This window comes from Brachycentrus maculatus, unplaced genomic scaffold, assembly GCF_059751285.1.
Source record: "Brachycentrus maculatus isolate JH-2025_06_01 unplaced genomic scaffold, ASM5975128v1 h1tg000202l, whole genome shotgun sequence".
Lineage (NCBI taxonomy): Eukaryota > Metazoa > Arthropoda > Insecta > Trichoptera > Brachycentridae > Brachycentrus > Brachycentrus maculatus.
The window spans coordinates 2,498,540-2,625,000 of record NW_028280953.1 but is presented as its reverse complement, the minus strand read 5'-3'; the positions used below and the strand labels follow the sequence as shown (position 1 = coordinate 2,625,000).

The 126,461-nt window shown below is 35.2% G+C and overlaps 5 protein-coding genes across 10 annotated transcripts in view; 1 reads left to right on the top strand and 4 right to left on the bottom strand.

The window, feature by feature from the left end:
* Window positions 1–32,428, top strand: part of LOC148307305 (uncharacterized) — a 254,937-nt gene extending 222,509 nt beyond the window's left edge. For 2 of the 3 annotated variants that reach the window (XM_088263694.1, XM_088263695.1), the window contains 9 exons: window positions 13,187–16,406; window positions 17,632–17,891; window positions 19,165–19,241; window positions 23,628–23,788; window positions 25,616–25,833; window positions 26,514–26,644; window positions 27,026–27,172; window positions 28,148–28,305; window positions 28,675–30,267. In XM_088263694.1, coding sequence (XP_088119820.1) covers window positions 13,187–16,406; window positions 17,632–17,891; window positions 19,165–19,241; window positions 23,628–23,788; window positions 25,616–25,833; window positions 26,514–26,644; window positions 27,026–27,172; window positions 28,148–28,305; window positions 28,675–28,792 — 4,490 coding nt within the window. In that variant the 3' untranslated portion in view covers window positions 28,793–30,267. Of the gene's footprint in view, window positions 1–13,186; window positions 16,407–17,631; window positions 17,892–19,164; window positions 19,242–23,627; window positions 23,789–25,615; window positions 25,834–26,513; window positions 26,645–27,025; window positions 27,173–28,147; window positions 28,306–28,674; window positions 30,268–32,327 lie in introns of those variants that run through there. The other variant, XR_015837874.1, reaches the window with a different exon arrangement.
* Window positions 32,429–40,733: 8,305 nt separating this feature from the next.
* LOC148307304 (E3 ubiquitin-protein ligase LRSAM1-like) lies at window positions 40,734–43,284 on the bottom strand. Its single transcript, XM_088263699.1, has one exon. The coding sequence runs from the start codon at window positions 43,023–43,025 to the stop codon at window positions 40,875–40,877; it is 2,151 nt and encodes a 716-aa protein (XP_088119825.1). The 5' UTR covers window positions 43,026–43,284; the 3' UTR covers window positions 40,734–40,874.
* A 4,426-nt stretch (window positions 43,285–47,710) lies between these two features.
* LOC148307303 (rab GTPase-activating protein 1-like) lies at window positions 47,711–91,681 on the bottom strand. Of its 3 annotated transcripts, XM_088263698.1 has the most exons (25): window positions 91,246–91,548; window positions 83,062–83,229; window positions 76,211–76,322; window positions 74,462–74,648; window positions 73,261–73,425; window positions 72,768–72,802; window positions 72,184–72,344; window positions 70,091–70,213; window positions 67,999–68,124; window positions 66,923–67,195; window positions 64,711–64,870; window positions 62,579–62,669; window positions 61,756–61,900; window positions 61,254–61,442; window positions 59,537–59,662; window positions 58,694–58,804; window positions 57,658–57,788; window positions 57,293–57,414; window positions 56,426–56,529; window positions 55,438–55,560; window positions 54,556–54,616; window positions 54,030–54,139; window positions 53,298–53,394; window positions 52,204–52,265; window positions 50,310–50,444 (listed from the first exon to the last, which is right to left on the bottom strand). In XM_088263698.1, the coding sequence occupies exons 1-24, from the start codon at window positions 91,402–91,404 to the stop codon at window positions 52,249–52,251; spliced, it is 3,096 nt and encodes a 1,031-aa protein (XP_088119824.1). In that variant the 5' UTR covers window positions 91,405–91,548; the 3' UTR covers window positions 50,310–50,444; window positions 52,204–52,248. The 3 variants fall into 3 exon arrangements, with proteins under 3 accessions (XP_088119822.1, XP_088119823.1, XP_088119824.1); XM_088263696.1 differs by lacking the exon at window positions 52,204–52,265 and having other exon boundaries at window positions 47,711–50,444; window positions 91,246–91,681; XM_088263697.1 differs by lacking the exons at window positions 52,204–52,265; window positions 91,246–91,548 and adding an exon at window positions 87,714–87,817 and having other exon boundaries at window positions 47,711–50,444.
* Window positions 91,682–93,761: 2,080 nt separating this feature from the next.
* On the bottom strand, window positions 93,762–104,582 carry LOC148307302 (cytoplasmic 60S subunit biogenesis factor ZNF622). 2 transcript variants are annotated; one of them, XR_015837875.1, is made up of 7 exons: window positions 103,987–104,582; window positions 101,141–101,344; window positions 100,577–100,731; window positions 99,790–99,939; window positions 98,753–98,884; window positions 97,621–97,817; window positions 97,559–97,575 (listed from the first exon to the last, which is right to left on the bottom strand). XR_015837875.1 is itself a non-coding variant. In XM_088263701.1 (6 exons), the coding sequence occupies exons 1-6, from the start codon at window positions 104,410–104,412 to the stop codon at window positions 97,706–97,708; spliced, it is 1,179 nt and encodes a 392-aa protein (XP_088119827.1). In that variant the 5' UTR covers window positions 104,413–104,582; the 3' UTR covers window positions 93,762–97,705. The 2 variants fall into 2 exon arrangements, 1 of the variants encoding a protein (XP_088119827.1); XM_088263701.1 differs by having other exon boundaries at window positions 93,762–97,817.
* Window positions 104,583–117,290: 12,708 nt separating this feature from the next.
* Window positions 117,291–125,346, bottom strand: LOC148307301 (arginase, hepatic-like). The gene is made up of 6 exons (XM_088263702.1): window positions 125,066–125,346; window positions 123,455–123,652; window positions 121,504–121,690; window positions 119,825–119,935; window positions 119,285–119,412; window positions 117,291–117,775 (listed from the first exon to the last, which is right to left on the bottom strand). Exons 1-6 carry the CDS (start codon window positions 125,244–125,246, stop codon window positions 117,519–117,521), a joined length of 1,062 nt encoding a protein of 353 aa, XP_088119828.1. The 5' UTR covers window positions 125,247–125,346; the 3' UTR covers window positions 117,291–117,518.
* Between the last annotated feature and the right edge of the window lie 1,115 nt (window positions 125,347–126,461).

The following is a 126,461-nucleotide window of genomic DNA, read 5'->3' as shown; positions in this document are numbered from 1 at the left end:
TATATATATATATATATATATATATATATATATATATATATATTATATATATATATATATATAAATATATATTCATATATATATATATATATATATATATATATATATATATATATATATATATATATATAAATTTTCGAATTGAACTAAACTCCTAAAACGCTAACCACTTAACTTCGTCAAAGCATAACGTTTTAAAACGATTAAAAGTATTATTTCATTGTGTTTTTGAATGTATAATACTACATAGTTTAGAATTTCAGATAAAACCGTTAAATTATAATTTAAAAAATCTTCTAAGCTCTCTCCTGCAAAGTAACAGATTTGCAGATAGAGTACTTTACGTAGGGGACGTCGATGTTATCGTTGTTCTCAAATCATGTTTGTAACTTTTTGTTTTTATTATTATTCCATACCCTTATCATACAAACGTCATGTGTGAATACCATCCCCGAACTTAGTTATTTCCGAGATGTATTTCTAGTCATAAATTCGGTTCTCCCTTCTGTGGTAGCGAGAGATGGATTAAAGTTAGCAACGAAAGCTCACGAATCCGAAATAACGCGTAGATTGAAAGTTTACTGTGCCAGTCGCAACAGCTGCCATCGCGAATAAAGCACATATGAACTTACCCCCGAGTTTAACTTTGGACTAATCTACCCCTTATGAGCTTTTTTGACAAAATTCAGGTTGTTTTATTGTTTAATTAGTTTATATGAGCGCTTATGATTACTAGTATTGGATGTGCAATAGACACGAAAATGTAAATTCTTACATTTTTGACATTTTTGACATTTTTGACATTTTTGACATACAACATAGATGGAGAAAAGTCTGGGTATTTACATGGCTTGTGACCTATAATACACTGGTCAAGTGATCACTTTACATAGTGTAATATTCATCATTTTACCCATAATTGTCAACCACACTACTCAAATTTTTCGAACTTATATATATCATTAATATCATCATGACATGTGAGAGACACTGGAGCCATCTATGAATGGATTGGGAATGCTTTTATTTAGCAGAAACCCTTTTATTTGGATGTATGCAACATCCAAACCGTTTTTTTTACGTAATGTGAAATACCTGAAAATATAGTTTTAAATTTTTAAAGTAAATAAAAATGTAAGTAAATAATTCTGTCTATAATGCAATAGTTAAGAGTATACGTATCGCTCACTCCTTTCAAGAATGTCATAAATCAAAAAACTTGATTTTTCAGGAGAACGTTTTTAAAGTTTGAAAATATAATACAATGTATTAAAAACAAATATCAAGCCACTTATTGAACTTTTTACTGTGCAACAGATTTTTTTAGGTAAAAACTGAAGGTTTTTTCTCCATTTGAAAAATATTTAGTATATTTAAAAAAATACTTAAACCATACCTTTTCTTCAAAATGTAAAAATAATACTTTTTGCCATGTAGCGGGTAAATATTAAGTTAAAAATATGCCTTTTTTGCTGGGATATAGTATATTTTCTGGGCATTTCGAAAACATGCACAACTGAAAATTGACGATTTTTAATTTATGACGTTCTTGAAAGAAGTGAGCGATATGTAAAATAATCCAGTAAGGATATTTGTATATAATAAAAGATATTGATCTTTTAATTTATGACGTTCTTGAAAGAAGTGAGCGATATGTAAAATAATCCAGTAAGGATATTTGTATATAATAAAAGATATTGATCTCCGCTAAAAAAATATGTTTCAAACCAATGATAAATGGCTTCATTGTACTCACACATAAAGCGTCATGAGGTTTTTGATATTTGTAGGAGTACCAAAAATTTGAGTAGTGTGGTTATCAATCATGTCTACGTCCTACATTCTACAATAGTGAATGTTACACGTGTGTAAAGTGATCACTTAACCAGCCTATGTCAGGTCAACGAACCGTAAATTCTCCAGAATTCCATAAGAAGAATATTCTTCTTCGTCTATGTTGAGATGTCGAAATGTTTCATATCAAGTTTAGGTACCTATAATATTGACATCTCATCCGTAGGGTGAACAATCCAGTGTCTGATACAATAAATAATAAATATTTATAATAAAATCATAAGGTATCACAAATCGCTCACTCCTTTCAACAACGTCATATAACAAAAATCAATTTTCAGTTGTGCGTGTCCAGAAAATGGACATATTATTAACTTAATATTTATACGCTACAGGGTAAATATGAGGGTTAATAATACGCAAAAGTAAAAGCGGCATATTATTAACTTAATTTTTACCCGCTACAGGGCAGAAAGTGTTGTTTTTGCATTTTGAAGAAAAGGTATTGTTTAATTATTTTTTAAAATAACTAAATATTTTTTAAATGGAGAAAAAACCGTAAGGTTTTACCTAAAAAGATCTGTTGCACAGTAAAAAGTTCAACAAGTGGTTTGATATTTATTTTTGATACATTGTATTGTATTTTAAAACTTTAAAAACGTTCTCCTGAAAAATCAAGTTTTTTATTTATGACGTTCTTGAAAGGAGTGAGCGTAATGTACAATACTCACTGTCAATTGTAGGCCCGTCAGTCACGAATGGCAGACAAGATAGTCGGAAATAGTTCGTTGAATGAATAATGGTTTGTGTGTAGAAACGCGACAATGATCCGTAAGTGTGGAATTAGCGAGAGAAGTCCCCGGGATTGGGAGATCAGAAGTTCGGAGAAGGAGGCGGGGTTAAATAATTTAATTAGACAGGAGACGCTGTAACGGAGGAGACAGTTGGATCAACTGTTCCCAACCTGTGGTACCCAAGTGGATAGTTAGTCTTCTAACCATTATCCGCACTCAATGGTGTATGGGGCACTGCATCGTATAGAAACAGTGTTATCTTGATCACTATTTTTAAAAACCCTTATTCGCACCCCAATGGTGCATAGGGCACTATTATATAAACGCAGTGTTATCTCGATTGTTTTTACTCATGAAGGAAAGGTGATCAGCCCTCCGCTTCAGGTACCAGTCCAGGGTAATATTGAATAAATATTATAGTGAAAAATCACTTATATTTATTTGACCCCCCCTGGGAATCGAACCCGGGACCTCCAGAACGGTAGCCGAGCGTGCTGACCATTACACTACGGAGGTGGAAAAAAATATTATATTAATAAAAATATTATATATTTAAAAAAAATGTGCGAACAAAAGGTGATCAATCTTCCGCTTCAGGTACCAGTCCAGGGTCATATTAAATAAATATAAGGCTGAAAAATAACTTATATTTATTTTGACCCTCTTGGGAATTGAACTCGGGACCTCCGGCATGGTAGCCTAACGCGCTGGAGGTCCCGAGTTCGATTCCCAAGTGGGTAATGACATTATGGAGGAGGACAGTAAGTGGTACGCGAAAAATACTCAGTAATAGCGGACAAAAAATGTTTTCAATAAATCATAATTAAAAATATTTTTATTCAATTCGCAATTTAGTTTTTAAAAAATTGCATTGCAAGAGAAAATCTGTCAGGAAGCCTAGTTACTACTGTATCAGATCTGGGAATGTGGAAGGACAGCTTTCAAAAGACTTAAAAATATTATTTAAAGCTTAAAATAATACATGTATTTTCAATCGAAAATTAATATTGGTGATTTTTGGAAAAAAAATTCCTACCGCGCTTTTCATTTTTTATACAAATAATTTAATTAATGTTTTTTTTATTGAAATAAGTTGTAAAAAAATACTTCCTTAAATGTCCTGGTTTTGAATTTCGACAAGAATCGAGCTTCGGCACCTTTTATTTAAAAAAAAAACTTGTGATATGTTTTGTCACATTCAAATGTCACATTTTTATCAGAAAAAAAACCTTCCTTTTTTTTTAACTGAAGTAAATTGAGTTTTGGGAAATATACTTACCCTATAAAATGTATAATGCAAATAAAGGAAGAAATTTCTCGAAATACAATCATTTTTACTAAGTGGTACAACTAAGAGCGCTTGTGCACTACACGGAATTTTACTGTCTGGCAGTCCGGTTAGCATGAAAAAACGGATTATTGGCGTTTGTTAGTCTTTGGGGATGTGGTAACGAGGAAGAAGACGTTCGTGTTGAATAGATATTTATTTATCAATAAATGCTACACGAAACGGTACGGCGTAGCGGTGGCGTAGCGAGGCGTGACGGGGTCGAATTGATGTAGTTGTAGCGTTGCCGTAGATGGACTGTCGGGCTGGCCGGAGTATCTTCTTGATGCTGGCGAGGGTGCTGGACTGGAGATCGTAGCGAGGTCTTGATGCGGCGGTCTCGTGACGGCGTCGGTGTTACTTGGCGGATTCCCGGCGGAGGAGTGAGTGGTGGAACTTCGTAGTCGCGCTCCCGGTAGAGAAATGAGATGGTACTCGACGAGCTCCCGGTGGAGGAGTGAGATGGTACTCGACGAGCTCCCGGTGGAGGAGTGAGATATGGAGTCCGAGGCTGTTCCTCTTTTATATCGTTTGGGAACCCTTTGTTCTTTTGTCTTGAAGTGCTAGTCACAATAAAATGCAATGGGACGTGTGCACTTTATTGTTCCCGGTCAGTGCCTCCTTTGTCTTGCAAGTTGCAGTGATTGCATTCTGAGAATTCGCTTTTATTATCAGTAGGGGTTACTGGCTTGCTGACCACTACAAGTCTTTCTCCGGATCGGTGCGCTCGAACGGTGCGTGATCACGGTGCGCGTGAACTCGATCACGCTAAACTGTCGTAGTCGCTTTATTTGAAAAAACGTCCTGTAAAATTCCGTGTAGTGCACAATCGCCCTAAGCGTGATGTATTACCAAATGGTACGCGAGCCAAAAAAGATTAGGAAACGCTGAGTCTGACAACTACTTTAGACAAAGGCAATCTGTTTGTGCGAACGTTGATATACGCAGACGTATGGAATATACGATTACAATTATCGCTCACATGTCGCGCTTATAATATTATTCGAGTCATTACCGCTAAATGTCGGGGGATTGTATTATATCATAGTTTAATCGGCAATATAGTCAAAAAGCTAATGTCACGATCTTGGTTTTGTGGATGGTAATCGCAGAAGCGAAATAATGTAACAATTCACATGATTCAATTCAACAATTCACAGTCCGCCTCCGTAGTGTAATGGTCAACGCGCTCGGCTACCGTTCTTGAGGTCCCGGGTTCGATTCCCAGGGGGGGTCAAATAAATATAAGTGATTTTTTCACTGTAATATTTATTCAATATTACCCTGGACTGGTACCTGAAGTGGCGGGCTGATCACCTTTCCTTCATGTGTAAACGATCAAAATAACACTGCGTTTATATGAAGCAGTGCCCTATGCACCATTGGGGTGCGGATAAGGGTTTTTTATTATTATTATTATTTATTTATTAAAAATTGTATATCACTTAAACCAGCCTATTATAGGTCCGGTCCTAAGTCTTGAATATTCTTTTTCATCTATGTTGAGTTATAAATATAAAAATATAATAAAAATTACGCGAGTCGGTTGGTAGTTCATAATTAGCAATGTCGGCAGCTTTGTGAAGCAATTCCTGAAAGTAGCGTGCTAACTAGCAGTTCCAGCATTCGGGCTATAGCCATGAATAATTTTATTCCAGAATGGGAAACTTTATCCCAGGTCTGCGCCTGAAGGTTGTATTACTGTATTACTATATTACTGAAATTCTGGCGAAAAACAGTTTCACTAAACTCACTAGCGTACCTACTGCATAAAGAAATGTACATACCATCGTATTCTAGCTATGCAAACGGGCTGTTTCTCAAAGGAAATATTTGGTAAAATAACCTTTTATATGTTACTACCTACCTTTTATTCGCTACTTCTACGAGTACCTAACTAACTACCTACCTTTTATACAATACTACTTATTTTACTACTACCTCTCTTTTATACGCTAGTACGAGTAGGTACCCATCTTACTTCTACCTACCTTTTATACACTACTACCTACCTTACTACTGCCTACCTTTTATACACTACTGCCTATCTTACTACTGCCTACCTTTTATACACTACTTACCTATATTACTACTACCTACCTTTTAAACACTACAACCTATTTTACTTCTACCTCTCTTTTATACGCTACTACGAGTACCTATCTTATTACGACCTAACTTTTATACACTACTACAAATCTTACTACTGCCTACCTTTTATACACTACTACCTACCTTTTATACGCTACTACGAGTACCTATCTTATTACTACCTACCTTTTATACACTACTACCTACCTCACTACTGCCTACCTTTTATACACTACTACTTATTTTACTGCTATCTATCTTTTATACGCTACTACGAATACCTACCTATCTTATTACTACCTACCTTTTATACAGTCTTACTACTACCTACCTTTTCACCCATTCAGGAGTAGGCAGAGAGGATGGAACGCCACACTCGTCTGCCCTGACTAGAGGGTTTTTTTACCATTTAATTAACATCTTAACATAGATGAAGAACAATTTGGAAGTCTGGGTATTAAAAGGGCTCATGATCTCTCATTGGCTGGTCAAGTGATCACTTTACACACGTGAAACATTCACCATTCTACCCATGATTGACAACCACACTACAAAAATTTTGGAACTCATAGATATATCATTAATCTCATGACATAGTACGTATGAGTTCATAACAACCATCTATGTTGGATTAAGAAAGGATTGAGATTAGATGTTGGATATTGAAGGATGAAGAGGGGGTAGGAGCTGTTTCTTATTTTTACTATTTTTTGATGATGCGTTAAATGGTAAAATTACTAAATAGTAAAATTTTAATTCAAAATGCATAGATATTACCACAAAGTAACTCCTAAATCATTAAATGAAATAAAATATATCTCTTCTTCTTCCTCAAACCCTTATCCGCACCCAATGGTGCATAGGGCACTGCATCGTATAGAAGCAGTGTTATCTTGATCGTCAAATACACGAAGGAAAGGTGATCAGCCAAACGTACCAGTCCAGGGTCATATTAAATAAATATTAGACTGAAAAATCACTAATATTTATTTTCACCCTCTTGGGAATCAAACCCGGGACCTCCAGCATGGTAGCCTAGCGCTCTAATCACTACACTATGGAGGCGGACAAAAATTGTTTATTTATTTGATATAAAATTGAAGTTTTATTTTTCACGACGTTTTTATATTGTTTGACAAGCGATTTTAAAGCACCTTTTATAAAAATTCGGCAGGAACTTTTTGCAAAACTTAAGAGGGGAGTTCTCGCAAAGATTAAATACTTAGCTCTCCGAGTTTTGTATTCCGGCCTTAAACTTTAAAGTTTCCACTTGTTTCAATGCTTTTTTTCACAAGAATACAAAACTTGTGTAAGAACTTTGTAACAGAAATATTTTTTGTACGTATTTTATTTTTCCTGCTTACGATTTTATGTTCAAAAGAAGCTTTATTAAATGCAAATTTGAGTGATGTTAGCATCACCCCGTTCCACTGCAGGGGTAGTCAAAGAGGATCGAATGCCGCATCCCTCTATTATTGCAAACATTTTTCGCCTTCTCCACATTCAAGAATCTCCTCGTAATTATTCTCCTCATAAATATAACCTAAAATTACTCTGACTCCTGACCTGTTCACTTTTAAGTATTTGACTTTTGTTCACTTTTATGAATTTGATCATATCAGATTTTCCTCGGTCTTCTTCTGCTTCTACTTACAACTAAAGTCTCTTTTCTTTACGACAACCATATTTAACAACCTTTCTTACTGGTTTCTTAGTATTATTTTTTGACATCTCATCAAATATGAAGAAGAATATGGAAGTCTGGGCATTTACGGAGCTGACGACCGTCATAGGCTGGTTTAAGTGATCACTTTACACACGTGTCACATTCACCAATTCTACCCATTATTAACAACCACACTACTCAAATTCTTGGAATTTCTATATATATGAACCAATTTTGAAACATTATTCTTAGAATCACTAGAACTTCACTAGAGACATCTATTGGTGAGATGAAAAGAAGCTTTTTATTGAGCAGAAAGTCTTTTATTAGTATGTGAGGTCCGAATCCTGGATTATAATCACACACATGAGAAACGCCAGAAAATATCATATATACCTGATGGTTTCTTAGTAACTTATGTTATCCATAATGCTTGTCTCAGGTTTTCATTATTTTCTAATTTTAACATTCGATCATACATTATTTTGGCGCATATTTGTCTGAGTGATCGCATTTCTGCTGCATTCAGTCTATATTCATATTTTACCAACTCCATACTTCACTTTTATACATTATACCATTGGTAACAGGACAAATATTTTACAGAATTAATATTACAAATATATAGAGAGATTAAGAGATTTAGAAAGATGGTTTGAACAACGAATGAATAATTAGTTTCTATATTAAATGACTTTATGGAAGATTACCCTGCATGATACTTTTTACTTTTTCATCTTTTTTATATTTTTAATTTTATTTTAAAAAATATTTTATTTTATTTTATTTTTGTTTTCTGATAGTCGAGTATTTTGTATTTTTGTATTTTACATTAACACTATTATTCTAGTTCTACATATAATACCTATTGTATTCTTGCCAGTGTCTTTAACTATGACCTAAATTATATTGTATACCCACACACAGGCCATGCCTTTGTGGGATCTTTTTTTGTATTTATATTGTTAACTTTATATTTTGAATTTATGTTTGTATAATGCAAAAAAAAATTAAAATTAAGAAAAAAAATGGTACCTGAAGCGCAGTGCTGATCACATCTCCTTCATGTGTTTACTTAACAATCAATAAAAATTAAAAAGAATTTCACCGAAAATTTATAATTGGGTCGATTTGGTACCAGGAGAACATGAGTGTAATGAGATCGTTATATAAACCATAGCTGTACCCGCCCTAATACGCGTTACATCGAGTTATCCCAAAGGGAGGACTTGAAAAATTAGTCGCTATTAGCCAGAGCATCCTAACCCAGGTTAGAAAGAAAGGATATATTGTTATGTCTTCTCTAATAATTTCTGCAAGGAATAATTGATATACAAGATTTGTGGAGGTCTTCGCCAAAACGTTATCTTTCCATTATAAATTATTTTAAGGTATTCTAGCTTGTAAAATTGTTACGTTTTTGATTTTTTATATTTTATTATTGACATAAATTGTATTTAAATCACAATTTTTAACATATTTAAAAAATACATATTTTGCAGAGACCCACCTTGATTGTCTTGTCGGTGGAGTTCTTTTTTTAATACATTTTTTTTATGGTTTTTAACCATTTTAACCTAATATACACACAGAAAAAGATAGAATATTAAGACCACCATTTGAACATATCGCTCACTCCTTTCAAGAACGTCATAAGTCAAAATTCGTAAATTTTCAGTTGTGCATGTTTTCGGAATGCCCAGAAACTGTTCTATATCCCAGCAAAAGAGGCATATTTTTAACTCAATATTAACCCGCTACAGGGCAGAAAGTATTGTTTTTGCATTTTGAAGAAAAGTTATTGTGTAATTATTTTTTTCAATATACTAGATATTTTTCAAACGGAGAAAAAACCTTCAGGTTTTACCTAAAAAGATCTTTAGCAAAGTAAAAAGTTTTATAAGTGGCTTGATATTTATTTTGAATACATTGTATTATATTTTTAAACTTTAAAAACGTTTTCCTGAAAAATCAAGTTTTTTTATTTATGACGTTCTTGAAAGGAGTGAGCGACATGTTCTTATCAACAGGTAAAAACCAAAATTCTCACATTTTTCTGCTTTCATATTTTATTGATTTGGCAGTAACCATAAAAAGTTATTTAAATATAAAAAGAAACTAAGGGATTAGTGATTTTTGATAAAATTCAATTTTTCCTCAGTGTAAGTGAAATATAGTACATATATGAAAAGATGAATTGAATATATCTAAATTTAAACATCTGACGCAGACCCGGCTCTAGTAAACCAATTACGCGCTCTTCGGATGACATATAATGTGTTGTAATCCCTGTTCCCAGTCTCGTTCAGGCAGGCTACTAACACTTCCAGACCTAATCCAGAGCAACATTACGAAACAAAGTAATGGGAGCTGACTGCAGTCTGTGCAATATTTAATGAAGGAATTCGCACCGTTTAGTAATAATTAAGAGCGTACATGTAGAACGCTTAAGTAATATGAATAATTTAAGTAAAGAACACAGCATATAGAACTCTTATACTTAAGTGCTACATACTATATTACTATATGAAATTAATATCAAAACAAAAGAGTAAGGTAATTCAAAATATGTGAAATATTGGTGTCTTTAAATGATATATCCAGGACTTTTTCCCATGTAAGGCAGCTTGTGCACTACACGGAATTTTACCGTCCGGCAGTCAGTTTTTTGAAAAATAAAAGCGACTACGACAGTTTAGCGTGATGGAATTTACGCGCACCGTGATCGAGCTCTGATCGAGCACACCGATCCGAAGAAAAAAAGCACAATCCAATCATCCGTTTTATATGCTAACTGAAATGCCGGACGGTAAAATTCTGTGTAGTGCACAAAGCCCTAAGGGCGTTTGTCCACTACACGAAATCACACGGAATTTACCGTCCGGCACGTCAGTTATCGTTTTAAAACGATGATTGGCTTGGATTGGCTTGTGATTTTGTCCATCTTTCTTCTCTTGATCGGTGCATTAACACGTTGTGCGTAAATTCGAGTACGCTAAACTGTCGTAGTCGCTTTCATTTTTCAAAACCGGACGGTGAAATCCCGTGTAATGGACAAACGCCCTAACGCGGTGGAACAGCGTTAAAAATAACGGCGTTCGTAATATACATTTCACTAACGAAATTTTTGGAAGATTTTTTTCATTAATATCTCAATATAAGCCCTGTAAATGCCCAGATTTTCACATTCTTCTTAATCAATGCTGAGATGCCAAATAAAAAACATAATATCAGCTTCTTACCGAATTTCTCGAAAATATTTCGTGTACTTTGAAAGGATTTACATTTGAAATTAATGCAAGTGTCTGAATATCTCGAATAAATGTCCTAATTCAGCTCTGACGAGATTCGCGCGAAGTCCTATTAGATTAGGAATTACTGCACAGCTCCCGGAAAACCGGCGTGTCTGGAATGGTAGCGGTGAAGGGAACGGCGTCCCGAATGACATGCAAATGGGAATAATATCCAATATTGCAGGCGGAGTCTGGCTCCGGCGAAATAGTTGTCACCGTCAATGCTTCATTACACGACCCGCGCCTGAACACACAATACACCAACTAATCACTCCGCTTTAAACGCGATCTTTGATACCTTAATCTGTTTGAAATTAACGGCAACGTATTATTTATGGATTCAGCACTAAATATTGTTGAATAACATAATGATTTTAATATAAAAATAAAACATTAGTATAACGTACATATTCGTCCGCCTCCGTAGTGTAATGGTTAGCACGCTTGGCTACCGTTCTGGAGGTCCCGGGTTCGATTCTCAAGGGGGGTAAAATAAATATTAGTGATTTTTTCACTGTAATATTTATTCAAAATTACCATGGACTGGTACCTCGGCTGTCCAAATTTAAAACACTACATTTTTGGACTAAGTAGAGTTTACTTAGTCCATAAATGCAAAAAAAAACCTACTACAAAAAAAATGTCCCTTACTGTGTTTTAATGCTCTGGATAAGTTCCATTTGAAAATTAATGCCGCCAAAACAAAATCAATGATAGTTGAAAAAGAGCAATCTGACCTCCATCCAACAATACTTCTCGGAAATAGAGTAATTCAACAGTTGGATCAATTCTGTTATCTGGGTAGCACGCTAACATATAACAATAAATGTACCCTAGACATAAAAAAGAGGATAACGCTAGCCAAGCAAACTTTTATGAAAAAGTACAGCCTCCTATCAAACAAACATTTAAAAATTGAAGTAAGAAAAGGATTCATAAAGGCTTTTGTTTGGAGTGTTTTGTTGTATGGGTGTGAAACCTGGACCATCCAAAAGTACGAAAAAGACCGGCTTGAAGCATTTGAGATGTGGGTTTGGAGGAAGATGACCAAGACATCATGGGTTGTAAGGAAGTCCAACGAAAAGGTGTTGCAGGACGTAAAAGAAAAAAGAGAGCTTTTAAATCATATTTTGAAGAGGAAGGCCAAGCTAATAGGGCACTCAATTAGAAATAGCACCTTTCTTAGCAACATCTTCGAAGGAAGAATCTTGGGAAAACGAACAAGAGGCCGCCCAAGAACTTCATACTTCCAGGATTTGAAGCGGCTCATGGACGTCTCCTCCTATTCGCAGCTCAAGAGGATGGCGACTGACAGAGACAAGTGGCTGACACTACAAGGCGCTGCCTTTAGAAGATGATGATGACTGTGTTTTAAATTTGGACAGCCGACCTGAAGCGGAGGGCTGATCACGTTTCCTTCATGTATAAACGATTAATATAACTGCGTTCATATGACACAGTGCCCTATGCACCATTGGGGTGCGGATAAGGGTTTTAAAATAACATACATTGTACGATTCGCAGGAGGGGGGTGAAAATAAATATACATATTTTATTAGTAAAAAGAGAAATATTTAGGTTTTTATTATTTACACAAATATTGCAATTTGATACTATTTCTTTGAGCATAAGCGGCTCATTATTAGAAATATGTAGGTATCAAATTATGGTAGAGTGGGTTCGAACCGAGAAACTCTGACTTTAGAGTCCGCGACACTAACCACGGGACCACAACCCGACACATTAGTGATTTTACACTATTTAATATGTATTTAATATTACCTTTAACTGGTACCTGAAGCGCAGGAGTGATCACCGTGCATTCACGTGAATAACGATCAAAATAAGACTGCGTCAATACGATTCAGTTCCCTATGCACCATTGGGTGGGGATAAGAGTTAGCAGAAGAAGAAGATAAGATTCTTTTTTTTTTAAAAGCCTGATACATGAGAAATTGAAGAAAAAAAACACGCACACAAAACAAACAAAAAAGACCCAAAGAAAAAATTGCTGTATAAAGTCCTTAATTAAGTAGAATCAATAAACATTAGGTGTAAGTCCCTCTCCAAGCACAAGAGCTTAGTCTCTTGTATATGGTATATATATAAGATATGTTATATGTAAAAATGTCTGGTAAATGAATAAAACTCTAAATAGGTTTTTGGGTAACGCGTTTCAAATAAGATTTGTCCTAATGTCTCTCTTTTTCTTTTGTTGCAGGCCAATCGGGTTTCTACTTCGGCCAGCCAGACAACAGATTCGTGCCAAGCTTCCAAGCTCAATCTGGAGGTCCATACTTTGGCCAGAGCAACTTCGGAAACCAGTTCAGGCCCTCGGACTTCTCCCAGCAGCAAGTCTTCAACACGCAGGGAAACCAGGGCTACCAAAACCCTGGATTCGAAGCGAGCAGACCCCTGTCTCAGTACCAAACATCTGGAAGGCAGAGGCAAAACGGACAGTATTATCTGCAGTCGGAGTTTGCTCCACTGCAGCAAAGTGAGCCAAGCGGTTTCCCGACCAGAGTGCAAGCTCCTACGAGCTATCAAGTCAACCATCCTGCGTCGACCAACAGGCCAGAGTTCTCTCCCTTCTCTCAAACCTCACACAACCACGATCCATCAAAACCTGAAATGTTTCTGGGTCAAATCACGATAAACAACCCTGATCCGTTCCCTGATAATCCTGGAGACGCTCACAACTTCAACGGTCCAAGAATAAGGCAGCCGGGACAAGGGACTTATAACACCAACATCCTCCGATCACCTCCACTGGACTTCGACTCCGACTTTCCCAGCGCTGCCGAACCAGTCAACCAAGACATCTACGAATACACAGACAAGCCAAAAATTTCAACATACAATCCTAACAAGTCAGAGTTTTCGAGAAATAAACCCCAAAACCGAATTGTAAACAACAGGCCAAGCTACTTCAATTCGCCGAAAGATGATGATTTCGAACCATCTAGAAAAGCACAAGCTTCTAATGAAAACTACTTCAGCAGCAATGAAAACAGTTTCTCAAATACCAGAAACAGATTCAAACCAAAAGGTACGACTACTATTAGACCGAGCCCGCAAACCGCCAGGCAAAATAGATTCTCCCCGTCTACTAAGTCACCGGGAAAGGGTCTGGCTTTCAACCTGAGGTCTAATAAACCGTCGTTTAGTCCTAATAAACCCCATTACAGTTCGACAACCGAACATAAACCTTTATTCGATCTCGAGCCCTTATTAGAAGACGAAATACCCGACGAAAATTTTGGAGATAGTTCTCGACGACCTACTAATGGATCCGAAGATGTTGAAGTCATCAAGTCACAAGACGTCACAACTCAAAATCCTACAACTGAGAATATCGAAGTTACAACAGTAATTGAAGATAATCCTAAAGATGACAACACAACGCAAAACCCAACGATACTCGATAGCGAACACAGTGCAAATGTTCAAAACGAAACGATTACGGAATATTCTACAGAATCTTACGTTTACGAAGATCAAACGGAAAGCGACGACGAAAATAGCCCAGAACACATTGTCGAAACCAATAAAAATGTCCAGACCTCCGAAGTGCCCGAGTATTATGACGATGAAGTAGAATACATCGACGATGAAACGGAAAACCCCAATAGCAAACCATCCGTCTCCGACTCATCTACTCACGATCATTCAGAGAACGAGAATGCAGAGAGCGAAGATTACGAAGAAGAAGAAGAAGAAGAGCATAGAAAAGATCCCCAAGAAGATAAATCAACCGTCAAAAGTGAAACATTTGAAATTCTTACAATGAAACCGAAACAAGCGATGGTCAAAGATGATAACTTCAAAGAATTCGTCGATAGCGCCCTCATAGACAACACTGAGCCTCCTACGTACGTCACAGAAGAATATGCAGAACCTGAAATTACTACAGAACTTCCAGAAGAAATAACTACTGATCCACCATCAATTCTAATCGGACAAGAAGTTGTTTCAGTCGTCACCACCAAGAGTGTTGTTAACGGAACATTCTCCGTACCAGAATATACGCAAACTTCACCTAAAAGCACTTCGCAAATGAAAGAATCCTCAAACAAATCCGTCGAAGAAAACAAAGATGTGACTACTGTATCTCCGAATTCCACAGAGAGCTGGGTGGTTGTTGCTTCAGTTCAAACCAGCCGGAGCGTATCTGGAGCGAGGTTTTTACCATTCCCCGGAGTCGCTCAAGATGAAAAGAAGCAAGTCCTTTCCGAATTGGAAGAAGAAAAAGAAGAAAGAGAAGATTCGGATCCTACGAAAAATCCTGAAGACACTACCGCAGAAAGTGTCACCACGACTGAACACACCACAGACACCAACACAAAATCAACAGAGAGTATCATAGATAAATTAGATCGAGTTCAATCAGAGCTGTCAAGCGGATTTTTATCAGGTTTCAAAGGTGATGCACAAGATTTTGCAGTTCTTACTGAAATGCCTCACGACAAACCCATCAAGGAAGAGCCGGCCACTCCTGCCCCTCCTTTGCAGATATTCACAGTAAAGAGTACTTCAACTACCACTTCGACCGAAAGAGCTACCCCTGAACCGCCACCAGTTACAATCAAGAAGTTCTCACCTTATTCACGTCCAGCTACCACCACTGCCAAACCAAAATCCAAGATTCCACCATTGGAAGCGATCAAATTGGATGACTTGACTGGGCTTTTACCAGCAGGGTTCAAAGTTCGACAAAGCTTCAAAGATAGAAAGATAACGACAACAACCGAGAAGCCTGACGATAAAAAAGAGGAAATCCCACCAGGATTGAAGAATAAATTAATAATTCAAAGTGATATTTCGTCACTTTTGCCCAAAGGATATAAACCGCCAAAGGAAGAAGCACCGCCCTCAATAGAAGACCTCTTCAAAAACGTCAAAACGGATTCTGTAGTACACCTGTTACCTCCAGGCTACAAGCTAACACCAGAGCCAAGCTCTACAACAGCAAAGCCTAAGAAGGTCGATCTCTTGGCCCAAGCCATACCGGTAGATGTTTCATCACTGTTACCCAAAGGCTATAAGCATTTGACGACAACAACTGCGAAGCCAACAACAATCAACAAGCTTCTAGAAATTGCTAAACCTGTCGATATATCTGCCTTCCTACCGCCAGGATTCAAGCCAGACTCGAAAACAGAATCCAATGGTACTGCTCCGATAAAAATAGCAGATATCTCATCCCTTCTCCCGCCAGGATTCAAGCTCAACGGGGATGCCAAGTCAGAAGTGAGCACAGAATCTAGTACTACTGCTCAGGGGCCCGCGAAGCCAGCAGTCAAGGACTTCAAAATAGTGTTCCCATCAAGGCCCGGCGCAGGGAAACCGGGCAAACGATTGACCACTCCGAAACCATCGAACGAGGGAGGCATGTCCGGTGGAGGTTCCACGCCATCGGCACTCAAGAAATGGCCGACCAGGTACAGTAAAATTATTAATACTTCTTCTTCGTCTTATTGCTGAGGGTTGTGACCCTTGCAGAAGCAATGTCTCTTCTCCAGTTATCCCTTGACTGTGCTGCACGTAGCGCTCCAACCACCGAGGTGCCTGCTGCTGCCTTAATTTGATCGGTTCATCGTGTGGGGAATCTACCTCTCCCTCTCTTTCCCTCCAGGCTACCGATCGCAACTAGTCGTTCCAGGCTATCCTCGTTGCCACGCGCAACGTGTCAAAATAACTGGAGAATCCGTCGGGTACAGACATTGACCAGAGTCAAGCCATCCAAGCCATCCATTCTGGCGAATGGACTCGTTGGTGCGTTTAGCTGTCCATGGAATTCGGAGCATGCGCCTCCAACACCACATTTCGAAGGCATCAATTTTTCTCCTTTCTGTTGCTTTTATGGTCCACGTTTCAGCGGCATGGAGAAAAATGGAGTGGACCAAGCTCCTGACAAGCTTCATCTTGGTGTTGTTACTCACACCCTGGTCTTTCCAGATTTTGTCTAGCTTAGACATGGCACTTTCAATTTCACTTAATACTTATCTCCACAATATTTTGAGTTTGTCTAAATGTACATTCACAAATCTCGGTTAGTCCACTCAGGAATTGGATAAAGAAGAATGATGAATCTCAGATCAGTTTGATCAGTGAGGTGTTTCATAATACACACATAATAAATAACCAATTAAATTTAAATTCAAGTCTGCTTTTAAAAATATTCCCATTGTGATTCGTTTATCTTCCTTCTCACTCTCTTTCAAAGGATAGTAATATAATAATAATTTTAGTTTTATATAAACAGGAGACCATAACGATTTCACTTTAGTCTACATTTGACCTGATGATGAGAATGATTATTCCGAAACCAGTTGTCTGAAGTTGCGTTTTTAAGTAGTATTACAGAAAGTGAATGATGAATGATAAGGAGAGTGTTATATTACCATACCACAATGTGAACAAAGCTTTTTTTAAGAGAAATATTTGTGTTTTTATTATTTACATAAACATTTTTATTTCATACTATTGTATATCTGTGAACCTTAACAGCTTATTATTAAAAATAGGCATCAAATTATGGTAGAACCTACAAACCTAGAAACTCTGAATCAAGAGTATGCGATACTAAACACGGGAACACAACCCGACACATTTAATATTCAAAATAACATAACCTAACCTAACCAATTGAATTCGTTATTTAAGAGCTACGACCGAATTCACTGGCTGGCCAACACCTTCAACAACGCCCTTCTCCATCGAGAAGCTTCTGGAAGCCCAGAGGGCCGCCACGGCTAAGGGAGCTGAAGGGAGCGAAGATGGCTCTGGCAGCTCCGAGGGTCCGGAGAAGAGCACCACAACCACTTCCACCACGCCGAGCACCACCACCACAACTGTTGAACCCACCACACCGGGGATTTGCACTGGAGAATGTGATCTTGCAGCCACTATCAAGATTGTTGGAGGTATGCAACATTCATACACACTCATACATATCATAGTCATACAGGAGAAAGTGACCAAGTGCATTGTTTTACAAAAACGTGATCATTGACTATTTGATATCTTACTAGCTTAATATTGCCCTGAAAAAATCCCAAAGGATTTTAAACTTGGAAGTATAACATATTGACTTGGTAAAAATGACTAACTGCATTGATGTTTATTTTCTTGCCAAGCAAAAGTGACTTAAATGGCCCTCCTGAACACTTTACGTTTTGGTAGTTGGTCACTTTCTTCTGTACGACTACGATATACATGTATACTCAGGATGTGTATAACACTCACTCGTTTCAACAACGTCATATGATTTTTCATGAGATTGTTTTTAAACTTTAAAAATATAATGAAATGTATTAAAAATAAATAGCCAATTATTGAACTTTTTACTGTGCAACAGATCTTTTTAGGTAAAACCTGTATTTTTTTTCTCCATTTGAGAAATATTTAGTAAATTTAAAAAAAATAATTGAACAATACCTTTTCTTAAAAATGCAAAAACAACACTCTCTGCCCTGTAGCGGGTAAATATTAAGTTAAAAATATGCCACTTTTGCTGGGATATAGTACATTTTCTGGGCATTCCGAAAACATGCACAACTGAAAAATGATGATTTTTGATATATGACGTTGTTAAAAGGAGTGAGCGATATGTCAATGCAGGCGCCGTGGCATAGTTGGGTGTAATTTGGCGTAGCTCGACTGCGAATCTGGCATCGCGTGTTCCATTGCGGTGGCCATTCCCGCCAATTGCAAAATAAATTCAAGAAAGATTTATTTTCAATTGGTCTGGGTGTTTGTAATGTATTTTTCACATTTACCTTCTTTATCCTTACTCTCCTACCTGCACACAAGACTCTAATACAGGCTTTGTGGGTTATTCCTTTAAAAAGAATGCACAACTTATCCTTACACAATCAAATTTACCAATACAGTAAAACCTCAATATAATGGACAATTTAACAAACTTCAGATTTAATGGACAACAAAATCCAGTTTTTGTCAGATAAAGTTCAACTATTTTATACACATTTTATTAATTTTAGAAAGTTGATTTTAAAAAAAAGCAGCAAATTTCAAAAGTGCAAATACAACTTGATTCCGTTTTATAAGCAGGATAACCGAAAGCAAACGCGTCAATATCAAACAACAACGTCAATTTTCAACTTTTGCTAGATATTTATCATGAGTAACCAAACAAAACTAAAGCGAATTTGACATGTTAAAAATATGTTTTAGGTGTCAATTGGGTTCCCGAACTTCTGGATCATAATACGAAGGAGTGGCAGCAACTCGCTCAGGATGTCTCCAATGAGGTAAACTATTTTTATATATGTCTGTTCAAATTCTACGGAAAAATTATATTAAACAGATCAAAGATCTGCAGGTTTTTACTTTAAATTGGAAGTTTTACACAAACCAAACTAGACTCCTTAAGATGGAGACTGATTGGAGCATTTTGACTCGCGGCGAGCATCAGCGAGCATCCGAAACTTTGGATGGAGCGCTCGACTCGGTGTACTGGCTGCCTGAATGCTCGCATCCTAATGTGTTACGTTACGACCAAATGTGGAGATCAGTGTCCACCTTAACAAATCAAATTTGATGTTAAATACGTTGACTGCCATGATAATTTTCAGAATTCCGTTCTAAAAAGTCATTTAATCATTCATTTAATGATATAATGTTATTAAAAACTCGAATAAAGTAAATAATTATGTATTCTGTTCATTTATTAATAAATTTTGTGTTCATGTAAGCCAGCATTGATTTTTCGTTCTCTTCCCATGCGCCATCTATCCATATTAGCACTGATATACGAGGAATTTGATCGTAACTGCAGGAATATGGCAAGTAAACACAGTACAAGATAACTCCTAGTCAGTGTCCTAGCAAAGAACGCAGTCTACGAGTTATCTCGTAGTTGGCAGTCAACGTGTTAACAAATCAAATAGGATGTTTTACAAAGCAAATTGGACGCTAAATGTTACCTCCACTCCTATGGCTCTCTTTGCCTCACGTTACATAAGTAAATTCTAAGAAACCATTCATCATCTCGGGATATTGTATTTGAAACATTCCACAAAGTAGGAAGACACTCATGCAAAGTGTTAAGTGAGACATCATATGTGAATATTTATGTCTTAATAATCATGTCCTACACAATGTTACGTTCCAAGTTTCTTGTAGCTTATGGAACTTTCCAGACTTTTTCAGTCTATTTATGAACGTACTGTAACTACACACACTTAACAAAGGCTTTGTCATGTTTTCACCGGGCGTCCAACAATAATAATAAAACTCAAAAGATAATAATAAAGTAATGGGAGATAATCCAGATTTTGTGAACAAGTATTTGGACACACTCAAAATGTTATCTGGTCAAATTATAAGCTGAATAATAAAAATGAAAATGGTATTTTCTGGCGTTTCTCATGTGTGTAATTATAATCCAGGATTCGGACCTCAGATACTAATATAAGAGTTTCTGCTTGATAAAATGCTTCTTTACATCTCACCAATAGATTTCTCTAGTGAAGTTCTAGTGATTCAAGAACAAGGTTTCTAAATTGGTTCATATATATACATAGAACTTCCAAGAATTTGAGCAGTGTGGCTGTCAATAATGGGTAGAATTGGTGAATGTTACACGTGTGTAAAGTGATCACTTAAACCAGCCTATGACGGTCGTCAGCCCCGTAAATGCCCAGACTTCCATATTCTTCTTCATCTTTGATGAGATGTTAAAAAATTATATAATAAAACTCTTTCATTAATTGATTTGGCAGTCACTTTGTGGTAAAATTTATCCATTTTAAATTTAAGTTTTACTTAGTAAATACCACTATTTCTTAAAATCTATGTGACACGTGTTTTGATGAATTCCGCATCATTTTTAAACACTGAATAAAGTGTTTAAAAATAATGCGGAATACATCGAAACACGTGTCACAATAGATTTAAATAAATAGTGGTATTTGCTAAGTAAAACATAAATTAAAAATGGATAAAAAAATATTCCGGCTTTACTAATCAATGGTTACAATACCTAACTAACTAACTAACTATCACGCCGCTTCCCCGCAGGGGTAGGCAGAGAGAATCGAACGCCACACCACTCTGTCTTTGCAAACATTCTTTGCCTCTTCTACATTCATGCATCTCCTCATACATACCCGACGATTATTACGACTCCTGACCCGGCCGCTTTCAAGTATTTGACATACCTGATTGTGCCAAGTTTTCCTCGGTCATCCTCTGCTTCTTTTTCCAACTACAATACTTTATAACCCTCATGACCTTTATAACTCATGAAGCTTTCAGCTTCACTGGAAAGCTGGACTGTGAACTAAGCTACCTCTTGGTAGTATCTTCTTAGATTATTAAATCTTAATTTATGAGAACAAAATCATTAAATGTGATATAGAAAAAGCTCCTAAATATATTTTGGTAATAGGGAGGTCAAAACAACAATATTTTAAAACGTATCTAAGCTGAGAAATCTAAAATACACTTGTTATTCTATGAGGGGAGAAAAATGAGAAGTAATTTCGCTCACTCCTTTCAAGAACTTCATAAATCAATAAACTTGATTTTTCAGGAGAATGTTTTTAAAGTTTAAAAAAATAATACAATGTTTGAAAAATAAATATCAAGCCACTTAATGAACTTTTTACGTGCAACAGATCTTTTAAAGTAAAACCTGAAGGTTTTTTCACCATTTAAAAAATATTTAGTATATTTAAAAAAATAATTAAACAATACCTTTTCTTCAAAATGCAAAAACAACACTTTCTGCCCTGTAGCAGGTAAATATTAAGTTAAAAATATGTTTTTTTTGCTGGGATATAGTACATTTTCTGGGCATTCCATAAACATGTACAATTGAAAATTGTCAATTTTTGATTTATGACGTTCTTGAAAGGAGTGAGTGATTTGTTACAAGGCCGCATGGAAGGTAAATGCAGCAAAGGAAGAAGACTTATATCTTGTTTATTTTTTTTATTTATTTATTGATTTGGCATTTAATTTGCAGAACTTCATTTTAATTTATGTATTAATTTTAAATCAAACACAATTTTTTTTAGTCTACTAAGTTGTACTTGATTAACAAAGACACATAAAAAATTTATATTGTGACAATTGTTTCGCCTAGTTATGGCATTATCAAACAAATGTGAAGATCAAACGGACTGACGCATTCGTTTGAAAATGCTATAACTAAGCGAAACAACTGTCACAATATTATTTTTATTTTTTTTTTAATAAAATACAACTTAGTAGATTCAAAAAATCTGTTTTTGATTTAAAATTAATACACTACTTATAACTTGGCTTGACAACTTGAGAGAGTGGTTCCACTGCAGCACTTTATTACTTCCAAGTCGTTATTAACAGCGACTGCAGACAGACTTAAAATTGTCTCAATGATTGCCAACTTTCAGCACGATAAGTGAAAGAAGAGCTAGAAGAATAAAATAACAAATACATATAATGCAGGCATTCAACAACTTATGAAAGTTATTTTTTAAATGCTACAGATGTTTCTGAATCACACTGTATTTGGAAACATTTATAATTCATGTACTTTTAATAAGTCCAAAGTTTGAACAGAACTTACATTCCCCCAACTTGAGTGTTATTATCATATGCTGGAAAGTTGCTTCTGGAATTGTTGAAGTTTCTACAACTTTTCACAACAACTTGCTTACAACATATGAAAGCTTCAAGTTATAAAGTATTACTTAAATATATATATATATATATATATATATATATATATATATATATATATATATATATATATATATATATATATATATATATATATATATATATATATATATATATATATATATATATATATATATATATATATATATATATATATATATATATATATATATATATATATATATATATATATATTTATTAAATAATCAATTGAAAATGGAAGAATCTTACATATCGCTCACTCCTTTCAACAACGTTAAATATTAAAAAACTTGAATTTTCAGGAGATTGTTATTGAAGTTTAATAATAAAATCAAACATATTGAAAATAAATATCAAGCCACTTATTGAACTTTTTACTGTGCAACACATCTTTGTAGGTAAAACCCGAATGCTTTTTCTCCATTTGAAAAATATTTAATACATTTATAAAAATTATTAAACAATACCTTTTCTTCAAAATTCAAAAACAACACTCTCTGCCCTGTAGCGGGTAAGTTAAAAATATGCCGCTTTTGCTGGGAAAAACACGCACAACTGAAAATTGATTTTTGATAAATGATGTTATTGAAAGGAGTGAGCGATTTGTTTCATAAAAGTCCCTGCTGAAATAAAATAAAAAATTGTCAAAATAAAAAATTGATAAAAATGTCATAAAAAAAACTTGCAACATTTTGAGCTAAACATGTGAAAAAAGGTGTCAATCAAAGGATAAATACAACTTCCGAAATTTGAGTAGTCTGGATGTCAATCATGGGTAAAATAGTGAATGTTACACTTGTATAAAATTATCGTAAGCCCTGTATCTACAGGGTTGGGTATCTACCCATACATCCATATTCTTCTTCATATAGATATTAATATAAAGAATTAAAAATTGGCCCAAATTGATAATATTTTATTTTCGGTGATTATAATATGCAAAATCTAAATTGAGTATTAATAAACTGTTTTTTCTTGGTTTACAGCTAAACTCGGTGTATTCCAGTTCCGTTTCTCTGAAAAAGTGGTACAAGGGAATCAGAATTGATGGATTCAGCAAGGGATCAGTTTTGGTGGACTATTTTGTGGAACTGAACGACGTCGGAGAGAAAGTGGACACTGCGGAACTCAAGAAAATGTTCCACAAGTAAGTACTTTCAATGATATTCCAGAGGTCCTCATGGTCTGAGGACTGTGGTACTCTATTTGCACATTTGGCTTCTATCCATCTTGCGCCACAAAGTCCTGCAGCATTCTTGGTGACACTGCTCTATCACCAGGGCTTGGAATAAATAGCTTGAGCACATACTGTACTTGCATCCCACCTCAAAAAAAATTAACATACCAACTTGTTCATTATGCGCGTGTGGAGAGGAGGATGAGACTGCTGATCACATATTATTTAACTGCCCCTTACTCCCTAACCTTGAGTTCATTCAGGACATTCGCTCGGAGGGTTTGTCCTTCCCGCTGAATGTCCAACACCTCTTATCAATGAACTCCCAAAATGTCAATAAAACATTAAAAAAAGTATGGCAAAAACATTTAAGTAACCTCAAGTAAAATCATATTATTTTTAAATTCGGCATTAACTTTGTGGAATGACAATGCAATGTGAGGGATGATTCTATCCTCCTCACATGCGCAAACCATTGTCTTCTTCGTTGCCTTCCCCAGCTAGCCATCTCTGTGATCATCATCTGTTTGACCCTTTCAATGTTCAATGACATATTCTTCTTAATCTTCTTTGTGTAAGCCTTGCGGGCCGTTTTTAAGAGAGATTAGCCTCCAGTCAATTAATCTCTGTGGTGCTCTGCCCGGGAGTCTACTCTACTTTGGATTTTTTTTACAACCAAAATTCTATTCTTTATTGTTTCTGTAAGTGTTTAACCTGCACCTTTATTGTTTCTGTAAGCTTGTTGTGTTCCCATGTAATTGATGAAAAACATCAAAACTATTTGTATTTCACTGTATTTCGTTTATTGTAATATGTTTTTCATTGTTTGTGAACTGTAAATAAATAAAATAAAATAAAATAAATTAGCCTTGCAGTCCAATATGGGGAAGTCTGGATGGTTCAGTTCTCTTCACATGCACATACCATTACCTTGTCTTCCCCACCTAACGCCATCTTCGATCTTGCATATTTCTCAGATCCTGGTGTTCCTTATTCTATCTCGTAGACTCTTGACAGATATGCTCCTTAGAGTTTTTATTTCTGACAATCTTAGCGCGTTTTTTGTTACTGTGGTGTCTGCCCTGCGTTCGATCCCATATCGCTCACTCCTTTCAAGAACGTCATAAATCAAAAATCGTCAATTTTCAGTTGTGCATGTTTTCGGAATGCTCAGAAAATGTACTATATCCCAGCAATAGAGGCATATTTTTAACTTAACATTTACCGGCTACAGGGCAGAAAATGTTGTTATTGCATTTTGAAGAAAATGTATTGTTTAATAATTTTTTTAAATATACTAAATATTTTTCAAATGGAGAAATAAACCTTCAAGTTTTACCTAAAAAGATCTGTTGCGCAGTAAAAAGTTCAATAAGTGGCTTGATATTTATTTTTAATACATTGTATTATGTTTTAAAACTTTAAAAGCGTTCTCCTGAAAAATCAAGTTTTTTGATTTATGACGTTCTTGAAAGGAGTGAGCGATATGTCATAATAGGTCGCCCACAGGTTTTATATATTTTAATTTTGCTGTCAATCTTTATGTCAGGGTTTTTCCATATAGAATTTTTCAGTCATCATGAGATGACTGCAGCCTTGTTTACTTGCCCCATCACTTATTATCGTAAATCCAATTGACCACACAAGTCCACACCCAGATATTTGAACCTAAACACATCTTAGTATTAGATATTTTAAATGAAAAAAACAACCCCTTTTTCCAATTGAAATTCTTCATTCAGACTGATGAGTCAAAAGGTTTAATGAATTCATAATTTAGATAATTAATATTTATAGGTCTCTAAATGACGCTCGTCCAGGCAGCGTGGTGGAAGAAGTCCCTGTTGAGCCGGACCGCTTGACAGGCAGGAAGATTGACGCCTTCGACCCGGACATGATGGTCGGAGACCAGCCCCCGGAAGAGAGGAACAACTCCTTTAAGAAGGTGGACAAGTCCAAGGGCAAGTTGGAGATCGGGAGATTCGTCATGGACCCAGTGTTTACTGAATTCATCGGTAATATATCAAAATAATAATATTATCTAAAATGTAGTGGTTCGATTTAGGGCTTCGAAATACCTGTAAATGCATGGTGACACAATGGATAGTCATTTTTTAATTACTCATCTTCTAAGTGACTCTGAAATATAGCTATGGCTTATGAAACACTGCTTATGCTTATGTCCCTAACTTCAAATTTATAAGTTATAAAACCTTTTCTCACTTGTTAATAGGTATGTTTAAAGTCACTATAATTTCAAGCAATGAAGTTACTTGGGTTTATAATTCTAGTAATTCCATTAATTGTTTCGGCAGTCACTTTGTCGTAATGTCTATCCATTTTTAATTTAAACAATTTTAGCTTGTGAGTTTACATAGGATATGAGTTTATTTATCTCCTAGGTATAAACTATATAACCTAATACTTAAATCTAGGATAAACAGTGTTGCATAAACCATAGCTAGATTTAAAGCCATTATGCGTTAGGTTATTTTGCTAAACTCTACACTTAGTTCTTATAACAGAGTGTTATTATGTTTATTACATATGTAACGCAGTTTAACAACGCAAATCTATTTTTGAAAGTATTAACTTATGGTCCTAGCCAGATGGAGCAACAAGCCATAATGTTCATAATGTATATGTACTCGTGGTGGTATCTTGCAGTTGTTTTGACCACAATGTTATTTTTCAGTATTACCGAAGAGGCTGGACCCGACAGTTGGATTTGCCGAAGACAACATGCTGCTTCCTCAATGGGGAATAGCTGTGATTGTCATTGCCCTCGCTTCTCTGCTCTTTGTCGTCATATTCGGTGTCACTGTGGTAAGGAAACACACCTTCATTGTACATTCCCTCATTAGGATGTCTGTAAATAATAAGATCCATTTGTCAAAGATGCATCCCTTCATTCCCTGATCTATAACAAGGTGGAACATTGTCAAACTGAGAGAACTATTGGTTGGGAAGCATGAAGAGAAAAGTTCAGGATGATAGCCCCTCACAATGACTTGATATTCTAAAAAAAATAGCCCCCATAAACCTGGCCAGCCCCAGACAATATATGCATAAACAATCTAAGATTCACCACCTTTAAGTCTTATTCAGTTCTATATAAATAATGCGTTGAGATGCAAAAGTACATGAGTGTAGTTTCATCCTTTAGTTTCCATGGTAAAAAGATAATGTTTTGTATGTCTCATTTAGTTGGTGAATCGTCAGAAGAACTCCAAGGCGAAGCAGCCCATTCCGCTGAGCGAGGACATGCTGAGAGAACTGGACAAGTCCCACATGGGAGGAGACTTGTACCTGCAGGAGCACGAACCTCCCTACAACAAAGTCCGCAGTAATAAGGTGAGGGCCAAAAAGATATTTTCCTTTCTATTAAAATCTTCTTCTTCTTTATGAGTCAAGTCGGGTACCTCCTAGTCGACTATCACTTTAGATTAACTGTCCTTGTCTTGGGCAGCTCTAAACAGCACCTCAATAGTCCTGATCCCCATCCAATCTCGTATATTCTAAAGCCAGGGGATTTGCTTCTGCTCACACTTCGTCGACCCTCTATTAGGTGCAATAGCTGGTACTTCTCTCCTTTAAACACATGCCCCAGGTAGGACACTTTCCGGACTTTGGTACCAGTCAACAACTGTTTTCCTACTCTTGCTCTTTGGAATACATTCACATTGCTGACCAGATCGGTCCATGGAATGAGCATTCTACGATGTAGACACATTTCGAATGCTTGTAATTGGTTCTTAGTGCTGATTTTAAGGGTCCACGATTAAACTCCGTATCGAAGTACTGACCAAACATAACACCTGACCTGCATGTACGGGGCAGAAACTTGGACCCTGAGAACTGCCGAAGAAGATGTTGGCAATTCCATGGATAACAAAGAAAACTAACGCATCTTGCAGCAGATAAGGATCACGGATCGTCTTTCGACTCTTTGCCGAAGACGAGTTCTCCAGTTCTTCGGCCACATTGCTTGTAGACCATAAGACAACCTGGAGAGGCTTGTCATAACCGGAGGCCTAGAAGGTCGGAGAGCTAGAGGTAGATCTCCAGCCCGATGCACCGACCAGGTGAAAGAGATCACAGGCCTCTCCGTTGCGGGAGCTCTAAAGACTGCACAATGTATGGACCAATGGTGGAGTGTTGTACGAGGTTCCAGTGAATGCCAGCAGGGGAGTCACGATCCTCAGCAGTGAGGGAAATGACCATAGAATATCTTGCCAACCAAAAAATACTACTAATAACAGCTTTGTAACTTATGCAGCTCATTTGAAATTAAATTGATATTTAATATGTAATGTTGAATGTCTCCAGCGAGGTTCGGCGGCCATGTTGGATCCGCTGGCGTATCCTGGTAACCCGGGAGACTCGTGGCGCTCTGAGTGGGGCCCGTACTACAGCCAGTACAGCACCTCCCTGCAGCAGCACTACGCCCCCGACTCGGGACGGGGCTCTGCCAACGGGAACGGCGGGTAAGACTCCTTCTCTTTTTAATCTCTCCACAAAAAACAACTTCCCACATATGAATGTGGAAGAGGCGAAAAATTTTTGCAAAGATAGATTGGTGTAGCATTCTCTATTCTCTTCGTTTACCCCTGCGGAAAGGGGCGTGATGGTTAGTTAGTTAGTTAACAATATAAAATGTATGCATAAGAATATGTATGAACATCTTCTCACACATACACGACTCCTGACCTGACCACGCCTTTGTAAGTATTTGAAATACTTGGTCATGCCAAGTTTTCTCGATCTTCCAACCGCATCAACCATTAGCCACAAATTCATAAATTTGTCTAACTATCCTTTCTTTATTAATTTTCATTTTGTATAATTTCTTCCAGATATGGTTCCCAAATATACGGCTACGGTGGAGGGGGCTCGCAGAACTACGGCTACACCGGAGAGGGCGTCCGGACTCTGTACCCGAGAAGAAGATCCGACTTCGACAGCACCTTCTGAACGCTCAGTCAACACAACCTACCATAAGTCTACATCCCATGTTGAATAAAGTACGTCATATCCATTTGTATATCCGATTCATGTAATCATCTGTGACTTGACATTTAAACTCGACAATTAATAAAAAATAATAACATTAATACCCTCTCTCTTAGCGTGGGTAATTAGCAAAATGCTCAACTAAACGAATCAGCGCTAAACGGGGTCTTATTTTCATACATACAAATGACAATGGTACATTTTTGTATGCAGTATTCAATGTTCAATTATCCCAATTTTATAAACAAAAAGTGATGTGTTTTAAACAAATAACAGTATTGTAGTACATTCATAAACTGATTGAGAGTCTGGTATAAATATTAGGAAATCTCCGAGTAAAAGATTGCATTTTTTCCTTCGTCGGTGAATCACTGAACTATGCTATAAAAACAGCATTAGAGTGGAACAGCGTAAATAAGGGTGGCGTTAAGCGGGGTATTACTGTACATATATGCTCCCTCAGTTTAATCAGCTGCCCTGATGTGGATATTTGACAAATTAAACTTTTTTTTAACCTTCCTAATACACTGAGAGTATTTCAAATTTTATTTTACAAACATAATTAGTTATGTTATATACCTTTACCATAAATAAGTATTAAACCTATACCATATCTGCTATTCAACACCTGTCAAATTTATTTATTATAAAAATAGGACTTTTAGTGACATCTGTGGACTTTCTTGCAAAGTTTCTTGAATACATTTTCAAAATATGTTAGCATAAAACATATTGAAGATTGAATGTTTTCACGAATGCATACGTGGTAAAATCCATTGCCTATCTTTTGGATTTTTTCCCATCAACCATGCATTTTGCAGCGATCCGTTTATTGACAGTTTTTGATACTACTTCAAGTGATCAAATCAGTTTGCCTCTGTTATGTCATGCTGTCATGTGACAGCATGACATATATACATGTGTTTTCGTTTTTTAAAATTCACTTTTGTTTAAAAAATTTTTTCATTTTTGTTTAAAATTCACCATGGAGGCTCAAGGTGAATCAACCTTTCTGTAATGCCATGTTATCAGGTTAGTAATTCTCAGTATATCTATGGCAGCCAGGTTGCAATTCTGAAAATATCGGTATGTCAGTCATATGTTTTTATGAAGTCGTTGTGTGTTTGTACCAGCCATCATACCATGTTTCAGTGTCAAGTCTTGGATATTATCGGAGAAGACAAATTGATATGATTTAGGTGTTAATGTTATAAACTTTCAGTGTTAACCGTAGTTTGTAAGGTGTTTCCCAATATCCCCTATTAGTACAGATCCTATGTATTGAAATAATGGAGAAAACTTATTATTTATCCTCTACTTTGGATACATAGTAAATTCTCACTGAATTAACAAAACATCTTCCATTAAGATTTATTAGACAGTAGTGATTGGTTGTCTTTACAATCGGAAGAAAAATGAAATGAAATATAAAACAATAAAAATCCTTTTGCTAAGAGTATAACAATATATCAATCTCTAAACTTACCATTTTAATACATAGGATTTGGAATTTCGTAGTGGTACAGTCATTCTTACAAAGTACATAACTAAGAAATAATTTCAATTTGATCAGAGCTAGCTTCGATATTCTCCGTCTTTATCTCTGTTAAATATTCCCCTTTTCCAACCTCCCATTGGTACCGTGCTTTTGAAATCTGGATACTTATGAATTAAAGGCGTAATCAAAGAATATCTGAGCCATCAATCCATCTCTTTGGTGATCTGCCCGGGAGTTGTCTACCTTGGGGTTGAGGTCTGGGTGGCTCATTCTCCTCACATGCCCATACCATTATCTCCTTCGTTCCCTTCCCCACCTCACGACATCTTGGATCTCACATATTTCTCTTATTCTTATCTATTCTTATCTTATTCTTATCCTAGTATTCCTCATTTTATCTTGTACTCTTGCCACATATGCTCCTTAGAGTCCTCATTTCTGAATAAATATGTGGTTTGTTAAATACGTCATAAAAATTTGAGACATTAATGATGTTCCAGAGAGTTCCAAGTAAATTGTAATAGAACTCTTTCCTGCTGACATCTGACATTCCTTTTAACATTTTTTTAAAAGCAATAACCCGCAAAGCCTCTCTATTAGAGAAGCCTCTGCAGACAAGCGTCTGCAGGTAGGATAGGGAAGGTAAATGTGAAAAATACATCACAAATACCCAGACCAATTGAAAATAAATCTTTCTTGAATATATTTTGCACTTGGCGGGAATCGAACCCACGACGCCAGTTTCGCAGTCGAGTGTAGACGCTCCGATAGACCCAACTACGCCACAGCGTCTGTTGCAAATAGACTGGTAATGACTAATATTAATAGTCCCTAATAGGTCCCTTCTTGTCCGCCTCCGTAGTCAGCACGCTTGGCTACCCTTCTGGAGGTCCCGGGTTCGATTCCCAAGGGGGGTACAATAATTATATAAGTGATTTTTTCACTGTAATATTTATTTAATATTACCCTGGACTGGTACCTGAAGCTGAAGGCTGATCACCTTTCCTTCATGTGTAAACGATCAAGATAACACTGCGTTTATATGACGCAGTGCCCTATGCACCATTGGGTGCGGATAAGGGTTTTGTTTAATAGGTACACTTCGGTGTGTTCAGACAGGTATTGATTTTTTGAGAAAAATGTTTAAACGACTCATTAATTATGATATTATTTATTCCACACAATTTAAATCTACTTTGTAAATTGATTGCTCCACTACTAACTTGTGTATCCTGCCATTGACATTAATTAAAAATAATTTCTCCCATAAAATGGGTACTAACATAGGTGTATTTTTGTAACATAATATTATCATTACTCAATACTCATCACCGTGAGATTTTGTTATTTATAAAACCTCTAGTTTGTAAAATCTTTTTTTACTTACAATTTTTAGTATAAGCTTAATATGTATTCTTCGATATTCTTGTCTCAAATTTGCAGTATTAACGTAACTATGGATTATTCTGTGTTCAGATTTATAAATATATATAATAATGTATTTAAAATAGTGTTTTTAGAGAACAATTATACATGTGCTTATGATAATAGATTTTTATTACAAAAATTACATAGTTAATTGGCATTAAAACTATCTCTATTTACTAATGTCAATGAATTATCCATGTGTCAAAAGAAATTAGAATTAATCTCTTAATTAAATTTATCTTAAAGATATTTTCCAGAAAATAAAAAGATTGATATATATATATTTATTCCATAGTAAATCTTTTTGCCAAATTTTCATGTAGTATTTTCCAGAAAATAAAAAGATCGATATATGTTTCTTCCATAGTAAATAAATAGGACATCTCTCTGCCAAATTTTCATGTAGTATCTATCGCTCAAAAAGGCTCAATATTTTTTTTATAGTTTTATTTTTTATATTCGTATAAAATTAAATTATTGAAGGCCTACAGGAGGCCTAAAGCTTTGTAAATAATATTTGTACGGTATTGTTGAATGTATGTACTAATTTTATAACACGGATTCTTTCAGATATTTAAAAAAGTTTGTGCGTTTTGGTCGAGTTTTCCACGTAGGATTGAAGCGCTACAAAGGTATGCTACAATCGTAGTGTTCGTACAATGTGCAATTGTATTGTACATTGTAGGAATATATTAGATTATGATGTGGACAAGTATACTGTTCAGGTACTGTATCTATTTTCTTCATTATGAAAGATGGAATCGACAATTTAGGGTTTCACCCAGTTTATTGTAATAATTACGCGTAAAGCATTATAAAATGAAATAAAGAGGATTTATGGCAGCCAAGATCTTTATAATATATAATAAATAACAACATGAAGTCAGTCACAGTTATACTGCAAAAAGGGTTGCCAGTGACAAAGACAAATAGTGCTTAATCAGTCATGATTAGGTACTTAGGGAACATAAAAATTAACAATCACATAATTTCATTTAAAAACATGGCTATACATTGTGTGGACTTATCATTTCTTTCATTCAGTAATTTTCTTAGCCTCATCCGCACATAACGGTGCATAGTGCACTGCATCAAATCGATATAATGTCAACTTTATCGTAAATCTTATGAAGGCAAGGTGATCAGTCCCGCACTGTAGTCTAAAGTTATATTAAAAATATATATTTAGAGTAAAAAGTCTCTGATATTTATTTTTGCCTCCTGACAATTGAACCCAGGACCTCATGCGTGGTAGTCTAAAGTGCTAACCATTACACTATAGAGGTGGACATTCATATGAAGCTGCATCATTGAAAATAAAAAACGAATGGAAAAAACGCTCAAACTTTTTTATTTACCAAATATTAATTTATCTTCTATTTTAAATAATAAGAATGGTGTCTTTCTGCAATGATATTGCTTTTTTTATTTATGAAAACATTTTTTTTAAAATTAATTTTGTATATACGTATGTTTACTAACAATACAATATAATCCCTTGTTTCCATAATGCAGTGGTTAGCGTGTTAACTTCCGTATTTTTTTCAACATTTTTAATATGCTGTACTCGTCCATTTTAATCTCTCAATAGTGCATATGGCACTACATCAAATAATGCAGGTGCTATCTTGATTGCAATGTACATGAGTGCAAGGTTACACTTAAAGTACCGATCACTGTAACACATATAACATGCCTCCATTATTTATATTCATTAATTAAATGGAATAAATTTATAGTTTATCTTTATAATTTTTAGTCTATCATATTTTATAATTAAGAATTCAATTAACTTGACATTGGCAAATGCATTGTATTACATGTGCAACGCCATTCCATATTAAAAAAAATAATAAGGATAGAAGAGCTATCAATAAATAGATTGCTTATTTCGACCACGTCATCCATGATTGCATGACACTTGACTATTTAACAGATATAGAATTAAAAATTATTTATTGAAAATATTATAAAATGCCTTCAGCGGCGGAACTACCAATGAAAATATTAATTTTTAAAAAATGTGTTAACTGTATATGTATGAAATAAATAAATATGTATGAAATAAATATATGGTATAGTTTAAAAAAACATTTAAAAAATAGAAATTGAACCCAAGACCTCATGTGTGTCTGTCAAAGATGCTAACCACTACTCTATAAATGGTTACAAGGGATATTACTGTAACGGACAGTCCAATTATATTTTTGCAATAGTAAAAACTTACATATTCCTTTCCCATTTTAATTTATATTAAAAATATAGCTCAATACCTATAATATAAGCCCGTAGACTATAAATGAAGATAGACGATATTATCTTGAAAGAGAACCATAGAAGTCTGATGAAGATTTTACTATTATTAATAATGATAATTTTGTCTATGGTTTTAAGATGTTTAATTGCATAAGGATGGTTAAGCACTTAAAAATGTCAATAAACTAAAGTCAACTAAGAACATAATATATAAGATGAATGTATGTATATGAAAATGTTATCAAATTTAATTGATAATAAAGATGATTACACACAAGCCTTTATTTTACTTTGTCTACGCCGCTTTCCGCAGGGGTAGGCCTCACCCTCTGGTGGCTGGAGGTGTTTGAGATGTGGTGCTGCAGGCGCAAGTCGGGGATTCATAGGTCAGAACATGGAAGGAACAACGAGGTATCAACTGCTTGAAGCCCTGCGGCTTACTGAATAAAGTACCATAACAGGGAGCCAAATGGATGGGCCATAATATAAGACACCCAGGCCTGCTTCTTACGATTACGGAAGGCATGTGCGAAGGCATAAACTACAGAGGACAATCCCGCTTGACCTACATGAATACATGAGTACGCCGAGTTGAAGAGACGGGTGGAGACTGACCATGAAAGAAGCAAACCAAGCACCACAAAGATTGTAAAAAGAAGACAAAAGTAATATTTGTACAAAATCGTTGAAAATAAAATAAGTCGATAAATATTATAATAATGTTTATTTCCAAACAATTTAAATAGAGGTAAAAAATTGCAGAATATTTAAACATCTTTTATAATCAACAGAATTTCTTAAAAATCTACATGTTTTTTGGTAATAATTCAGTCGGCTGACATACATTTTTTTTTTATTATTAAAAGGAAAAGGTCAAATGTAAATATTGAGTAGACTAGTGTCGAAAAACTAGATATACTATGATAACTCCGAAAGCAAGAACGCAATAAAGTATTTGCCGGGTGTTGTTATTTTATATTTTTACTCTGTGTGAAGAAAGGCTTTTGTTAATTTAATCCGTACTATTGAATAAACAAAGTCACTAAAATAGTTTATATTAAAACTACCAACTAATAACAATGTTATATCAACACTGGAAAATGAAGAAAATAACGTAGAATATAATTTTCACAATGTTTTACAAGTTTTAGTAAGAATAATTGTTAAAATCAAACACTGATTTTTAGAGTATACAAAATTGTATTTTATTATTTAAAATACATTTTAAAAAATTGTGACAATTCGCTCACTCCTTTCAAACGTCTTATATCAAAAATCGTCAATTTTCAGTTGTGCATGTTTTCGGAATGCCCAGAAAATGTACTATATCCCAGTAAAAGCGGCATATTTTTAACTTAATATTTACTCTACAGGGCAGAAAGTATTGTTTTTGCATTTTGAAGAAAAGGTATTGTTTAATTATTTTTTTAAATATATTTAATATTTTTCAAATGGATTTTACCTTAAAAGATCTGTTGCACAGAAAAAAGTTCAATTAGTGGCTTGATATTTATTTTTAATACATTTTATTATATTTTTAAACTTTAAAAACGATCTCCTGAAAAATCAAGTTTTTTTATATATCGCTCACTCCTTTCAAGAACGTCATAAATCAAAATTCGACAATTTTCAGTTGTGCATGTTTTCGGAATGCCCAGAAAATGTACTATATCCCAGCAAAAGAGGCATATTTTAAACTAAATATTTACCCGCTACAGGGCAAAAAGTGTTGTTTTTGCATTTTGAAGAAAAGGTACTGTTTAATTATTTTTTTTAAATATACTAAATATTTTTCAAATGGAGAAAACACCTTCAGGTTTTACTTAAAAAGATCTATTGTAAAGTCAAAAGTTCAATAAGTGGCTTAGTATGTATTTTTAATACTTTGTATTATATTTTTAAACTTTTAAAACGTTCTCCTGAAAAATCAAGTTTTTTGATTTATGACGTTCTTGAAAGGAGTGAGCGATATGTATGACGTTGTTGAAAGGAGTGAGCGAATTGTTTCTCCTTGTTATGGCATTTTCAAACTAATGTCAATAATAAAATACAATTTAGTATACTAAGATCGATGTTTGATTTAAACATTTAATATATAGGTTAAAATGGAGTTATAGTAATTTGTAGAAATTAAACGCCAAATCCATAAAAAACAATTGTATAGGTGTCACAACTGTTATGAAGCATCTGTCATTTTTATACAAAACGAAACTAGAACCTACAAAAATAGTATGAAATTAAAATATTATGTATGTATGTATGTAAAACAGAAAATTTATCTTTAAAAAAAATACAGATAACAATAAATTTTCTGAAGAAAATTATCACATTTTATTTCAAATAATAATAATAATAAAACCCTTATCCGCACCCCAATGGTGCATAGGGCACTGCATTATATAAACACAGTGTTATTTTGATCGTTAACACACGAAGGAAAGGTGATCAGCCCTCCGCTTCAGGTACAGTCCAGTCAGTCCAGGGTAATATTGAATAAATATTAGAGTGAAAAAATCACTTATATTTATTTGACCCCCCCTGGGAATCGAACCCGGGACCTCCAGAACGGTAGCCGAGCGTGCTGACCATTACACTACGGAGGCGGACAATGTTTTATTTCAAAACATCATGCAAATCTGTCATCTGAGCAAAAATAAAATAAAAAATATGTTTATTTAAAAAGTTCACTGCACTTGCTTCTAAGCAAGGTCACTGATATGATAAAGGAAATATATCAAACTCATAATATTTAAATTAAAATAACAATAAGCGTTGGACGCAGAAAAAAACTGATAAAAATGTGCAAATAACTTATGTTATACCAAAAGGCGTTGTTCATTTTCCAGCGTTGATATCTATATTAGAAGACACCACAAGGTTTAAATATTTATTTTGAAATATCAAAGGTTTTATGTATATATATTGTTAAATGACAATTAAATATTTAAAGTTGTTAATTAAACAAAAACAACAAACACACATTGAGCAGCAAAAAAGTGCATACAAAATTCAATTTCTTTGCACTTTCATCAAAACAGTACGGAATCCGTTCTAGAGTTCTAAATACAAGCTAAGAGCTACCAAACTAGCTAGCTAACTAGGAGAGGATATAATGCCACACATTCACACTGCCACAGGACATAAATACAAATATATTCTTGTCAAAAACACATCAATAATCTCAGTGAACAATTTTTTTTTTATACAAAAACAGTAAAACCTCGATATAACGGACCTTTTTATAGTGAGTTATATTTTTGATTTGAACTGAAATACTAATTTTGTGTTTGTACATTTGAATTTAATGAAGTTTATACAACTTTATTCACCTTGCAACAGAACTGTTGAGGCGCTGTTTAAAACTGCCTTAAACAAGGGCAATTACTCTCAAGTGATAGTGGACGTCAGGGGGACCTGACATGACACGCTCAGACATCACTTTTTTCAAAATACATTTACAAACGAACTTAAATTACAGACTTTTGGTTTCAAAATACATTTGACGCTTTGTATTCATCCATTTTTTATTTGCGGACATGTTTTTCAAATACATCGGCCTCCATAGTGATAGGATAGAGCATTTGGTTATCACGCTGGAGGCCGTGGTTTGATTCCCAAGAAATTCGAAAATAATATAAATGATTTTCCACTGTAATATTTATTTGATATCACTCTGCACTGGTACCTGAAGGATAGACTGATCACCTCATCTTGATCAATAAAGACAGGCACCGTGGCGTAATTGGGTAGACTGCAAAACTGACGTCGCGGGCTCAATTCCCATAATAAAATGTTTAGTTAACTATTTATTTTCAATTAATCAGGGTGTGATGATTTCACAATTACCTTCCCTATCATTGCTACCCTTCCTGCAGACGAGCCTCTGAAAATAGAGGCTTTAAATTAATCCCTTTTTTTTTAATTGGATCAATCTGATGCAGTGCCCTATGTACCATTAGGTGCGAATAAGGGTACAAAGAAGAATGACATTTCTAGAAAAAAATATACTGAATAACTATGACAGTGAAAAATCTCTTACATTTATTTTAACCCTCTGGGTATCAAACCCAGGACCTTCAGTTAGGTCGCCAAATGCGCTAACCACTACACTAGGTAGGCAGACTTTACCCGAGGAAGAACATTATCTCCGCAAAAACCAAGAGCATAATATAAATCCAAAAAGACGTGAAAACATTTGAAACCCTTTCACTGTCACATATGTTTTATTATAAATACAAAAAAAAATAGTTTTTAAATAAAATAAAATAAATAATTTTGATTTTAGCTGATTTCCTCGATACTATATATAATATGTTTCAGTGGCGTTTCAATTGTGACAAAGCACTAATTAAATATCAAACACACACACACAAATATTAATATAATTAATACATAGTTACAAAAGAATTTCAGTTATCTAAAACTCGAGTTAGCACCAATCAATCTCAACGAGACATAAATATATTCAATTCAATAGTCATTATCTTTCACAACAACAATTTGAACATTTTCATTTAAAAATGCAAAAAATACAAACACAATTCATATAATTCACTGCAAATAGCAAATTTCTTAAAATAGAACATGACGAATTTGTATTTTCACATGAAAATAATATTTTTATTGCTATCCCAACAGATGAAGAAGTTATTTGAGATGTTTTATTATATTCATGATTATTATATTTACGATTTTAGATGACTTGCTATTTTATATGAAGCTGGTTCACTTAAACAGTGGAACCTCTCACAAAGCATATAATTCGCAGAGTGATTTGCATAACAAGCAAAAAAAATGAAAAAGTTGCTTCCTTAATGTGAGACATTTCGCAAAATGAGTTACAAAGGACAAGTCCCTTTTTCACGACACTCGCTTGTAAGCCAGAACGTCCGCGGCTTGGGAAGGAGTTACCAAGAGGACCTTCACTTCTGCTTGCAAAAAAATTTGGCCAGAGATTAATTATTAATCACAAATTCATATTTTTATTTATTAATTTTTTTTCATCTACATTTTATTCCAAGTTGTCACACTCCTTACAAATTCATAAGTAATTTTATTTGAATAAACATTGATAAATAAAAAATATTCATTATCATATTTTATATTGATTTCTATGGGAAAAAAATGTTTCAATTAACGAATAAGATACTGGAACGAATTATGCTCATTATAAGAGGTTCTACTGTATTTGAAATCTGTTCTGACAGTCACACATCCCGGGACAATATCTATAAGGCGGAAAAGATAATAAGTATGAAAGAAATTATAGTCAGAGAAGTCTCTCATCTTTACCAACAATATAACAGATAACCGACAGACTACACCTTGTTTCCCAACAACATACAGTGTTGCCGTATATCTGTTGAAAATCCTGTAAATTCCCAGACTTCTGACATCTCAGAAACTTATTTGTCTCTGTTTGGATTTTAATAAAAATGTTGATAACAACCCCTCTGTGTATAGATGTTTGAACACGCTCAGATTATTGCTTATTTTTTAAATATTTTAACTTTTCAATGTTCAATATTATTAATTAAATGTGAAAAGAATGCTGAATATATAGAATAGCATATGTAACAAACAGTTATAGTTGAAATTTGTGGAACAATGGCTGACAGCTGTTAGTAAATTGACACACTATGGACGGGAAAGGTATTTCTACCCGTTCGGTCAATTGATGCTTAAGGACGGGAAGGGTATTTTTACCTTCTGCACCGGCCTCATTTCAAAGGCAAAAAAGAAGGAATTATCCAATGTTGTTATATGAATATTATATACCAAAATCATTGTTAAGGTCTTAACTATATGTACATAATTATCAAATCCCGTCGCCAGTGGTCTGCAGGCGTAAAAACCACCCGTCCGAAATGTATTAAGAGTTAAAGATATGAAAGAGAGACAATTTAAAAAGAGATTAGTTTTGAAATACCAGCATTGAGCATATAAATATTTAGGGCAGTGCGGAATTTGTAGATAAAATATTATTGTATAGAATAATTTAGAAAACATGGCACATTATCGATAGAAATAAATTAGGTTTAACTATGTGATAGTTCATAAGGCTCAAACATTGTAAAATTACATATTATTTACATTTTATTAAAAACGAAAAAAGCGGTACAACTTTCTCCTATTTCAAAATTTGTTTTAAAGCATAAACATCCCAATTCATTTTTAAATGAAGTGGCAGAAATGGCTATTTTTTATATTAAAAAATATGGCACGTAAAATTAAAAATAAAAAGCAAACCCATACTCTTTATTATATTATTATTAACAATAATAATTCTGGATAAATTGTACAGTTGCATTTTCGTAAAATACTTTCTCAATGGCACTTTACTGTGATTCAATTGGGGAAAAAGAGATTGTTGAAATGATTTGACAAACAGATGCCTTTTTTGTTTTTTGTTTTCTAAAGATCATCTCTCTCAACGTTTACAACTACTACTGATGTGAGAGCATTTAATCAACTCAACAATTCAACAAACTAAAGTGAGAAAAATACTTGAAATATTTTTTTTATATGTTGTTTTATAAGTCTTCTTCTTCTTCTTTTTTTTTAAAGTGTAAAAATTAAAAACCATAAATCCAAATGATTGAATGCCTGCAGTATCACTAAATACAAACAATATTTTATCATTGCAAGTTGTGACCCTTAAACTAGTAGTTGAAACTTCACGAGAAGTGTTAGTGTATAAGATTCAATAAAAAAACAACATACAAATTGTGTTTTACTTGTTGCAAGGGTAGATACATTGTTTTTTTTTCTTCGATTTACAAACAAAGTCAGTATTTGCATTGTGCGGCAGTAATTATAAGGCAATTTGTAATAGCTTAAATTGAGAATGGAATCTGTTCGCTAAGCTTGTATCACTCTTATCCTGCGTTCGATCTCTCCGCGACACATCGGGCACAGCAGTTCGATGGTATCGGAGCATTTGACGCAGCAGCAAAGATGGCCGCAAGGAATGAAGACTACGGCGGGAGGGTTCTCCATACATACGACGCACTCGGAGACATTCACCTCCGATTCATCTTTAGCTTTAGATTCTACGATTTCAAAATCGCTATCTGCGGACGAGTCGCGTTCTAGAGGAGCTGACGGGAGGTGTTGCGGAGGCACCTGAGGACCTAGTTTCGAATGTTCGGCATCCATGTCTTCTAGATAGAATTTGATCGCCTTTAAAATGCTATTTCGATCAGACCCGAAGCGTATCCCTTGACCTTGCAATAGAGCGTCGGTCACCGAAGCCAATTCTTCTTTGGAAGAAACAAATTTGACTAGGAAAGGCAGACAATGGATAACTCCCTCTTGCAGTAAATAGTTTGCGAACGCCGGATCTAATTGTTGTTGCGAAGACACTATAACTTCCGGAACCGATTCCAAGAGCTGCTGGTAGCGAATGAGCCAGAAGTGAGTGGAAGTTTTCTTCTCCAATTCCATCGCTCGAAGAGTGTCCATCAACTGGCTTCTCCTGAGCTCCTGCTGGTCCAGCAGATCCAGCAGAAGAACGGATAGCTTGATTCTCTGATCGGCCAGGGTGTCCATGTTATCGACCAGCTGCAGTTTTCTGCGTCCCATCTCGATGGAGGAGAGTTTCGCGAGATGCGACTCGACGAGGGTGATTTCCTGGACCAGCCCCCAGGTTCTGGCGTCGCATTTCTCCAGCAGCGCTCCGACCGCCGCTTTCTGAACGGTCTCGTCTTCCAAGAGTCGGGCGATGAGGCCGCTTTGCAACTCGTCGCGAGTTCTCAGAATGCCTCCGAGCTGTTCGTTGCTAGTCAACTCCGCCATCAAGAAGGATTGTTTAACTTCGCTCTGGGATTCTCCGTACAGCTTGAGAGACTTCTCATACTGGCATTCTTCTTGCAGTAAACTTTGCATGGCGTTCAACGTGTCGACGGTTTTCAAGTTTGTGTAATTGGTTCGACACATTTCTAAGAGGCGGTCGTATTCTTTTTGATCGTGTTCCAAGAACTGTTGAATTCGTTGCGGATTGGCGGCGTTCATTTCGAGTAACTGCAAAACGACGTGTTCCACCGATAGCTCTTCTTCTCTTATTTGCCGAACGAGTTTGGCTCGTTCGCGATCTCTTTCTAACTGTATTTTACTCAAATCGGAATCCATTTTCTGTTGATCCCGAGTGTAATTAAAAAGAAACTTTTCTTTTTGCTTTCTCGCAGTTTCGTGCATTTCGTTTTCGAGTCTCTGGAGATCTCGGTCTTCCTGTTCCCAGTTGGAGAACTGGCCCCGGAGGCCGCGGTCGATTCCTAGCGGACTGAGCAGCGGCGGGCTGTTGTCGGTGACCGAATCCCCGTCCGTCGGGTTGGGAGGAATGTAACGAATGCCGCAAGCGTCGCAGAGGTACTTCATGATCTCCTCCGTGCCCCGGGTGGCCACTTCGCTCGGGGGGAAGGTCAGGTTGGACGCGTCGACTTCTATGAGCCGTAGCTCCGTAGCGTTGCACATCTCGGTGCAGAGCGCCCTGAGGTCCTTGTTTCCGCATAATAGTAGTTTCCGAAGGCGCTTGAGTTTCCCGAGGGAAGGCGGGAGGTCGGTGAGGCAGTTGCCGGACACGTCGAGAAGCCTCAGCGCCGCCAGATCACCGACGCAATCCGGCAAGTGCTTCAACTGATTCTCGCGCAAATGGAGCTCCCTGAGATTGACTAAGAAACGAATATCGATACTTAACTTATGAAACCTATTTCCGCTAATATTGAGCACTTTAAGAAGATAAAGGTCACTTAGATTTCCGCCTTCCTCTAAACTGTGTAAGAAATTGTCCTCCAGACTCAGAGTTTCCTTGCGAAATACTTTGCAGAGGGAGAATATGCCCGAAGGAACCGCTTTCAGGTGACAATCCGCGAGGTCGAAGGTGGAATCGGGACTCTCTCTCGCCAAGTACAACTTCCTTTCCAACTTTATCTTGTAGTCTTCGGCGGTTCCGCCGCTTCTCCGCCCCAGACTGGACATAATGGAATGAAATCCGGTCGTAATGGAGCAACCCATCTATGGAACCCGGTGTGCTAAATTGATAAATTGGTCACGAGATAACGAAAAACAACAATTTTAATCCGCACATTCCTTATCAAGAAAACACGAAAACGCGCATTTAAAACGTTGAAATTACATATATAAATAATAAATAAAAATATTATTAACCGATCACATTTTTCTTGAAGAGTAAATTAACGATTAATTACTCAAATAAAAATTACATCGCTATAACAAAAACATTTCACATTACAGAGTACTGTCAAAATACATATTCCATAGATTACACAATACCATTCAATGGAATGTGTCAAACGCTCAATGTTTACATCTCTTCATACATCAAAAATTATTTTATTACCCGGTAACATAAACGGGGTTAGTTGTTTATTTTATTTTTTGTCAAGGACATAAAGTACACCTTTTCTAAAAATTAATATATCCATCCCACAATTAACGAAAGCTGATCTCGACACAAATGCAAATATTTATAATTTTTAGACATAAAAAGTTCAGTTTCAATTTTAACACGAACACTGCAATTTAAACTTCACATAATAGTCAGCGTAGAGGAACGCCTGATGTTATTAAATTCTTTGGGCCGTCAATTTGTGTATGTACTTTTAAGGGAGGCAAGTACATGATATATTTTAAAAGTTAAAGCAGAAAAAACAACTTAGGAATGAAGGTAAAACAAATATATCTTTTTTCTACAAGAATAAAACATTTTTTGTCTATTTAAAGTGTTTTATTATAATCAAACCAATGGATGATGTAAAATGAGTACAAAATAATCACAATTCAGTAATAAATACAAATAAATAAAATAGTAACAATAAACAAAATACAATTCCAACAAATTGTACAATAAAATATGGCAGATATACTTGCAGTACCTATTATAAGGTTTTTTATACATCAATTCAGATAATTACCTTAAAACAATTTATGACAGATATATATTAAATCTGGGACGTTTTTAATGGTACATACTTGGCATTACTAATGAAAATGCAAAAAGTGTTATACTGCTACACAATTCACACACTTTTATGGCAGGATTTTAAATGGGTGAAAGAAAAAAAAATACACTGCAAATTAGGACCTTAATTATGACAATAACCATAGAAAATATCAATTGTCCCAACAAAGGAACAAATAGAACAATTACAATATATGAAATATGTTTATTTATAAGTTTAATATTCTAATGAAAAAAAAATTATAATAATATCGCCAGAACAAAAAATAAATGCAAAACTAAAATAAATAAATAAAAATTACATCATGGCAAACATAAAAAAAAACATCTCTTCCTTTAAAAATAGCAATCATTTAGATTTTTCCAACTTATGGCATTTATATTATGTAAAACAAACGAAAAAAAACATAATTTTCGTAAAATAATACAACACTTTTATCTATAAACGGTTTTCAGTTATGTTAGAAATATCAAATAACTAAATATACATTTTTAACTGTAAAAATATTAGACCTAAATTCTTATATTGGAAAATATAACACATTGGGTTTTTTTTCTTAATACTTCTACACATTTTAAAGAAAATGTTGGACATTTTTATGTTGGTGTGAAAAAATATCACACTTTAAACTATCTTTATTTATTTTGCTACTGGATGAAAAAATTAACAAAAGCGTGTTAATTAAATATTTTAAGGTTTTTTTTTAATGTACAAAAATATTTAATGGCAAATGGTTTTCAGATAACTTTTTTGCTATTGCTATTTCTTTAAAGAAATCAACAAAAAACTTATCTTCCTAATCAGCAACTGGCAAAAAATATTATTTATTCTCTACACGCTGTAGTACAATTTGAATCACATCAAAACAATTTTTCTAGATTTTTTTCTAATCACAGATATTTCCGCATTCCAATACCATTTCTTTTAATGATCTACTAGAAGCTACATATATGGTGAGGCATCAATATTGCTACAGTAAAGTCTGTGAATTCAGGCAGTACTTATTTGACAAAATAAAATATATTTTTATGTGAGTACTTTTTAAAAAAAACTTTTATTTCGTTAAGTAAGTACTCTCACTCAACAAAATAAATGCCAATGCGCAGTACAAATCCTTGGTACCACCATCATACGTTTTTGGTTTCCATTATTTAATAACATCGAAGCGCCTTTGAGGTAGTATTTTACAAAAATGGCGCTATGTAAATTATCAAAAGACAAATCTCCTGGCTCCGGAATATACGAGATTGGACCATCGAGGCGCTGTTTGGAGCTGCCTAAGACAAGGACAATTACTCTCAAGTGATAGTCAACGTCATGGGGACCTGACGACCTGACACGACACAAAAAAGAAGAAGAAATAATAAAAAAATATTATTAGTATCATTAAAAATTATAGCAACATTGTAACCCCACCATTTAAATATATATGTATGTATTAATTTAAAATAGCGCTCTAATAAAGTTATATGTTTTTTTACAGCTAACAATACAAAAATTTGACAATGGCAAAATTTTAATAATATAAAATAATATAATATTTACACACACTTTATCTTAAAGTAATAGTTGTAATATCAAAGATGGCGTTTTTGGCAGTTATCCAATTTTCGAGTGAAGATTTTAATACAAAAAAATTCTTAGTGGTACTGCATTTTATATAACGAAACAACAACTACATATATAGTTTTAACCACTATTATTTTATTTGACCAGTAACCGGGTTTTGTTGTTTCTGACATCACCAGTCAATGATGACAAAACCCAGTCACTACTCAAATAAAAGAAAAGTGGTAAAAAGTGTTTGTTTTACTACGTACATAATAATTATAAAGTGGAACCTCTCATAACGAGTATAATTCGATCCAGAATCTTACTCATTAAGTGATTTTTTTTGTTTTAACTAGCGTGGAAGTCCCGGTTCACAAGTGAATATTGTGAAAAGGGACTTGACTTTTCTCTGTTACTCGTTGCGTGAAATGTCACTCTTTAAGAGAGCAACCTTTTCACATATTTTTGCCTGTTATACGAAGTACTCTATGAGAGGTTCCACTATGTATATATAAAACCATGACTTGACCTTGGTTGTAAAATTGGATACCCAAAATGTTGACAGTAAAAATAGTGAAAGGTTCAATGACCATGAACTAAAGTTAAAATTCAGGATTTTCTTAAATAATACTAAACAATGGAACTGAATGGAGTCTTACTTCACTCCGCTATAGGCATGAATCGGGATAGAGAAGGACGAGGAGACCTCCGAAACATAGGTTTGTCCGGAGGCCACGATCCGACCAAGAAGAAGAAGAAGAAGAAAAAGAATACAATAGTCCCACATTTTCAGGGTTTACATTCTGAAAAAAGACTGCAAATATTGAAACTTCTCTGAATAACTCTGGCAATGAAAAATGTCATTAATTGATTCGGCAGTCACTTTGTCGAAATATCTATCCATTTTTAAAGTTTTACTTGGTAATTATCACCATTTTTTAACCGCCCTACACATACTTTTTTGTTTTTCTTCACCATTCCGCGCTAACCCGTAAGACCTACGAGAAAAGTTATCTGTTCCAAAAGTATTTTAATGCGTACCGGATACGGTAAGGCGGCATATATGACTAGATCTATGGATGTAAAAGAAGCTAGAAGTGTGTATCGGGACAGACGAGTGTGGCATTCCGTCCTCTCTGCCTACCCCTGCAGCGAAACAATGTGATGGTAGCAGCAGTAGTAGTAGCAAAACTCAAAAGCCTATATTATATAGCTATCATTCATGAAGCAAGTTTGATTGAGGCTCAACATCCAATCACCAATTTTACAATAAAATTGAAATTCATCATGTTCTTCTTCTTCTTCTTCCCTTATCTGCACCCAATGGTGCAAAGGACACTGCATCTTATCAATAACATTTCTTCTTGATCTGCCTCCTTATCATAGTGATCAGCTAGTATTCTGCTAAATGGTGGTTAAAATAAATACGAGTGATTTTTCACCCTAATATTTTAATTTGTTATCACCCGGGCCTTTTTTTATAATTAAAGATACGGATGACACCGATTCTGAATTTAAGATATAGAGAGTAAAATATGACTATGTATGTACATATAGTTTGTATACATGTAAATCTTATCAAGTGCACAACACGGGCCAATATCTCAGTATGTGTGTGTGTAAACTAAAAGTTATTCATTTATTGTAACTGCAGACAGTTGGTAGAATTCCATTTTGAATTGTTGGGTAATATATCCAAAACTAAACACGGTTATTGGATTGAATTCTACTTTTATTTCCATGTTTATATATGATAATATATGACGCGTTTCGTCTTATTAAGACATTGTCAAACACTGACTAAAAATATTTACAAAATGTCCTTATATACCAACAATAATTACTATTATTAGATCTAGGGGTAGATATAATGGTGACCCTGACCCCTGACCCCTCCTCTCTTTCTTAAACTTGCTACCTGATTCTACCTATTTATCATTAGAATCCTAGAATACTTTTTTGTCTAATTGTTAATAATTGTTTTTTAGTTTTTTGATAAAATCTATTATACATCAGACAATAATATGTATTAACTTTTAAAAACGTCTGAGACATTACTATCTGTCATTAGAATCCTAACTGTCGATCAAACCTCCTCCCTCTACCTCCTTCCCTAAACTCCCTTCTTCCTTTGCCCTCCTTATTATCGTCTTTTGTTAATTTATGTTTCTTTTTAAATGTCAATTTGTAATTTATGTTTTTTTAAATGTTCAAGTACTATCTGCCCACTGATTGCAAACGGCTATATATGGTATCAAACGTTTTGATCAATATCACTAGTCCGTCTTTGGTCGGTTGGAAGATATTGCTTTTTAGCAATAAGCCCGCCAATGTACTTTTTATTTTCTGTACATGAAGTTTAAATAAATAAATAAATAAAATAATGGTGGGTATTTCAGTACAGAAATCCACATAACCCACTGAAATACCCACCATTATATGTACCCCTAGACCTTATACATAATAACAAATATTGTTAATATATACACTCATAGTACCCAGAGTGTTTGATAATGTCTTATTTAGACGAAACGTGTCACATATAATCATATATGTATATGTAAATAAAAATAGAATTCAATACAATAACCGTGTTTAAATTTGGATATATTACCCAACAATTTACAAGTTATTATTTTTTTAAATGTTCTGCATATGACAAGTTTTACATATTCCAACCAAGCGTATTTATTTTACAACTAATGGTACAAAATACACCCTATAGTATTATTAAGAATACACATACACATTAATATAAGTCTAAATTTTCCCACACGCTAACGAACGAGTTTTTAAAAATAATTATCATTATTGATTTTATTTACTGGATGTGCTTAAATTATTTTGTGATATCATACATGGCTGTAGAGAAATGTGGATCTGTTTTGCCGACTTGAACACGTTTGACCCCCGTAGTGTAATGATCAAGACATAAAGAGAGAAAAAATCTTTAAATTAGAGGTGAACCCCGGCCGACTGATAAGCCGCTTTGCCCAAAGTTCAAAGAGGTTAACTTTTCTGATTGAAGATGATTTTTTCTCTATGAATATTCGCCACTTCTAAGAAGAAACTATTTTTAAAAAGTCGGCTAGTAAAAATGACAAAGCAGTAGCGATGCATCTCTTTTAAAATGAAACTTGAACGCAGGATGTAATTAACAGTAATAATAAAGTAACCTTTAATCGATTTAGCAGTCACATTGTGGTAAAATCTATCCATTTTAAATTTAAGTTTTAGTTAGAAAATACCACTATTTCTTAAAATCTACTGTGACACATGTTTCGATGCATTCCGCATAATTTTCAGTTTGGAAATGGATACGAAGTTTGAAAATGATGCGGAATGCATCGAACCACGTGTCGCAGTAGATTTAAAGAAATAGTGGTATTTACTAAGTAAACTTAAATTAAAAATAAACTAACCAGTTATATGATAGTAAAACCAACAAAGAAAATTGGTTATGTGCTATGTTTGGTCAGTGCTTTTATACAAAGTGGTCGAGAAGCACTGCTCTATATCCGGTTTCGAAGCAAACAGCTTCTTCCTGAAAACTCTTTAAAAAAATACTTTTAAAAAATTCTAATATTTGACGGTTAGTTTGGATTGGAATCTTGAGTGGCTATACACATATACACTAAACTAGCTATTCACATAATTTTGGAGTAACACAAAGAGAGAAAAAAAAACACCCAGTGATGAGATAAAGGAGGTTCCAACACCAGTTGTCATAATAAACACACATTGAGTCATGGTGCCTTGTAGCCACTAAAGCGCAGTAATAGCGTGTATATAATATGCGCCCCGTTCTACTGCGCTCCAGTGACTGAATAGTGCAACGATAATCTATACAGATAATTTTATTTTGGTTTCTTATGAAAACACCATTAACCTTTCCGGGAGCATGGATGTAAATTAATGTCGCTGCGATTTTTCCTCAAAGGAGTATCACCTTTAATGAATGTTGACGTCCGTCTGCCAATTGGTATGATGTATAGCAATGACATCTGCGGATATTTGGACGTAATTTTTTCATAAAATAAAACCTAGGGATAGTAAGTTTTATTTTTTTAACCACTCAACAGTCAAATTTTGGCGAGAAAATTCATCGGTGCAGGAAATCATCACCAAACAACTGGAAACAGGACTACCCGAACACTGCTCGGATTAGTCAATAAAAACTAATACATAAATAGATTTGGCTCGGGCAAATCAATACCACCAAGTTGGAATACGATTTGCCCTCGGACTCATCAATGCAACACAAACTCTTTGCCCGAGTCACGCTCCCGATAAACTGCCAACTGGTTAAATCATTTTTGCATAATTTATTTCTAAAATTGTTTTGAGAACACTTGTTTTTTACTCAAGTAGTAAAAAACGAGTATTCTCATTTACAATTTAATAATATCTTACCGCCAAGTCAATGCAGAAACAACAAATAAAATATCTATCTTTATAAAGCACAGATTTTGTGGAAAAAAAATTCATGTAAAAGAGCCCACTCCCCAGAGAAAATCGGACATCAATTATCATACTCCAGAAAAGATTAAAGGTTTCCCCGCAGTGCATGGTACAGCGCCACACTGGCAATAAATACAAATTAAAGTGCGAATGCTCTATCACCCTATGGAAGGGTTGTCGGAGCTGCTGATGTCCTGACTCCGCCTCTTGACCGTCTCGCGGTAGGCCTTGTCCGGGTGCGTGTAGTCGGCCAGCATGGAGTGGCGCTTGGTTAGTAGCGGCGGCGGCGCGGGGGCGTCGTCCCTCCCGCCCAGGGTCTGGCTGCGCGCCAGCGGGAAGTCCGGACGGCGGAGAGGCTGCCCCGGCTCGGAGGCGAACCCGGAGGACAGGTAGGTCTGGAAGCTGGGACGAGTGTTCTGGGCGACTTCTTTTATCGAACCTGAAAGAGTATGGACATGACGATAAGACAACCTTCTATTAACACTCTCCTTATTCATTCAATCCTTTATCGTTCACATTGTGTAATACTACTTGAAAAAACACTGCTTCATGACCACCCGGTTTGAGAATAACCATTCCATCCAAATGTAGACTGTCTACATTTGTGGTTGTATAAAAGGGAACGATGAATGATAATGAGAGTGTTATATTATCATACCACAAAGTTAATAATGCTTTTCATATACAAAATATATCCATCTATCTTTCTCTCTCCTCAGATGCCCGTTGCACTCCTCAGGAGAAGCCGGACTATTGACTATCATCAACAGACTTTCCGTTCCACTAGAAGAGGGTTCGGCATTTTGTGTCCTCTAATTGAAAATAAGTGAGATTCATTTTGAATTGGTTCACATATATTTGAAAGAAAGAGAGCCTGAAATAATATTTAAAAAATTTCATAAGCAAAGCATAAATTTGGTGTGTTTTGGGAATATTTTTTGTATCAGGTCTGGAATGCTACAACCATAAATTCTTAGAACATGACACTGGAATAGGACAATAATCATATTTCCTTAGAACCAGAATGGCAGACAGTAACACCCAACATCTGGACATGATGGACAAAACAGAAATAAAAAAGACAAAAACCCAACAAGAAAAAAATTTATTTTATCAATAAATAAGGTTAGTAAATAATAATAAAAAATGTTCATAAAAATGTGTGAAATGAATAAATAAAAAAATGTATGATTTTGTTATGATATGATTTGTTGGAACACCATGTATGTATATACCAGTGCCTTCTATATAAAACGCTCAGTTATGTAACTCTATGTCAGTAATGTGCAACCAACAGTTACACAAAGTGTATCCTCCCTTTCCCCACCACCTTTTCCTTCTCCATTTCCATTCCCACATGGCTGTAACAGTCTTCACCACAAACCCTTTCACTTTTGTCATCTGTATCCCATCAAACAAATTCCATTCCTAAATTCAAGAATCTGGAGGCAGACTGGTCACCGTGATCAATGATCAAGTTAACACCGCATTGATCCAATGTAGATTTCTATGCACCAGGTCTAAAACAGAAGACAGACCGTTGACTGTCATCAGCAGGCCTTCCGTTCCACTAGAAGAGGGTTCGGCATTTTGTGTCCTAGCTCGGTTTATGGTACAAATGTCCTTCGCTATTTTTATCATGTCACTCCATACTCACTCCTTTCAAGAACGTCATAAATCAAAAATTGACAATTTTCAGCTGTGCATGTTTTCGGAATGCCCAGAAAATGTACTATATTCCAGCAAAAGAGGCATATTTTTAACTTAATATTTACCCGCTACAGGGCAGAAAGTGTTGTTTTTGCATTTTGAAGAAAAGGTATTGTTTAATTATTTTTTTAAATCCACTAAATATTTTTCAAATGGAGAAAAAACCTTCAGGTTTTACCTAAAACGATCTGTTTGACAGTAAAAAGTTCAATAAGTGGCTTGATATTTATTTTTAATACATTGTATTATATTTTTAAAGTTTAAAACGTTCTCCAGAAAAATCAAGTTTTTTGATTTATGACGTTCTTGAAAGGAGTGAGCGATGTATGATACCACCTCAAATGACAGTTCCTTATGAACAAAGGTTTGACTGTGTATATAATATAGAAGGCACTGTAACATACATATTTTAGTGATGGTTTGTGTGCTCTTCGCCCCCTTGTGCGATGATAGAAGCAGAATACACCAGTAACCCGGAGGAAACTTACAAATGATGGTTATTAGTTCTTCTTCTCCATGGAATGTTAATATTTTTATGGGAGATCTCGACCTAAGATATGTAAAATACAGCTTGTTTAAATGATGACATTTTTTTAATCACAAATTTGACACTTAACACATTTCGGACAGGTGTTTATTACGCCTGCGGACCGCTGGCGACGGGATTTGATAATTATATACATATGGTTAAGACCTTAACAAAGAGATTGGTATTAACTAGATTATCCCAACACAGATTGAAATAAAAACATATTTAATTAGCTAGAAGAAACAAAAATCCACTAAATGATCTATAAACCTTGTACATGATAAGCAAGGTAAATAATAAATGCAATACCCATTTTTTAAAAAAAAGGAGTTTGGTACACAATATTCATATTAAAACATCAAATACGTAATTCCTTCTTTTTTGACATTGAAATGAGGCCGGCGCAGAAGATAAAAGTACCCTTCCCGTCCTTAAGCATCAATCGACCTGTTAGGTTGTGGTCTTGTGGTTATTACCGCGGACTCTTGAGTCAGAGTTTCAGCGTTCGAACCCTCTCTACCACAATTTGATACTTATTTTTAATAATGAGCTGCTTAGGCTCACAGAAATGGTATGAAATTGGAAATAATACATATTATTAAAATTGTAAATAAAGTATTTTTATATATAATAAAAACAAAAATGTTTATCTTTTTTGTATTTCTTTTTTTTATTAAAAATAATATTCATATTATTTTTTGACATCTCATCAAAGATGAAGAAGAATATGGAAGTCTGGGCATTTACAGGGCTGACAACCGTCATAGGCTGGTTTAAGTAATCACTTTACACATGTGTAACATTCACAAACTCTACCCATTATTGACAACCACACTATTCAAATTCTTGGAAGTTCTATATATGTATTTGAACCAATTTTGAAACATTATTCTTGAATCACTGGAACTTCACTAGAGACATCCTTTTATTGATGAGATGTCAAAAAATAATATGAAAATAACTCCTGTAATTGGAGATAATCCAGATTTTGTGAACCAGTATTTGGACACACTCAAAATGTTGTAAAAATAATATTAACTAGACAATGCTTACCGAGTGTTCTAGATAGCCAGGGAGGCCAGGACTGCTTTTGGTTGGCCATAGCTGACTGATATTCCGCCACGGCTGTGTTTCGCTGATGCAGCAACTCCTATTCAAGATGTACATCAACATTAGAACAAGAAATAACACACATCCCATTTCAATCTTCCATTAACACTTTGTTTCCATAAAATGCTTAAAAGCGTGTTTTCATATTACGCGCTTAAAGGTGGAGACTGACCGGAGCATTTCGTCGTAACATCGCTCGCGGCGAGCATCACCGAGCATCCGAAACTATGGATGGAGCGCTCGGCTCGGTGTACTGACTGCCTGAATGCTCGCATCGTAACGTGTTACGTTACGACGCAATGCTCCGGTCAGTCTCCACCTTAAGAGTGTCAGAAATGAAGACTCTCCTGAGCACATCTGGTAAAAGTCTACGAGAATAAGGAACACCAGGATATGATAAATATGCGAGACGGCAGATGTCGTTAGGTGGGGAAGGCAGTGAAGGAGACAATGGTATGCGCATGTGAGGAGAATGGAACCATCCAGACTCCCACAATGCACTGCGCGGCCAACTCCCGGGCAGACCACCAAAGAGATGGATTGGGAAGCTGGGAATCGACATCGCTGGAGGGTAATTTCTCTTAAAAATAGGCCACAAGGCCTACTACACCAAGCAGAAGAAGAAGATAGAATTTTTTTATGAATGCATTAAATCTGATAGTTAAATGAGTGAACCTGATTAGTGCACTGGGCTTCCACGTGGGCTAGCTTCACTTGCGCCAACTCCAGCTCCAATTCTCGCACTCGCTGCTGCGGTCCTATGTCCACTTCTGATATTGACTCAACTACAAATAAATATAAAAATACATTTTTGAAAACTTTAACACAGATAAAAAAGAATATGGAAGCCTGGGTATTTACAGAACTATCATCTAATGAAGGCTGGTTAGGCGATCACTTTACACAAGTGTAACATTCTCCATTCTACCCACGATTGGACAACCACACTAATCTAATTTTCGGAACTCCTACATATATCATAAATCTCATGACTCTTCATGGGTGAGATCACTGGAGCCACCTATAGTTGATTTAAAAAGCTTTTACTTAGCAGAGATTCTTTTATTTAGACGTATGCAAGATCCTCACCAGATTATTTTACCCAGGTCTGCGTCCTGAAGTTCAGACGAGAACAGCTGACGAATTGTCAGTTCTCAATTTCAGTATAAAATATTATTTAAATGCATATATATTTACAAACCTTTTTTATTGTCGGTTGAGTTCAATTTAGCGTTACACGTTATGCATCCTCGAATCGCTTCCTGAAAATATGAAATATTGTTATTTTAAATGAAAAAAAATTGAGTTTATTTTATGACAATTAATTTCAGAAGCTATGCTTCCATTTTTAGGTCTAAATGTAAGCTGAAAATGGAAGCATAGCTTCTGAAACTAGTTGTCATAAAATAAACTCAAGTGGTTAAAAAAACAAGTGTTTTTCATTTAAAATTTCATGTCTTACCACAAAGTGAATGCCGAAACAATAAATAAAATATTGTTATCATTATAAACAAACAATGTATGAAATTGAATTGAACATTTCCGTACCAACTCCCAAATTTGAGGTTTTTTTATCCAATACCTACATTTATTTATAAAAATATGTCTTCATTGAGTTTTCCTGAGCTGAGGGAACATTTTACAATACTTATTTATAAAACGGATAAAACTTTTTATAAAAAGAGCAATGGAGAGAAGGATGCTAAACATATCCATTAGGGAGCGAAAAACCAATGTTTAGATAAGACCGAGAAGGGAAAAGACCAAAGTAACAGATGTGGTTCAAAGAATCGCGAAACAAAAATGGGCAAGTCATTGCCACGCGCAACATGTCCAAAGAACTGGAGAATCTGTCGTATACAAACATTGGCCAGTTCTATGTACGTTTCCATAAAGTGTGCTGATTGTGCTTTGCTTGGATTTGCTTGGATTATACAGACATTGGCCAGTTCCATTGGACAGTTCTATATACGTTTCCATAAAGTGTGTTGATTGTGCTTTGCTTGGATTTTTTAGCTTGATACATAGTTATAAGAAGACAAGGCAATGAGTGTAATCAAGTGCAGTGTAAATAAAAGTAAACCTTTGTGGTGTTGAGCTGTTGGTCAAGTCGGCTGCAGATGTCCTTGTATTCCTGCAGGATGGCCGCGCTCCGGGTCACCTCTCCCAGGGATCTCTCCGTCTCCTTTCTGAGGGTCTCTCTCAACTGAAAGAAAGGAATATTAAAAAAAACTAGCCGGCACGTTGCAACTCTAAAAAAAAATTGTTAAGTAAGAGTACTTAACCATTACATACTGTTGGTAGAGAGCGGGAGATGCTTGAAAGCGTTCTATTTGCTTACTTTTGGTAAAGCGCAAGAGACGCCTGCAAACATTGTACAGATGGGAATTGGGTGTTGCGGTTACTTGTGATTAGAACTCTGAGGGTCGGGCGGCAGACTGCCAGAGTATAACTAGGGTCGGGGTTGATGAAAAAAACCGTCTGACAACAATGTGTTAATTTGATGGCTAATGCTCATCTCAGCCCTGCATTCTTTCATTATTTCACCATTTGAACCTATCGCTCACTCCTCTCAAGAACATCATAAATAAAAAATCAACAATTTTCAGTTGTGCATGTTTTCGGAATGCCTAGAAAATGTACTATATCCAAGCAAAAGCGGCATATTTTTAACTTAATATTTACTCGCTACAGGGCAGAAAGTGTTGTTTTTGCATTTTGAAGAAAAGGTATGGTTTAATTATTTTTTTAAATAAACTCAATATTTTTCAAGTGGAGAAAACAACCTTCAGGTTTTACCTAAAAAGATCTGTTGCACAGTAAAAAGTTCAATAAGTGGCTTGATATTTATTTTTAATATAATATATTGTATTTTAAAACTTTAAAAACATTCTACTCAAAAATTTAGTTTTTTTATTTATGACGTTCTTGAAAGGAGTGAGCGATGTATCATACACCGTTTTCCAGCACATTCGTGTTTGGTGCGTGATGGGGGTGACCCAGGGAAGACTTGTGATGGCCATATGCTCCGCCTGGGGATTGAACATGAGAAAAGAAGAAGCAATGCGTACCTCGATGATCTGCGTTCCCATGACCGCCTTGTCTTGTACCAGCTGCTCGTTTTGTATGCGAAGTCGTTCCAGTTCGTTGTTTAGCTGCTCACTCTCGGTTACTTCTGTTAACAATAATTACAACTCTAACTTTAACCTCAAATCCTTGTAAACATTTGATACATCCTTCAAAGTTAGTAGACGTTCACACTTTGATCGGTGACAACTGCTATGGGCAAAGTTATCTTATCTTTTTTTTAGAAGAATATAGAAGAATTTCCATAATACGAGTGGCATGAGAAGAAGTAGTTGTAAGATGTACACAGTTTATATTATTATATTTTATTCATCAATTATATTGAGAAAGGAAGAACTATTCATATGGAATACTATAAGGTATTATTGGTGTATTTGATGGACGAGTTTGCTAAAGAAATGAACCCAAATGAAGAAGTATTATCAGTGATACCGTCCTACAAACCTATTGAGCAACGCACATTTCAATTTATTCAGTAAAAATAAACATATACATTGCAAACTAAAATTCAAAGCATATATAATTAACACACAAATTATAGAATAAGTAAAAAATGTAAAAATTCAATTTAAAACATTAACCTCATATAAAGTTCCTTCGATAACGCGGTACCTATCACAACGTTGTAGGGGGTTTACTACACATTGAAAACATGAATTAAAAAGTAAGCAAAAAGACTTTTGTTAAAGATGTAGAAGAATCCCGCTTTGGAATACCCCCTCAGACACATGGAACATATGAATGTCCGGCTTGATATTGTTCAGCATATCTTCCTACAGGCATAACCATCGGCAGGTTGGTCCTGTATATGGGAATGTGAAACAATCTATAGTGTTTTGCATGTAACGCACCTTTGGTGAGATTCTCAAACTCCTGTTGGTATTTGGCGAGCCGTTTCACCTTGAAGGAGCAAGCCTGCTTCAGGACTTGCCGGGACGCTTCCTCTGCGCGGCATTTTTTGGGCAACGTCACTCTGGAATAACAAACATATTTTATATTATTTTGAGAAATAAGAAGACTGTTTTTTGATCCACTCACATTTTTAATAACAACCAATTAGTTTCAGCAACAACCTGTTGCCTTCTTCAGGGTTTATTGTAATTAAAAATGGATAGATTTTACCATAAATGGACTGCCGAATCAATTTATGAAATTTGTATTTAATGCTATGATTCACTTCTCATTCTACAGTCCTTTTTGGTTCCATTTGGCTCACCTGAAGTACTTGAGGATCCCTTCAAAGTCAAGCTTCATGAGATCTTTCTTGGATCTGGCCAACAGAGCGAGGGCCACCTGGAACAGGGTGTCCATGCCTTGCAACAGGAACACATCTACAATGTGGAACACCTGAGGACAAAACATAATCACTGTCAGCAACGTCATCTTGTATATTCATAAAAGTAGTCCCGAATTGAAATGTGATTTGGGAAGGTATGCTGCCCCTTCAATGAAGAAATAGTTAACGTTTTGATTGCGCACAAATACTTCTCCAATTATTTGTATACATTTATTTAAATCACATTTTTTAAATATTTAGATTTTTTTTGTGAGTCCCACCAAGCCACCTTGTGTGTGTTGTCGGTGGAGTTCTTTTTTAATACATTTTTCATTATTTTTAATTTATTTTGCCTTTGTTCCATATTTATTTTGACCTCTAACATCCGTCGGCAACAAATTAAAAATGTTCGGAACAATAAACGATTAGGAAAAAAAAACTCCTAATTGGAAATAATCCACATTTGTGAACAAATATTTGGACACATTCAAAATGTTGAAAATAAATTAACTGGTCAAATTATAAGCCAAAAAATAAACAATGAAAAGGATATTTTCTAGCGTCTCATGTACATATGTAAATATAAACTTGGATTCGGACCTCACATACAAATGAAAGAGTTTCTGCTCAGTAAAAAAGCTTCTTTCATCTCACCATAGATGTCTCTAGTGAAATTCTAGTGAGTTCAACCAATATGTTTCGAAATTGAACAATATATATTCTTTTTTCAATAGCAAAAAAAATGTAATAATATACAAAAACTAAATTATCATGAGGTTGTCAATCATGGGCACAATTGATGAATTTTGCACGTGTGTAAATTGCTCACTTAACCAGCCCATGACAGGTCATAAGCTTCCATATTTTTCATCTATGTTGAGATATTAAAAATGTGACAATAACTCTATATGGTGGAGATAATGCAAACACGTATTTGGACACACAAAAAATGTTGTAAAAAATAGTGTATACTCACTAGTGGAAGGGGGAACCGGGCGGTGAAGAGAGTGAGGAACCACTGAGAGGCGAACATGTGCGGCTCTACCCCCATAGCTGCAAAATGATCCCTGAGATCTGCCATTTGTTCCTTAAATTATACATTCAACTATTATATAAATTTTAAATTTAATTCAATCCAATTTATTTTATAGATTTTTCCAATTTATTTATAGATTTTTTCTCTTAGGTCACATGTCGGATGTTGTTCCACATTTTTTTCACATAAATTGAAATGTAAGCAAGAAGAGCTTCGGAATACCCCCGCAGACATATGGAACAGATTAATATCCGTTATGATATTGTTCAACATAGCGGTAGCTCTTGCTACAGGCATAACCATCGGCAGGTTGGTCCTGTATATAGGAATGTGAAACAATCTATGCCGAAGCTGTCTTAGTTAACATGTTGACTGCCACGGAAATTTTCCAAAGAGTTCCAGTCTAAGAAGCCAACCTAAAAAATATTATTTTACTACTTGATTTTGAATAATTTTTTTATAATTATATTTTCTGTTCATGTAAGCCAGCATTGATGATTTGTTCTCTTCCTATGCGCCATCTATCCATATTAGCACTGATATACTAGGAATTTTATCGTAGCTGCAGGAATATGGTAAGTAACCACAGTAAGAGATGACTCCTAGTCGGCATCCTAGCAAAGAACGCAATCTACGAGTTATTTCATAGTTGGCAGTTACCGTGTTAACTATCGGGAACATACAGACCAATGCTCCGGACAATTTACTGCGGGAAATTCGAATTTGTATACCTGTAAAAAAACACCCTATAGTTGGTTAAGTTAGATTATTAGTCCAACCTACCTCCATCAGCCTGTGGAGTTGGTACAGCCGCAGCGTGAGCACCTCGAACCCGTCCTTGTAGAGCTCTCGCAGACCGTACCCGTACATGAGTCTCACCAGTACGCAGAAGGCTTGCTCCTCGGGCATCTGGAATACACGTTTAAAGCTTTAGTCAAGTGGTGATGGTGGTCGTGCCAACTCTTTCTTGGCCATCCTCGTTCTGTTCTCCCGTTCCATTTTCCTCAGTCGTTCTCCCATCAAAGATCCTTTCTTAATATATAAAGCTAACCAAAAAAATACATAGTTTACTATAACTGGAAACACATTGCGAGACCGAGTAAGGAATACCGACATCCAGAGCATGTGTAAGACGGGGGATATCGTGGGGTGGGGGCAACAACGAGGGCGATACTGGAATGATCATGTAAACACAATGTCAGATGACAGACTTCCACGTATCGCTCTTCAAGGAATCCCTGAAGGACGCAGACCCCCAAAACGGTGGAAAGACAGCTGGGTATCAACATCCCAAGAGCTACAAGCGGAGGCACTAACAGATCCTTAGGATCTAGAAAAAGAAGAAGAAGAACACTATATTAACATACACTTTTCTTTCACTATCACAATTTTCCTTCTTCTTCGTGTGCCTTGGTAGGTCCCCCCAACGTTGGCGATCATTATGGTCTCTCATCCCGGTCCAGTCACGAATGTTGCAAAGCCACAATGTTTGCTTTCTGCCAGCTCCTCGGCATCATTATTTTTTCCCTATTTTTAATTTAATTTTTAATTTAGATTTTACTCGGTAAATACCAATATTTCTTAAGATCCATTTTCGAAGCATTCCGCATCATTTTCAAACACCTTATGTGAAGCTAAATCTTAATTTTAGAGTTGTTTATCTCCTTGGTTAATCCTTGGGACATTGGAGGATGAAACTGTTCTTTATTTTTTGTCAGTGGGAACATGGACAATAGGGTGGAGGACTTTATTCATTGTCATATTGGTGATTAACAATATGACAATGACTAAAGCCTCCCCCTTATAGACCATATTCCCTCAAGTAAAAAATTGTATTTCTGTGTGGAACTTGTATTGTGATTCAATTCAATTCAATTCAATTTATTTATTTCAATTAATATATACATTACAAACTATAAAAATTTTAAATTGTATACATTAAAATAAAATAGCATAAAATAGATGCAATAACTATTGCTAAAGGTGTAGAAGAATCCCGCTTCGGAAAATTCCTTCAGACACATGGAACAGATCAATATCCAATGAGATATTGTTCAACATAGCGGTAGCTCTTCTTACAGGCATAACCATTGACAGGTTGGTCCTGTGTATAGGAATGTGAAACAATAATCTTAGGTAACTATCGGGAACATACAGACCAATGTTCCGGATAATTTCAGGATTATCGATCATACTGCACAACAATGGATAAAAATGCATAATCAAATACACATCCCTTCTAGTCTCTAAACTATTGTAGCCAAGCATACCCTGGAGAAACTCGGTCGGGTAGAGTCAAGGATAATAGCCGTACTCGCTCATGTAGAGATACCTCACAAACTTCTTTTGGACTTTCTCTACCATAAGAGAGTACTTAAGCTCGTGTGGCCCCCAAATCATGGAGCCACTTTCCAGTCTACTTCGCACCAAGGAGTTATAAAGAGTAACAAAGTGACAAATGAATAGGTTAGGTAAGGTAAGACATATGGGAGACACTCACGTGCAGGAGCAGCGTGGCGGCCACGAAGCTCAGCCCCTGGCAGTAGCCGACCTCCGCGTCGTGCACGGCGTACGCGCGCGCCAGGCGCAGCAGCGAGTCCTGCCCGAGGCCGCCCGCCTCGCGGAAGTAGTCGTGGGCGGGGAACGTGCGCGCTATGTCGCGCTGGATCACCCCCTCGCACGGACACTCCTGCCAACACACAAAATCTAATTATGCCATGTGAAGTAGATGGAATCGCCAAACTTCTTCTTTTGTACAATCCCGTGAATTGGTCTTTTTTGTTTTTAATGTACAAAATTTATAAACCTAATCAAGATTTTTTCTTTTGCAGAGACCCACCAAGCCACCTTGTGTGTCTTGTCGGTGGAGTTCTTTTAACATACATTTTTTTTTATATATATATTTTTTTTGATATTTTGACACTATCAAACCTTCGTTGTGGGTATATCGTGTATCATGGTTGTTCTCCCTATCATCGCGGCGAGACGGGTGTTTGACGTACCTGTGTGATGAGCAGCCTGTAGGTGTCCATGAGGAACTGGTAGCGATCTGCGTCGGCCAGCCTCTGCCAAACCTCACCGCGGAGCGCCTCGGGGACTCCCAGACGCACCAGGGAACTGAGAGCCTTCGGTCTGTCTCCATTCCAACTGGAACCAAAATATCACTCCAACAATTCCAAACAGGTATACGAAAAAGGGTTTATTCAGCTTGTACGAGTACAGAAATGCAAACCCGGATACCCTAGCCCATAGGTTCCCAAAGTTGACTGGGCTGAGACCCATCTAACAAGAACTTCCAATCTTGGGAACGACCTTATAGCTGTCTTAGAGAAAAGAGAATGCTGTGAGTGAACGAAGGACTCAAGAGTTGTTTGATCGATTCTGTTCTGGAAATTTTTATGTCAAAGATATACCTTGGTCTGGTCAGCCTGTCACTGAAAAAGTCAATGGAATTTTGTAACTGGTGGAGGAAGACTGGCACGCAAGCTGTCAGGAAATAGCCCAGAACCTGAGACCAGTATCCATCGCAAGTTAAAAAAATTAATACAATATGGACGTTTAATACTGGGAAGAATGGTGAACTTAGTGATCACTTCTTCTGTGCGTGTCATGTCAGGTCCCCCCGACGTCACTTAAGAGTAATTGTCCTGTATGTGATCTCTTAAGCCAGCCAAATGCCAGGTCATAAGACCTGGGATGCTCAGACTCCATCTTCTTTCATATAAAAATGATAGATGTTTCATAAAATTGAGGCACCTAACTGATATTATCCGTAGGGTGAATAATCCAATGTCTGAAGAAACAATAATAAATTGTAAAATGTACCTTCTCAGGACCTGTGACCAATTCTCCAGGACTCCTTCGCAGCAGTCCTTGGACACCAAACCAGTTCCACTGAGTAAGGGTTCATCGCCATCTGAACAACAACAAAAATCTTGATAAAAAATACAATTTTTCAAATGTTTGTCGCAGATACTTTGTGGCACATTTTATAAACTTAACAAAATAAAACAATTTAATTTTAAACCACTTTTTTATTGGTGCATTTTTTCTCCAACCAGTTTCGACAAGAACCTTGTTATTATCAGGATTTAACATGTACTAATTTTAAATCATTGAAATATTAATAGTTTTTTTTTTTTTAATTACCTAACGTCCAAGTGACTGAAATATAGCTACGGCTTATGCAACACCGCTTATCTTGCCCCTACTCAGGCATCATGTCCGCCTCCGTAGTGTAATGGTCAGCACGCTCGGCTACCGTACTGGAGGTCCGGAGTTCGATTCCCAGGGAGGGTCAAATAAATATAAGTGATTTTTTTCACTCAAATATTTATTCAATATTACCCTGGACTGGTACCTGAAGCGGAGGGCTGATCACCTTTCCTTCATGTGTTAATGATTAAGATAACACTGCGTTTTTATGTTGCAGTGCCCTATGCACCATTGGGGTGCGGATAAGGGTTTGATTGATTGACTCAGGCATCAACTTTTTAAGTTTCACAGCCTATACCTACTCGTGAGTGGATTTACTCTTTATGTTTAAAGTTACTATAATTTCATGTAATTCATGAGTGAAAATTCTAGGCAAAAACCCTCGCTATATTCATAGTTAGGTGAGTGGGCGGGTTTAAGGATTCCGACCTGTCTACAAAGAAAAGTGTATGAATCCTGCATACTGCTAGTGAACACATATGCACTACATAGAGACTATGAAGCTCAAGTGCACGCAGCGATCTAAGGAAAGATCCATGCTTGGTTTAAGTCTGATGGATAAAATAAAAAATGAAGATAATAAAAAACCCTTACCGCACCCCAATGGTGCATAGGGCACTGCTTCATATAAACGCAGTGTTATCTCGATTGATTACACATGAAGGAAAGGTGATCAACCCTCCACTTCAGGTACCAGTCCAGTGTAATATTGAATAAATATTAGAGTGAAAAAATCACTTATATTTATTAAACCCCCCTGGGAATCGAACCCGGGACCTCCAGAACGGTAGGCGAGCATGCTGACCATTACACTACGGAGGCGGACAAGAAAAAATGAAGATACCAGGAATATAATCAGAGTAGAAGATATCACGGATCGTGTGGCAAAACTCAAATGGCAATGGGCAGGACATATTGCAAGACAGGACCTTACAAGATGGACCCCAAGAATTTTACCATGGAGACCTTGGGAGAACAAAAGAGGTGTCGGTAGACCCCAAAAGAGATGGTCCGACGACATAGTCGCTGTGGGGGGTAGAAACTGGCTGCAAGCAGCAACCGACTGGAGGAAATGAAAAGAAGGGGAAGAGGCCTATACCCAGCAGTGGAAGACAGAGGGATTACGAAAAAGAAAGAAGATAATTTATAAATATTCTTCTTCTTCTTCTTCTTCTTTTAGGACTAGGTCCTGTCATTCTCTGGTCCGCTCCTGGGAGGTGGAAGACCAGCTATCCCTCCATCGTTGGTCTTCCTGGGGGTCTGATCCCGCTTATGCTGCTGTCCGCCGCTATCCTCACCACTCGATCCTAACTCGCTCTTCCCACATGATTTCTCCAGAAACGTCTTCTTTCTCTTCCCCATCGCACAACATCTTCAACATCGCAGATTTTTCTTATTTCTGAGTTTCTAACTCTGTCGCAAAGTGTTAGGCCTGCAATGGGTCGTAGAGTCTTCATTTCGGATGTCCTAAGAAGGCTTTTTGTTCTCGCGGTGTCGGCTTTTGTTTCCGTGCCGTACGTCAAGATCGGTCTTACGCAGGTTTTATAGATCCTCCCCTTACTCTCTTTCAGCGTGTATTTATTTCTCCATACAAAATTTTTTAAGCATCCAGCTATGGCAGAGGCTTTATTTGCTTGCTCTCTTACCTCATAAATATTAATTAAAATAAATTTAAATTATGAAAGTTTGTGTATGAATCTCAACTCAAACAATTTAAACAGTTTAACGGTTTTGTGCTTTACCTGAGACATCGTCGTCTGGGCTGGGCGGGGCAGGCTGGGCCGTGAGGGGGGACGGCAGAAGGTTGGACAGACTGAGGGTCAGGTTCAGCCGACTGCGGTCCAGTTCTCCGGAAGTCTCCAAATTCAGCACCTCGTACGAAGTACCATACATGTCTGTCGTCTGTAAAAGTACCATAAATCAACTGCTTGTACCATTTAAGAGTGATTTTACATTATTTGACACACTATATAGGACGGGAAAGGTATTTCTACGCTTTTAGTTGATTGATGCTTAAGGATGACAAGAGTATTTTTGCCTTCTGCGCCGGCCTCATTTCAATGTCAGAACAGAAGGAATTATATATTTAATGTTTTTATATGAATCCGTTTATATCTGTTCCAGAGGTCCCGGGTTCGATTCCCAGGGGGGGTAAAATAAATATAAGTGATTTTTTCACTGTACTATTTATTCAATATTACCCTGAACTGGTACCTGAAGCGGAGGGTTGATCACCTTTCCTTCATGTGTAAATGATCAAGATAACACTGCGTTTGTATTACGCAGTGCCCTATGCACCATTGGGGTGCGGATAAGGGTTTTTTTTTTTTATTATTATATGAAAATTGTTCTTAGGTCTAAACTATATGTACATAATTATCAAATCCCATCGTCAGCAGTCCGGAGGCGTAAAAAATGCCTGTCCAAAGTGTGATAACCTACAATTTTTTTTTATTTACAATCTCTCTATATATACAATTGCAAACTGTGCCATGTTCTCTCCAAATACCGCGGCTTCACATTTTAGCCAATGCTTTTGAAAGTGTAGATTTATTTAATATATTGTAATCCTCCTTGAAATCTGTACTTTCTCAGCATTTCTTCTCCATGTTATAATGGATAAATTTAAATGTTGTGTTTCACTCTCTCTTACTGCTCACCGATAGTGTTTGAAGGAGACGTGTATTTACTAGTGCTTACTACTTGTTATTTTATTTTTTTAATTATGATTTTATGTTTTTTTTTTTTTTTATTTATTTATTTTTTTTTTTTACAAAAATACATTTTGAAATACAAAATAGGTAAATATACAGAACATCTTATATATAACGTTTCTACCTCTCTAATAAAGTAGATACTTGTGTTTAGAGAGGGAGTTCGTTTCACATTTATTTTTATTTTTTTTATAAACTAAGTAAATTAAAACAAAGTAAATTAAAATTAAAAATAAAAAATTAACAAGGTAAATTAAAAATTAAATGTTACAAGACTATCTGTTACAAGACTTTTTGTTTCTCTATTAGTGTATTTTTTATTTTTGTATTAGATACTGTATATATGTATTATATGTATTACCTTAAAGGCTTCAGCCGTTCAATAAATAAATAAATATAATAAAAATTAAACTCACCATCTCTACATACAAATATCCACAGATGTCATTACTTTACAAGTTATATCATACCAACTGACAGATGGACTTCAACGTTCATTAAACACAATAAAAAAATATAATAAATAAAACTAAATTGTACCACAAACAATAAGTAATAAGAGTAACTCTCCAAGCACAAGAGCTTAGTCTCTTTATTAGAGACAACTGTGTATTAATTTTAAGATTGTTAAGTAGAAATATCTAGAAAATAAATTAAATGTTTTTTTTTAAATTATTTAATTACATATACATATTAAGTACACATCGCTCACTCCTTTCAAGAACGACATAAATAAAAAATCGTCAATTTTGAGTTGTGCATGTTTTCGGAATGCCCAGAAAATGTACTATATCCCAGCAAAAGTGGCATATTTTTAACTTAATATTTACCCGCTACAGGGCAAGTGATGTTTTTGCATTTTTAAGGAAAGGTAATGTTTAATTATTTTTTTTATTTTATTAAATATTTTTCGAAAGGAGAAAAAACCTTTAGGTTTTACCTAAAAAGATTTGTTGCACAGTAAAAAGTTCTATAAGTGGCTTGATATTTATTTATAATACATTGTATTATATTTTTAAACTTTAAAAACGTTCTCCTGAAAAATCAAGGTTCTTGATTTATGAGGTTCTTGAAAGGAGTGAGCGATACATTAAATAAATTTATTAACGTTGATGTTCCTTTGAGGAAAATTAGCACCATCGATCATTTACGTCCATACTGCCGGAAAGGTTGAAAATGAATGTGCGTCTTATAATCTAAAGTAGGGAAGTTGTCACGGTGTAGTAGGTCGGGATCTTACCTCCTTGACGCTGATGAAGAACTGCTGCAGCAGCGGGCCGCGCGACAGGCACCAGAAGCGGTGCGCGGGCGGGAAGAGGCGCACCTGCGTCTCGATGGCCAGCCGCAGCGGCTCCCGCGTGCCGCGCAGCACCAGGTCCACGGCGGCCGTGAGCCACGCCGGCGGCGCCTCCGCGCCCCCCGGCGCCGGCGTGCCCACGCCCGCCTCCGCCCACAGCCACAGCGCCGACAGGCTGCACCCCGCGCCGCCGTTCATCATCCGCGCCGGGCCCACCTGCGCACAGTGAACATACCACATTAGGGACGAGGGATGAAACTCGTAACAAGGCCATGCCTGTGTTCAACAGCTGAGAAGGTATCCTCATTAAATACTTACAAAAAAGTAAATTATAATACAAATGTAGACAGGCGCCGTGGCGTAGTTGGTAGACGTTCGATTCCCGCCAATGCAAAATAATTTCAAGAAAGATTTATTTTCAATTGTTCTGGGTATTTGTGATACATTTTTCACATTTACCTTCCCTATGTTTACTTTCCTACCTGCATATAAGCCTCTAATAGAGGCTTTGCAGGTTATTCCTCAAAAAAATGTATGATCCTTATTTGATTTGTACTGATATTGATTTGTGGAAGTAGATTTATTATTATCATTATGTTATAATGGATAAATGTAAACGTTGTGTTTCACTCTCTCATGCTGCTCGCTGATAGTGTGTGAAGGAGACGTGTATTTACCAGTGCTTACTATTTGTTATTTTGTTATTATTTTATGTTTTAGACTTTTTGTTTCTCTATAAGTGTATTCATTAGTGTATTTTTATATTAGATACTGTATATATGTATTATACCAAAGGCATTAGCTGTTCAATAAATAAATAAATATGCTTCTTAGAGTCTTCATTTCTTCACTCTAAGCGCGTTTTTTTTTTACTTTGTAAGTAACAATATCATAGGAATGTAACAATATCAAAGGAATGAATCAAAGGAATACAATGCTTTACTACAATTCAAGATTATGTTGAAATCGCATCGCTTCGATAAGGTAAGGTAAGGGTCAGAGAAAGAAGCATCTCATACCATCTCCAGGAGCTGCATGTCGGAGTGCTTGACATTTCTTCCCGGAGCCAAGAGGACTCCGAAACATTTCTCTATGACCAAACCGCTGTTGGACATGGATGTACTCATCTGGGAGGCGCTCATATTCTGAAAATATTCATCATGATAAAACATAACAAAGTACTTAGCTGAAAACTTTCATTAAAAAACCCTAACCATTAATTTAAAACCCTTATCATTAATTTAAAATCCCCATCATTAATTTAAAACCCTAATCATTAATTCAAACCCATGATCATTAATTTAAAACCATAATCATATATACACTATGGTATGAAGCAAATTGTTATCATTTTAAACCAGACAGGTGGAAAATCAACATGAAGATTTTTTTTTTTAATTGGAAAATGTAAAAATTAATAATAATGCAAGAAAAATAAATTAAACAATAAATGCTAACTAACTAACTAACTAACCATCACGCCGCTTCCCCGCAGGGGTAGGCAGAGAGAATCGAACGCCACACCACTCTGTCTTTGCAAACATTCTTTGCCTCTTCTACATTCATGCATCTCCTCATACATACCCGACGATTATTACGACTCCTGACCCGGCCGCTTTCAAGTATTTGACATACCTGATTGTGCCAAGTTTTCCTCGGTCTTCCTCTGCTTCTTTTTCCAACTACATTCGCTCCATAAATTTGTTTAACCGTTCTTTCTTCACTCATACGCTCCACATGTCCAAACCATCTCAACACACCTTTCTTAATTTTATCGATAATGCTTATCTCAGCCTTACATTTTTTCCTTATTTCATCATTCGAACATCTATCAAACATCGTTTTGCCACACATTCGTCTGAGGGATCGCATTTCGACTGCATTCAGTCTGCTTTCATCCTTCTTTTGCCAACTCCATGCTTCGCTTCCATACATAAGGGTTGGAACCAGAACTCCATTGTGTACTGCCAGTTTAGCTTCCGCTGATAGATTTTTATTTGCTAAAACTGATTTTAGTGCACCATTCACTCTGTTCCCAGCATTCACTCTCCTTTCTATGTCTTTATCAATCTTTCCATCCCTAGAAAACATACTACCCAAATATATGAAATCATCTACCTGTTCCAAAATCTCCCCATTTACCAATATTTCACACTCAGATCTACATTCATCTCTTTAATATAAGTAGAAATATCAGATTTTTTTTTTTTATAGAGTTTACATTATTTTAGTTGTCCAGTTCAAAAAAAAACAATACAGAAGCAATAAAAAAATGTAAGAAAAAAATAACAATAGAATTTAAAAAACAAAAAGATAAAATTAGGTCATTTATCACAGAACTTCAGATGAATTTCAATTAAAAGCATCGAGGGGCAACTGGTGAGCTCAGTTTATCTTATGTAACATGCGATTAATCTTTTCTTTCCTTTCCTTTTAACCACCTAAGCCACAGCAACTCATGGCCGGGTACATCTGTTGAATATATACAAATGAACACACGCACCATGAAATGATGAATAGTGAAATGTTAATAAATAAATATGTATAATTTATATTTGAAGCACTAACTTTGTGATTTTCTATTTTCTGATTAAAATGTAACTTTGTTTTAAAATCACTCTCACTTTATAGGGATTTTAAAACAAAGTTACATTTTAATTATAAAATAAATATTTACAACATTTTGAGTGTGTCCATATACTTGTTCACAAAATCTGGATAATTGAAATAAAAATAATAAAAATGAAAATGGTATTTTCTGGCGTTTCTCATGTGTGTGATTGATATCCAGGATTTGGACCTCACATACTAATACAAGAGTTTCTGCTTAGTAAAAAGCTTCTTAACATCTCACCAATAGATGTCTCTAGTGAAGTTCTAGTGATTCAATAAAAGGGTTTCTAAATTGATTCATATATATAGAACTTCCAAGAATTTGAGTAGTGTGGTTGGAATGGGTGAATGTTACACGTGTACAAAGTGATTACTTCAACCAGCCTATGACGGTCGTACGCCTTATATTCTTCTTCATCTTTGATGAGATTTCAAAAAATAATATAAAATAAATATGTATTTGAAAAACTTATCATCGGTATTCAACATCAATAATACCTGCGTGTCTCCAGCAATCTGTGTGTTTGGTGAAACTTGCTGTACAGTTATTACAATTTGCTTGTCAATTCCTGCACGAAGCTTGAAGCCGACCCTCTCCTTTGGCACAGCGCTGAATGTACCCTGTAATAATGGAAATATAATAATTTGTTTATTGTAACTGCAGACAGTTGGTAGAATTCCATATTGAATTGTCGGGTAATATATCCAAAATTAAACGAGGTTTATTTGGTTGAATTCTACATTTATTTATGTATATTTTAATACGTGACGCGTTTCGTCTTCTTAGGACATTATCAAACACATTTCATGGTGCATGTGTTCAGAGTGTTTGATAATGTCCTAAGAAGACGAAATACATCACATATTAAAATATACATAAATAAATGTACAATTCAACCAAATAAACCTTGTTTAATTTTGGATATATTACCCAACAAGGAAATATAATAATTTGTCAATTTATTTTGCGTTCAATTTGTAGAACTTCATAATTTATATTTTAATCCTGAGTCATGGAAAAGGGGAATTGCTCTCCGAGGTTTGTCTTCTTCCAACCCTTATCCGCACCCCAGTGGTGCATAGGGCACTGCATCGTGTTGAAGCAGTGTTATCTTGATCGTTAAATACACGAAGGAAAGGTGATCAGCCTTCCGCTTCAGGTACCAGTCCAGGGTCATATTAAATAATATTAGACTGAAAAATCACTAATATTTATTATTAGATTAAAACCAATATTTTTAGCTTTTCCACTTTTTTATTTGACCAGCGACCGGGTTTCGTCGTTACCGACATCATCAGACTGGTGATGTCGGTAACGACGAAACCCGGTCGCTGGTCAAATAAAAAAGTGGAAAAGCTAAAAATATTGGTTTTAATCTAATAATAAATTAAAAATGCAATTCCATCACGAAGTGTCAGTGGATAATATAAATCTATTACTAATATTTATTTTGACCCTCTTGGGAATCGAACCCGGGACCTCCAGCATGGTAGCCTAGCTCGCTAACCACTACCCTATGGAGGCGCACCAAGGTTTGTAGTATCAGTAGAATAGAGCAGTGTTCCGCAAACTTTTTCTGTTCAAGGTACACCTGCCAAATCAAGAAATTTTAAAGGTACACAGTAAAAAACTTAAGCTTATTGCATTCATTCATTTCATTCAAACCCTTACCCGCACCCCAATGGTGCATAAGGCACTGCATTATATAAACGCAGTGTTATCTTGATCGTTAACACACAAAGGAAAGATGATCAGCCCTCCGCTTCAGGTACCAGTCAAGGGTAATATTGAATACATATAAGAGGGAAATCACTTTGTGAAAAACATTTATTTGACCCCCCCTGGGAATCGAACCCGGGACCTCCTGAACGGTAGACGTGCGTGCTGACCATTACACTACGGAGGCGGACAAGTTTATTTAATATTGATTTATTATTAAAAGTAATATAATGCGAAAACATGTATGTATGTATAACATATTATATTTAATGCGAAATGTGATTGTTTAACTGAGCACAAGCGATCAAAATTTGTAGCAATTGTTGATAAAGCCGTCTCCGTATTATCCGCCTCGTTTTGTCGCCTCCGTGGTGTAGTGGTCAGCGTGTTTAGCTACCGTGCTGGAGGTCCCGGATACGATTCCCAGGGGGGGGGGGTGAAAATAAATATTAGTGATTTAACGCTGTAATATTTATTTAATACTACCCTGGACTGGTTCCTGAAACGCAAGAGCGATCACCTTGCCTTCATGTAAGTAATGATCAAGATAACCCTGCGTCAATTTGATGCAGTGCCCTATGCACCATTAGGTGCGGATAAGGATTATAAGTAAGTTGATAAAGCTGTGTTATTTTCACAAAACTAGACTTTTTTCCGCGGCACACCAACTAATCTCCACGGTACACCAGTGTGACGCGGCACACACGCACAGGAACACTAGAATAGAGCTACAGGACTACTCTTCATTCCCTGTTTCCCTGATAGCCTGATTACCAAATTTGAAAACATTGCATGGCCCCCTGACATGATTGTATCCGATTTCTCTCTGCGGGGTTATCTGGTAATTCCTGAACATCACCAGTGTACAGACCTTGGCGTCGGCTTCCAGTATCTCCATGCTGCACTCCAGGACGTGCATAAACTGCCTCGTGACGGGCGCGGCCGACAGCGTGGAGGCGCTCATGGTGCAGGCGCTGCTCACGGAGGACACCATCGACCGCGGCACTCGCTCAAACGCTTTGGCAAAGCAACCTGGACAGATAAGAGGAACCAATGAGATAACAACCGTTTTTTTTTTAAGGAATAACCCGCAAAGCCACTATTAGAGGCTTGTCTACAGGTAGGATAGTAAGGATAAGGAAGGCAAATGTGAAAAATACATCACAAACACCCAGACCAATTGAAAATAAATCTTTCTTGAATTTATTTCGCACTTGCCGGGAATCGAACCCGCGATGCCAGTTTCGCAGTCGAGCGTCTACCCAACTACGCCACAGGACCTGTCAAAATACGCATGGCAAAAATGATAACCAAAGCTATCCGTGGTGTAATTGAGCGTTTCCCGCAAACAATGTGCTAAGACCCAGTAATACATCTGTAAATATCCAGACATCCATATTCTTCTTCATCTATGTTGAGATATCACTATATATTTCTTTTAACTTTGGAACTTACTTGAGACTTGCGTCACAGCCTCTGCGATATGGCACCTGTAACCAAATAGTTAGAAATGTAATTCTCACTCGTAATTTTAATAATTTTTATTATTTATATTTGAAGCACTAACTTCGTGATTTATTCATTTTATTATTAAAATGTAACATTGTTTTAAAATCACTATAAATATTTTGTCAAATGTTTATAGTGATTTTAACTCTTGCCACTCTGTAGGCCAGACATTCTGGCCCGTATGATTCTAGTAGGCAGCTCCGTGGGCCACAATGTCTGGCCCGGCGCAGGTACAACTTTAATCACTGATTTCTCTATCACCCAAGTATATTCTACTAAAAAAAATTTCAGATAAATATAGTTAATCTTAATTAATGTGGTCATACGATACCTACTACTGTGCCACTGCCACTCATAAAATAAAACAAGAAATAAGAAAAATAAAACTCACTCCCGGACGGCTTAACTTAAAGAGCTGCAAAATAACAGTATGACATACTTGAAGACATGGCACTGGAAGACGGCGGACTCCTTGGTGTCTCCGTGCGACCAGGTGAAAGCGAAGCAGGCGGCCTGCGGAGTGCCCGCCGCGCCGCGAGCATAGAACAGGATGCGCTGGACGGCGTAGCGCGCCATTACGCCGTTTGTGGCCGCATCGTACAACCTGAGACACACCCATATAAACACATTGTTATTGTATGTATTGAATGTTAAACCAAAAACTGATTTTTTGAGTCTGCCAAGTTGTATTTTGTTTACATAATTTTGAGTGTGTCCAAATACTTGTTCACAAAATCTGGATTATCTCCAATTACAGGAAATATTTTCATATTATTTTTTGAGATCTCATCAAAGATGAAGTAGAATATGGAAATCTGGGCATTTACAGGGATGATTACATCTCACCAATAGATGTCTCTAGTGAAGTTCTAGTGATTCAAGAACAAGGTTTCTAAATTGGTTTATATATAACTTCCAAGAATTTAAATAGTGTGATTGTCAATGATGGGTAGAATTGGTGAATGTTACATGTATCACTTAAACCAGCCTATGACGGTTGTCAGCCCCGTAAATGCCTAGACTTCCATATTGTATTTTATTTTTTTTTAAAAAACACTTTGAATCAATTTTGTGATAATCTAATTTAACATACTCAACCTATAAAGGATTGTGTAAGACTCGTGAAGTGTTTATAACAGCCGATATAATCAATATTTTGATTCATATTTTATTTATTGTTTCGGCATTTTCTTTGTGGTAAGACATGTTAAAATGATTAAGGAAATACTTGTTTTATACCACTTGAGTTTTATTAATGACAACCCGTTTCGGAAGCTAAACTTCCATCGTCAGGTCTGAATAATAACTATTATTATCATTTATTATTCAGACCTGACGATGGAAGTTTAGCTTCTGAAACTAGTAGTCATTAACAAAACTTAAGTGGTAAAACAAGTGTTTCCTTAATCATTTTCATTCATCATTTTCTTTTGCAAAATTCGCTTTCGTAAAAACGTTGTTTTCGCAAGTTGGTAACGAATGACGTCACAGAAACGAATCCACACTACTATTATCACAGCTCTATAAATATGGGTATAAAATATAAATTTAAACCTTCATATCTCTCTTATAAAAAAAATCACAAAGAAATGCTGTTTTACAACGTTCTGATTGAGGGCACTACCAGTCGCTATACTTACACCACCAGTCCTTGTGAGCAAGTGGGCACGGATACGGCCACGGCGATGCCGGTCTGGCTCTCGCGCTGCTCGCAGAACACGCCCATGGTCCTCTGCACCTCGGGCTCCGACTTGGGCGCGCCGATTGTGGCCGCGCCCAGGTAGCTCACCCCGCTGAACACCGTGCACTCCTGGTCCACGTCTGAAACTGGAAACCACACCCGACATTACATTTAGGCCCAGACGGATCACTTTAACAGGATGACTTTAATAAACTTTAAACTCATCCTGTTGTAAAGACAATCTTTTAACAATATTTTTCTTCTTCTTCTTCTTATTATAGGCCTTGCGGCATATTTTTAAGAGGGATTATAATCTCCTGCGACGTCGATTCCCAGCTATCGACCCATCTCTTTGGTGGTCTGCCCGGGAGTCGTCTACCATGGGGTTGGCCGTACAGTGCGATCTGGGGGAGTCTGGATGGTTCCATTCTCCTCACATGCGCATACCATTGTCTCCTTTGTTGCCTTCCCCACCTAACGACATCTTCGATCTCGCATATTTCCCTGATCCTGGCATTTCTGATTCTATCTCGAAGACTCTTGCCTGTTATGCTTCTCGGAGTCTTCATTTCTGACACTTTAAGCGCGTTTTTTGTGGTAGCGGTGTCTGCTCTACTTTCGATTCCATACGTCATGATGGGTCGGACACAATATTTTGGTTTTTAATTAATGTTTTACTTAGTACCATTATTTTTTTAAATCTACTGTGACGCGTGTTTCGACGCATATATAAATTAAACTGCGACTATGAAAGTTCGTACATTAGTATGACTTCCAGAAAATTCAAAACAAGAATCAGGGAACACGAATTATGTGTGAGAAATAATAATTTTTCGGAATTCGCTAACCATTTAATAGATAATGATCACAAATTTAACCACAATAACGTAGAAATCCTAAAACTAACTAACTAACCATCATGCCGCTTCCCCGAAGGCGTAGAATAGAACGCCACACCACTCTGTCTTTGCAAACATTCTTCGCCTCTTCCACGTTCATGCATCTCCTCATACATGTCCGTCGATCATTTCGACTCCTAACCTGACCGCTTTTAATTATTTGACATACCTGATGGTGCCAATCATGACAAAAGTCCGGAAGGTGTCTTATTTGGGGCATGTGCTAAGAGGAGAGAAGTACAAGCTATTGCACTAATAGAAGGTCAACGAGCTGCCCAAGAGAAGGACAGTTCGCTCACTCCTTTCAAGAACGTCATAAATCAAAAAACTTGATTTTTCAGGAGAACGTTTTTAAAGTTTAAAAATATAATAATACAATTTATTAAAAATAAATATCAAGCCACTTATTAATCTTTTAACTGTGCAACAAATCTTTTTAGATTAAACCTAAAGGTTTTTTCTCCATTTGAAAAATAACTAGTTTATTTTTTTTTTAACTAAACAATACCTTTTCTTCAAAATGCAAAAACAACACTTTCTGTCCAGTAGCGAGTAAATATTAAGCTAAAAATATACCTCTTTTGCTGGGATATAGTACATTTTCCGGGCATTCCGAACACATGCACGACTGAAAATTGTCAATTTTTTTATTTATGACGTTCTTGAAAGGAGTGAGCGGGTTACTCTCAAGTGATAGTCAACATCAGGGGGACCTGACATGACACGCACAGAAGAAGGTGAAATAAAATTGACTAATTGACTCTACACATAATTTGAAGGCAAAGATGAACTTGATAATCGCAATGTACCTTCTTCGTCACTCTCCGTAGGCTTCATGTGATCCTGTTTCTCCGTGGGGGACTCCTTCCCCTCCTCCACATCTTGGTAGAACTTGGATCCGCCCACCAAGTGGCAAGTATCCTAGAAAAAAAAGAAAACATCATTTACAATCCATTGGTATATGAAGGACTCGGGCCTTCATGTTATTCATCTGATGAAAGTGAAAATGCACATTAAGGTGGGGATTGACCGTAGTCATTTTGCCGTAACGTAACACGTCACGATTCGAGCATTCGTATAGTCAGTACAGCGTTCCGAATGCTCCATCCGAAGTCGGATTCTCACCGCGAATGTTACGTCACGACGAAATGTGGAGGTCATTCCCCACCTTAACACACGCTCTACCAATAAAATTATATGTAATGTACCAAAAATGGTAATCGTATTTGGGCAGAGAAGCCGCCACTTATATCGTGCGCCCAAACTATACAACGTTGAGCCCATGGCTTTTTTAAAAAAAAAAAAAGGTCCCGGAACTTACTTCACGTCAAGCTTTTTCACTAATAAAATATATATTCAAATACCATTTAAATATTCATTACAATACCATATTTTATCATTTTGACAAATTATATAAATATAGATTGTAATTACGTAAGCGCGAACATCGTTTCGTCTAATAAATAAAAAAATATCCGTGAAAGAAGGTGCCGGCACGCTGTTCCACCTTATTACATGGAAAAAAAACCCTGGTTGTGCATTACATAAAATAAAATAAAAATAGTTTTTAACCTGCCCGGGAGTATGGACGTAAATTAACGTCGGTGTGAATTTTCCTTAAAGGAGTATCGACGTTAATGAACGTCAAAGTTCTTCTGTCAGTTAGTATGATGTAACTTGTATAGCAATGACATCTATGGATATTTGTGTGTAATTTTGTCACAATTCAAAAATATTTCGAAGAGGTGTTTTTTTTTATAATTTTAACAAAATTTATATCTTCATAATACATCAATTTAATATAAAATAACAAAAAAAATCATTTAAAAAGAACCCACACCCCAGACAAAGTCGGACATCAATTTCAGTACTCCCGCAAAGGTTAAAAACGACAAGTTGAATAGTGGCTTCTTGATTTGGGACACAAGAGCCGCCTAAAGTTGGTCACCCTGCCTAATAAAGTCAGTTAATCATAGAATTATTGTATGCATACTTGGCAATTTCTCACTGATCTAAACAGTACTTATTTTGTAAACATAACTTTGTTTTATATTTTATGTTGTAATATTTGTAATTTCAAAATAATATTTTCATTATGATTTAAATGAATGTCTTGTCTGCCTAGTGAGACTTTCTCAAAAAAATAAAACATGTAGGTATTGTAAAAAGTAACGATAATAAAATAACAACTAAGAAAACCTGCATCTATGTATAAGGTGTGTTAAAAAAATATTTTCAAAAATCGTATTTTCGATTTTGTTTTCAACATACGGCCTTCAAATTATCAGCCATTCCAGTTGACATTATCAGCCATTTTGAATTTTAAGTTTTTTAGATATAGAGGTGTTTTCAATCTCGTATAGGCGTTTGTGCACTTCACGGTATTTTACCGTCGGGCACTTCAGTTAGCATATAAAACGGATGATTAGCTTGGATTGGCTTGTGCTTTTGTCCATCTTTCTTCGGATCGGTGATTTTGATTGGTGCGTGATCACATTGCGCGTAAATTCGATAACGCTAAACTGTCTTAGTCGCTTTTATTTTTCAAAACCGGACTGCCGGACGGTAAAATTCCGTGTAGTGCACAAGCTGCCTATGTGTGAGTTTAAAATAGCCATCTATGTTTGAATAAGGAAAGCTTTTACTAAGCAGAGACTTTTTATTTGCATGTAAGGTCCGAATCCTGGGTTATATTCACATACTCGATAAACGCTTGAAAACATGATTTCCAATTAATTTTAGCTTTTAATTTGACCAGTTATTTTATTTACAACATTTTGAGTGTGTCCAAATACTTGTTCACAAATCTGGATTAACTCCACTTTGGAGTTAATTAACTCCTGATTGGAGATAATCCAGATTTGTGAACAAGCATTTGGACAGACTTAAAGTGTTAAATAAATTAACTGGTCAAATAATAAGGTAAAATTAATTCAAAATAACGTTTTCGGGCATTTCTCAGGTATGTGAATATAATCCAGGATTTTACATAATGAAGAAGAATGTGGATTATGTATAATATCACAGACACTGAATCAATTTAACAAAACATACTCATCGTTTGCCAAAGATGGCCGCATAATTAAAATGTATTGAACGATACAAAGGAACAATGGCTTACCTGACATGTATCATAATTATTTCCATTCCAAAACACAACATGTAAAACAAATTCAACCAGAGCGTTCACCATCCTTCAACAACACTTCACAACTAACTGCAAATGCGTGAAATAAGTCACAAATACAATGTCGAATAAAGTATCTGTCTCTTTCACAAGCACTCAAAACAACGCGAGAGAGAGTGAGATGACATTACAAATCACAACTGAGATCTTCTAAATATCCTTAATAGAATTTCAAATTATATACTGGTCTCTTAGCAAAATAAAAAAAACTATGTAAGAGCGTGCGAGATGGGTGTGTTGAAAATATTGGAGGCAAATATAATTGAGGATCAAAACAAATGAATGAAACAGTAGTGTCCAATTATCTATGGCTTAATCATAGACGCCCACACAATAAAGATTGGTGTGCGGAAGAGGTCATAGGGTGATTCCAAAATATTTGAATTTAGAACACATTTTTCAACCTTTAATTAATATTTGAAAAAGTATCTGTTTATTTTTTTAAATACCTACTTGAAGCTTTCACAGAGTGTGGCAACGTTTTTCATATCTTTATCCTCTTGGACCCTCCCTTGGGCAGCTCTAAACAGCGCCTCGATTGTTCTGATCTCCATAATCAGGTATATTCCGGAGCCAGGAGATCTGCCTTCTGCCACATCTCGTCGACCCTCTATTCATAGCTCATACTTCTCTCCTCTACACATATGCCTCAGATTTTGAGGATAAATATTTTTGTTTTTTTTGTTGTGGTTTTTTATTTACATTTTTTAATGATGATGCAGTGCCTTATGCAACACCGGATCCAAATGAGTACAGGCATTTTAATATACAATATGTATAAGTTAATTTTTGGGTATTCCGTAATATCATAAAAAAAATGATTTATAAAAAAATTTTAAAAACTAGTTCGCAAGAACTTATTTGCCAAGAGACTAATTATACGATAAGGTTAGATTTTTTAAAAATTAAATACATAAAAAAACTATTAATGGCCAAAAGGTTTAGAATCCTATGACACGTGACATCACATTTATTATCAAAGATGATTCATTTTTACCGGACTTTCACAAACAACAATGAACCTAGTAAACGAACAAACATAATAATACTATCGTAAAATTATCGAATTGTATGACAATATTTTGTTTTGCAGCAATCATATGACAATTCTTTATAAAATTCTATTGCAAGATTGCATATGTGAGAATTTATAAACTCACCTATCAATTTATAAAAGTCATCCAGTTGAAAATATAATTCTTCAACAATATTTTTATTTACAACATTTTGAGTGTGTCCAAATACTTGTTCACAAAATCTGGATTATCTCCAATTACAGGAATTATTTTCATATTATTTTTTGACATCTCATCAAAGATGAAGAAGAATATGGAAGTCTGGGCATTTACGGGGCTTACGACCGTCATAGGCTGGTTTAAGTGATCACTTTACACACGTGTAACATTCACCAATTCTACCCATTATTGACAACCACACTACTCAAATTCTTGGAAGTTCTATATATATGAACCAATTTAGAAACCTTGTTCATGAATCACTAAAACTTCACTAAAGCTTCTTTACATCTCACCAATAGATGTCTCTGGTGAAGTTTTAGTGATTCATGAACAAGGTTTCTAAATTGGTTCATATATATAGAACTTCCAAGAATTTGAGTAGTGTGGTTGTCAATAATGGGTAGAATTGGTGAATGTTACACGTGTGTAAAGTGATCACTTAAACCAGCCTATGACGGTCGTAAGCCCCGTAAATGCCCAGACTTCCATATTCTTCTTCATCTTTGATGAGATGTCAAAAAATAATATTTTTATTATTTTATATATCAGACGCTGGATTATTTCCCCTTTGTATGATATATCAATATTATAGGTGTCTCAACTTGATATGAATCATCTATAGTTCTCTTTATATGAAATAGATGGCAGCCGTGAATTCAAACATGAAGTGTCGTGTGATTTATGATATATAAGAGACCCATCGACATCCGTGGTGTAAGCATAGATAACTAACTAACTAACTAACCATCACGCCGCTTTCCCGCAGGGGTAGGCAGGCTCTGTCTTTGCAAACATTGCAAACTTTGCAAACATCTCCTCATACATACCCGCCGATTGTTACGACTCCTAACCTGACCACTTTCAAGTGTTTGGCATACCTGATCGTGCCATGTTTTTCTTGGTTTTCCTCAGCTCCTTTTTCCAATTACATTCGCCTCATAAATTTGTTTTACCGTTCTTTCTTCACTCATTCGTTCTACATGTCCAAACCATCTCAACACACCTTTCTTAATTTTATCGATAATGCTTATCTCAGCTTTGCATTCCTTCCTTATTTCACTATTCAAACATCTATCATACATCGTTTTGTCGCACATTCTTCTGAGAGATCGCATTTCGACTGCATTCAGTCTACTTTCATCCTTCTTTTGCCAACTCCATGTTTCACTTCCATACATTAGAGTTGGGTGTAAGCATAGATGCTCTCGTGAACTCATATATACATTCTCATGAGCTTAATGATATTTGTGGGAGTTCCAAAAAAAATTGAGTAGTGTAGTTCCCAATCATGGGTAATGGGTAGAATGGTTAATGTTACACGTGTGTAAGTGTTCACTTAACCAGCTTATGGCAGGTCATAAGCCCAGTAAATACTCAAACTTTCATATCCTTCTTGAAATATGTTGAGATTTGAATTTATAAAGTGGCATTTTCGTGCAATACTACCTCAAGGGCGCTTCAAATACATGGGATGGGGTATGGATTAATGACAATGAAAATTATGACTGTTAAAATGCTTAACACATTCTGTGAGTCGAACATGGCTCTGGTATCTATACAGATATTGCAGCCTAACATTGATGGGAGTCGTGTTGAATAAAGATAAGGATTCATAGCCGATTTAATGTGCTTTAAAAACACAAAGTAATAAATTTATTTATGACCTTCAAATAGAAAGTATAATTTGATTTTGAACCAAGTTAAGGGTTTTCGAAAATTCAGGCTGTATGACTTTATTTTATGCGCATTGAATCAACGATGAGACTCTAAGACAGGTCAATAAGCGGCTGTAATATCGGGGTGCCTAGGAGAAAAAAATCTGGAAGAACAAGCGCATGAATATTGAAAGCAAAGTTAAAATATACATAAGGCATGTGTAAGACCAATTGCCACATATGGGATAGAGACCAGAGCAGACACAGCGAGAATCAAATCTCTTATAAGAACTTCAGAAATGAGGACACAGGTGCATACACGGAAGCACGTTAAGAGACCGAGGACATAGTCAGATGGGGAAGGAAGCAAAGAAGATTCTGGAATGCCAGAAAATGTCAATCAAATGCAAAGAAAATAGACTGGCCCAAATTGCTCTTCAAGTAGACCCAGACAGAAGAAGACCACCTGGAAGACCTTCAAAGCGATGGCGTGACAACTAGCAGTCAACATCACAAGAGACGAATAACGGAACAGACAGATCTGAGGATCTTCAAGAAGGAAGAAAAAGAAGAAAAAGAACCACTGAGCATGTTAACTATTTAAATGAAAAAGCGTTAAATTTCAAAACGATTAATATTAAGAATGGCTACTGATAAGCGGTCGTTAGTTTTAATTATTACTAACAAAAGCATTGGTTGCGCATACCTCTAGATAGCGACGCATTCCCAAGCAATCACAACGCCTCGAATGCATTTTCACTGCCTTCCTCGCAATCCAAGTTCAATACTAACTGATAGTCGCCAAACACACACGGTCATACATCTACCACCCGCTAAGCTGATAAGGAGTGTTTACCGTTTAACATTAAATTTCTTCGGAATTATAACACGGCCGGCAATGTACAATGAAGCATTGATTTCGATATTTGCTCAGTCGTAAAAAAAAACCAGCAATATTTTGAGCCTAACAGAGGAAGCTAAACAAGATTAAAGAAGGTGTCAAATGAAGAACCAATACAATTTCCAAATTTTTTGTAGTGTGTTTGTCAATCATGGGTAGAATGGTGAAAGATACACACGTATAAAGTAATAATAATAATAATAAAACCCTTATCCGCACCCCAATGGTGCATAGGGCACTGCTTCATATGAACTCAGTGTTATCTTGATCGTTTACACACGAAGGAAAGGTGATCAGCCCTCCGCTTCAGGTACCAGTCCAGGGTAATATTGAATAAATATTACAGTGAAAAAATCACTTATATTTATTTGACCCCCCTGGGAATCGAACCCGGGACCTCCAGAACGGTAGCCGAGCGTACTGACCATTACACTACAGAGGCGGACATATAAAGTAATCAATTAAATCAGCCTATGACAGTGCCCTGTAAATACGCAGACTTTCATATTCTTTCGTACATTTAACAATTTTATTAATATCTAACTATTGGAGAGGCTAATACCTTCCGGCATTGAAAGGGTTAATGAGAGTTAATGAGTTAGATTCTGGAACAAATTATGCTCATTGTAAGAGGTTCCACTGTATTAGGTCAAGTATCAATAAAGTGACAATCACTTACCGACTGCGGCGTGATTGCCGCCTCCTCCATGGCAGCGGATGATTCCACCATCAGGTCTGTGGCCACCTCGGAGCGGAGATCCACCCTTCCACCGGGATCCGCACCAACATTCAGGCCCAACTTCCTGGGCTCCTTGTCCGACATGGGAGTCTGCGCTTCCAACAATACCTGTTTCAGCAAAATCAATTTTAAAATTAATTTTAAAAAAATATTAAAGGAATAACCCGCAAAGCTTCTATATTTAGAGGCTTGTCTGCAGGTAGGATAGTAAAGATAGGGAAGGTAAATGTGAGAAATACATCAGAAACACCCAGACCAATTGAAAAAAAAATATTATTTATTTAATATAGTACAACATAATACATTTTCTAAACATTTATACATATGGCAGACTTTTAGTTTTAGATTCGCTGTGCCTCTCCAAAAAAGAGACTGAGCTCTTGTGCTTGGAGAGGGACTTATACTCATGGCTTAATGTTTTATAAAATTAATGATTCCCAAGGGGGGTAAAATAAATATAAGTGATTTTTTCACTGTAATATTTAATCAATATTATTACCCTGGACTGGTACCTGAAGCGGAGGGCTGATCACCTTTCCGTCATGTGTAAACGATCAAGATAACACTGCGTTTATATGACGCAGTGCCCTATGCATCATTGGAGTGCGGATAAGGGTTTTATTAGTCTTTTTTAAAATATTTTTTCAAGATTTATATGTAATGGGCATTAATTTTTTTCTTAAGAATTTTTATATCTTCAATTTTTTTTTATATCTTTCTTGAATTTATTTTGCAATTGGCGTGAACAGAACCCGCGACGCCAGTTTCGCAGTCGAGCGTACACCCAACTACGCCACGGCGCCTGTCACAAGATGACACTTAAACTAACTAACCGACACTCTCCTTTTCATTCATTGTTCACTTTGTTTAACACATCGTTGTCGGGCGATTTTTTCATCAATCCTGACCCTAATCAGTAAAATAATTAGGGTTGTATACTAATCACAACTAACCGCAAACTCAACTCCGATCTGTACAATGTTTTGTGGTGTCTTGCGCTGTACCAAAAGTAAACAAATAGAATGCTTATAAGCGTCTCTCGCCCTCTACCAACAGAGTGTTAAAGATGCTTTAAAAGTTTTCCGCAAACAATGTGTTAATATTAGTGGTATTTGCCAAGTAAAACATAAATTAAAAATTGATAAAAATAACTCTAAAGTGAAGAAACCCAGACAACGCTCACTGCTTTCAAGAACGTCATAAATCAAAAATTGACAATTTTCAGTTGTGCATGTTTTCGGAATGCCCAGAAAATGTACTTTATCCCAGCAAAAGCGGCACATTTTACAGGGCAGAAAGTGTTGTTTTCGCATTTTGAAGAAAAGGTATTGTTAATTTATTTTTTTAAATATATTTAATATTTTTCAAATGGAGAAAAAACATTCAGGTTTTACCTAGAAAGATCTGTTGCACAGTAAAAAGTTCAATAAGTGGTTTGATATTTGTTTTTAATACATTGTATTATATTTTTAAACATTAAAATCTCCTGAAAAACCAAGTTTTTGATTTATGACGTTGTTGAAAGGACTGAGCGATATGTGAACAAGGATTTGGACAAATTAAAAATGCAAGTAAATTTATCCTCCAAACCATGACGATGAGCATGGAGCATTGAATCATATCGGTGCGATGACATAATACTGGACTAGAATTTGAAGTATGTACATTATAGAGTGTTGCAACAACTGATTGAGTTATAGACTTCACACTCTATGCATTTGGTCAGTAAATATTTCCTACAAAATTTCAACAACACTGATAAGCTGATGATATCACAGTTTATAACATAACAAGTTTATCTAACAAAACAAAACATCAAACAAAATCAAACACTTGCAACTTTTGGGCAAAGGAACTTTCGAGTATTTCACAATAAATCTCTTTGAGGCGGGATAATCAATAGCCCGCAACTTAGGTTTCTTTAAACCCAGGTAGCATTTAATGTATTTTTTTTTATATTTAATTAATGTTTTGTTTAGTCAATACCACTATTTCTTAAAATCTACTGTGACACATGTTTTGATGCATTCCGCATCATTTTTAAACACCTTATGATGCGGAATGCATCGAAACACGTGTCACAGTAGATTTTAAGAAATAGTGGTATTTACTAGGCAAAACATTTATTAAAAACGGATAGATTTTTACCACAAAATGACTGCCGAATCAATTAATGAAAAAATAATTGTCAATTTTAGTGAATGGTGCACTGAAATCAGTTATAGCAAATAAAAACCTATCAGCGGAAGCTAAACTGGCAGTGCACAACGGAGTCCTGGTTCCAACTCTAATGTATGGAAGTGAAACATGGAGTTGGCAAAAGAAGTATGAAAGTAGACTGAATGCAGTCGAAATGCGATCTCTCAGAAGAATGTGCGACAAAACGATGTATGATAGATGTTGGAATAGTGAAATAAGGAAGGAATGCAAAGCTGAGATAAGCATTATTGATAAAATTAAGAAAGGTGTGTTGAGATGGTTTGGACATGTAGAACGAATGAGTGAGGAAAGAACGGTAAAACAAATTTATGAGGCGAATGTAATTGGGAAAGGAAGCAGAGGAAGACCGAGAAAAACATGGCACGATCAGGTATGCCAAATACTTGAAAGTGGTCAGGTTAGGAGTCGTAACAATCGGCGGGTATGTATGAGGAGATGCATGAACGTGGAAGATGCGAAGAATGTTTGCAAAGACAGAGTGGTGTGGCGTTCTATTCTCTCTGCCTACCCCTGTGGGGAACCGGTGTGATGGATAGTTAGTTTTTTTTTTTCCACTTAAATTCTACAACTATTCAAGCACTTGAGAATAACAAAATTAACACCCTTAAAATGTGATTCTTCACCTTCCATCCCTTACTTACTTCCTTACTACGTGATGGTTAGTTAGTAAGTTAGTAATTTTTTATTTAACCCTAAATAACTAAATTATATTTGTAGATACAATGTCATTTGTGGATCACACAATATACAATGCCATTTGTGGATTGACATATCGCTCACTCCTTTCAAGAACGTCATAAATCAAAAAACTTGTTTTTTCAGGAGAACGTTTTTAAAGTTTAAAAATATAATACAATGTATTAAAAATAAATATCAAGCCACGTATTGAACTTTTTACTATGCAACAGATCTTTTAGGTAAAACCTGAATGCTTTTTCTCCATTTGAAAAATATTGAGTAAATTTTAAAAAATAATTAAACTATACTTTTTCTTCAAAATTTAAAAACAACACTTTCTGCCCTGTAGTGGGTAAATATTAAGTTAAAAATATGCCTCTTTTGGTGGGATATAGTACATTTTATGGGCATTCCGAAAACATGCACAACTCAAAATTGTCGATTTTTGATTTATGACGTTCTTGAAAGGAGTGAGCGACATGTAGTAGCTGTGCGGAATAGTGATTTATTGTTAAATGTCTCTTACATTCATTCCTAATAAACCAAACTTAATAATAATAATAATAAAACCCTTATCCGCACCCCAATGGTGCATAGGGCACTGCGTCATATAAACGCAGTGTTATCTTGATCGTCTACACATGAAGGAAAGGTGATCAGCCCTCCGCTTCAGGTACCAGTCCAGGGTAATATTGAATAAATATGACAGTGAAAAAATCACTTATATTTATTTTACCCCCCTTGGGAATCGAACCCGGGACCTCCAGAACGGTAGCCGAGCGTGCTGACCATTACACTACGGAGGCGGAAACCAAACTTAAGTGCCATGTAACCGGTTCCTATTTTTAATAAATACTTTTGATAAGTTTCATGTTTTTAATTGTGTAGTCTGCCAGACGAATGTTTAGTTATTAAGGGTTAATATAGTTCCAAGAGTTTTTTAATATTCAATAAATTTTTTAGACATTTCTACTTTACAATCTTAAAATCAATTATGCCGTTCTCTCCAATAAAGAGACTAAGCTCTTATGCATGGAGAGGGACTTATACTTATTATTTATTATTTTTGTTTATGTGTAATTTATTTTTATTGTTGATATATATAGATATATATTTAACTATAGTAAAAATAATTGTCCGCCTCCGTATTGTAATGGTCAGCACGCTCGGTTACCGTTCTGGAGGTCTCGGGTTCGATTCCCAGGGGGGGGGCAAATAAATATAAGTGATTTTTTCACTCAAATATTTATTCAATATTATCCTGGACTGGTATTTGAAGCGGAGGACTGATCACCTTTCCCTCATGTGTTAACGATCAAGATAACACTGCGTTTATATGATGCAGTGCCCTATGCACCATTGGGGTGCGGATAAAGGTTTGAAGAAGAAGTAAAATAAACTTTTCTTTTCACTGTCACAATTTTCCATATTTTTTAAATCAAACTAGGATAGGTACTCGGCTGTCGAAATTCAAAACACAGTAAGGGACATATTTTTGTAGTACGTTTTTTTTGCATTTTTGGACTAAGTAGATTCTACATAGTCCAAAAATGCAAAAAAAAACGTACTACAAAAAAATGTCCCTTACTGTGTTTTAAGTTTGGACAGCCGTACTGCTAATGTGGCTATAAGAATGCACGCTACTGGATACCAAAAATATTCCCTATTTAAAAACTCTCTATTCAAGTACCAACCTTAATTTAATTATCGTTATCCAAATAACAATGAACTTGCACCAAGAAAATTCAGTAACTGTTTGAGCATTGGTTTACGTATTTACATATCAACCGTTAGTCACAGTTCAGCCAGAACTACTCAACTGAATGTTGATAAGGAAATTTAATGCCGAACCGGTCATATGTTTTCTAATCTATAAAAACTGTCACAACTATGTACGGCATTCAAATAAATCTTTCAACAACATGTAGTGTAGCTCCGCCCACAGTTTCAAATGTTTGCGAGTAGAATAAATGGAAGTATTGATGACAAACCCCCCCCCCATTCTTCCCTACCACTTAATATTTAATTTGCTGCCCGAAACCATTAAGATTTCAAGGAGTGATCAGGTCTTTAAGAACAGTGTCCGTCGATGGTTACTTAACATTGGAAGGGACAAGGTGGAAAGTGAATTAATTAAAGTCCAGGTGTAATTATCACATTGAAAAACCTTAAACTATAAATTATTTTTGTATCTCCTGTATGTTATGTTTATAATCTAATCATTAAAAAATATATATATATATATTAAAAATTAAAAAAAATATATATATAAGCTTTGTATTACCATGTTAGTATTCGGCTCAACACAGGCCATGCCTAAAGAGCCGTAATATGTATAATAAATGTGTATATGAAATGAATATGTATATTGAATGTATCTATATATTATGAAAATAAATAAATAAAAACTTAAAATTAGGGAGAGATATATTTAATAGCGCGCAACATCTTTTTCTTTAAACCCACTATACCATAAGTACCGTTTAATGCAATTTAAAAAAGCTTTAACCCTTTCCGGTCCCCCAAAATTAAAAAAAAAATCTAGGTAGACAGTAACATTCCAATTGGAAAAAATGTCCTCTGCTCCGCATACTGTTGTAATAGTGTTGTAACGAGTGACAAAAATGTAAGCTTGGGACCCAAGAGCAAAAAATCGATGTCGAATGAGATTCGACATTGGACCAGTAAGGGTCAAACACTGTTTTTGTATTTAAAAAATAAGTTTAATAATAAGTGAGAGGAAGACCGAGAAAAACATGGCACAGGTATGCCAAATACTTGAAAGTGGTCAGGTCAGGAGTCGTAATAATCGGCGGGTATGTATGAGGAGATGCTGAACATGGAAGAGGCGAAGAATGTTTGCAAAGACAGAGTGGTGTGGCGTTCTATTCTCTCTGCCTACCCCTGCGAGGAAGCGGCGTGATGGTTAGTAAGTTTTTTTTTTTTAAATAGTAAAAAGAATTATTGAAAGGTAAGGAGTTAAAAAAATTAAAAAATACATTTTCAATTTATATTATTTAAAAAAAATCTAATTCCAATAAATGCCAAAGACGCCCATGATTCTAGCGTTAGAAATGTCCATACTAACGAAAAAATCATGGGTGTCTTTTAATATGGAAATGTTGACGATTTACATACCATTTTTGGAATAGTTTTTTTTTTGCATTGTGGCCCTTTGGCATTTAACCCGCAATATATCCTAAAAAAAAATTGTGCATGGCGACACGTCTAGCCGGACGCTTACTAAATTAGATATTTGCAAGTACTCCCTTAATACTCATCTCTCTTTATAAATAAAATTTTTTTTTTTTAATGTTTTTTTGCAGATACTTTGTGGCACACTCAATAAAATAAAACTAGAGCTTTGTTTTTAACCACTTTTATTTTTGGTACTTTTCTCCAACCGGTTTCGACAAGAACCTTTTCATCTTCAGGGATAGACATGTACTGAAGACTGCAAGGTTCTCATCGAAACTGGTTGGAGAAAAGTACCATAGATAAAAGTGGGTACAAAAAAGTTCAAAATTTAACACTAAGTGTTTGATAATGTCTTAATAAGACGAAACGCGTCACATATTATCATATATATGTAAATAAAAGTAGAATTCAATCCAATAACCGTGTTTAATTTTAGATATATATATAACCCAACAATTCAATATGGAACTCTACCAACTGTCTGCAGTTACAATAAATAATTGATCATGCCAAGTTTTCAACGGTTTTGTCTGCTTCAATAAAAAAATATTATGTTATTTCACATGTTCTTAACTGTTCCCGATGAATGATTCTTGTCTTTTAAAACTTGAATATATTTTTTAGATATTCATTTAACAATAAATAAAAGATCATAAAACAGCGGTAATGTTGATACAGCTGACAAAATTTGAATGTAAATTTAACCTTTAACTACTCTGTAGCAATTTAATGTCACACAGTCAGAGATATAACTTTATAAAATATAACAACTTTGTTTTTAACCACTTTTTATTGGTACATTTTTTCTTCAACCGGTTTCAACAAGAACCTTGTCTTCATCAGGGTTAAAAATGTACTACTACGGACGGATTTCCAAGTTTCAAGGACGGGAAAGGTATTTCTACCCGTTCGATCGATTGATGCTTAAGGACGGGAAGGGTATTTTTACTTTCTGCGCCGGCCTAATTTCAAAGGCAGAAAAGAAGGAATTATTTAATGTTTTTATATGAATCATATGGACCAATGTCTTTGTAAAGATCTAAACTATATTTAATTTTTTTATGTTATTTTATTAATAGTAAGATTGACAATGATTAAAGCCAATCAAATAATTCCACATTTATGTTATGAATACTGTTGAAAATTAAAAAAAAAAAACAAAATGTGGAATGCTTCACGATTTTGTGTGTCATCCATATGTACACAATTATCAAATCCCGTCGCCAGCAAAAAGTACCGCAGGTGTTCAAAAACACCCGTCCGAAATGTGTTAAGCAGTAAAACTAATTTTAATATGCGGGGAACTCTACAGCAGACGTAATTCAGCTGCTAAAGGTTAAATACCTAATTAAATATATAATTATGTATTTTTTAAATACCACTCAGTGAGTTTTATTTCATTACACACGACTAGTTTCAAAAACTAGATGTTTTCATCTACAGGTGAATAGTAAAACTAAGGAGTAAAAATTTATTCAGGTTTATATAAAAAAAAGTTGGTAGGGCAATAAATAGAGAGGGGGTTAAGGAAAAGGATTTTTTGCAAAAGGAAACATAGATAATAATGGTGATGTATTTAGAAATAGCATATTATTTTTTTTTAAATGTATATTAAAAAGTGTCAAAAATCTGCGTAATCAAAGGGGAATGTATGACTAGATGTATGGATGTGAAGGAGGCGAGGAGTGTATGTCAGGACAGAAGAGTGTGGTATTCCATCCATTCTCCCTACCCCTGCGGAGAAACGGCATGATGGTAGTAGTAGTATTATTAATTAAAGTTTTATCAGAATTTAAATTTTTAAGTATTTCTTAATTTTGTAAATTGTTCATGACTTGACCATTGTTTGTAATGCAGTGTAATAATTTGTATGTGTATATGAGTCAAATGAGTGGTAAGTTTCAATTATTTTTTTTTAAATAATCAACATGTCATTCCACCAAGTTAATGCCGAATCAATAAATAATATATTTATGTATTTAAAAATATATATCTGTTCTTACTTTACGAATTATTAATATTGGGTACCTCTGTCAGTGCTTGCTCGAGTTCCAGGGCGCTCGTTCCCGATTGGAGCTGAGGATTAATCCCCGAACTTTGTATCTTGGGTCCGACTGGCGTCACAAACTCATATTCGTCGCTTGTCGTCAAGGATTCATTCGATTTAACGCTAGCACTGTCCTCCATACCGCGGCCTCGGGTAACAAACGAAAACACAACACGTTAACATAAAACGTTACGTGTAAAACAATCGATATTTTTCACGCGACGCGAAGGCCCGCTGCGCTATTTTGTCGCTTTTCCTTGGCATTCAACGAATTTAGACGGCTCGCTGATTTGTCAGACTAAATTTTCGCAACATGATTTCACAATTTTCACTAACAGACAGCCCATAATTACGTGTTTACATTATTATTGATAAATATTCAAGCTGGACAGAGAAACGTCAAAGTACCCAAATGTCATGAAATTTTACCTTTTTATTATTTTTTATTATGGCGACCTTATGGCTGATAAGATAAGGTACCTACTTTAATGACATAAGTACTCGCCCTTTTTTTCAAATCTAAATGGTAATTTCGCTTATTATATGGTAAATTTATGCAAAAAATCTTAAGCTTATCTTAGTGATTCTTGTATTTATTGAAAAAAAATGGGCGTAATAATGCATCAATTACTGATGCAAATTAAATTTAATTCAAAGATTGAGAAAAACATTATCAATAAAATTAAGAAAGGTGTGTTAAGATAATTTGAGTATATAAATAGAATGAATGTAGAAATAAGAGTAAAACAAGATTATGAGGTGAATGTGGTTGGTAATAGAAGAAGAGGAAGACCGAGGAAAACTTGGCATAATCAAGTATTTCAAATACCTACGGACCTAACGGTCAGGGGAAATTTTGTTTGCAAAGACAGATTGGTGTGGCATTCTATTCTCTTTGCCTACCCTTGCGGTATAGCGGGTTGATGGTTAGTTAGTTAGAATTCAATTAAATTTTAATTTCATCAGACTCATACATATTAACAATGTACAACTTGCAGAAACCAATATCAGTATGGGTATGCAACCCGGAGTACCTTAGATATTGCTGCCATTCTCCTACTCCTCTCCTTTAGTACCTATCTGCTATTCTTCCTTTACTTCCTTTCATGTTTATCAATATTTTCCTTCACCCTAAACTCCTTATGTCATCTGTATCCCATCAAGCATATTCATGAATCTCAAGTCCATAACTGACCATATAATCCTGATCCTGTTGACACCTTGTCGATTTGATGCAGTCAGTGCCTAGAGTATATTTGGCAATATGGACAAAACGAGGATGGCCGAGAAAAACTTTGCAAGTTCAAGTCAATAACCTGAAATCTGTTTGAGTAAAGTCTACTTAACTGGAGAGTATGTATGATGGTTCCGCCTCCGTAGTGTAATAGTCAGCATGCTTGGCTACCATATTGGAAGTCCTAGGTTTGAGGCCCAGGGGAGGGGGTGGGTAGTAAATATAAGTGATTCTTTTCACTTTTTTTTTGTTTGTTTGAGGAAATAACCTGCAAAGCCTTTATTTTAGCGGCTTGTCTGCAGGTAGGATAGTTAGGAAAGGCATATGTGAAAAACACATTGTAAACACTCAGACCAATTGAAAATTAATATTTCTTCAATTCATTTTGCAATAGGCGGAAATCGAACTCGCAACGCCAGCCTTCTCCATCCTTTCTACCTACCTTTCAGGGAAGCAGCATGATAGTAGTAGTAGTTTTAAGAATCATGTTCGGAGTCAATCACAGGAAAACACATTGTTTGCAGGAAACGCTTAAAAGGGTCTTTTACATACTGTATGGGAGACGCTTATATGAGTTCTATTTGCTTACTTTTGGTAGATCGTGAGAGACACAAAAAAACATTGTACAAATGGGAAGTGGGTTTGAGGTTACATGCGATTAGTATACTGAGGGTCGGGTGGCAGACTGTCGGAGTATAATTAGGGTCGGGGTTGATAAAAAAACCACCCAACAACAATGTGTTTAGAGTGAACTTTATATCTCTGTACAAAAAAAGTTGGGCACCCTTAGGGCATTTGTGCACTACACGGAATTTTACCGTCCAGCACTGATTGGCTTGTGCTTTTGTCCATCTTTCTTCGGATCGGTGCGTGAGTACGTTGCGCATAAATTCAATCACGCTAAACTGTCGTAGTCGCTTTTATTTTTCAAAACCGGACTGCCGGACGGTAAAATTCCGGGTAGTGCACAAGCTCACTTAGGGCACTTGTGCATTACAGGAATTTTACCGTCCGGCAGTCCGGTTAGCATGATAAAATCGATGATTGGCTTGTTTTTTGGCCGTCTTTCTTCGGATTGGTGCACTTGATCAGTGCGTGATCACAGTGCGCGTAAATTCGATCACGCTAAACTGTCGTAGTCACATTTATTTTTAAATACCGAATTGCCGGACGGTAAAATTCCGTATAGTGCGCAAACGGTCTTACTAAGACAATAATGTGTAACGTAACATTTTTTTTACATATTGTAAATAAAACAAGATATAAAAACAACATTTTTTTATTATACAAGAGTATTTTACAAGAAATTAACTCAAACTTGGATTATTTCTATACCCTCAAGTTGCATCCTTATTGAGTTCTCATTATTTTGGGATAATCACAAATAATCAAAGAAACATAACTATGTATTACTAAATAATAATTCAACTCACTTCCAAGCAGACAATACTTTTAATTACTTTCTCACTCTACGTACACACATGCACTTACACACAGGACTTATATTCTAAGTGATAAACGACCAGTAAGTTAAATAAATTATGTGTTGCCTATATACCTGCCGAATTAAAAAGTAACATTGTGTTGCAGTGTTGTGAATGTTTTTTAAATGGCATTTAGGTACTCCCTTCCCTCCAACTTTCGTGCGACAATAATATGCTTCATATGAACACTTGATGGCAATTCTGTGTATCTTAAGACATTACTGTCACACATTTCTTTTTTAAACCTGTCTATATAAACAAGCCGTGCAACTGAATACCCGTCAATCGCTAGCCATGCCTACGGGAAATTAGACAATTATTTCTATTTTTTCAGTTGCAAACAAGGTAAACCATAGACAAATATAGACATGCTAATTTTTGTTCTATGGGGAGCTTATCACTTCACTCTTGACAATTTTATTTATAGAATGGTCAAAAATGGAACCACCTCTTTTTTTATACAACAAAGTAACTTTTTTATCATAAACAAAAGACAACAGTGGCGCCACCACCCATTCCATAGATAAATTTGTCACACCTTGATATGATACACCTGATACACAATGATACACCTATCTTCTGGCTTCCTATACACTCAAAGAGTACATAAAGCACTGAATCAGAATGTGTTGGTTGTTGACTATATAAAGGCTGGTGATCAATACTGGCTTGTAATTTTGTACCTAGGAGTGGAATATATTTGATGGGATACAGATGACCGAGTGAAGGAGTTTAATCTTAACTCCCTCAGTTGAAAAAAATTCCTCCATTCTTTCAGACAAAATATACCTGATAATGAAAAAAGCCTTATATTGAATCTGATGAATAAGTGCAGAGATTCCACTGTATTAATAAATAAAGATATTTGACAATTTAGTGCACAGTGATATTATTACAATGAATACAGTGCGAAAGATAAAATTTATGAAGGAAAGAAAGGAACATTACTATGTATGAATATTTCTTTTACATTGACTACGTGACTATACTAAATGATAACTTTAGAATCTTATTTAACACTACTCATTCAAACACATACATATTTAGTGACTACATATACACGACATTCATTAATCAATCTTTTTAAATCCAAACGAAACCACACATCCTCCTTTTTAAGACATTTTTTTCTTTCAAATACACATACAATCAAACCTGGTTACCACATTATTTTGATAGAGGGCAGTCACGCGCAATTATTTTTTAAATGGTCATTATTTCCATAGAGAATTTATTACAATTCCATAGAGATATATAGAACTATGAAAAAAAAATGTTAAAAATAAAATAACTATTTTGTTATAATGCCAACCTGTTTTCTAGCAAAGAACACTTCATCAAGACTAATCAAGAACCACTTGTGTCTCCTTTTCTAACTCCGAGGATTCACGTGCCCATCATTTTGAGTGTGTCATGTTTTCAGGCGCCTTCCAGTATGTAAAATAATCCAGTTAGGATCTTGCATACATCCAGATAAAAGGGTCTCTGCTAAATAATAGTAAGCTTTCCCAATTCAACCATAGATGGCTCCAGTGTACAGTGTCATGAGATTAATGATACATGTAGGAGTTCCAATGGCGCTATATAAATTATCCAAATTATTAATATTGCGACACAAGTGTAAAGCAGTATGCGTAAACAAATACGGTCATTCTGTCACGAGTATACAGACGCGAAGCAAAGCCATACACTTCTCTAAAGGTAAAAAGAGATTAAATGTGCGAAAAATTCTAAAACTGTGCCGCTTGAGACCAAATTTTATCATCATCCAAACGGTTGACAATTTTTCTGTGGACAAGCCGCACAAGTCATTAGAATTACATGAAATTAGGTAAATGATAAAAACACAAACAGGTCTTTTTAAAAATCTTAGAAGTTCCGATATGTATGTATTATTATTGAATTTGCAAGTCAGTTTAAGGCAGTCCCAATTATGTAGGTTTTTTTTCTTCTTAATAATTGTAGACTTCATTATAACAAAGCCCGACTATATTCAAACATATCAAGTTCAGTCAAGATGCATTCATTTTAATACTTTCAAAATTCAAATTATTATTTTAAAATAATACCTAGTTTTTTGCAAGTTTGGACAGCGTTTCACACTATTTATTAAATAATAAAAAATATGATTACATTTATGGTTTTTCATACGTAGGGAATATGGAAATGTGAGCATATTAGGGCTTACAATCTGGCACTTACTGTGTTAAGTGATCTTTTTATAAACCGTGTAACATTAATCGTTCTACAACATTTTGAGTGTGTCTAAATACTCCAGACTGTTCACAAATCTGGATTATCTCCAACTACAGGAAATATTTTTCATATTATTTTTTGACATCTCATCAAAGATGAAGAAGAATATGGAAATTTGGGCATTTACGGGACTGACGACCATCATAGGCTGGTTTAAACCAGCCTATGACGGTCGTCAGCCCCGTAAACATCCAGCGGATAAGGGTTTGAATGAAATGAATATGGGTGAAGAAGCCGGAGCCACATGCAATGTAAAGTAAGTATCAGTAGGGTGAAAATCCAGTGTCTGATGGAATAAACAAAAAATTGTGAGCTAAATTCATATTTATCGGGATTGGCATATTCACAAATTCATCACGCGTTCATTTACGCAACAAATTTCCGCAATCTCCAGTCGCTTCAATTGGCATCCAGCTGAGTCAATAAAATTCAGCTAATATAAATGATTCAAAAAAGATTCAGCTAATCTAAATGATTCATAAAAGATTCAGGTAATCTAAATGATTCATAATAGATTCAGCTAATCTAAATGATTCATAATAGATTCAGCTAATCTAAATGATTCACAAAATTAGATTTAAGTTTTGTACTGACATTTCTTGGTGGAACTGCATTTTATAGAATAAAATAACAATGTAGTTTTTTCCACATTACCAGTTTTTTCATTTGACCAGCAACCGGGTTTCATCGTAATTGGCATCATGAGACTGATCTGATGATGTCGGTTACGATGAACCCCGGTTGCTAGTTAAATAAAATTCATGTGGAAAAAACTACTAAGTTGTTATTTTATTCTGATTCATAAAAGATTCAGCTAATATAAATGATTCATAAAAGATTCAGCTAATCTAAATGATTCATAAAAGATTCAGCTAATCTAAATGATTCACAAAATTAGATTTAAGTTTTGTACTGATATTTCTTGGTGGAACTGCATTTTATAGAATAAAATAACAATGTAGTTTTTTCCACATTACCAGTTTTTTCATTTGACCAGCAACCGGGTTTCATCGTAATTGACATCATGAGACTGATCTGATGATGTCGGTTACGATGAACCCCGGTTGCTAGTTAAATAAAATTCATGTGGAAAAAACTACATAGTTGTTATTTTATTCTGATTCATAAAAGATTCAGCTAATATAAATGATTCATAAAAGATTCAGCTAATCTAAATGATTCATAAAAGATTGAGCTAATTTAAATGATTCATAAAATATTCAGCTAATCTAAATGATTCATAAAAGATTCAGCTAATCTAAATGATTCATAAAAGATTCAGCTAATCTAAATGATTCATAAAAGATTCAGCTAATCTAAATAATTCATAAAAGATACGAACATAATTTGACTTCAGTCAGATCAGATTTTGCACGCCTCCAGCTATTATCGCATAATACGTGTATCCGTGAAAGTTTGAGAGACAAGATCAAATTGTTGTTGTTATATCGCCATCGACTGGTTGGTTTAGTAGTTGGACGCGATCCTGAAGTGCTTCTGCAACTTGTTGGCCTTGATCCCGAGCTGTGCGGACCATTTGGCCTGGACTCTTCGCATATAGTGGAGATCTCTCGCTTTCCTGGAATAAAAAAAGAACAATGTCTTGTCATATAAACTCTTCTTCTCGTGCAACTCCTATCGGAGGTTGGCGACCATCTCCTTAAGCTCCACACGATCCCGGACCAGCCTGACGAGGGTTGCTGCCTCCGGTGTTCCAAGATTTTTGAGCCATGGTGTTCTTTTACGCCCCAAGCTCTGCCAGTTCTCTACCTTTACCTCTACTGAAGCTGTAGAAGGGCATATATTTCTCCACGGAATGAATATGTGGCCAAAGTCATATGAATATAAAAACCAAACACTTGAATAAAAAAACTAAAGTGGTATACAAAAGTAAAGTCAAATAATGGTACAGAAGATTAATTATTTCGTGGTTTCATCAGACTACAAAAAAAGAGACTGAACTACCATTATTTACATAAATTGCACTGCTGACAATTTCAGTCACCGGCAACTTCTAGCCTTTGGCTATTGCCAAAGGTCTTTCACACTAATTAATATACGGCTCCGAATGCTGGACCGCTGAAATCCAAATGCTTAGATGGTCAGCAAAAGTTTTCCTTAGAGACAAAATAAAGAGTTCAAGCATTTGTGGAAGCCTGGGCGTAACATACATAAATAGGAAGGTAGAGAAAAGATGATTGAGATGGTATGAGCATATAGCAGAGAACCCTAGCATATCGTAAACCAGGCAATAGAAATGGATTTTCCTCAAAAGATATCTAGAGGAAGACCAAAAAATTCATGGATGCTGCAGAAAGATAACATGATTCGAAGGCATGGCCTAGGTGACATTGTCCATGACAGAAGGACCTACAACCTGAGGACAAGGAGAGCTGACCCCAGCAGTCTACAAAGACGATAAGTTGGGATGTAGCCAGGAAGAAGACACTAATTGATCCAGTATTTTTTTAAAAATAAAACTTACAAGAGAAACAACAAAGGAACGCTACTGACCTCGCTGTTGCCTCCGTCTGCACCGGAGCCCATCCGAGCATCCGGTACTGCCGGATGACGCGCTGCAACTTGTCCTGCTTCTTGTGAACCACCACGGCACCCGCATTCGCATTCAGCTTCTGTTTGTAGTATCTGGAAACACCATCACCATTCACAAAGAGGACAATACAAAATGTAAGCTAAGTCAATGCTTCTTCTCCATCTTATTCCTTATTACTGAGGGTTGTGACCCTTGTCGAAGCAATGAAAACCAATCATCTGTCTTCAACCCTCGTTATAAAAGTTAATAGCCTATTCTAGCTGGTTGATGGGCGGGATTGTCCTGGACACGTGTCATCAGTCTTCACGATTATCTGTCTGCTGCTGTCCACAGGCCGTAAGATACCTGCTTTACGATGGCCAATTTAATGTATCTTCTTCTTAGTCTTATTCCTCATTACTGAGGGTTGTGACCTTTGTGGAAGCAATGACTCTTCTCCAGTTATCCCTTGACTATGCTGCACGTAGCGCTCTAACCACCGAGGTGCCTGCTGCTGTCTTAACTCCATCAGTCTTTTTTTTTTTTTTTTGCCTTTCTAAAACTCAAATTATCATTTCAAGACGCATCCCAAAGACCTTTGTGAGCAGACCACAAAATGTATGGTGAAAATCTTCTTCTTCCTCTTCATTTAGGACTATGTCTTGTCATTCTCCGGTCCACTCCTAGGAGGTGAAGACCAGCTATCCCTCCATCGTTTAGATGGTCTTCTTGGGGGTCTGAAACCTCTTACGCTGCTGTCTGCTGCTATCTTCACCACTCGATCCAAACTCGCTCTTCCCACATGATTTCTCCAGAAAGGTCTTCTTTCTCTTCCCTAATGCACAACATCTTCAACATCGCAGATTTTTCTTATTTCAGAGTTTCTTACTCTGTCGCCAAGTGTTAGGCCTGCAATGGGTCATAGACTCTTCAGCTGACTCCTTTAGCTGACACTGCGAGAGCGAAAAGCCTTCTCAGAATAGTGAAAATAAGAAGATAAAAAAGTCAAGTCAAGTACCTCAAAAGAGACCTGTGTCCTATGACAGACCCTGACGGTAGCACCAATTCGTATTCCTCGTCGTCCAGTGAAGAAGCGGGTAGGATTTCTGCATCAGTCGTGTCCACCTCCATGTCTTCATCGCCCTCCTCGTGATCCGGATATGATGAACTGAAAACAATCACCAATATTATACCCACAAAAGAGATATTGACATCCACTCAGGGTGATGACCCTTCTCCAGGTTTTAGCACACTACAACTTACATCAACCCGGATCAATGTCAAGGCAAAACTTAAGAACTTAAGGTCAAAGCTTTTATTTTATCTTGTACGTAATGGTGACAAAATGAAAATTAATTTATACATATGACTTCTAACCCGTATCCGCACCCGATGGTGCATATGGTACCGCATCATATTGACACAGTTTTATCTCGATCGTTGCTTACATGAAGGTAAGGTGATCACTCCTGCGCTTCAGGGACTGGGATATTAGAGTGTAAAGTCACTAATATTTATTATCACCCTCTCTGGGAATCTAACGCTAACCAATACACTACAGAGATGGACTTATTTCCATATTCTTTTTGAAGAAGAAAATGGAAGTCTGGACATTTACAGGGCTTACGACCTGTTACAGGCCCACTTAACCAACAAGCCTATAACAGGTCGTAAGCCCTGTAAATGCCCAGATTTCCATATTCTCCTTCATCTATGTTGAGATTTCAAAAAATGTAAAAAAATAACTCCAGATTTGCGAAAAAATATTTGGACACACTAAAAATGTTTTAAATGTTTAAATATACCTGTAATCATAGTAGTCGGTGTATTCCGCGAGGGCCGTTCCCTCGTGCAGCACCTTGCAGTGCCCCTTGTCCCTCATGTGGGCCTGCGCGGCCTCCTGCGACCTGAACGCCCTGCCGCTGTCGTTGCACCAAAGGCACATGAAGCCGCGGGATATCTGGAACCGCCACAAACAATATCTCGGTGATGAATCCAAAAAAAGCCTCGCCATGAGACTCCTCATGAAGCTTGCCGCATCAGAGAGAGTACAGTATACCAACAGTATATTTAAAAAAAAAAACTTTTAAGCATTTCTTGCAAACAGGTGTTAACAGCTGGATTTAATTTCTGCGCTAGCGCAGGACGGCTGTCCAAACTTAAAACACAGTAAGGTATATTTTATTTGAAAAACGTTTTTCAAAAAATCTACTTAGTCCAAAAATGCAAAAAACATTTTTCAACAAAAAATATTCCTCCTGTGTTTTATGTTTGGATAGCCGAGGACTGGTCGTTAAGGTCTTAACAATTAAAAAAGAAATAAAATAAAAAATATATAAGTTTTTAAAACTCCTAAAAATAGGTCCTACCTTAGCGCCGAGATACTGCATGAGTCCCTGTATGTCGGTGCAGAACTCCACATCGGGGATAAAGAAGGAATGCGCCACGGTCATGTGCGTGAGCGCCTTCACCATGCTCTGGCTGCGGTGGTCGCAGAACAGGCAGTCCGAGGGCTTCAGCAGCGACGCCTCCTCATCCTCTTCATCGTAGTCTTCCCATTCGTCGGAATCAACCTGACCGCACAAAATAAAACAGACATCAGAATAATTTATTTTATTTATATTTTAAATGCTAAAACAAAACACTGATTTTGGTCTAATAAATTGTATTTTTATTTCTATTTTTTTATAAACATACAAACATAAAATTTGTGACAATTGTTTCGCCTTGTTATGTCATTTTCAAACTAATGTTTGAAATGCAGGCGAAACAATTGTGACAAATTATATTTTTATGTATTTTTCTTAAATAATTAAAAAAAACAATTTAGTAGACCTTAAAAATCAGTGTTTGATTTTGTCATTTAATGTGTGAATTAAAATGGAGTCTACAAATTAATGATTTATTTAATCATTTACATAATTACAAATTATAATAATGTGCTCTCTCTCAGTTATCCAATGCCGAGGGCACATTTTGCATAAAATTGTTTATGCAATCAAATACAATGTTACTAGAGACATCTATTGGTGAGATGAAAAGAAGCTTTTTATTGAGCAGAAACTCTTTTATTTGTATGTGAGGTCCGAATTCTGGATTATAATCACACACATGAGAAACGCCAGAAAACATAATTTTCATTTTTATTATTTGAGCTTATAATAGCTTCTTTTCATCTCACCAATAGATGTCTCTAGTGAAGTTCTAGTGATTCAAGAATATTTCAAAATTGGTTCATATATATACAAATACAATGTGGTTGAATGATACAATTCTATATCAGATCTACCCATTTCCATCATCCATCTATATTTTTATTTGTTTATTCGGGAATTAAACAGCTTTACATTTAAAAAATGTTTTTAAAATAGTTACATTAACAATAATAAAGCTAATTAAACAATTCCAAAATTACATGACATATATATGGACATGGCATAAAACACACATTGTGGCTCTTAAGGCAATTTGTGTGGCTCTTTCTTTGTCAAATTCAAAATGACATTTTTTTACAGAAATTTGGATTTTTTAAGAAGAAATTAGAGCTTTTAAAAATGTATTTTAGTTTTATTCTATCTTCTTTACTCAACAAATTAAAAATGTATGGTAAAATACATAAATCGTTGAATGTTCAAAGGTTTAAATATTTTTTGAGTAACAGAGATACTAAAAATAACAGTTTATATTAATTTTAAAAAAGGCAGTATTAAAATATTTTTTGGGCTGATTTTTAAATCCATGATAGATGTATAAATCTGCACAAAAAATATCTCTGATTGAAAATCTATTATCTAAAAAAGACTTAATGGTTCCTTTAAACATTCAATAAATTCAATTAAAAATTGGCGTCCCAAAAATTTCCAAACCGTTTTCCTACTCACGTTTGGCTCTTTTGGTCCAAAGGGTTGCTGACCCCTGCCCTAGAGTAGAAAGAAAATAGAAAGCACACATTTGTAATGTGTTAAATTGAGGAATTGGAAAGAGGCGAAAAATGTTTGTTAAGTCGGAGTGGCTTGGCGTTATATCCTCTCTGCCTACCCTCGTGGAGAAGCAGCATGGTGATTAGTTAGCAGTTAGTTACAAAAAGTACCCATTTTAATTTGAATTTTGAATATTAAAATAAGTGTGATTGATTTCCAATTTGAATGAATAAAGAATATTTACTTTTTTTTTTACATCTCAAAATGTGAGGTCCGAATCCCGGATTATATTCAAATATATTATTTCGAGAAATAATATATCAATATAATCCACAAAGTTAATGCTTTCAATATTCAAATACTTGAGAAACGCTAGAAAACATCATTTTAAATTTTTATTAAGCTTATAATTTGACTAGTAAATTTATTTACAACATTTTGAGTGTGTCCAAATACTTGTTCGCAAATCTGGATTAGTAAAAATGAAAGAGTTTCTGCTTAGTAAAAGTTTTCACAATCCCAACATAGATGTCTCTAGGAACTCTCGCACACTGTGTCATGAGTTTGATCGATATATCTAAAGTTTCAAGAATTTGAGTAGTGTGGTTGTCAATCATGGGTAGAATTGGTGAATGATACACATGTGTAAAGTGATCACTTAAACCAGTCTATGATGGTCGTAAGCCCTGTAAATGCCCAGACTTCTATATTCTTCTTCACCTATATTAAGAGGTCAAAAATAATGTACAAAAAAAACTCCTAATTGGAGATAATCCAGATTTGTGAGCAAGTAATTGGACACACTCAAAATGTTGTAAAGAATATTTATATTATAAAAATAAATATTCTAAATTACCAAAGCCTAAAACCGGTTATTTTAATGTAAGCGGATGAAACGCCTGGAGCAATTATGAGAATGCAGTCACATTGTAAAACTAATCAACATGTGCAGGCCATACAATGCCAGGTAGGGTATACTAGTATGTGATAACATTGGGTGTACACTCATTATTACTCATTACAATATGATAATGGATCAAGAGAATAATAGCCAGGGACAAAAGAAAGAGATAAACAAAATGTAGTAAATAAATACAGAAAATATTAGATTCCTAAAAAAAAAAAATACATTTTTTTTTAAAGTTAAAAGTACCTATCTATGGTGAGATGTCAATACAGTTTTACATGTGCGACGAAAAAAAATTAAATGGGTCAGATCAATGTGTTAACATTAACAAATAAAACCAAAAATTATTGGTGATTATAGATATTTTTAGTTTAAAAAATCATCTCACCTCTTCAAATTCAGAATCCGTAGCCACTTCATCATCCGTTTTCACCATTTTGTGGTCGACAATAACGAAATCGGAATTCTCGGGTGTTTTTTCAGGCGTTTCACTCTCCGAGGCCTGTCTCTCCTTGAACTTTTCTTCGGCTATTTTGTGCTTCTTGCTGTTGAGATGGTTCTCGAACGCGTTCTTTGTGCTGAAGCTCTTGGAACAGGGTTTGCAGCTTTCTACTTTAGGCTGGGCCTGAGCAGCGTCAGCGATCCTCTGCTGCAAAACTCTCTTCTGGAAGTCTTCGGCAGTCACGGGGTCTAGCTCCGCGACCTTCCTTTTAAGGTTATACCTATGCCAGTCCGTTTTATAGTGCTCCCTTTGCAACTCGGGGTCTCTGAATCCCACACGACATGTGATGCACGTATACTGAGGGGTCATCATGGAGTTATTGGATAACAACGGGGTTAAATCTAAAATCTCTTGTATAATAAAATTCTTAATCTAAAAGTGTACACTAAAACTAAATCAATTCGACGGAAAATTTACTAATATTGCGCAAACGTACGACATGCGCAGTTGGGAAACTCACGTCAATTTTTCTTGTCAAAGTCAAAACGTTTTTCACAGACTAACTATTTATATAAAGACCGCCAACTACCTCGATTTTTTATGGCTGGAAGTGATATTCGCCAGCGGCCGGAAGTGACGTAAACGGCTACTAGTACTAAGCTCCCGGCTGGGCGTGACTTCGCCGCGGCTGAATGTCGAATCCACCCGCCGAAATATTTGTCATTAATTTTTCAGGTTAAATGGTATTGATATTGAAATTTGTTGTATTACATATTTTCAAAATTATAATATTAATATTACAAAGAAGATATTTCACTATCTAAATTTATTTATTTCAGTGTAAACAAAAATAGAAAGGTCACGGCTAAAACGCGACATTTATAAAAAGAGTTTAGGCGTTTAGTTGAGTTCAAAAGTTCAGTTTAATAATGGTTACTCAACTCAGCCGTACAACGGTAAATGGTAATGGTAATTTTTTTGACTTACTATAATATACAATATATAAAATTCCAGAAAACACAATATTTTAAAAGGACAGAAGGAGTGTCCACCACTTCCTGAAGTTATGTTTCTTATCGGGGGTGCCAGCGCCCCTTTCTGGACGTTTTGGAAGTCTGGCTAGGCGTTTTTAAAATTTTCGCATTTGGGGGGTGCTGCAGAAGGGAGCGGGAGGTTCAAGGGAACGTTGTGTCAATAAAGAAAAACTACACTTTCATACGCAAAATTTAACTTTAACTTTGGCATAATACTCAATATTATCAAGTTCTTCATATAAAACAAGGGCCCATTAAAAAAGACATATAGTATCATAGCCACATTAATGCCCTTATCGAAGATATGATAATACATTATTAGATTAAAACCAATATTTTTAGCTTTTCCACTTTTTTATTTGACCAGCGACCGGGTTTCGTCGTTACCGACATCATCAGATCCAGTCTGATGATGTCGGTAACGACGAAACCCGGTCGCTGGTCAAATAAAAAAGTGGAAAAGCTAAAAATATTGGTTTTAATCTAATAATAAATTAAAAATGCAATTCCATCACGAAGTGTCAGTGGATAATATAAATCTATATGATAATACGGTTCAAAGACTAACAGGAACTTTTGATATCAGCTTGGTTAATCAATCCATTTTTATCAGACGTAGAAAGTGTTAGTCCAAATTTAAAAGAGTAATTTATTGATCTGCAAAATGACTGTGAAGCAAAAATAATATTTTATGTATTAATTTTAAATCAAACACAGATTTTTTGAGTCTACTAAGTTGTATTTTATTAATAAAAAACACATAAAAATTATACTGTGACAATTGTTTCGCCTTGTTAGGGCATTATCAAACGAATGATAATTCATGGATAACGAATGGTCATTCGTTTGATAATGCCCTAACAAGGCGAAACAATTGTCACAGTATAATTTTTTATGTGTTTTTTATTAATAAAATACAACTTAGTAGACTCAAAAAATCTGTGTTTGATTTAAAATTAATACATAAATTAAAATGGAGTTCTACAAATTAAACGCCAAGTCAATAAATAAACCAAAATAATATGTAATCAATGTGTTTATATTGATTTTTGGGTACGTTTTCGTCATCAATACCTAATTCTGTGGGAAGAATTGAAATTACCTATAATAGCCTTTCTATCTTCATATTTAGAAGAGAAAGGTTTTAGTGCAGTAATGCATATATTTAAAAAAAAAACGCGAAATTGATTACAAATAACCCGAAGAGGAGATAAACTTTAACCAAATAAAACGAAATTGGCGCAATCTCATGACGCTCAAGGATCTCTTTAATTTTTTTAAGTAAGAAAAAAAAAAATTTAAGTTACATGTTTTATTTAAAATTAAAAAAGGTGTTTTATTGTGTATTTCGCAATAATTTTTATTTGTAGAAGGAAATCCATCGCATAAATACTTACAGGTAAGTAGGTAGTGGGTACGTAAATACATACATAGAGAAAAGTGTAGTGTAGTGTTAAAAATTTATAAAAGCATATGCAGACACGGATCAATAATTTTATCTTTAAAAAATCCTAATGAATTCCGGCAGACCGAAAAAGATTAATAAAGATGTTTAAGGCATTGAAAATAAAAATAGACGTATAAAACATATAAAAATAGAAAATAAAAATTAATCAAAGCAGATGTATGTAGAGGAATAGAGCAAATCTCAAAGCGAAATCGATTTCCTAACAATATCATGGCAACAGTAAAAATATAAAAAAATATTGCAAGCAACATAATAAAACCGTAATCGATGCTCCCGGCTGAAGGTACTTAGCTCCCGGCTGGGCGCGGCCGGATCCACCCGGCGAAATTTTTACCATTAATTTTTCAGGCCAAATGATATTTATATTAAAATTTGTTTTATTACATATTAACATAATTATAATATCAATATTAAAAAAAGGAATTTTATAACCAACATTTATTTATTTCATTGTAAACAAAAATATAGAGGTCACGGCTAAAACGCGACATTTATGAAAAGAGTTCAGGCAATTAGTAGTTTCTAAACTCAGCCGCTGAATGATAAATTACATTCGAACCCTTTTTACTTATTCGTCACTCGCCGAATTGCTAAAATATTTTTCTTTTTTTTTATTCTACGGTCTTTCTTATTGAGGCTTCTGTTCAAATAATCAGACTTATTAGCTTTTTTTAATGTAAAATAATATATATTTATATATATATATATATATATATATATATATATATATATATATATATATATATATATATATATATATATATATATATATATATATATATATATATATATATATATACATTTATATATATATATATATATATATATATATATATATATATATATATATATATATATATATATATATATATATATATATACATATATATATATATATATATATATATGTAAATATATATATATATATATATATATATATATATATATATATATATATATATTTATATATATATATATATATATATATATATATATATATATATATATATATATATATATATATATATATATATATATATATATATATATATATATATTTTTTTTTTATATATATATGTATATATTAATAAATATTTTATAAAAACATATATACATTTATACATATTTTTTATATATTCACTAAATATTACACACTCAAACTTGTGTGATACATCGCAATCGATACAATGCTTTTAAATAAAAACAAAAAAGAGAATTTTCAAATGACTATATTTCAGACAAAAATTCCAGAAAAACACACAATTTATTAAATGTTCCTTCTGCCCTTTTAAACAAAAAATATATAACAATTTACAAACAAGTATATTACAGATACAATTCTCTAAAAACAACTTGTTGGTATCTCGTATTGGTTTCTCAAACAACTTGTTGGTATCTCGTATTTTTCGTTCCCGTTTCGGTGTTTTTGTTATGCTGGTCACTCACGACGAGGAAAATAGTAGATTTTGTTACATTTTCTCTGGTTTTGTAACGTTCAAGTACGAAATTTGGAAAGACGAAAGATTTCACTGCCAACCTGGCGATATGACGCGAAATCATTAGTATATAATGTTTGTATATAAGCTTCGTTCGAGTCTGGCCGGGCGGCCGTTATGAATTCATTGCACAAACTAATTTATATAATTCATTGTAAACAATAAATGACAAGCCGGGTGATCTCGTGTTGAAAATAACTATTATATATTGGAAATGTGAGTACTTCATTATTGGTAAGGCGTTTCCTCTCATTCCGCCGTTTGCCAAACAGCTGTCAAACAAATTACGCAAGAAATTTGTCTCGACTGCTGCTCAAATAAGCGCTAATTAGAAGAAATATGTATTCTATAACCTCCGGAATGACCCCATCAACAGCATTGCAGGTAATCAACTGTTTTTGTTGTTGTTTTTCATGCCTGAAAAACTGTGCAATCTTCTTTGTGTGAAATGTCATTTTGACAGTCCGTTGACAGCGAGTCTGTTTTTATTATTGTTTTTATGTTATATTTTAGGTAAAGTACGGACAACCGGCATAGTTACAAGCACATTTATTGTCATATAATGTTATTTATTGCACTATATGCATATAAAATAAGATTCAACAAACACAAAAGATGTCATTCAAAAAATAGCTACAGCACGTGGCGTATAGATTTTGAAATGGTTTTCCAGTTTTACTTATACAGTTACAAATGTCAATTTACTAGTGGGTGCAATGCTTGGCCATGTTTTGTTCACAAAGAAATAGGTATGGATGATAATTAATAAATAATATTGGATATATGACGTAAGAAGACCAGCCCGACGAAGCTTGCAATCGCAAAACCGGACTGGACTCTTTTGCTGACAAATTTCCAGCCCCCATCTGTGCTCCACGAGTAGTTTTATGATGAGGTTGGAACTCTTCATATCAACCCCTCCGAGAAGCCTGCCACTGTATACCTTATAAGACCATCTTAGTGTATACCGGTGTCTGATATCCTCACATCGGAGATCGCTCAGTGGGTCGTAATGCTCGCAATTATTTTTCAAACATAAAAACTAATTCTGTAACTTTGTTACCTTTTCAGACTCTTGCAACTATTGGCAAATGACTTGTCGCGGCAGAAGGGTTCCATTTCCCCCATTGTGTTGGCGCTTTGGACAGTTTCATTTCCTAGCGCTGGATCAGAATATATAAACTACAGAGGACGATTCGGCATTGTTTTATTTGGATGTGTAGCCAGTAATTACTGTTTTAGTGTTTGCAGATATGTATAGGCAGATAGATGATATAACCATGAAACGTGTGTTATTGCACAATTTTCTTGGGAGTTATTCATCGTGACTAATATATCGCTCACTCCTTTCAAGAACGTCATAAATCAAAAAACTTGATTTCTCAGGAGAACGTTTTTAAAGTTTAAAAATATAATACAATGTATTAAAAATAAATATCAAGACACTTATTGAACTTTTTACTATGCAACAGATCTTTTTAGATGAAACCTGAAGGTTTTTTCTCCATTTGAAAAATATATTTAAAAAAGTATATTTAAAAAAACAATTAAACAACACCTTTTCTTCAAAATGCAATAATAAACTTTCTTACTTGTAGCGGGTAAATATTAAGTTAAAAATATGCCTTTTTGCTGGGATTTAGTACATTTTCTGGGCATTCCGAAAACATGCACAACTGAAAATTGACGATTTTCGATTTATGACGTTCTTGAAAGGAGTGAGCGATATGTATACTCTCCCCCCTGAAAATAAACATATTATGCTCTTAAATATGTTTTTATTTTGTTCATTAATGACCGAGATCCTTGAAAAATATCATCCTATCCCGCTCTCTGTGATCTTACAACATTGGCCTTAATTTTTTACAGAAATGCAATCTAAAGTAACTAACTGACCATCACGCCGCTTCCGCAGGGATAGGCAGAGAGAATAGAACACCACACCACGCTACTCTTGTCTTTGTACACATTCTTCTTTACGCATCCCCTCACACATCCTCCTCCCAACCCTTATCCGCACCCCAAAGGTGCATAGGGCACTGCATTATATAGAAGCAGTGTTATCTTGATCGTTAAATACACGAAGGAAAGGTGATCAGCCTTTCGCTTCAGGTACCAGTCCAGGGTCATATTAAATATATATTTGACTGAAAAATCAATAATATTTATTGCGACCCTCTTGGGAATCAAACCCGGGACCTCCAGCATGGTAGCCTAGAGCGCTAACCGCTACACTATGGAGGCGGACCTCATACATACCCGCTGATTATTCGGATTCCTGAATTGACCACTTTCAATTATTTTAAATACTTGATCATGCCAAGTTTTGCCCGGTCATCCTCTGCTCATGTTCCCAACAAGATTCGCCTCATAAATTTCTTTTACAGTCCTTCGCTCGTTCGTTTAGATCTTTTATAACTAACTAACTAACCATCACGCCGCTTCAGGCAGAGAGAATAGAACGCCACACCACTCTGTCTTTGCAAACATTCTTCGCCTCTTCCACGTTCATGCATCTCCTCATACATACCCGCCGATTACTACGACTCCTAACCTGACCACTTTCAAGTATTTGGCATACCTGATCGTGCCATGTTTTTCTTGGTCTTTCTCGGCATAAATTTGTTTTACCGTTCTTTCCTCACTCATTCGTTCCACATGTCCAAACCATCTCAACGCACCTTTCTTAATTTTATTGATAATGGTTATCTCCGCTTTGCATTCCTTCCTTATTTCACTATTCGAACATCTATCATACATCGTTTTGTCGCACATTCTTCTGAGAGATTGCATTTCGACTGCACTCAGTCTACTTTCATCCTTCTTTTGCCAACTCCATGTTTTACTTCCATACATTAGAGTTGGAACCAGGACTCCGTTGTGCACTGCCAGTTTAGCTTCCGCTGATAGGCTTTTATTTGCCATAACTGATATTATTAGAGGGTATTTCTTTTTCATCGAGAATTTTAATGACTTCCTTTAATCTGACTCTATCGAATGCTTTAGTAAGACCTACAAAGCAGAGGTAAGCTGTCTTATTGAACTCTATTGCTTTTTTAACTAATTTGTCTAACAACAAATGTGTTGAACTTATTTACGTCCGAGTTCACTCGGTTTCTCAGCGTCACATATTTAGCATATTCTTCTGGTGACGGTGAGCTTCTGTATTTCAGATGGCTTTTCTTCGGCGAGTTCCTTGACTTCATCAGTAAACCATTTTATCAATAATGATTATCTCAGCCTTGCATTCTTTCCTTCTTTCACCATTCGAACATCTATAATACATCTTTTTGCCTCACATACAAATAAAACTAACTAACCATCACGCCGCTTCCCCGCAGGGGTAGGCAGAGAGAATCGAACGCCACACCACTCTGTCTTTGCAAACATTCTTTGCCTCTTCTACATTCATGCATCTCCTCATACATACCCGACGATTATTACGACTCTTGACCCGGCCGCTTTCAAGTATTTAACATACCTGATTGTGCCAAGTTTTCCTCGGTCGTCCTCTGCTTCTTTTTCCAACTACATTCGCTCCATAAATTTGTTTAACCGTTCTTTCTTCACTCATACGCTCCACATGTCCAAACCATCTCAACACACCTTTCTTAATTAATAATGTAATAAATAATAAATAATATATATAAATAATAAATAATGTATGTAAAAATAAAAATAATAGATCAACCTGGCTGAACGGTGATAGTATGCGTGAATAGCCTATAAATAAAAAAAAGACATTCATAATAACAGCAATGGGGGCGCGAGATAGAGACAGGCATGAATATAGAAAGAGGTAGAAAGACATTCGCCGGAGCTAGCGGTTGAGTTCGGCTTCGTCCACAGAACCAAAGATCAATTAACGAACATCTATTTACTTATATTTCTTCTTTTTTTATGGCTATTCACCCTTCTAGCCAGTGCGAGTTATTTTTTATTTATATATTATTATTTTACACTTTTTACAATTTAAAAAAGATAAATGTTTGAGTTTTTATTATTTACAAAAAAAAATTTCAATTTCATACTATTTCTGTGAGCCTGAGCGGCTCATTATTAGAAAGTGGTATGAAATTGTGGTAAAGTGGTTCGAACCGAAAAACTTTGATTAAAAAATCCGAGACACTAGCCACGGGACCACAACCCGATACGATTTAAATTGAAATCGTTTGTTTTCCTGTAATTGGGGTTAGCTTCATTATTAAGTTGGTTTGTTTAGTTAGTTATTTTATATTTTTCATACACATTTACAAATGATTTTCAATTAATTTTGTTTGTTAGGGGAGGTCGATGAGATTGAGATGTTAGTGGAAAATGGAATTGGATTGAGAAGACAATACTTGACATGTAAATTTATCTTTAAATTTTCGACTAAAAAATATAATATTCTGATTTAAAAAAATGATAGTTAATAATTCCGAGGGGGCGTCAGAGGCCTGCACTTGCAGGGCATTAATTGGAGACCTAGGTCTTATTTCATTGGGCGCCCGTTTAATGACGGCTTCCTTTCAGACCTCTCCAGCATTAGCATTCCATTTTCCACTAACCTCTCAACCTTATTAACCTCCCAAACTTGTTTGTAATAATTTTTATTTCTGCTAATAGTTTGGATGCAACTGGCTATCCAGAAGCATAAGATAAATTTACATGTCAAGTATTGTCTTCTCAATCCAATTCCATTTTCCACTAACATCTCAATCTCATCGACCTCCCCTAACAAACAAAATTAATTGAAAATCATTTGTAAATGTGTATGAAAAATATAAAATAACTAACTAAACAAACCAACTTAATAATGAAGCTAACCCCAATTACAGGAAAACAAACGATTTCAATTTAAATCGTATCGGGTTGTGGTCCCGTGGCTAGTGTCTCGGATTTTTTAATCAAAGTTTTTCGGTTCGAACCACTTTACCACAATTTCATACCACTTTCTAATAATGAGCCGCTCAGGCTCACAGAAATAGTATGAAATTGAAATTTTTTTTTGTAAATAATAAAAACTCAAACATTTATCTTTTTTAAATTGTAAAAAGTGTAAAATAATAATATATAAATAAAAAATAACTCGCACTGGCTAGAAGGGTGAATAGCCATAAAAAAAGAAGAAATATAAGTAAATAGATGTTCGTTAATTGATCTTTGGTTCTGTGGACGAAGCCGAACTCAACCGCTAGCTCCGGCGAATGTCTTTCTACCTCTTTCTATATTCATGCCTGTCTCTATCTCGCGCCCCCATTGCTGTTATTATGAATGTCTTTTTTTTATTTATAGGCTATTCACGCATACTATCACCGTTCAGCCAGGTTGATCTATTATTTTTATTTTTACATACATTATTTATTATTTATATATATTATTTATTATTTATTACATTATTAATTAAGAAAGGTGTGTTGAGATGGTTTGGACATGTGGAGCGTATGAGTGAAGAAAGAACGGTTAAACAAATTTATGGAGCGAATGTAGTTGGAAAAAGAAGCAGAGGACGACCGAGGAAAACTTGGCACAATCAGGTATGTTAAATACTTGAAAGCGGCCGGGTCAAGAGTCGTAATAATCGTCGGGTATGTATGAGGAGATGCATGAATGTAGAAGAGGCAAAGAATGTTTGCAAAGACAGAGTGGTGTGGCGTTCGATTCTCTCTGCCTACCCCTGCGGGGAAGCGGCGTGATGGTTAGTTAGTTTTATTTGTATGTGAGGCAAAAAGATGTATTATAGATGTTCGAATGGTGAAAGAAGGAAAGAATGCAAGGCTGAGATAATCATTATTGATAAAATGGTTTACTGATGAAGTCAAGGAACTCGCCGAAGAAAAGCCATCTGAAATACAGAAGCTCACCGTCACCAGAAGAATATGCTAAATATGTGACGCTGAGAAACCGAGTGAACTCGGACGTAAATAAGTTCAACACATTTGTTGTTAGACAAATTAGTTAAAAAAGCAATAGAGTTCAATAAGACAGCTTACCTCTGCTTTGTAGGTCTTACTAAAGCATTCGATAGAGTCAGATTAAAGGAAGTCATTAAAATTCTCGATGAAAAAGAAATACCCTCTAATAATATCAGTTATGGCAAATAAAAGCCTATCAGCGGAAGCTAAACTGGCAGTGCACAACGGAGTCCTGGTTCCAACTCTAATGTATGGAAGTAAAACATGGAGTTGGCAAAAGAAGGATGAAAGTAGACTGAGTGCAGTCGAAATGCAATCTCTCAGAAGAATGTGCGACAAAACGATGTATGATAGATGTTCGAATAGTGAAATAAGGAAGGAATGCAAAGCGGAGATAACCATTATCAATAAAATTAAGAAAGGTGCGTTGAGATGGTTTGGACATGTGGAACGAATGAGTGAGGAAAGAACGGTAAAACAAATTTATGCCGAGAAAGACCAAGAAAAACATGGCACGATCAGGTATGCCAAATACTTGAAAGTGGTCAGGTTAGGAGTCGTAGTAATCGGCGGGTATGTATGAGGAGATGCATGAACGTGGAAGAGGCGAAGAATGTTTGCAAAGACAGAGTGGTGTGGCGTTCTATTCTCTCTGCCTGAAGCGGCGTGATGGTTAGTTAGTTAGTTATAAAAGATCTAAACGAACGAGCGAAGGACTGTAAAAGAAATTTATGAGGCGAATCTTGTTGGGAACATGAGCAGAGGATGACCGGGCAAAACTTGGCATGATCAAGTATTTAAAATAATTGAAAGTGGTCAATTCAGGAATCCGAATAATCAGCGGGTATGTATGAGGTCCGCCTCCATAGTGTAGCGGTTAGCGCTCTAGGCTACCATGCTGGAGGTCCCGGGTTTGATTCCCAAGAGGGTCGCAATAAATATTATTGATTTTTCAGTCAAATATATATTTAATATGACCCTGGACTGGTACCTGAAGCGAAAGGCTGATCACCTTTCCTTCGTGTATTTAACGATCAAGATAACACTGCTTCTATATAATGCAGTGCCCTATGCACCTTTGGGGTGCGGATAAGGGTTGGGAGGAGGATGTGTGAGGGGATGCGTAAAGAAGAATGTGTACAAAGACAAGAGTAGCGTGGTGTGGTGTTCTATTCTCTCTGCCTATCCCTGCGGAAGCGGCGTGATGGTCAGTTAGTTACTTTAGATTGCATTTCTGTAAAAAATTAAGGTCAATGTTGTAAGATCACAGAGAGCGGGATAGGATGATACTTTTCAAGGATCTCGGTCATTAATGAACAAAATAAAAACATATTTAAGAGCATAATATGTTTATTTTCAGGAGGGAGAGTATACATATATTAGTCACGATGAATAACTCCCAAGAAAATTGTGCAATAACACACGTTTCATGGTTATATCATCTATCTGCCTATCTTCTTCTTTTTCCATGTTCGCTCCCTAGGTGGAGCATATGGCCAACACGAGTCGTCTCCAAGTCACTCTGTCACGCGCCATCTCCTTGGCTTCCTCCCAGGTCAGTCCGGCGTCTCGAAGTTCCGCTGAGTATAGTCGGTGAATGGTCGTCAGCGGCCTTCCGGGGCGCCGGAATCCTCGGGGTTGGAAGAAGAGACATGAGAAAGATGCCTATACATATCTGCAAACACTAAAACAGTAATTACTGGCTACACATCCAAATAAAACAATGCCGAATCGTCCTCTGTAGTTTATATATTCTGATCCAGCGCTAGGAAATGAAACTGTCCAAAGCGCCAACACAATGGGGGAAATGGAACCCTTCTGCCGCGACAAGTCATTTGCCAATAGTTGCAAGAGTCTGAAAAGGTAACAAAGTTACAGAATTAGTTTTTATGTTTGAAAAATAATTGCGAGCATTAGGACCCACTGAGCGATCTCCGATGATGAGGATATCAGACACCGGTATACACTAAGATGGTCTTATAAGGTATACAGTGGCAGGCTTCTCGGAGGGGTTGATATGAAGAGTTCCAACCTCATCATAAAACTACTCGTGGAGCACAGATGGGGGCTGGAAATTTGTCAGCAAAAGAGTCCAGTCCGGTTTTGCGATTGCAAGCTTCGTCGGGCTGGTCTTCTTACATCATATATCCAATATTATTTATTAATTATCATCCATACCTATTTCTTTGTGAACAAAACATGGCCAAGCATTGCACCCACTAGTAAATTGACATTTGTAACTGTATAAGTAAAACTGGAAAACCATTTCAAAATCTATACGCCACGTGCTGTAGCTATTTTTTGAATGACATCTTTTGTGTTTGTTGAATCTTATTTTATATGCATATAGTGCAATAAATAACATTATATGACAATAAATGTGCTTGTAACTATGCCGGTTGTCCGTACTTTACCTAAAATATAACATAAAAACAATAATAAAAACAGACTCGCTGTCAACGGACTGTCAAAATGACATTTCACACAAAGAAGATTGCACAGTTTTTCAGGCATGAAAAACAACAACAAAAACAGTTGATTACCTGCAATGCTGTTGATGGGGTCATTCCGGAGGTTATAGAATACATATTTCTTCTAATTAGCGCTTATTTGAGCAGCAGTCGAGACAAATTTCTTGCGTAATTTGTTTGACAGCTGTTTGGCAAACGGCGGAATGAGAGGAAACGCCTTACCAATAATGAAGTACTCACATTTCCAATATATAATAGTTATTTTCAACACGAGATCACCCGGCTTGTCATTTATTGTTTACAATGAATTATATAAATTAGTTTGTGCAATGAATTCATAACGGCCGCCCGGCCAGACTCGAACGAAGCTTATATACAAACATTATATACTAATGATTTCGCGTCATATCGCCAGGTTGGCAGTGAAATCTTTCGTCTTTCCAAATTTCGTACTTGAACGTTATAAAACCAGAGAAAATGTAACAAAATCTACTATTTTCCTCGTCGTGAGTGACCAGCATTAGTGTATTAGCGTGTCTCGTCATTTCTGGTCGTTTTTTGAACAATCTGACGTTTACGAGTCGACCCCCCCTGACGTTTTTGACAGCACGCACTGCGCATGTGCGCAAAAGGAGTACGTAGTCTTATTTATTTGTAGCCAGTCAAATATAGTTATTTTTACGGGGTAGTTTGTTTACAAAATATATGTAACCTACCAAAACTCAAAAATCAAAAAATATTTCCATTCAAATATTTTTAAACATAAAAAGATATTTATTATTCTCATATTGATAAAAAAAAATACGTGATTAATTAAATAATAATATTCCATAATCGATTTTAAACTTGTATGTCTATTGAATGATGGGAAAACAATAAAAAAAAATGTTTAAATAATTTATTTAGTAAATATATATGACGTCACTTCAATAATTCATCTTTAAAATTCTATACACATTCATAACTGCCTGGGAATTATATGTCCTAGATAAAGCAATACCATTGGATTTTTACTGACACAATGATAAAATATACAGATTGATTATTCATTGGTATTTTCAGTTCAGCTTATAATATCTAAATTTTATAATGAAGTTTTATCAAACAGTCAATTATCCATTTTTATGTAAAACATTCGCGTCTTGCTTGAGCCCAGGAAGATCATTAACTCCTGGAATAAGGCTTCCCTTTCTGCTGAACCCGAGTCCTGCTTTGAGGATTTCAATGGAGGCTTCAAGGGTACGCTCTACATCTCGTGGCTCCCCGAGAAGAGGATTGACCTCCACCAAGTCGATGGCAGCCAGACGTCCCGTGTTATACACCTGCTCCATTAAGAACACCCCTTCACGAAGAGTCAAACCACCCCGTACTGGAAAAAATAGGTACAACATTAATACTTTTAATTAATTTTTTGAGGGACTTGCACATATGAGCAAAATAAAAGTTACATGATTAATAAGGTTTTTTTTTTTTTGACATCTCATCAAAGATGAAGAAGAATATGGAAGTCTGGGCATTTACGGGGCTGACGACCGTCATAGGCTGGTTTAAGTGATCACTTTACACACGTGTAACATTCACCAATTCTACCCATTATAGAATTGGTGAATGTTACACGTGTGTAAAGTGATCACTTAAACCAGCCTATGACGGTCGTCAGCCCCGTAAATGCCCAGACTTCCATATTCTTCTTCATCTTTGATGAGATGTCAAAAAATTATATGAAAATAACTCCTGTAATTGGAGATAATCCAGATTTTGTGAACAAGTATTTGGACACACTCAAAATGTTGTAAATAAATTATCTGGTCAAATTATAAGCTTAATAATAAAAATGAAAATGGTATTTTCTGGCGTTTCTCATGTGTGTGATTATAATCCAGGATTCGGATCTCACATACTAGTATAAGAGTTTCTGCTTAATAAAAAGCTTCTTTACATCTCACCAATAGATGTCTCTAGTGAAGTTCTAGTGATTCAAGAACAAGGTTTCTAAATTGGTTCATATATATAGAACTTCCAAGAATTTGAGTAGTGTGGTTGTCAATAATGGGTAGAATTGGTGAATGTTACACGTGTGTAAAGTGATCACTTAAACCAGCCTATGACGGTCGTCAGCCCCGTAAATGCCCAGACTTCCATATTCTTCTTCATCTTTGATGAGATGTCAAAAAATTATATGAAAATAACTCCTGTAATTGGAGATAATCCAGATTTTGTGAACAAGTATTTGGACACACTCAAAATGTTGTAAATTAATAAGGTTAGCAAATTCAAACAAAATAATTTTTCGTAAAATTTTGAGTGTCCAAATCTTTTTTCACAAATTTGTTTAGCTCCACTCAGGAGTCATTTATATCAACAACAAAATATTGATATCTCAATATAAAGAAGATGAAAATCTGGGTATTTACAGGGTCTACAACCTGTCATAGGCTGCTTTAAGTGATCACTTTATAACGTAAAATACTTTTTGCATGTGTATAAAGTGATTATTTTAAACAGCCTATGACAAGTCGTAAGTCCTGTAAACTTTCATATTCTTCTTCAACTTTGTTGAGATATCAATAAAAAAGTCTTGATAAAAATAATTTTTTACTCAGTTTTCATGTATAAACTAATGCGCAGGCATGTTTTCAAACTGATCTAAAAATATAATAAAATAGAATAATAATATAAGCAGTACTTAAAGTCAGATATTATCATATTAAGGAATTATTTCACTGTAAAAATTAAAATGAGGTAACTGAGTTCTGGTTTAAGTTGAATTTTTGTTAAGTTTTTATTCGGTAAATTTATTTTTATTAGTATGGTATATTTTTTACGAAGAAAAAAGCAAAAAAGATTTTTTCTTCTTTAATGCAAAAAAATTACCAACCTGACGTTCCTGTACTGGGGGCTTCAATTTTGTCCAAGGAATCAATATCAAAGCTGACATGGATGGACTTCTCTCCACGAGGATCCAAATATCGGAGTGCCAGTTCTACAACTGAAGGTATACCAATTCTGAAATAATAAAAATGTATATTTTCTATTTACCAAACACACTTGAATATAATTTGTTTGATTGTGCTGTAATATAAGGGAAACAACAAAAGTAATCAAATTTAAATTGCATATGCTGATCACTCACAAATGAACAACAGTATGTGCTGGGATTCAGTACAGAAGTTTGAAACTATGTATTGTAGATAACTTCAAAATTACTTGTGTACTTTTATTGGTAGTAACCCTAGCATTTATAATGTGGTTGTTAATCTATATTTTCAGGGAGTTACCAAAAAAAAAAGTCAAATACATATTTGTCTTTGGAATTTAATTAAAAGTTATCACTGCTGCATAATGAAAACAATAATGTTTATATGAAATCAATGTCCTGGGCTGTAATTCACTTCACACTAACTTATTTGAAACAAACCTTTGAATTTCTTCCATACCGAAAGCTGGGATTCCATATTTATCGATTATAACTCTCTCATATTTATCTACAGAGCGGAGTCCAATATAAGCCAAATTTCTAATGGAGAATCTGAAAAATGAAATAAATACATTAGGTAAAAAAGCTCAATCAATTATCAAGTTCTTTTGCTAGTTTTTTACTCCCTTAAAAAAAAATTCTAGATAGGAGTTGCATTTATTATTTACCTTGCTTAATATGTACTAGGTTTATTGATCATTAAGTGATTTTTTGTTTCTTCTAACTTAAAAAAAAGATGTATTATTTTAATCCGTGTTGGGAATAGTAGGGATAATCTAGTGTTGGCCAATCAGGAACTTCTTCAATTGCAAATTGCCAATTGCTTAGCCCTTAAGTTAATTGACAATTGGCCAATGAATTGGAAAATGTTACAACACAGGAAACATCATCAATTACATGATATTTTGGTTGGTTGGAAGATATTGCTTTTTAGCATTAAGCCCGCCAATGTACTTATTTCTTTTCTGTACGTGAAGTTTAAATAAATAAATATTTACATGTATCATATAGACCTCCATGATTTTGTAGTATGTTTTGTAGGTTTTTCTGTTATATTTATTCTTTTCAGTTTCACACGCTGTGCCAGTTTAAAAAAAATCAGTTTCTTCATTTTAGGTAAATTTTCCGTGTTTTAAAATAGTATTAGGTTTTTTAATCAGATTTCTGTATAAACTTAATCTCTAGGCATTACTAAGACTAAATATGCCACATTTTATATAAATAAAGTTGATGTTGCTACCCAAAATAGGTATTTACCTATACCTAATGAGGATAGATAATGTTAGTATTGAATATACTCGTACAGCGAAAACCAGATTTTACGATCCTAGATTCTATTCTTCTTCTTCTTCTTCTTCAAACCCTTATCCGCACCCCAGTGGTGCATAGGGCACTGCATATAAACGCAGTGTTATCTTGATCGTTAACACATGAAGGAAAGGTGATCAGCCCTCCGCTTCAGGTACCAGTCCAGGGTGATATTGAATAAATATTAGAGTGAAAAAAATCACTTTTATTTATTTGACCCCCCCCTGGGAATCGAACCCGGGACCTCCAGAATGGTAGCCAAGCGTGCTGACCATTACACTATGGAGGCGGACAAAATTCTATTCAGTCCCGATATATTTTCAGTTCCGATATATTTTTGTACATTTATTATTTTCGTTTTTTCCCCCAGTTTACATTGAAAATATCCTGTCATTAGGTTTTTGGTTCGATCTGTTGTGCTTCTTTTTTTTACATTATTTGCGATCGTTTAGGTGCAGTGTTTACATTTTTTATTTGTTTTATTTGTTTTATTTGTTACGTCGTTACAATTTTTACAAAAAAATGTGATTCGAAATATTTTTTTCATACTCCCATTAATATTTTCCCTTCATTTAGGTTTTTGTGGTAAAAAAAAATTCGTCTTCATGTGATTTTCACAAAAAATAAATAAATTTAAAATGTTTTTTTCGATATCCCGCATTTACCTTTTCCCTCCATTTAGGTTTTTTTTCTCAGTCCCTTAAAAAACATAAAATAGGGGTTTCACTGTATAATATAAAACTATTCTGGTGTAAAGAAGTATAATATAAATTAAAAATGTTATTATCTGGCGTTTTTATTAATTTATATACCTGGGAACCTGCCAGTCCATTCCAGGGAGGTACGGCCAGTAGTCACTCAGCTCCTTGGCAAGTAGAGCCAAAGGCATGCCATGAACAGATCCCGATCCTGAAGTCTTGTTGGTGTTGATGTCCGCGTGTGCATCTACCCACAGCACCACTACGTTTTCATCGTGGTTGTAATGACCGTCAATCGTGCCTGAAACATCACAATTCTTGCAATATTTTCTAAAGAAAGAATTATTAACTGTTGGGTAATATATCCAAAATAAAACCAGGTTTGTTGGATTGAATTCTACATTTATTTATGTATATGTAAATACGTTACGCGTTTCATCTTCTTAGGACATTATCAAACACTGACCTCAGTGTCGTAGTCGTACAGGAGAAAGTGACCAACTACCAAAACGTAAAATGCTCAGGAGGGCTATTTAAGTCACTTTTGCTTGCAAGAAAATAAACACCAATGCAGTTAGTCATTTTTAACAAATCAAGATATTATACTTCCAAGTTTAAAATCCTTTGGGATTTTTTCAGGACAATATTAAGCCAGTAAGATATCAAATAGTCAATGATCACGTTTTTGTAAAACAATGCACTTGGTCATTTTCTCCTGTGTGACTACGATATACATAAATAAATGCAGAATTCAATCCAACAAACCTTGTTTTATTTTGGATATATTACCCAACAATTCAATATGGAATTCTACCAACTGTCTGCAGTTACAATAAATAAAAATTATTAATGTTATTTATAGTTTAGGCATTCACTGTATTTATTGACTTGGCGTTTAATTTGTAGAACTCCATTTTAATTTATGTATTTATTTTAAATCAAACACAGATTTTTTGAGTCTACTAAGTTGTATTTTATTAACAAAAAACACATAAAAAATTATATTGTGACAATTGTTTCGCCTTGTTAGGGCATTATCAAACGAATGTGAAGATCAAATGGACTACGGTCCTTATGTAGCTATACAATTCTAAGTGACAGTTTTAACACGTGCAGCAATAATTTATGGGAGACAACACTAGCTAATGGGGGATGTAGGTATGTACCCTTATGTTTATTTTCTGGGAAAGGAAGAGTTTATTGACATGGCCATATTGAAAATTAATATTTTAAAGCTTAATACAATTGTTGGTAATATTATTTTTAAGAATTTTTATATGTAGATGTAATTATTAGTTTATCAATAACGCATCATGCAAGCGTTTACATAGAGAGAGATGATGTGCAGTAATAGTCTATTTAAATATATTTACATTAGAAACAATTGTCAAAATATAATTTTTTATGTGTTTTTTGTTAATAAAATACAACTTAGTAGACTCAAAAAAATCTGTGTTTGATTTAAAATAAATACATAAATTCACACTGTGGTGATTAAACATGATTAAATTTTAATAAAATACTTGTTTTTTACTACTTATGTATTATATAGTTACGACTAGTTTCGAACGCAACAGATGAATCCATCTACCGATTTGAATATAAACTTTAAATTCAATAACATATTTTATTCAAAACTGTTAATGGAAGCATCTATAGCCTCCGAAACTAGTCATAACAATATAATGTTTTGAATATTGAAAGCATTAACTTTGTGGATCATATTGATATATTATTTTGAGAAATAAAAACTTTGTGCTTTGATGATTATGAGATTAATAAAAATGTGAGTGGATCAAAACACAAAGTCTTTTTATTTCTCAAAATAATATATAACAATATAATACTCAAGTGGTAAAAAAAGAGGATAGTCTGGATCGACTGCTTGTGATTGGAGGGGAAGGGAGGGAAAGGAAGATCCTCACACGATGGAGTGATCAAGTTAAGGCAGAAACAGGCGAGGGATAGCTGGAAAAAAGTGATTTCTTTGACAAGGGTCACAAGCCTCAGTAATGAGGACTAAGACGGAGAAGAATAAATAAATGAAGAATATGATGTAGTTCACCTAAGCCTATAGAGTGATCTCCCCCGAGGGTGACACATATGCGGCCATCTTTCAGTATGGATTGCACATTGGTGGACACTTCCCGGTTGCAGGCTGATACTTGGGCTAGCTGGTCCATGTTCTCCACACCGGGCTCCGCGGGGGAAGTCAGTACATCGGGGATCTTCACATCCCCATAGTCCCGCAGGTCCAGTCCACCTGAAAGGAAAATATTAATAAGTCAGTGTAATCTAGTACACCTTCAAAAACGGTTTTGGTTGATGCACTATTGAAAACCATATAATGGTAAAGAGTATAAAGGTAAATAGATTTATAAGACTACATCAACAAGAGATCATGTGCAGAATATTTACTCGTTTTATTCTTATAATTATATATATATATATATATATATATATATATATATATATATATATATATATATATATATATATATATATATATATATATATATATATATATATATATATATATATATATATATATATATATATATATATATATATATATATATATATATATATATATATATATATATATATATATATATATATATATATATATATATATATATATATATATATATATATATATATATATATATATATATATATATATATATATATATATATATATATATATATATATATATATATATATATATATATATATATATGTATATATGTATATATTTACATATATTTACATGTATATATATATATATATATATATATATATATATATATATATATATATATATGTATATATGTATATATTTACAGGATTTACTGGATTATTTACAGGGCATATGACCTATCATAGGCTAGTTACCGAGGGAAATTTAATTTACTAAGCAATATATACAAACATATAAATAAATTCATAAATCCTTATACATATTTTTTTGTGATAAAATAAGTCCTAAATTACCATATATAAATAAAATAAAATAAATTTGTTTTACGCGTTTCCCAGTATGTAAAAATAATCCGGGTTCGAATCTTGCATCCACCCAAAAAGGGTCTCGTCTCTGCTAGATAAAAAGCTTTCTCAATCCAACTATAGATGGCTCTTGCGAACTCATATGTACGTTGTCATGAGATTAATGATATATGTAGGAGTTCCAAAAAAATTGAGTAGTGTAGTTGTCAATCATGGGTAGAATGGTGCATGTTGCACGTGTGTAAAATGATCACATCTTCCATATTCATCTTCATCTATGTTGTGATGTCAAAAACGCACATTATCGTAATTTGATTTTTTTTCCACATATATTTTGTTTGTCCAGTGGCCGGATTTCGTCGTTACTGACATCATCAGACTGGTGAGAGGCTAGACAAATTTCTAAGTTATATACACAACAAGGCAGGGGTTGAAAACCATGATTTTATCAATAGGTTCCTCTATCAGCACTCCATGTTAAACCACAAATGTTGTGTTGCCATTTTTCGATTAAACAAACTTTTTGTAGACTCGTCAGTTGTACTGTACATGCACGTTTTATTATTATACATGATTTTTTGATGTATATGATGAAATAATTGAATTAACTGACGAAAATAAGGTGCGGGTAGCATACTTGATTATGATTTAATTGTTGAATTTGCTTACCAATATCTCTTAGTTGTTCAAAAAGCCCGGCTTTTCTCAACATCGACGGCGCCAATTCCACTCCGGGCTTCTTCTGCCCTTTGCCGAACGGAACCCCCAAAACCCCGACCTTTTTCGAACTCATCCTCCTAACCTGCACCCTCGCCACAAGAGACCCAAAACTTTTCACAGATTTAAACATTGCACTTACTTTTATTTAAAAACTAAATCAACTATCAAACTCGGCGACGCGTCAACAGTTTCTATCTGAATGTAGACGTTATACCATTCCATAAACGACTGACCAGTCATCTTATAAGAAACCCTTATCGCAACAAAAATATTTCGTCATTCCAATATAATGGCAGCCGAAATAATGATAATTAATTGTTTGTTTTGCTAAAATTATAATAATAATAACCGATTACGCCCATTTTTGATAACTGCCATTGCTCATTTGACGTTCGATGACTGTCATTACAAATTTTTGTTTTGTTTTGAAAACCTACGTAAAATATATTTTGGAAAACAGTTTGAAGACTAAATGGTAAAAAGTGTACAGTAATCACGTTTGGCTACGACGCTAGAGTACCGAGTTTAATTTCCAGGGAGTCGAAATTAAATATTAATTACTTTTTTTCCACAATTATCGTTTATTATTTTTACAATATATTATAATTTATTGATGAACGCCCCCACTAAGTAGAACCCACGACGATACGTTTATTCACAGACTAATTAATTTATACGTTTATTTACACTTTGAAAAATATCTAGGAGCATCAAAAAACTCAACGTAAAATAAAGTAATGTAAACGGGATGAACTACATTATTATCGCGGTGATAAATTGTTTTGTATATAAAATGAACATTGCAACAATAATAATCTATTTGGCTGTCTTTATTTTGGTGGGGTGAGTCAACCAACCCATGTTTTAAATTAGATATCAACATTGTTTTTGTCAACCTAATTATTTGCTGACAAATTTTATAAAAAGTGGCATTGTAATAAAAATAAAAATGAATCGCTATTTGGTCGAGTTCGGCCCGCATCAGTCGAAATATAACGCAGGGTTAATCGCTTATATTGATCCTTGACTTTGCGATAAAAATAATCAAATACCGTTTAACCTTTATTATCATTTTTTTGTTAAAGATTTATTTGTCACAGTTCTGTTTTAAGTTAATTTTTATTGTGTTGTTAACTTGTTTTTATTGGGATGAAACTACTGCTATTTTGATCATTTCTAACACTTTGTCTCAAGGGACTCTTCACATTATCAATGTACAACTATAACTAATATGAGTACTCTTACTGATCTTCTCTTTTTAGCTATTATTCGCCCTTTATTTCAAATACATAAAAAACAGTAATTATAAAAAAGATAATAATAATTTTTGAGTAGTTTATATAGC

Coding starts and splice junctions, on each gene's coding strand:
- LOC148307304 (XM_088263699.1), bottom strand. CDS start 43,025: ATGGGTTGCTCCATTACGACCGGATTTCATTCCATTATGTCCAGTCTG.
- LOC148307302 (XM_088263701.1), bottom strand. CDS start 104,412: ATGATGACCCCTCAGTATACGTGCATCACATGTCGTGTGGGATTCAGA. Junction 99,940..100,576: donor ACCGACTACTATGATTACAG/GTATATTTAAAC, acceptor GATTGTTTTCAG/TTCATCATATCCGGATCACG. Junction 98,885..99,789: donor GGACACAGGTCTCTTTTGAG/GTACTTGACTTG, acceptor TGGTGTTTCCAG/ATACTACAAACAGAAGCTGA.
- LOC148307301 (XM_088263702.1), bottom strand. CDS start 125,246: ATGTTTAAATCTGTGAAAAGTTTTGGGTCTCTTGTGGCGAGGGTGCAG. Junction 121,691..123,454: donor AGATCACTCTATAGGCTTAG/GTGAACTACATC, acceptor GTGATGTTTCAG/GCACGATTGACGGTCATTAC. Junction 119,936..121,503: donor ATGGACTGGCAGGTTCCCAG/GTATATAAATTA, acceptor TTCATTTTTCAG/ATTCTCCATTAGAAATTTGG.
- LOC148307303 (XM_088263696.1), bottom strand. CDS start 91,404: ATGGAGGACAGTGCTAGCGTTAAATCGAATGAATCCTTGACGACAAGC. Junction 62,670..64,710: donor CCCAGACGACGATGTCTCAG/GTAAAGCACAAA, acceptor GTTGTTGTTCAG/ATGGCGATGAACCCTTACTC. Junction 56,530..57,292: donor GTTTGAGAATCTCACCAAAG/GTGCGTTACATG, acceptor TATTGTTAACAG/AAGTAACCGAGAGTGAGCAG.